General features: G+C 33.3%; 1 protein-coding gene across 2 annotated transcripts; it reads right to left on the reverse strand.

Annotated features, from left to right (window-relative positions):
* Window positions 1–5575: 5575 nt before the first annotated feature.
* ham (hamlet) lies at window positions 5576–119742 on the reverse strand. 2 transcript variants are annotated; one of them, XM_075297805.1, is made up of 8 exons: window positions 117761–119742; window positions 52363–52826; window positions 41650–41787; window positions 41412–41571; window positions 23170–23329; window positions 15745–15901; window positions 7676–8737; window positions 5576–6878 (listed from the first exon to the last, which is right to left on the reverse strand). In XM_075297805.1, the coding sequence occupies exons 1-8, from the start codon at window positions 117816–117818 to the stop codon at window positions 5682–5684; spliced, it is 3396 nt and encodes a 1131-aa protein (XP_075153920.1). In that variant the 5' UTR covers window positions 117819–119742; the 3' UTR covers window positions 5576–5681. The 2 variants fall into 2 exon arrangements, with proteins under 2 accessions (XP_075153920.1, XP_075153921.1); XM_075297806.1 differs by lacking the exon at window positions 117761–119742 and adding an exon at window positions 63085–64234.
* Window positions 119743–144179: the final 24437 nt, after the last annotated feature.

Below are 144179 nucleotides of genomic sequence, written 5' to 3' on the forward strand. Positions count from 1 at the left end.
TGTTACAAACGGAATGACAAAGTTAATATACCCCCATCCTATGGTGGAGGGTATAAAAACTGTGCAAAATTTTTATATTTATTGTCTAGTGCGTATATGAATATAATCTGTATGAACTACTCGATAGTCCATGAATGAGAGCTACACCAGTTACATATCTTCACCGATATGATTAGTGCTTTTTTATGGACAAATTTCGTTAAAATAATGAAATTTTAATTAAAATTAAGTTTATAATCTTTTATTCAAAAATTTCCCGATTCCTTGTCATTGAGCTTAACATGGAATCGGGCATCACTCAATAATAAGAGAGAAGTTCACGAATGTGGTATCACAATGGACTGAATAGTCTAAGTGAGCCTGATACATCGGGCTGCCACCGTGGTGCAATGGTTAGCATGCCCTCTTTGCATACACAAGGTCGTGGGTTCGATTCCTGCTTCGACCAAACACCAAAAAGTTTTTCAGCGGTGGATTATCCCACCTCAGTAATGCTGGTGACATTTCTGAGGGTTTCAAAGCTTCTTTAAGTAGTTTCCATTCGGACTCGGCTATAAAAAGTAGGTCTCTTGTCATTGAGCTTAACATGGAATCGGTCAGCACTCAGTGATAAGAGAGAAGTTCACCAATGTGGTACCACAATGGACTGTATAGTCTAAGTGAGTCTGATACATCGGGCTGCCACCTAACATAGGAAACGAATTTTGAAAATTTGTGTCCCTCCGTTAAAGTCGTATCTCTAAAGCAAATTTTCCTTGAAGTAAAGAAACATAGTTTTGATTTAAAATAATCCTTCCGTCCCTAAATTAACTAAAATAATAAATCATTAGATCTAAGATAAAAACGCTTCAAATATAGGCTAAGACTTATTTTCAGGATTTAGCAACGTTGGTTTAATGTGTTTTTTTTTTTTTTGGATTGAGGAAAACATTTTTTTATTTTGAAATATCCGTTACAATTTAAATTTTTAAACTGGCATTTGTTTGTTCAAGGGAATCTATTAATCCAAGCTTTATATTTCTTAAGGTATATTTTTAGTGGTGGTAAAATTTTTAGCCGATGCAACTACACGCAAAAAAATAGTTCTTTCCTCCCAAACGAAATTTTAGACAAACAAAGGTCGTTTCTCATTTGCTTTTCGCTGTAAGGATGTGTATTTGGGAGAAAAGTATATACTTTTTGTGATAAACGTTTATTCTTTTCCAGGATGTAAAAACAATTTCATAAGGACAAACTCAAAAAAAAATTGCATTTCCCTCTAATTGCATTTTCCCTCACATCTTTCTCACATCCACGATGTTTTTTAGTTCTTAACACCTTTTCCTGTAATACCAACAATGTAGAAGAAATTATACGATTTTATAATTTTTTAAATTTTTTTTACCTTTCGCCTGGACGGAGAATCGAACCGCGGACCATGCACTTTGTAAGCCAACACACTAACCACTGACCTATGTACCTGTTATGGTCATCAATAGATAAATATCCATATAAGTTATATTTATATAGCATAGCTTGCGGCGCCCACGAACCGAATAAACAAAGTTTATTTAAGAGAAACAAACATTTAGTTTGGCACCGTGGTGCAGTGGTTGCTACGTCCGACTTGCATGCCAAGGGTCGTGGGTTCGATCCCTGCTTCGACCAAAGTTTTTTTTTTTTTTTTTTCTTTACATATATTCCAGATATGTTCGGAAGATTCCGAAAAAATGTTCAACATTACATTGTAGTATATTAAATTTTGAACTGTAAAATGTGTCTTATTAAAGACCTAAAGTCAGAAAAGAACAGTGTTTGATATAAACGAAATGGACTGTGTTGTTGTTTCAAAAATAACCTTTTTTATTGAAAAAATAAAAATTTTGTAACAAACGAATTTTTTTGGTGATAAAAGTTTAAAATTTTCGAAGCAATTCAAAAAACTCTAACAAAAGAAAAACGTTTTCGGTACACGTTTTCCAAACGTTTTTTTTCTTTGCGTGTATATCCGTCTGTCCTTCGGATAAAATGGTATTAAGTTCCGAACGATTTCCGTTTGTTATTTTGCACAAATGTACAAATGTTCCTCAGGAATTGTATATGACCTTCAATGTATCATATTATATACACCCAGAGGGAAGGATTATATTCCAGAAGTCAAATCTGGGAATCGGTTGTATTTAAGTCAAATCCAATTTGGTCGAAGTTTTGTGTCGCTAATGGCGAATCGTATAAAAGCTTGTCCCTGAAGGTTCAGAAATACAAATTTTGTCGTTTTGTATGAAGGCTTTACACCCCACATCAAAAATGTTTCAAGATGAAAATATTACTTGTCGGTCGCCAAAATGTTCTCGTCAATCATATACATGCTTGCCGAAATCAGATACATAATTTCTGAAAAAATAACTTGGTTGCAGCAAACATGTTATAGACTCCATACAGGTTAGGTTAGGCTGTAGAGGATGACATCAATTTTGTGTTGAATTGATGTCCACTTAGATCAGTATAAGTCCATTGTGATTTCTCGATGTGATCTTTCCATCTTCTACCTTCCGACGCGGTCCGCTTTGTCCCAGAGCTTCCTCCTGCTCGTTCTCTTTGAAAGAAATCTCAGAATAACCAACCAGAGGCCCTGATGAATGCAGGTATGTTCCTTAAGCTGCAATCCCGCAGATCAGTGAGAGCCGGAAAGAAAAGGGAGCCCAGTATCTTGTTTCTTCTAAAGGATAAAACTGGACACTGGCACAGGAAGTGGCACAAGTCGTCCGTAACTTCCGGGTCCAGCAACCATCTACAGATATCATCGTCTTTAAGTCCTATTCTAACCATATGTTTCCCAAGTGTGTTATGTCCTATTATGATACCAATCAATGGCAGCAATTCTCCTCTGTTCATCGACATCAAAATTTTGCAGTTCCTACGTTTCTTTTCGTCCCATATCAACTTGGTTTACTCACAACCATCCGAAGAGGTTGCGTTAGGTTAGGTGAGGTGGCAGCCCGATGCATCAGACTCACTTAGACTATTCAGTCCATTGTGATACCACATTGCTGAACTTCTATCTTATCACTGAGTGCTGCCCGATTCCATGTTAAGCTCAGTGACAAGGGACCTCCTTTTTATAGCCGAGTCCGAACGGCGTTCCACATTGCAGTGAAACCACTTAGAGAAGCTTTGAAACCCTTAGAAATGTCACCAGCATTACTGAGGTGGGATAATCCACCGCTGAAAAACTTTTTGGTGTTCGATCGAAGCAGGAATCGAACCCACGACCCTGTGTATGTAAGGCGGGCATGCTAACCATTGCACCACGGTGGCTCCTAAGAGACTCAGCTTCTTCGCCATAGTTCATCATATTTGACCTCCATCCTACAATGATAAGAAGATAGTGGAGGAAAAACGTCCGCTAGGACATTATTCGTTCCACGAGCGCCGTCCTTAGCCAGCACATCCGTTTCCTCATTTCCTATTATCCCATAGTGTCCAGGTACCCAGCACAGTGAGAACCTTGAGTTCTCTACGACAACCTCCATACACAAAAAAATTTTCAGATTCAATCGCGAAATTAATTGATCCAATTAATTTTTGAATTTAAATTTCTTCTATCACGAAAATGATAGTATCAATCACAGAATTAGTTGGAAATAAAAAATATTTTTGATTAAAATAATAATTGATTTATTCGGCACTTTTGAGTTTCAAGTGGACAGACTTCTACAGATGCGGTGGCCATAGCTGTCATTGATCTAATTGATCAAATTAATTTTTAATTGAAATGTCTTCAACAGAAATGATAGTATCAATCACCAATGTCAATTAACAAATTAATTGAACCAATTAAAAAATTTATTGATACAACAAATTTTTGTTACTGTTTTTTTGTTTTCCAATTAAAAAATTTGTTGAATCAATTAATTTTTTAATTGAATAGTTTTTAAAACTCAATTAAAAGTTTTATGGGAAAAATTTTCGTGATATTTTCTTTCTGTGCTATTCTACTTTATTAAATCCCCCTACTTCCACAATGATTAAATTAATATCAAAAGACCTTTATTTTTTTTAATATGTATTTTTCTTTAATTTTTATTTTGAATAATAATTGGTTTGCTTTTAGTTTTTGGATTTTTGTGTGTGTTTTTCATAAATAATGGAAAATAGGGCAAAGAATTAATAGAAAATAAAAAAGAAAAATTAAAATAATTTTAATATTTAAATTACTAACAGTATTATTACCAATAATAATAATAATAATAATAATTATATATAAAGTACATCACCAAGTAGTAGTACCTACATCATCATCAACTACACTGTCATTCATTAAAATTTTAATTTAATTAAAACTAACGAAACACTTTACTTAAAAATATCAAAAAAAGAGAAAAACAATTATTAAAGAATTATTATCTAGAAATTAATTTATTTTTTTTTTGTTAAATCGAAATTAAAGAAAACTAACAGATTTCCTGATATCTTAGAATTTAAAATATAAACAAATCTACTTATATCGATTTTATGATGTTTTTTTTTGTTCATTGATACATATGATTAAGTTATTGACGTATTTACAAAATAATAAAAAGAAGAGGTATTTAATTACTTCTTAATTTTAATAATAAGATTTATTTTTTAAATATTTGTTCCAATTTTAAAATTAATTATAAAAAAATCAAATGAATTGTGTTTCAACCCTACCCATCTCCTATCATAAATCAACATCATCATCATCTTTGTCATAATAATCGCCTTTGGACAACCTCAACTTCCAGTTAGTGTTAGTGGATATTGAAGGAGGCGTAGACGCTTTTGTTCAATTGTTCTTTTAAATTAAAAATAAATAAATAATAGATGAGATTGAATTAGGATTTGGATTGAAATTGGTAGAGCTCAAGTATCCACCATCATCATAGTTATGTGTGGTTTTAGTTTAATTTGGGATTCTGTTTTGTTTGTTTTTTTTTTTTTTTAATTTTTATGATAGGGATTTGGATTGATTAAACAATGCAATTCAATTTCATTTTCAATAGTGTTATTATTTTTAGTTGTTTTTTTTTTCATTTTTGCTTTCATATGGAATTTCTATATTTGCTATATTTAATGATATATATTTTTGTTTTTAATTTCTAAGTTTTTTTTTCGTTTGTTTATGCTTTGCTTGTTTGTGTTTTTTTTTTTGTTTTCTTATAGGAATTAAAAAGATAACGCTTAAGTATTAAAAAAATGTTATGTTGTTATTGTGTTGTTTATATCTAAATCAAAAACTTAAAACTACAATTAGTACATATGTACACATTTCACATGGCTAGATATATGGGTGACTCCATAAAAAACAAACAAAAAAATAATTTCCATAACTATAGAAGGATCCATATACTTCACTAGAGCATATGGGTCTAAAAGTTTTTTTTCACATTTCTTAACAAATTTTCTTGTATGGAGTAACCCATATACAAAGCATATCATTGCCTCACAGCATTCTACAATTATACACTCACGCAAAAATTTTCCTTATTATTATTAATGATCCTAATGCTAATGTCAGATCAATTGAAATCGATTAGAATTTACAATTCCATCAACTGGAGTGGGAGTGTGCGTTTTTGTTTTTTTTCTTTTCAAGTTCAGCATCAGGTGGCTATTAATCATAAGCATTCGATTGGCTATGACTTCCTCTATTCTGCAGTTGAAACTCATTGGATTATCTATTGATCTTCCTCCACTGCGGCGATTGCATCTGATTTATGGATTGCTGGCGATGGTGATGCTGTTTTATTATCCCCAACATTGAGATCGACCGATGATGGCCTTGAGTGGACAGACAAATCATTCTCACCATCACTGCCATTGTAGTCGGTATCATTCTCCCCATTACCCATACTCGTGGGCGTATACAGATCCTCATTATATGTTACACGATCCATGAAATTACGGATCTCATCGAAATACGAATCGTCCCGGTCAGCCTCATTCGAAGAGGGTGAATCGCTGATGGCCAATCCTGTGGATTCAGCCTCGTGCTTCTTTAGATGGCGATCGAGATTCGTTTGTTGACCAAAACAACGATCACAGAGATGACAACGGAATGGCCTCTCCTTATTGTGGATATTGCGAACATGCCTCTGTAGATTCGAGGATATGCTGAAGGCACGATCACAATATTTACAAGTGTAGGGTTGCTCCCCTGTATGCGTTCTTAGGTGGCGTGTCAGATTTGCCGATCGGGGAAATACTTTGCCACAGAATTTACATGTATAGCGATCCTTCAGTTTTCCAGATTGATGATGATGGGCGGCAGCCATAACACCCGATGAAAGACCCCTTAAGGCCTCCCTGAAAATGGGCTCGGGTGGAAATGGTTCTCCTCTAGCGCGCAATGCATTGGCATCAAAGGCCGGCCGCTCGCCCATTAGTCCTAAAAAAGGGAATGGCCGTTGAAATGCCGATTCCAATGCATGTGTGCGATAGAGTTCATCCAGGAGCATTGGGTGTATGGGCCTAGGGCATGTGGGTGGCATGGCTGCAGTGGGACCAGTTTCGCTGGCACCACTTGTATTTCCATTGCTAGGTGGTGAGGGTGATGGTGTGGGTCCCGGTGAGGCTGTAGGTGTCCGACTGCTGGTACTATTGAAGGTTGGTTGAAATGAATGTTTCTTTTTGGGTGGTTCATAACTTTCGGCATTGCTTAGATCTTCGGTTATAGCAATTGGACTCTCGCCTCGTGAGCTAGGGATGCTATTTTGATGAGCCGTTAAAGACTTGTGGCTGCTTTCTTCATGACTATCGTGTGAGTCTGTTGAGGGACGTTTGCGTGACAAACTCAAATCCAAAGGCAATTCTGTGGATGAGGTTTTAACTTCTGGTTCATGACGAGGCGATACGGACACAATGTCAATGGATTTCTGCAAAAATTTGTTTTTTTTTTTTTTGGAAAAATGTATGGAAAATTAGAGAAATCGAATGGGAAAATAAAAAAGATTTTACAAAAGTTTTAATAAAAAGTGGAGTCAAATAAATGAACTTCACACACAAAGAAAATCGCATTAAAATTGAAATTAACGAAAAATTTGCATTAATACAATGAAAATATTCGTTAATAGTACGAAACGTTGCGTTGATTAACACACAACTCGTTATAATAACGAAAAATTTCGTTGTATTAATGAATTTGTTTCATTGGCTCACTTTTAATGACACATTTCGTTAATATAACGAAACTTTTTCTCTCAGTACGTATTTTTTTAATGGAAATTTATTTTAGGTCCAAAACGAAAAACATTTGTTTCTTGAAAATAATGAAAGCCTAACTATAAGCTGTTTTCGAAAAATTATACATAAAAATTATTGAGGCAAATGTTGGAAATAAAATGCCACGGTATAATTATAAATAAATTAAATAAGAATATTGCAAAATATAAGAAAATTATTTTCGTACACTAAATGGACTTCTACTACAGATCAATAAAATCGATAAAAATTTTATTTACCATATAAATTTACTTAAAACGTTAACACTATGAGACACCGTCGGGTACATATCATACCTCACTTTGGATCATACGATTTTATTTCCCTATAAAATGCAGCTTTTATATATCCTACGATTTTTTTTTTACTAAAACTAATTTCCATTAAATTGCCAAAATTCTCTACATCTTAACTCCTTAATAATTTCTCTTCAATAACAATTTCATCTTACCTTATCTTCATCATTGTGCCGTGAGACGTTTTCCTCTTCCTCGGCTTCCACATCGCTGTTAGTATTTTTCTCATGCTGTAGCTTTGCATCCTCCTCTTCTTTGGGTTCGGTTTTCAGTTCCACTACTGAATTGGATTCTTCATCGGAGCTGTAATGTTTCAATTCTTTCTTCAGACCCTTCATATTACCGCTGGCCGATGATGGTGAGCGTTCCACGGATGAGTTACGCAAAATTTTATTTTCCATTTTAATGCGAGGACTTTCCTCTGGTTTCGGCAGCGTTAAACCGAAAGTCTCATGGCCAGCCATGGAATTGAGGGATTGATCCTTGGGTGAATTGGGTGAGAGTGAGTTTAATCTGTTTTGATTTGCCGCCGCATGGTGTTGAGATGCTGAGGATGAGACTGGAGATCGCATCTGATGCGGTAATCTTAGATCCACATTTGGCTTGGGAAACATAAGCGGGAAAGTGGGGGCCTGTACAGCGGGCGGCTGGGGGAACATACCCTGTAGGCCATAGGCCATGGCCGGTGGAAATGCTGGGAAATAGGTTGAACGCATGAAGAGCGAAAAAGGGTTGGGCGGTGTTGCCATATTGTTGGGAAACTGTGGAACTCCGTTAACCGATCCGTTTATGCTGGCGTTGTTTCGTCCCTGGGCCGATGTTTGCGACTGCGGCTGGGTATGATGCAAAGCCGGATGGCCGTGGCTGGACAAACTCGGTGACAATACTATTGGGGGTGGGACGTTGGTCGAATCACAGAAACGCTTATGTTTTGACAGCGAGGTCACTGTGCTAAAACTCTGGCCACACTTGTTGCACTTGATCTGCATGCGACAATCGGCGTGCATGCGTTTGTGCCGACACAAATTCGAGAACTGGGTGTATGCTTTGAAGCAGACCTCACACTGGAATGGTTTGACGGAGGAGTGTATATGCGTATGTTGCTTCAGGCCTGATGAAGTAGCAAATGTTTTGCCGCACTCGGGACAAGCGTGACTTCTGGCACCAATGTGGTGGGCACGAATATGACGCTGTAGATTCGATGGATCACAAAATACCTGCAAATGATCGAGAAGATCGACAAATAAAAAATAAGAGAATTAGATAATGTTACCACTTCAATTGTCTGCTGAATATCAAGGTATGGGTGGGCCCTGCTGTGTGTGGTTGTGTGTGCGCACGGGCTTAAGCAAAATGATGAAAAAATCCGTTAACGCTTTGAAAGTTTAAAAGCCAAAATCAATCTCTTTTTGTTTTTTGTCTGAAAAGAAGCAACAACCAAACGATAGATCGATCAGTCGATCGATTGTAGCCACAAACAATCAGTCAAGAAACAGGCCTAGGCTTTTTCATTGTAGCTACCGTATGACAAACCCTTTTGGGGGTCCCACTGACCACCACCACCACCACCAACAACAACAACGAAAAGATCTCAGACTGCGAGTTTGTATGTGCACGCATTTGTGTGATATGTAAAAGAGGTACCTTTTAGAGGACAAGCCAGCAAGCCATTGAGATGTTGGTATTGTTAATGCTACTGCTACAAGCCTAGCCTAAGCAAAACCAAATGAAAACGAAAAGCGAATCAATCAATCATGACAGCAACACCGACCGACTATGAAACTCTGACTCAGACGGACAAACAATCGCCAGCATTTTTGTCCGTGGATACCCTGCGCCAAACGCCATTTAGGCACAAAGAGCATGCGCAGCAGTCACTCTGAACTTCTTGTTGAGATGGATGGAACTCACACCTAGCTAGGCTCTTGACTTCTGGGAGTTCACATACACACACACATACAGAGTGGAGTTAATCGCTTAACGTGGACCTAAACGGATCTACCAAACACATATCTAAATCCCAAAATCAATACAAGCTTTGGTCATCGTCTATGCTCGTTATAATTCGGTAAAAACGATTGTCACTTGTAACAAAATAAAAAAGCCCTGAAGATTACGCAAATGACAAGCCAATGTGTATGTGGGAGAGAGCAAGAGACAGAGAGAGAGCAGCACAGCCATCCATTATTGATCACCACAATAAAAGAGTGATCCATACAATTGTTGGCCATCAATTGTTACAATTGTCGCCGTACCAAAGCGTGCACGTCAAATCATCCGCCTTTATTTTGGATGTGTAAGCCTTTGAGGCTTTTTTCGTCTGTCTATCTGATCTCAGACGTCTGCCCTCGCAATTGCTTCCACACATACACTCATGCAAATGGATAATTTCTGGTACACAAATTGTTGATTTAGCCTTTTGATATTTGGTCTGCCTAATCATGTTGTCATAAAAATCAAATTCAAGAGTTTCGTTGCTATTTGATGCTATCCCCTACCCATTAGCTTTTGTGTAATCAGTAGGGGAGGTCTGAAAAGCTTGGGGAAATTTGCAGAATGCAGAATAACATTTTCGATATTCAAATTTGTTAATTTTTAATAATTGTTATAATGAATAAAATTTTTGAGCAAATTGTACATATAAGTGCTTTGTTAAAATTTGCAAGTTCTTCACAAGTTCTTTTATGTTATACTTTGGAGAATGGAAAATCAATGAATCAAGCAAATAACTAATGGCGAAAAAGTTGGGAATTAAACCAAGAATTGTTCAATGGCTGTATCTCAGATGCCGGCACTTCAGCAATCGTGTAACCTAGCAATGCCGAGAAATTTTCAGGGAGAAAGGTATTTGTATACTTCGTAACAATATAGTAAAATAGGTACCGATTCGCTTAATGACGTGTTGCGTCTATTGCCTGAAATATCAAGCGGCAGTTTGCCGCTTGATATTTCAGGCTCACTTACACTATTCCGTCCATTGTGATACCACAGTGGAGAACTTCTCTCTTATCACTGAGTGCTGCCCGATTCTATATGTAGCTCAATTGCAAGGGACCTCCTCCTTATAGACGAGTCCGAACGGAGTTCCACAATGCGGTGAAATCACTTAGAGAGGCTTTGAAACACTCAAAAATGTCACCAACATTACACGCAGAGAAGGAATATGATCACCTCAAACATGTTTCAAGAGCAAAATGTTATTTTTGTATGGTGACCATGTAACATGTTATTTTCTCGTCTTTCCGAAATCAGATCATGACTTTCGAGAAAATAACATGGTTGCGAAAACCATGTTACATGGTCACCACCCAAAAATAACATTTTGCTCTTAAATCATGTTTGAGGTGATCATATTCCTTCTCTGGGTGTACAGAGAGGGGATAATCCACCGCTGAAAATTGTTTTGGTGTTTGGTCGAAATTGGGTTTGAACCCACGATTGTGTATATGCAAGGCGGGCATGCTAACCATTGAACCCCGGTGGCTGGCAGACACCTGGAAACCTGGATCCTCTTTTCATCCTAACGTCACCAAGTGAGATAAGGCCCTTCCCTCTTATAGACGAGTCCGAACGGAGATTCACTTTGCGGTGAAACCACTTAGAGAGATAAAAAGGTATAAATCACAAAAAAAAAACTGTTCGATCTAAACTTACTACTCAATTTTCAATACAGACAAACTTAATGGACTGCTTGGACTATTTTGTTTTTATACCTCGGCCAAAGACTTCTTCGAATCTTTCAAAGAGGTACCATCAATTCAGATGAGTAGAGAAGACAATGTAGTACATTTTACACATATTCTAAAGGACCTGTTTGTTTGACTTTAGGTTAGGTTAGGTGGCAGCCCGATGTATCAGGCTCACTTAGACTATTCAGTCCATTGTGATACCACATTGGTGAACTTCTCTCTTATCACTGAGTGCTGCCCGATTCCATGTTAAGCTCAATGACAAGGGACCTCCTTTTTATAACCGAGTCCGAACGGCGTTCCACATTGCAGTGAAACCACTTAGAGAAGCTTTGAAACCCTCAGAAATGTCACCAGCATTTCTGAGGTGGGATAATCCACCGCTGAAAAACTTTTTGCTGTTCGGTCGAAGCAGGAATCAAACCCACGACCTTGTGTATGCAAGGCGGGCATGCTAACCATTGCACCACGGTGGCTCCCGTGAGATGTCTTTAGACTTTAGAGATCTCCAACATCATACTACTGTCATCAGAATGCTATTGGGAATGCGCATGACTGATGAATGTTTCGCAAAAGTTGAACAGCTACAAGAAATAAAAGCCTCCATCGCCAGATCTCCAAAAGAACAAGCCAATTAAAGTTCTATACATATGGTTCTTAACTTAATAGGCAAGAAGATATTCACATCAAAACCATGGGCTCTTTTTTACTCCTTCTTTTTTACTACTTCTTTACTCCCTCATTGTGAAACTTGTATCCCGTTTTTTTTTACCATCCTGATCATACCATATCTATAGTCTCCTTCATGGATGAAACTCAAACTTCATACAATGATAAAAGTTTTTGTCTTCATCTTCTTTAAGGCAAATGTTAGATTATTCAAATTGTTTTCCTCAACTGGACTCTTTTGCTAGTGAACAATAAAATCTAGCTAAAGAAGAAACAAAAAAACAAACGATGAATTTGGGAAAAAAATCAGCTGAATAGAAATGAAGAATGATTGTGTATAGCTCGTGCTGTTCACTATTACCACATTAAGTGGATTAGATTTGACCACCAGTCATAATGGCAAAATAACACCAACAACAACAATTCACTTTATATGAAGCTGAAGAGGTCCAGCAGACACCCCCCAACCTCATACAAAGAAATGAAATGACATAGAAGTTGGAACGTGGGGGTGTATGATTCTTGAATTCTTCCATGTAGACAATTGAAGCTTTTTGCTTGTCAGCTTAAGGTTGTCGTTTTTCTAAAGTGCGATGATCAAGATGATAATAGCTCTGCTGATGATAATGACGATGATGACGATCATAAAATTTGGGTGTTTTGTAAAACGACTAGCTAACTGTTGATTGGCCAATGGGAGAAACTATCATTACCTTGATATTGAAGACATTTGTTAGTTGGCTAACTAAGCAAAAAGTGTCCAAGGATTGTTTGTATAGTCGTTGAAAGTACGAGCTATGAAAGGAGTCATGGTAAAAGCTTCATGGAGATGGTCAATAGCTAAAACTCGGTGATATATCGTTTGTTTCATTAAGGTTTTTCATTGTTGATATTGTTGTGATGTTTTGACCCAGAGCTCCTGTAATCTTAATCTATGGACGGCTTGCTTTCTTTTGATTGGCTATTTGCTTAAACTTGAAGTACCAAATGATGATAAGGTCGCCAAAGTGGAGCATTGAGGATTTTATTGCAGATTTAAGAAAAAAAAACAAACGAAGAAACATGTAAAAGCCTCTAAGAATCCATAGCTTTTATTAAAGAAAAAAGGTCCGATTTTGTAACATTTAATCAATAAACGGTGTTCATTAGTAGAACAGCAAAAATGCATATCATTTTACCTAATATGTGCAATTCCACAAAATTCTCAATTCCAGAGCAAACTATTATAACCTTTTGGTCTACAAATGATCGTTCATCATTATCATCTTGAAATTCCTTTGATTTTTAGTTTAGAATCACAAGGAATATCTTCTTGTGTTTTGTTTGATACGAAAATGCACATAAAGTGCCATGATAACTGCATAATCACGACCACAAATGAAGCCTTCTTCTCTGAAGGCTGACCGTATAGATGATCCAGAGAAAAACTACAAAGCCATACAACAATTACATTCATTACAGACATATTTTCACCAAATTGATGAACTGGTGGCCACTACCAAATGACTGCGTAACTGTAACGGGGTCCATCCATCCATACTCAGTCATTCTGGCCAAAGCATTCTTTTGGACAATGTGATGGTGTAGGCAATGCTTGATCATACAATAGTCGTGATCAGGTCAGGTTGCTAGAGTTTTTTTTTATTTCCCAAAAAAAAACAAGGATGGTCTGACTGAATGGATGGATGATCATAAGATGGCATTAGAAAACCACAATCGAACACCATCAGCCTCATCATCATCAGCAGCATCATCGTGGATGGCTGTAACAGCAATAACACTTTTTGACTGACTTGGTTATCTTTGATGTTCGAAATCCATTAAGTCTTTGTTGAAATTTACAATAACAAAAACCGAAACACACAACAAGAGAAAATAGCATTGGAAATGCTTTTTCATAGATTATGATAATGATGGACAGACAGACAGACAGACAGACAGACAGACAGACAGATATTATTTATCCTCACTTCTCCCTCTCAGCCCTCTGCTTTAGTTAAGGTGCAAGCAAATAATGTCATAAATTACAGCTATGAAAAGCTTTTTACATCTCCTCTTTTGTCCCCCTCATTTTCTTATTCTTTCTCTACCATCATCCTTGGATGTTACAAATGAAAGACCACGCCTTAATCGTTACCGTTGTTATTCCCCAAATTACCGTGAACGTGCGCCGATGGTCAGCTCAAAGCTAGGCTACTTTAAGTGTAGCAAGCATCAAATTCCTCGCAGATGGACGGACGGACAGGCGGGCAAACATTAAATTCCAAATAATCTTTAATTGTTTTAATGCATTCCAACAATTGTAATTGTTACTGTTTTTTTTTTTTGGCTTTTTGTTATTAGGGAAGGTTTTTGGATAATCGAAAAGAAAACCTGATAGTCCAACTTATTGACGTAGATAAATGGGCACAGTGGTGATTTAAATGGAAAATAAATTCCTCATCTTATAGAGGACTACAATAATATGGATACTTTAGATTTTTGATTATATTATAGTAGACATCTGGTGTGCAATTTAATATAAGCAAAATAAATTGCTCATAGAATTATTAAATCTGGCGCCCAATGTGGGTCAGGAAAATACTGATTTTTATTATTAATGTAAGTTTTCAGGAAAATACTGATTTTTACTATTAATGTAAGTTTTCATTTTTACGAAATTCAGATGGTAGTTATTCGTGTTTTTTATAAAATTTGGCGCCCAACGCGGGGCGGGAATATATTCATTTTTTGTTGTTGTATTATTTATGTAAATTTTCATTTTTACGATATTCATTAGTGGGGAAAATGTCGATTATGTGTGGAATACTTAAAGGAGGCCTTCTTCGGAGTTCGGAGTTAAATTCGGCTTACAGCGGGATACTTGTGAGATTTTTCATTGCACAGTACTATGGAGGTCTAGCTTTATTATTGGGCTATAGGGATCTTCTTCTTTCAAAGTGGGAAATTCGCCACAATGAACTGAATAGTCAATGTGAGCATGCAATAACTGGCTTTCTAACCTAATCTTCAAAGGCCTACATAAAAATTCCTTTAGTCGATTTGTTACAATTTTCACAAAAAAAAAAAACCTATAAGGTGGTGGACAGAAATCGACTTCGACTTTTTTTTGTTTAAAAAAATCGATATGTCCAAAATGATTTTTGTATCCTAATGATGCATTTGCAAATCCCTTCAAGACCCACTGTCTTTCAAAAACTTTGACTCTGTTTCCTAAGAAGATCAACTACTCGCAAAACAATACCCAACGAAAAAAACCCAAGAAGAAGAAGAAGTAACTGAAAAAAAAAATAAATATTTCAAAGCCAAAGGCTATATAACGATAGATATACTTTAGAAATCAAAAGTTATATTGAACGGGTCACATTACCTCAGCATTTGTGTTGTTGAATAGAAATAAGAGACAGATTTGAAAAGATCGTTTTTTTTAATTGTAAGTTGATCAATCTTCACACATTTTTTTCTTCTTTGAAATATGGACTATTGAGCTATGTTTCGAATGTCTAGGCATCCGTCCTTCTTAGCAAACTAAGTCTATGTATAAGAAGTGGCGTGACAATCCACTTACTTTTCAAAACAATGGACAATTGAAGCTCTTTTTCATTATGAAGATAATAGTGGGGAGGAGGGGAAAAATGCGACATGGTCACCATCAAAATAACAAACAAAATAAACATTATTAAGACCATAATCCATCATCTATTTCATAAAATCAAGAGATCGCATTTGATCGCCCTCAACAAAGAAGTGAAACGACAAAAAACACAAAACAAGAATCAAGAGATCGACAACATCATAAATGATATTCAAGGAAATAGGTGATAATTTTTAATTTTTTTTCAATAAAATAAATAATCTCAACTTACCTTGGTACAATTTTCACAAGGATATTTCCTTATTTCATTATGGGCTAAAGCTCTATGCTTAAGCAATACAGGCCGATGACAGAAACGCTTCGAACACAATTCACATAGAAATTCGTCTTTACGAAAATGATGGGCTCCTATTAGATGGTCATCAAGTCTGCAATTAAAATTTTTTGAAATTGTAAACATTTCAGAATTAATAAAGTCATGAATAAAAATTTACTGAGGTTTTATTTTTTACATCGCAATCTAAGCTGAGCCACTTATTCAGCCACTCAACATGTGTCAGAATTCACATTTCATTTCAACAAATTACAATGAAATACAAATGGACATGCCATGCCCCCTTACCTACAAACACACACACGCACATCATATCCATCTATTTGTCCGTCCTTCCATAAACTTGCATTCGAAGTTCAATATTAGAGCGATTGAAATCATTTTGACATGAAAACATTTACAAAATACGACGAAAAATTACAAAAAAAAAACGCAAAAAACAAACTCCCTCTTTCCCTGCTTTGGCATTTGGAAGTGTGGAACAAAATCTAAATCTCAGATAAAATGCATAGGGCCTTTGGTATTGTGGTTTTGTTTTTGTTTCCATTCACTGGTATACTCCCCATTTATTTAGAAATTTATCAGATAATAGACAACAGCGTGGGACACCACTCGTCATTCAATCTCATCCCTATGACATCTTTTATTTGTTTAACATTCTAACGCCTCCTAGTACCCGGTGATGGTGTGGCATGGTGGACTAAGCCAACTAAACTAACATATTTTCATTTAATATGCAACAAATCAAAAGGTTTCATCAGTGACCAATTTCTTCTGTATTTTCCATAATGTCCTCTTGGTCTACAAATGCAGTGAGTAAAAGTGGAGAGAATGAAGGACGGTTGTTGTAAGGACATAGTGACCCACAACTGAGTGAATATAGAGAGTTACCATTTTCACTAGATTTAATGGCACAGTGATTGAAGTATACGGCAATGGCACAGTCTAGAAATCTACAGAAAATTATCATCCTAAACACCATATTATATTGTTCGACGACTGAGCACGGTTGCCATAGTTGGTAGAATTTTATCGAAAATTTTAGATTTTTTACTGTTTGGCAGATTGGTGGAATTTTTGAAAATTATACCTCTCCAACTAATTATTTTTTTATTTTTAAATAAATCAAATTTTGACAAAATTTTCTATAGAAATAAAATAATAACAAGATTTTTTATAGAAATAAAATAATAACAAGATTTTTTATAGAAATAAAATTTTGACAAAATTTTCTATAGAAATAAAATTTTGAAAAAATTATAGATAGAAATTAAATTTTAACAAAATTTTCTAAATATATAAAATTTCGACAAAATTTTCTATAGAAATAAAATCTTGACAAAATTTTCGATAGAAATGAAATTTTGATAAAATTTTCTATAGAAATAAAATCTTGACAAAATATTCTATAGAAATGAAATTTTTACAAAATTTTCTAAATAAATAAAATTTTGACAAAATTTTCTATAGAAATAAAATTTTGACAATATATTCTATAGAATTAAAATTTTGACAAAATTTTCTAAAGAAATAATATTAAAAAAAATGTCTAGAAATAAAATTTTGACAAAATTTTCTGTAGAAATAAAATTTTGACAAAATTTTCGATAGAAATAAAATTTTGACAAAATTTTAGATAAAAATAAAATTTTGACAAAATTTTCTATAGAATAACTTTTTGATAACATTTTATATAGAAATAAAATTTTGACAAAATTTTCTATAGAACTAAAATTTTGACAAATTTTTCTATAGAAATAAAATTTTGACAAATTTTTCTATAGAAATAAAATTTTGACAAATTTTTCTATAGAAATAAAATTTTGACAAAATTTTCTATAGAAATACAATTTTGACAAAATTTTCTATAGAAATGAAATTTTGACCAATTTTTCTATAGAAATAAAATTTTGACAAAATTTTCTATAGAAATAAAATGTTAACAATTTTTTCTATAGAAATAAAATTTTGACAAATGTTTCTATAGAAATAAAATTTTGGCAAATTTTTCTATAGAAATCAAATTTTGACAAAATTTTCTATAGAAATTAAATTTTGACAAAATTGACTAGAAATAAAATCTTGACAAAATTTTCTATAGAAATATAATTTTAATAAAATTTTCTATAGAAATATAATTTTAACAAAATTTTCTATACAAATAAATTTTTGACAAATTCTTCTATAGAAATAAAATTTTGACAAAATTTTCTATAGAAATAAAATTTTGACAAAATTTTCTATAGACATAAAATTTTGACAAATGTTCTATAAACATAAAATTTTGACCAATTTTTCTATAGTAATAAAATTTTCTATAGAAACAAAAGTTTTTATAGACATAAAATTTTGACAAAAATTTCTATAGAAATTTTCTATACACAGAAAAAAAATATCACCAAAATATTTCCAATTAAAAAGTTAATTGAAGTTGAAAATTTTTTCAATTAATAAATTAATTGATACAATTAACTTTTTAATCATGATAGAAACATTAAGTTAATTAAGTCAATGATTGAAAAATTTAAAATTTTTAATTAAAAAATTAATTGATACAATTTACTTTTTAATCAAGTTCGGAAGACTAAGTCAGTTAAAAAAGTGATGAACATTTTTTTAAATTTTTAATTAAAATTTTTTTTTCAAACAATCAATTGTTAATCCATATAAAAATTCTAAGCCAATTCAAAATGTAATTGAAAATAGTTACCTGTTTTAATTAATAAATTAATTGAGTTTTGCAATCAACATCAATTAAATTTTTAATTGAATCAATTAAAAAATTAATTGAAAATTGGTAATGAAATCAATTAATTTTTTAATCAAGAATTTTTTCTATGCCCAATTAAAACTCTGATTGATACTATCATTTTCGTGATTGAAGAAATTTCAATTAAAAAACCAGTAAGGAAAGTCTAAAGTCGGGCGGGGCCGACTATATTATACCCTGCACCACTTTGTAGATCTAAATTTTCGATACCATATCACATCCGTCAAATGTGTTGGGGGCTATATATAAAGGTTTGTCCCAAATAGATACATTTACATATCACTCGATCTGGAAGAATTTGATAGATTTCTTCAAAATCTATAGACTCAAAATTTAATTCGGCTAATGCACTAGGGTGGAACACAATGTTAGTAAAAAACCAGTAAGGAAAGTCTAAAGTCGGGCGGGGCCGACTATATTATACCCTGCACCACTTTGTAGATCTAAATTTTCGATACCATATCACATCCGTCAAATGTGTTGGGGGCTATATATAAAGGTTTGTCCCAAATAGATACATTTACATATCACTCGATCTGGAAGAATTTGATAGATTTCTTCAAAATCTATAGACTCAAAATTTAATTCGGCTAATGCACTAGGGTGGAACACAATGTTAGTAAAAAAATATGGGAAACATTTAAATCTGAAGCAATTTTAAGGAAACTTCGAAAAAGTTTATTTATGATTTATCGCTCGATATATATGTATTAGAAGTTCAGGAAAATTAGAGTCATTTTTACAACTTTTCGACTAAGCAGTGGCGATTTTACAAGGAAAATGTTGGTATTTTGACCATTTTTGTCGAAATCAGAAAAACATATATATGAGAGCTATATCTAAATCTGAACCGATTTCGACCAAATTTGGCACGCATAGCTACAATGCTAATTCTACTCCCTGTGCAAAATTTCAACTAAATCGGAGTTAAAAATTGGCCTCTGTGGCCATATGAGTGTAAATCGGGCGAAAGCTTTATATGGGAGATATATCCAAATCTGAACCGATTTCAAGCAAATTGGGCACGCATAGTAACAACACTAATTCTACTCCCTATGCAAAATATAAACTAAATCGGAGCAAAAAATTGGCCTCTGTGGGCAAATGAGTGTAAATCGGGCGAAAGCTATATATGGGAGCTATATCTAAATCTGAACCGATTTTGCTGATATTTTGCAAGTTTTTCGAGACTCATCAAATATTAGGATGTACGGAATTTGAGGAAGATCGGTTGGTATACACGCCAATTATGACCAGATCGGTGAAAAATATATATGGCAGCTATATCTAAATCTGAACCGATTTTTTCCAAAATCAATAGGGATCGTCTTTGAGCCGAAATAGGACCCTATACCAAATTTTAGGACAATCGGACTAAAACTGCGAGCTGTACTTTGCACACAAAAATACATCAACAGACAGACAGACAGACAGACAGACAGACGGACAGACAGACGGACAGACAGACAGACGGACATCGCTAAATCGACTCAGAATTTAATTCTAAGCCGATCCGTATACTAAAAGGTTGGTCTATGATTACTCCTTCTTGGCGTTACATACAAATGCACAAACTTATTATACCCTGTACCACAGTAGTGGTGAAGGGTATAATTAATTGGATCAATTAATTTCGTGATTGAATCAGAAAAAAATTTTTTTGTGTGTAGAAATAAAATTTTGACAAAATTGACTATAGAAATAAAATGTTGACAAAATTGACTAAAGAAATAAAATTTTGACAAAATTTTCTAGAGAAATAAAATTTTGACAAAATTTTCTATAGAAATTAAATTTTGACAACATTTTCTATAGAAATTAAATTTTGACCAATTTTTCTATAGAAATAAAATTTTAACAAAATTTTCGATAGAAATAAAATTTTGACAAAATTTTCTATAGAAATAAAATGTTGACAAAATGTTCTATAGAAATTAAATTTTGACAAAATTGACTAGAAATAAAATGTTGACAAAATTTTCTATAGAAATAAAATTTTGACAAAATTTTCTATAGAAATAATAATAACAAAAATGACTAGAAATAAAATTTTGACAAAATTTTCTATAGAAATAAAATTTTGACAAAATTTTCTATAGAAATAATAATAAAAAAAATGACTAGAAATAAAATTTTGACAAAATTTTCTATAGAAATAATATTTAAGAAAAAAATTACTAGAAATAAAATTTTGACAAAATTTTCTATAGAAATATAATTTTAACAAAATTTTCTATAGAAATAAAATTTTGACAAAATTTTCTACAGACATAAAATTTTGACAAAATTTTCCATAGAAATGAAATTTTGACCAATTTTTCTATAGAAATAAAATTTTAACAAAATTTTCGATAGAAATAAAATTTTGACAAAATTTTCTATAGAAATAACATTTTGAAAAATAAGATTGTTTTGTTTGATAGATTTTTGGTAAAATGTTCTCCAATTTTTTGTAGATTTTCTTTAGGCTCAAGTGGCAACCGTGCCACTCAGTCGTACTCAGTCTCACTGTCCGTCACATTAAGATCTTTGAAACAATCAGAAATATCACCAGTATTATTCAGAGTGGTTAATGCACCGCTGAAAAACTAAAACTGGAATAGAACCCACGATTCTTTTCGTAAGCAAGTCGGGCATGCTAACCATGGCAACGTCTTATTTGTTTACACAGAGACCTTTAACACCCATTTTTGGAATTGATTTAAGAAAATTCAAAATTTAATTTTATTTTCTTGACCATATATTTTATGATTTATTGCTCTGGTAACCCTGTCATCACCTAAATGATGATGATAATGATGATTTTTGTGATTTGTCATTTGCGTGTTGTTGTAAAATCAAAATTATCCATTAACCATCAGCCATCAAGTTTTGAGTGGTTGCCACTAAATTTCAAAGCTATTCATACTTCACATTCCTAGTTATTATTATCATTATTTTTCTCTCTCTCTCTATCTCGCAATAACCTTTTGGCCTAGGCAAATCATGTCATCAACAATAGAATAGAATAACAACAACAGCAACAAAATGTGATTTTCACAATAACAACAATGAGTGTGGTATGCTCCTTTTATGGTGATTGCATGTATTCGCACTCAATTGTATTTGGGCGCCTGGATGGATGGATGGCCAGACGGACATATGGAGCTCATATGGACACCAAGTCCAAGTGAGCTATTAATGCTCCGTGTATGACCACTTGAAATATTTGAAGTAATTGACACTTTTGCTATGTCCACTATTTGTCAGTTAAATATTTACTTGCAGGCCTTTACAACTTAGCCATGTTAACACTTTTCATAGCTGGCTAACTATTGAGTAAATATTGACAAATAATTTGTTTTTGCTTTTTATTTGAATGATTTTTTTTTTTTGTTGGTTCTTCGATAAAAGGGCTGGTTTATTTGAGAATAAACATGTGGAGGAATATTTTCAATATTCTTAATGAAAAAATGGTTTCGGAGATTCCAGGAGCTCAGTGAGTGAAGGTAGTTACTGTGTTTTTCTAACTGTGATAGAAAGGATCCAACTCAAATTGGACTAGGTGCTAAATTAATAATTGATCCTAAGTTTACACTTGATTAGGGTCTAATATTATTAATTTGTATTTCTCTGATCTACAGTTTTAGGAAATATTTCAACAAAATTTCAAACGGATATCTTTATTTTTTCATGATTTCAACAGCGGGACGGACATGACTAGCCTGAAATTTCAGCCCAATATTTTAGTGACAAAGTTAGCTAAACTCAATTTCATTTCTCTCACTTTTTGTTACCCCCTAAACAATATAATTTCTCCTAAAATCCTTCTACATATTAACTCTATATAATAAGTCTATTATTTTCTTAAATGTCCTTAGGACCACCCTTTTAGGGTAACCTAGTAATCTCAAACTCACCAGAAAGGTCATAATAATAACGCCTTCAAATCCCAATCACTAGAAAATGCATTAAAATAAAGGCAAATTAAAGCTTTCAAGCGTAGACAGAGGAAAATCCATATAATTGAATTTAATTAATCAACATTAGTGACCTAGGATTGATTGTAGTTATCTTTCTCGCTGGATTCGTGGTAGGCAAATTCATGAAATTATAACATGAACCAAATAACCTTTTAACCCTTTAGCTCTCTCCAGGCATTTCGGCCTTTTATTTTTTCGTGTATTATGGTAGACAGAGAAACCCTATGAAAATTCATTCATTAACTAGGCTCATTATTCATTAGTTTCGTTGTTGTTTGTTGTTTATTCAGTGTATTGTAACACTTTTTTTCTATTGTTGAAATTATTATTGCTTATAGTAGTTTTACTATCCTATTACTCCGGTTTCCCCCCCACCGAAAACTAACTAATATTTCGAAAGAAAAAAGGTGTGTATGATGAGTAAATGACAAATTATCACAGGTAAATCATTCAACAATTTTGATTTACCTTTGAGTGGAAGGAGTAATTATCACTATTTTCAATGTGGTTAATTACTCCCTTTGGGATTCGTAATTCTTTGTTATTCCCTATATTTGGTTAATAATTGCTTTATTGATGGTTTCATAGGTCTATCATTTAGGAAAGTTATTGAAGAGCTTTACCACTTACCTTTCTAGTTCCACAAATGTTTTATCGCAAACTTCACAGCGTATGTCAAAACCATTTTCATCATCACTCAATGAGGGATCTAAATTATCCAAGGATTTATCTTTGTTGTCTTTGTGATTGTACTCGTCGTCATGCGTTATATTGGAACCATAAAATGATACTGAAAATAAAACAAGGAATTTTTATAAGAAATAAGTGGGAAATAGAAAAAAAAATATATATATAAAACTATATAGCAAAACCTCTGAATTAATACCCAGCAAAAAAAGCGTCGCCAAAAAAGTAGTGAAAATGTTCTTTTTTGGTCCTGAAATGGTGCAAAATTGGCGCAGAAGCAATGCATTTAACATGGGCTTGTCATAGGGCGGATGTCCATCATTTCAACTGAATTTGCACCACTTCTTAAGGTGTGATCCAAATTCAGAGTTTTGGATGAGAATTAAGAAATGTTGTAATATTTTGACAAATATATAATTTTTAAATTTTTTTATGATTTTTAATGCATAAATGTCTTGAATGTTTAAAATCAAATATTTGCAAAAATTTGCAATTTTTCTAGAAAGTATTTAGCATTTTTTTCGGCAAAATTTAATATTTTCTACCACTTTATTAAATTTCTGATTAAAAATATGAAAAAAAGAATTATAAAAAATTTACTCAATTGAACTTCCTCCACAGTTTAAATAAGGAACATCTTGGGAGGACATTTTTAGAAGTGGTTTTAAAGTTATGCCTTTAGAAGAACTTCAAATTTTTTCGCTGGATAATTAAAGATTAACCCCCTATATATAAAATTTAACGTAAACTTCAAACCTAATATTACCATACAAATTTCTTCGATCAACTTCAGTAAATTTTAGTGATTTATAATAATTTTTTTTATAGAATACATATAAGCTTTGTTTATATCTGAGCCGCTATAAACAAAAAAAATATGTTTTTCTCTTCAATCAAGAAATTAATTGATTCGAATAATTTTTTATTGAAATATATCAGAGCAATCAACTTCAGTAAATTTTAGTGATTTATAATGATTTTTTTATAGAATACATATATGAAAGCTTTGTTTATATCTGAGCCGCTATAAACAAAAAATATGTTTTTGTCTTCAATCAAGAAATTAATTGATTCGAATAATTTTTAATTGAAATATATCAGAGCAATCATAATAGCAATCACAGATTTCAAGTAAAGTAAATACAATTAAAAAATACTTAATTCATATAATTAATTTTAATGATAAACTTTTGTTTTAATTACAAAAAATTAATTCAAACAACTAAATTTTTAATTGAACATTTTTTTTAAGATTCAATTAAAATTTTATTTGGAGAAAAATCTTGATGATATTTGTTTGTGTAATAAAAACATGTATTACAATAACGAAAACTCTTATTATTTTCACGGAATAGGTTCGAGGACTTAGTTTTAAAGGTACATTTCGTAAATATTACGAAGTTTGCTTTTTGTCGACCAGAGAGCCATATAAGAAAGGCTTGCAGAAAATTTGACTAAGGATTAAAAAATAAAGTTTTTCATTTTCTTTGCGTGACATCCATGTATTTTCTATGAATGTTTCAAGAAACGCATACTACTAAGGATCAAGGTCCCTCATACTAGGGTCCCTCTTCAAAGGCAGGTACCTCATTCCTACCAGATTTTTTTATCAGAATAATGAGATCCCATCCACTCTGTAAATTTCAGGTAAATAAGAGAATTTAGGTTTTTGGGGCAAGAAGAACGTCCCCATTCTAAGATCAGGCAATCAGTAGCTTTTACACCCAGAGAAGGAACATGATCACCTCAACCATGTTTCAAGAGCAAAATGTTATTTTTGAATGGTGACCATGTAACATGTTTGTCGCAAACATGTTATTTTCTCGGAGATTATGTGTCTGATTTCGGCAAGCATATTATTTTTGGCGAGAAAAGAACATTTTTGCCATAACACCATCCAAAAATAACATTTTGCTCTTGAAACATGGTTGAGGTGATCATATTTCTTCTCTGCGTGTAAGAAAATCTGAGACTTAGAAAAGGTACAGCAAGGGAAAATCCCCTAACCAAATATCACGAAATGATGTACTACACCCTATATGCTCCATTTTATCAGAAGTTATTAAGTAAACTTTTAAAAAATGTCGGGCAAGGAGGAGGTCTTCTACCGGAAATTTAAAAAATCGCTACAAATTTTTTTTGGTCATAGGACCGTTAAATACAATCCCTGAAAGGTTCAAGAAAAGTTAAAGTTAAGTTAAAGTTTCAAAAGGATGAGAAAAGGGAAGTTCCCCAAGAAAATTACGTTTCACCACGTTATTACTCTCCATACTCCCTGAAAAATTTCAAGACAATTTGTTCAGCCTTTTTCAAAGCATACCGGGAACATTCAAACCAGCAACCAAGCTCAATTTAATTTATTTACTCATAGTAAATAGATGGTATAATTAAAGAGTTTTTTAAATCAATAATTATTTTTAGTGTATTTTTGTGGACCCTTGGATATTTCAAATATATTTTTAATTAAAAAAAAATAAATATATTTATTTATAAAATTATAAATAAATTTAATTTCTATAGGTTAACGTTTAAAGAAACAAAAACCTTTAAAAAACTTACTCGGCTTTTTTTATATTTTCAGCTGAATTTACAATTTTAATTAATGTCTCGCTCTATTTAGAGAAGATTTAAATGAGACGACTTGATTTTCTATATTTTTTTTTGCACTTTAGGTTTTTATAAAAATTCTTGGGTTTCTATATTTTATTTTATTTTTTTTTTTTCTTCAAAAGATCTTCTTTGCTGGTCTCTTCACTTGTGATCTTCACTTGGTGTCTTCACTAAACACTGAGCACACACAACTTGACTCTTCCGTTTCCGTTGAACAAGTGTTTGACCATTGAGTCCTGTAAAGCGTCAAGTGTCCTTAAAACGAAGCTCTTGAGCTGGTGTTTTTTGGTCTATCGGTTCCACTTGACAGAATATATGAAAACATCACACTAATACACAGACCCACACACACTCACACGCATGCATACACCTACTCTAACTCTACCGTAGAGGACAGGGACCACAAGGACTTTTCACTATTTCTCTGCATAAAAACAACCCACTCACTCATAACGTTCAGGACTTTGGGCTTTGGCTGATTGCTGGCTCATGCAGTCACTTAGTGTTTTCGTTAAACACGTAAACATATGAAAATGAATAGATAATTGGCTTTTGTATGCATACCAAATATAACAAACACATGCATTCACAAATGCACACACACACACATACATATACCTCAGCCACTGTTTCGCCTTACTCACCTGTGTAAGGCACTAAGGGTAAACACCCTCACCTGTGCAAGGCAAAAAGAAGGCTTTGTTAATACAATATTTGCCCATAACACCCCTAAACAAAAAAAAGAGGAAAACCAAGAATTCTAGCTGACACAACACATCTGAAAATTGTGTTAAAATACAACTTTCATTATAATTTCCATATATTGTTTTGTTATTGTTTTCTCTCTGACAGGACAATCCTCACAGGACCCCATGGGCCATGGGCAAAAAAAAACTAAACTGCGGAGATACGCAAGTGATTGAAAACCACAATGGTTTGATAAGACACAGAAAAAACCCAACACTGACCAAACAGAATTAAATCAAATTGACTGAATTATGACGAGTGACCCAAAGTCGTGGTCAAGAGATTCAAAACCAGAACGAACCCCTTTTGACTCATGTGCTGGTTGTGGAAGCAGTACTCGTGACATTTTCTACTTCCTAAGGGATGTTAGGACGAGGTCATGAAGATTTTCCTGTATGGGTTTTTTTTTCTCAAAAAAATTTTCTTGCGGTTTTGACTCAAGCACGGCACAGGTGGCCTTTTTGACTTGACTTTGTTTAAATTACAAAAAAAAAATTATAAACATAGTATTGCAGAGATATGCTCTTTGTGTCATGTGTACTACAAGTAGGGTGGGTAACTTCTAACTTCTTCAACTTCAGCAGGGTGGTAATAGTGTTGCAACTGTTTGGTCATAAGAAGAACTTTTAACTCCTGCAGTTGTTGACTAATTACGCCGGTTCTGACTCTATCCAACCCACACGCAAAACACATTCACCGATGACCATTAAAAGGGCGGGGGTTCAAGAAGTCAAGTTCATAAAGAGCATAGGCTAAATCCAATGATTGGATGACTTTAAAAATGGGTGGTAAATATTTGCACCATATGATGACGGTTTGGGAAATGTGAAGCAACCCCACACCTGTACTATATTCCCACGCAAATAAAAAGGGAAAATATCCTGGGGAATATATTAAAAAAAATGTTTAAACTTTACATGTGTAGATGATCCAAAATTTATGTACAAAGGTGACTATATTTTACTTTAGAGTTTTACATGAATAGTTTGGCTTTAATTTTTTTAATTATCTATTTTAAAAAAATCTATAAAAAAATAAACAATAAATACCTTCTTCGTTCTCTAACTTTATTGTTCATGTGGACATAAAAATCTCCTGCATAAAAATAAATATAAAAATCTTTATAATATTCTTTTTTTTTCTTTACCGAATAACTACTACTACTGTACAAGCCAAATTATAATTTTTTAAAGGTTTGCAAAAAAATAATTGGATTTCCATCTCGAAAGCGGAGAATTTAGAATTTTTCAAAATTGTTTTAATTATGATATTTTCTTTAATAATTTTCTAGCCCATTTTTTGCTAGAAAAGCATTTTTGAGAATTGACATCAGAGAAATAAATTTCAGTCATTGACAAACATTTTTTGTTTAACTCTTTCACTACCGAAATAAACCTGATATTAAAATCTTTAATTTTTCCTTTGTTTTTACTTGGACTAATATCATGTAGAACATTGATTGTAATTTTGAGAACCTACCTCAATTACTTCAAGAGCTATATGAGTTTGTTCTGAAATCTTGATTCTTGAATTGTAATCAAATGGCCTTACGAAAAAAGACGCTATTTGGCCTATAATATCTTTGGAAGTGTGAGAAAAAATACAAAAAAAAACCCGAACTAATATCAGCTATAATTTTTGTATGAATGCCCATTTACTAGAGACATGTGGTCTCAAAAATTCGCATTTTTCGAAGTTCATAAAACTGCATTTTAATGCTCTCCAATATGGGAATTATTTATGTCTTATTTAGATTAAAGCCTATACTTTAAAAGATCAGCGAGAAATATATCGCAACTAACTGGGGAAATAGAATTTGGTATCGTTTTTGAATGTCCTTCTAAGTGGACATCAGTAGTGAAAGGGTTAAATCCTGCAGATTTCTTCAAGGGAATGTTTCTTTGTCTGGATAATAATGATCAAAAGCTGATAAATTGACATTTGATATTTAGATAGTTTTTCAATTGAAATCCAGATGTGAATACCCCCGAATAATCCTCAGTATTTAGGCGGTGTAATCGATGTCGAAAATAGTGGGTTTCCTTGTGATGGGATATGGGAAATATGCCATTGCCGAATTCTGATCCTAGTTTAATGGTATTTCCTACTACTTAAGTATTTAAGGTGAAATACTGAAATCGATTTTGACAATTTTGACAATTTTGACAAAAAGGCGACTAGTCAAATATAGGCTTTCTATGCTTGGTTATCCAGACGTATTTTGGATTCTTTTTTTTACTATTGACAAATCAGATTATTAAAGAAGAATTTCTTCTATTTTTACCAACATTCGATTAAACCCAGGTACTTTCAATAAAATCAGACGTTAATACCTGATCATAGTTCCAACGATATTATTGATTAATTCATGAAATTCGACTTTCGATCTTTAGAAATGTAGTCTATTTGAAGATCGTGAAAAAATAAGGTTATGAAAGAAAGACTTAAATTATTTTTATCAAAAATCAATTAATAGATTATACGAATTTTGGATGGACCTTTCTAAAAGCTTCTGCTTAATCCCAGACACTATTTAAAAATAATAACGGCAATTAAATTAATTTTCATGATAGTTTTGGTAATTCATTATATTTGATATTTAGTATTTTAAAATGTTCGTTTATTAATGACTTTATTAATGAAAAATTGACTTTATTAATGAAAAGTGCATTGTTCGTTTGATTTTGCTCTGCATTATTCACTTTGTGAACAATTTCTCCAAAATTTGATTTTTGGCATAAGTTTGTAGATTGCTGGCAACGATCTTATTGAGAGAGTTGAGACTGTCAATAGTCGCTTTAGTTCTGGGATATAGCACTTTAAGCCAATTAAGCCAATATAAACCTGAAAGATAATTTGGCGGCTCAAAAATTTATTTGAGATCTGTGAATTTCATGGTTGCCCATCTCATCTGCTAAACACCAATATGATTTTCAACGATGGCTTATTTCCTCTTAGTAACATATATGAAAATACGAAAGCTACACTTAAAAAACAGTGAACCCACCAGGAAGAAAACTTTCTGTTAATTTTAGAAAATTTTTAATATTTTTAGAAAATTTTAAGTAAACAGTATTACAAACGCTGGCATCACGTCGATGTAAATATTTTTTTTTTGACAAATTCAAGAAACTTTATTAGACATAATTAAGTTTTTTCACTTGTTAAAGAAAACATTGTACGATAGTTTGAAGGAAAAAATTGGAGTTCAAAATTGCAAGAATGTCTTTAGTGATATACGAAGTTCATGATGAACGCATTTGTAGTATAATATACAAATTTAAAGAAATACTGAACTCTTTTGAGGAAGACACAAATTTAGTTAATCTTTATGCTTCATTTGTGTATATTTTTTTTCCTTGGTTTTAGTTATCTTAACTAACATACGCAAACAATTATTAGAGGAAAGGAAACTTTCTCCAAACATAATAATTCCACGAACTAAAATAAAGTAAAATTGGCTTTAGTGAAATAGAGGGTTCACTTTTTTTTTTTTGAGTGTACTCTCAAATCCATCACTATATTAATTGCGATCTTTTCAAGTATTTAGAGCTTTCGAAACATTCCTATGAAGCTTATGACCATAAGTTATGACTTTTCACTCGGACTCGCCGATAAGGAAAGTTCTCATACTGCTCTTATAAATAAATGATGTTCCATTCCAAATTCAACTCTATGATTAGGACCCCGCAAAAAAAGCGTCGCCAAAAAAGTAGTGAAAATGTTCTTTTTGGATCCAGAAGTGGTGCAAAATTGGCACAGAAGCGATGATTTTAACATGGGCTTGTCATAGGACGGATGTCCACCATTTCAACAACCATTGCACTGAATTTGCATAACTTCTTAAGGTGTGATGGGAATCCAGTAATTTGGATGTGAATAAAGAAATTTTGTGATATTTTGACGAATAAATAATTTTTATTTTTTTTTATGATTTTTTGCTTGCCTGGAACGTTTGACATCAAATATTTTCAAAAATTCGCATTTTTTCTAGAGAGGATTTAGCATTTTTATCGGCAAAATTTAAATAATTTTCACTATTTTATTAATTTTTAATCTGTTTCTAACCTATTTGAAACAATAAAATTTTAAATTTCCCATTAAAAATATGAAAAAAAACGAGTTATAAAAAATTGACTCAAATGAACTTCATGTGCAGTTAAAATAAAGAACATCTTTGGGAGGACATTTTTGGAAGTGCTTTTAAAGTTGTGCCTGAAGAAGAACTTCCAAATTTTTTTACTGGGAAGTTAGTTCTTACCAAATACTTAGAGAAGCTTCGGAAACCTGGGAATTAAATCAGCATTATTGAGTGACGATAAATTACTATTGAACAAAAAACTTGTTCATATTCATCATTAACTGCAGTGGAATCCAAGACCTATGCAAGATTTATACGCTTACCATTGAACCCCTGTGTATCTCAAAAAAGTTCAAAATAATTATACCATCGATCTGCCCTTTGCGATAAGATAAGATTCCCCCCGCGGCCCTCATGGAATAAGTGCAATTCTTTCTAGGAGACACATAATTAAAAAAAAAATCGATTAAAATTTTGACCCAACACAGATGATCTGAAACTTTTATAAACATTTCGAAGAAAAAAACAAATCATTAATCACCCTATATTAAATGATGTATTTAATGGAAAAAATGGGCATGAACAAGAGATCAGATTATTTGCACCACCCTTCCCTTCAACAAAACAAAAAAAAAAAAGAAGAATGATTTAAAATCATAGCCTCTAATACTTCACATATCATCAATCGTGCAACGTATGTGGAACATCTTTACCAGCTGACATTTAATAAAAATCACCACGACATTGATTACCTCAATATCAGTGCAATAACTGGAGAAAAAAGAAGGGTTAACACATTCATCTGGAAGCTCACATAAAATAACCATTAATTAAACCCATCATCATCATCATCATCAGCAGTAGCATTATTATCACCATTGGCTGTCGAATGTACCTAACATAAATGGAACATTATCGGTGGCGGTAACGTCATTCTCTCCTCATCGCTAGTTAGTGTAAAGACTAAAGCGAGCCATCATCATTTTTTATCGCTTGCGTTGACACCATAACAACTAAATTAAGATTTTTTTGTTTTTTTCTGTTAGCAGTCGCTTAAGTGAAACTATCATCAACATAATGCCCATGGTCCTACTCGGAGACCTATAATTTCCTATAGAGATTTTGTTGGTTTAGCTATTAAATAGCAGTAGCAATAAGTAAACCAAGCTATTGTGTTTGAAAGGAAACAACAAAAAAACAACGAGGACCAACTGAAAACTGAATCAAAAGCCCAGGCTGTGCGATGACATGAGGAGACATTTCAGTAGACATGATGCAGATCATCATCAATCATTCTTCTTAACTCTTTCAACAATGGTTATTACGTACATTGAAGTCAAACTGGTGACTACTGTTTTTGCAATTGATGACAAAACAATATGTGGCACATGTCGCGGTGGAAACAGCGACAATACCAACAAAAGATAGATAGCTGGCTAGGCAGTTAGTTTTGCTTTACCATACATCCACATTACACCATCAATTGCCAATACAATTCGCAATTCTCTCAAATGAAGATCAAATATTGTGGACATCATTATCGATTTACTGATGCCTTAAGCGAAGGAATACTATCATCAATCCTGAATACTTTTCGTTTGTTTTCTTTTTTTTGCTTGTTGTTTCTGGAATATATGGAACATCATTATTCATCATTTATTGATCTAATAGATTCGACAAACAAGGATTAAGAGGCAGAATGACCCAAAGGGCCCGATAATTAATTGAGATTTTGCAATAGTTGTGTTAAGCCTCCAGTTATAATGATGCAGTAGAAAATCGAATGCTTGACACAAATGAAGTCTGACAGATATTTTGTTCTAGATTTTGTTTTCTAGGTCTATATAAAAACACATTGGAAGGATGAATGTTGTGAAGACCAGTCTTATAACATAATCTTAGGTTAGGTTAGGTTAGGGTAGGTGGCAGCCCGATGTATCAGGCTCAATTAGACTACTCAGTTGTGATACCACATTGGTGAATTTCTCTCCTAAATAAAACAAAATAATCTTAATATAGACCCAACTATCTCGTCAACATATAAAGATATTTGTTAATAATTATTTCAGTGTTATAAAGAATGCCCGGAAATCGAAGGTCTGGTAAAACAATCATAACATTAAAACGATTCCCAAGTAAACTATTTTGAATCAAGCTTTTTAATCTAATATGTAATTCTTATGAACTTCTAATGGATTTTTGTGTTTTGGAAAACCGAGTCATGTAGCCTAAACGATTTCAAGGATTCAAATTCTAATTTTCGGGAACCCCTAATTTGGCAATCGCATTTTTGAAAATTCAATCAAATTGACTTATGGACATTTAATATTGGCAAAAATAGATTTGGAAGAATAAAATAGCATATGGATCCTTTAGTTACAAAAAATTTGTACGCCTTTTCAAGTAGGAGTACAAAGTTAAATGTAACAGTTCTTATGGTTATTATCCATGGTAAAATTGAAATTGAATGTCTTCTTAGTAAAATTCTTTCTAATGCTCCTATCAGATGGAGAAGAAATTTTGAACTATAATGATTTTTTTTACTATCCAGCTAATTACGGCAATAATGATCCTTTTCCACTGATCAGTACAATTACAAAGAATAAACATTTAATTCTATAGGGGAAAAGCTACACCATCAAAAAACACATTTTGCTTTGAGCACATATAGATTTTCAGGATTGGTCCAAACAAAATATTGTTTGTATTATTCAAACATATTATGTTTCAACTTAGGCATACACTGTTAGAAAAAAAAATTTTAATGAAATTTTCTTTGTCTGGATATATATTTTTAAGGCGCCAATTGGAAACTTTCATTCTTTTACTTGCAACATATTCTGTAGGTCTCTTTTTCTAAACACATATATGTTTATAGGCTATTTCTAAATTAATATATGTTTGCATATAAGCATATTATATTTACAAACATTTTATGTCACAAACATAATATGTTCTAACATATTAACACATATGTCCCAAACATGTTATGCTAGTTTATGAACATTATATGCTTGCACTCAAAAATATTGTGTTTAAAAATTTGTGTTCCAAACATATAATGTTTATAGCCAAACATATGAAAAACAGTCTTTTTCGTCCGTGTAGATAGGTTAACCTAAACTGCACTGGGATAATAGGACATATAAAACGTGGATGTAAATCTGGATTTATCCTCAATGGGCAAATGTAACAACTTTTGTGCTGCCACTTCATATTTCGTGCTACTTTTTACCTAGTACAGTCAAACCTCTCAAAAGTAGACACTCACATTCGCCTTAATTTAGTCCACATTTGGGATGTGATAATATCAAAAATCTCAAGAAATTTGCCAAAGTGTCCACATTGCAGAGGTTTCACTGTATATGAAAATCTTTACATAAATGGATTCTTCTTTACAATTTTTTATTCTGATATGTTAGTGGCTTAAACACTGACTTTTTGTAAACAAATTTTGAAAACTTTCATCGTAAGGTATAGGAGAAACATTGAGAACATTACAAATATTCCTTGAAAAAAAGAGGAAATCTTATTTCAGATTTATAGAAGTCCAATTATAATCGGATGTCAAAATATGGAATATAATGCGAGAATGAAGCAAGTCGGTATCTAGGACTTCCATTGATTTTTTCATATCACCAGAAATCTCAGTGTTCCCAATGCCGAATTGAAGAACTCAAAGACAAAAATTCTTCAAATATTCGTTTAAGGTTTGGGTTAGGTTATGTATAGTGGCAGCCCGATATTTCAGGCTCACTTAGACTATTCAGACCATTATGATACATCTCTCGTATCACTATTATGTTAAGCTCAATGACAAGGGACCTCCTTTTTTGTAGCCGAGTCCGAACAGCGTTCCACATTGCAGTCAAACCACTTAGAGAAGTTTGGAAACCCTCAGAAATGTCACCAGCATTACTGAGGTGGGATAATCCACCGCTGAAAAACTTTTTTGGTGTTTGGTCGAAAATGGGTTTGAACCCACCACCCTGTGTATGCACGGCGGGCATGCTAACCATTGCACGTTTAAGATTTATTACGATACTACGATAATCACTGCTAGCATAGGAAACAGTTTACCCTATTGCCAACAACTTCTTCCCTTTACCTCTTCTCCAAAAAATATTTGAATTTCCCCCATTCCATGAATAAATTGCTCTAATTTCCCAATGATACAATAAATAACGAAACGATCTGGCCAAAAACGAACGAAAAAAATCCTCATATATTAAAAACAATACTCAACTCTTAGATAAACTGATCTCATCTATGATAAAGATTCATTCAAACACCAATCAAGACGAACTCCTGACTAGAGAGATAGAGCTGACAATGAATGGAATACATAAAGGCGATATAAGCCAAAAATAAACAGTAAAAATACATTACGCAAACAAGATTTAAAACAAAGATAGCAGCACAAGTAACACAACGTAACCCCCCCCCTCTAGATTTTCAAAATGATTTCCAGCTATGGTCACAATGTCTCACCAGGCTTGAGCTCACTGGTTTTCCATTTTTGAGGTGGCAATGGTGTTGGTGTTGGCACTACAGCATTAATGTTTTGATCTTGACGCCACACAGTCATAAATGTGGGAATCAACACAGCTGGACACCATGGGCCTGAAAGAAGTCTAAACCACAGATGTAATACCACCAAAGCCAAGCAGAAGTCTTTAAACGCCAGTGCAAAAGGAAACCTAAACCCGCAAGTAAACAAAGGCAATATCATCCAAAGCGGCGGCGGCAGCAGCTAAAACAATTAGTAAGCCAAACAGACAACTGGGAAGCAATTTTCCAAAAACAAGACAGCAAGCGAATCTAAATCAAGGAACTAGAATACACACTGCTCCGCTCTGATGATGGTGTGCTGATGATCTAGAGGACAGACAAACGGACAGATTAATCTGTTTGTCTGTCCCATATGAGAGATGTGTTAATAGAGATAAATGCGTGACTTGGTGTAAGGCACGCGTTATTATATCAACAGCAGCAGCTACAATCAAACAAAGTCTTCATCATAAAAGCCACAAAAGATAGCGAGGTTCATGTCATTTGGGATGTTGAGTGACTAGAATCTGTTACCCATACCCATAAGGGCTTATTATGGTTAATATGTTGGCGGTGTATGGCGGTGGCGCATGTCTAGTGTCAATGTTTGTTGATTACACAATTATGACAATAAAATGATGCTGAATTAAGGAACAAAAACCACCACCACCACCACCCTATAATTTATAATGCATAGGTGTAGGTTTGTTTTTTTTTTGTTTGGATTTCATTTGAAAGGATATTAAAAACTCATGTCCATAGGTCTGCCATGGTTACAATCAGATGAAAATATGACATGAAATTGATATATACACATAAAATCATGTTTGTCCAACAGATTATAAGGGCTCAGGGCGAGCATAGAGAGAGAGAAAGGGGCAGAAAGTCCCACCCTTTTGTTTGGGGTGTGAACAAGGACACTTTGCTGAGGTGATTTAGATGGGAACACCAACACCACGGTGTATTTCATAAGCCAGGATTTTCATTAATTGCCTACAAATACCCTCAGCTAGGCATGCGCATCATATCAATGAAATTGCATCAATCTCACCCCACCCCACCACCATCACCACTACCACCACAATAACAAACATTAGTAGTGCGGCACATGCGCTAACACACACCAATCATTTGTTTCACTAATGCCTCTTTTAAATTTTGTTAATAATGAAGGGGATGGCGGGGATTCACTTCACCATCACCATCTACATCAAATCAACACATCATCAGCCGCTGGATTGGCATCATTCAACACAATGCCAGAGTCATCATCACAACCATCAACGTTTTATGATCCTACAACATGCCAACTAATGTCTGAAACTGCAACAAAAAAGGCAATAGTGCCCAATTTAATCCTAATCCTCCCGTATAAAAACGTTTCAGAAACATTCATACAAATGAACTGTGATTACACTGTAAAACTTGCCACTGTAGAGAGTGAAAAGTGTATGGTGCATGCAAGCACACTTTATGATCTTGATCATTGGGATTAATGATCAACAAAAATGTCCTTATTCCGCTTGGCTGGCATATGTCATGGCAAATGTAAAATTCATGTTAACTTATAATAATTTGAAAGTAAGGATAATACCCAGATCAATTTTTATATTCAAAAAAGTAATAGTACTTTAAAATGTTTCAACTCGTGGCCAATTTAAAAAATGTGGAATTTTCAATTAGCTCTTGAAAGGATATTTTTTGTTTTGTTTATCCTGTTCTCAAAAGGGTTTGGTACTTATGGTGATTGTTGTTGATTGTTACAATCTCTATTAATCCTTCGTTATATAGGAAAACATGAAACCACTTTCAATTTTAATGAAATAATAATTCAAACATAGGCTAAACTTTGCTGGTATATAGAAAAATAAATAATAAAAAAAAATTGAAAAAATAATATATTAAAAAATATAAAAATAAAGACCCGCTCTAAGAATAAAAATTTAAGTTTGAAATAAAATTAAAATTAAACTGAAACACACACAAAAAATTTTTTTCTGATTCAATCACGAAATTAATTGATCCAATTAATTTTTAATTGAAATGTCTTCAATCACAGAAATGATAGTATCAATTTCAAAATTAATTGAAGGTAAATTCAAAAATTAATTGATCCAATTAAAAAATTAATTGATACTATTAATTTTCGTGATTGATTTTTGTTTCAATTAAAAAATTTGTTGATTCAATTAAATTTTTAATTGAATATTTTTTAAAACTCAATTAAAATTTTAATTGGAAAATTTTTCGTGAATTTTTTTCTGTGCATTTCAGTGTATTAAAATTTCAATTAAAATTAAATTAAAAAAATAAATTCTATTGACTAATAATCTTAAATATTTTAAAATAAAAAGTAAAGTCCAGTTCTACACTGAAAAAAAAACAGTGATGAAAACTTTTGGTTAAATTTAGAAATTTTTGAATATTTTTTAGAAAATTTTAACAAACGCTATCAATTTTAACAAACGCTATCATAAAAATCATCCCGATATCATAAAAATTTTTTTTCGACAAATTTAAGAAAATTTATTAGACATAATTAATTTTTTTTACTTGTTAAAGAAAATTTTGTAGTTTGAAGGAAAAAAATTGGAGTTAAAAAATGCTGGAATGTCTTTAGTGGCATACGAAGTTCATGATGGACGCATTTTTGGTAAAATTTACAAATTTAAAGAAATAATGAACTATTTTGTGAGAATTTAGTAATGAATTTAGTAAATCTTTTTTGCTTAATATTTTTTCCCGTTTTTTAGTTCAATTAACTACCGTACGCAAAAAAAAATATTACAGAAAAAAATATCACCAAATTATTTCCAATTAAAAAGATAATTGAAGTTGAAATTTTTTCAATTAATAAATTAATTGATACAATTAACTTTTTAATCATGATCGAAACATTAAGTTAATTAAGTCAATTATTGAAAATTTTAAAATTTTTAATTAAAAAATTAATTGATACAATTAACTTTTTAATCAAATTCGGAAGACTAATTCAGTTAAAAAAAGTGCTGATTTTTTTTTTAAATTTTTAATTAAAAGTGTATTTCAAAAAATCATTTGTTAATCCAAAAAAAAAACTCTAAGCCAATTCAGAAAGTAATTAAAAATAGTTACCTTTTTTAATTAATAAATTAATTGAGTTTTGCAATCAACATCAATTAAATTTTTAATTGAATTAATTAAAAAATTAATTGAAATTTGCTGCAAAAATCAATTAATTTTTTAATCAAGAATTTTTTCTATACCCAATCAAAACTGTGATTAATACTATCATTTTCGTGATTGAAGACATTTCAATTAAAAAATTAATTGGATCAATTAAGTTGGTGATTGAATCTGAAAAATGTTTATTGAGTGATAGAGGAAATTTTCTCCAAACATAATAATTTCATGAACTAAAATAAAGTTAAATTGGCTTTAGTGAAATAGAGAATTCACTTTTTTTTTAGTGTAGGCATGTAAAAGTTACTTTTAATTAAAATTCAGTAAATTCAATAATAAAAAGAAAATGTACTTAAATTCAAATTAAAATTGAAATCAAAAAAATAGTGTTGCTATTTGTTGAATTAATTTTTTTTTTTTTAATTATTTACGATAACTTTTTATTCTAAATTTCTTTTTAATAAAAAGGTAACCGATTTTTGCCAGTAATCTCCCTAAGTTTTCACAATTCAGTAGCCTACAAATGCCAATACCTGCTAGCAAATTACTTTACATACCTAAACCATAAAAACTAAGTAAAACTTTAAATTAAGGTTCATATTAAAATTAAAACCAAAACAATGATTGAATTTAATTAAAATTTTAATAATTGTCATTAATAACTATATATTCAAAAAATAAAGACCAGTTCTAAATATGTAAAAGTAAAGTTTGCATTGGAATTAAAGTAAATAATTGCAATAAATTAAAAGTGAAGGATAATTTAAATTTGAATTGCTATTGAAATGTAAAAAAAATGTATATTTTTAAATTAGTTAAATTTAATTTTAATATTTAAAATCATATAAAAACATTTTATTCAAATTCCAATAGCACCTGGCCAATTCCTTTACATACTAAAACCATACAGATCAAATCTAAGTAAAATTTAAATTATCATTATAATTTAAATTTAAAAAAATCATTTTTTTTCGATTTAATTTTAATTTTTAATTTTTTTTAATATATTAAAAAAATCATTAATTTAATTTTTAATTTTTTTTTAATATATTTTAAATTACTTTTTATTGTAAGCTTGAACAGAAGAATTTAATTAAACTTCAGATAAAATAAAAATATATATTTTGAATTTATAAAATTAAATTGAAAAATGATTTATTAAATTTAATTTTATTTATATGGATTGTTGACCTGAGTTTAACTATATTTTTGGTTTTTGTCCAGCTCAAGGTCAATAATGAAAAAACTCCAGATGTTTTTTATTTGAGTTTTACTTTATTGAAGCCAATATTTCGATTTGACATCGTCAATCTTCATCAGGGCTAGGTACTAAATTAATTTTAATTTTTAAAATTGTTATTCAATTTTAGTTAAATAATGTTTAAACTAAAATTGAATTAAAATGAAGAATCAATAAATAAAATATTGAAAATATTTTAATTTTTAAAATTACTTTTTTTACTTTTTTTACTTTTTATTCTAAAATTAAAATGAAAAATTGTAATAAATTAAAATTGAAAGAAAATGTAGATTTTAATTAAAATAAAAATAATACTGAAATTTATTAAATTAAAATAATTCATTAAATTAAAATAAAAAAATTAAATTAATTTAAAATTCTGTTTGCTTAATTTCATCCCTTTTCTATATTTATTAACATTTTATATTCTGTGTAATACATTTTTAGTCATAGGTCATATAATAAAAAGTAACCGATTTTTGCCAACATTTTCCCAAAGATTTTTAAAATTCAGTAGCCTACAAATCCCAATAACACCTGGCCAATTCCTTTACATACTTCAACCATACTCACCCCACTAAGGAAAAACCATCCCAACGAAAAATTACTTTTTAACATAAAATTGTAACGTATTTTATTTCTCCTTAGTAGACACCAAACAACCCACGAAAAAAAAAGGCCAAACACAATGAAAGGTAGTAGACATTTGAATTTGCCACTTGAACAACTCACATTGAAGTCATGCTTAGGTGCATATATATCACCCACTTAAAGGACACAATCATTATCCTCGCTGGCCTTCTAAGGCAAAGCAGAGTGTTTATGAATTCTCTTAACATAAGGTTAACAGAGACAGACTTCTGGTAGCAGCCATATGGTGTCTGGTAAGAGGTTGACTTTTTGGTGGGTTGTTTGTTAAGGGCCAAAAGGATAGCTTGTTTCTAGAATTCACGATCACATTTCAATGAAAGTTGTGGGAAAAATGGGTGAGAAAATTGTGTTGCTTCTATACAGCTAGTCTGTAAAAAGGGGTGGGAGGGAGTAGGCCGAGGATTCACTATATCATAACCACTAAAGTGGTAAAATTTGATTTCGCACAAGGTGTGTGTGTTTTCATGTGAAGGAATTTTATAGGTAAATATGGGAAGAATAATTTTGAGATAGGCTAGCATGTAAAGAGCTAGCCTTGCAGATGTTAGTTTCCAATTTTAATGTTCGTCATTAAACTCCAGTTTTTCTTGTAGTGCGACTCAACTTTATAGAAGAAGGTGTACCAACAATTCCATATACAAAAAAAACTTACTTATACTTTCATATGTTCATATATATTGTGTTGCTTCTATACAGCTAGTCTGTAAAAAGGGGTGGGAGGGAGTAGGCCGAGGATTCACTATATCATAACCACTAAAGTGGTAAAATTTGATTTCGCACAAGGTGTGTGTGTTTTCATGTGAAGGAATTTTATAGGTAAATATGGGAAGAATAATTTTGAGATAGGCTAGCATGTAAAGAGCTAGCCTTGCAGATGTTAGTTTCCAATTTTAATGTTCGTCATTAAACTCCAGTTTTTCTTGTAGTGCGACTCAACTTTATAGAAGAAGGTGTACCAACAATTCCATATACAAAAAAAACTTACTTATACTTTCATATGCACCTAATTTGTATCTAATATATTCAAAATTTGATTGCAATAATTAAATGTTTAATGTAATTTTGAAAATTTAAATATTTAAAATTTCTTTTTTTATTTTTGTCTATCATGAACTATTGAACTGAAAAATCTTTTCCACTTACCGTTATCTCGTTCACTCCGATCCTCATTACTGTGTATCGATGATCCCGTATGACCCTCTCCATTAATTAAAGAGTCATTGTGATCGTAGGGTGTTATAGTTTGGCCATCGACTATCATTTCTTCTCCAGCAGCAATATCACGATTTGTTTCATACCACAGCTAATAATGAAATTTATATTGAATTATTATAAAATTCTAAAACAGATTTTTAATGTTCATCTAAAGGAATAAACTTACAAATCCGGCTATACAAAAATTTATTAAATTAGCCTCTTTTTCATTGTCTACGGATGATACTGTGCGGATTTTCTTCAATAGATTTTTAACTTCCGGTGAAGGTTGTAATAAATTTCGGATGTGGGGCATACTGAGGAACTGTAATAAAAAAAACAGGAAAATTTTATTAAATTTGTATAAAGAAACTAATTTTTTAATAAGGCAAAAATATATTAAAGAATACAAAATAACTTTTAATTTAAAATTATTTTGTAGTACACAAAATACATATAGAGCCATTTGATATAGTGATATTTTATAATCTTAATTTTAACCCTCTAATGCCCAATCCCGCCTTTAGGCGGGCTTCATTTAATATGGAAACTTTTAGTAAAACACACCTTAAGGCAAAAAAAATGGGTAAAATAAAAAGAAAACTTAGTTTAAACTTTTGAAGAGGCTTTGCAGCATATATTGAATTTTACCGTATAATTTTTTTGTTGTTTTGTTTTCATGCTTTTGTGTCTTTAACATTGACAATTTAATCAGCTGGCAAAAAAATTGGGGCATTAGAGGGTTAAAGAATTTTTGTTGAATCTGCCTTCTTTTGCTAAAGTTAATTTTTTTTTTGAATTTAGGCAATTTTTTCGTAATGTTAAGAAAATTATTGGTTATTGTAAATAAAATATTTTTAATTATGTAATAGTTAAAAATAGTTTTAACGTTAAAATATATTAAAAAAGTGTTTGTACTTGAACTCTTGGCGACTTGATTCCTTAAGAAATCTTTCTTTTCTGGGTTTGGAATTAAAAACAAAATACTGAAATTAAGATAAAAAACCCGTTCGAATGCCTCAAAATTAATAGAAATAACTTCTTTAGCTCAATCACGCACTGTATCCCGTGGTTTACATACTGAGCTAATAAACTTGTAAAAATAGAACTAATTAGACTATTGGTATTTACGAAAAGTGCCGGTTTGCCGTGATTTTGTAGAATCTTCTTTTTGAACAATTTTTACGTTTTTTTTTTTGGGTGGCAAATAATGTTTGGCAACACACTTAATTTGTGGGAGTTTCTCTTCAAATAATAAAAATAAATGAAAATTAAAAAAATACGTGTATTTTATTTTACAAAAAATACAAATCGGAGTTCATGAGTGATAGAGGGTTAACTCGATACACTTGGCCCATAGTTACCTCAACTTTTTAAAATTAGTCCGAATAAAATATTTTCTCAAGGCCCCCGTGGCTGCAACTGGCCACTGAAGGACGACTCAATATTTGATTTATTGGTATATATATTATTATCAAATTATATTAATTATAATTTGTAATTGTAATAAAGATTTTAATAAATAAATAAAATATTCCAGATGAAATTTAGTTTATTGAATTTCATTTTTTTTACTATATAAGCAAAAAAGAATTCAATACAAACGGTGGCAAATTGTGTCATGTGCGCCATCTACCAGTTGGTAGTTGCAGTATAGTGATGGTTGTGAAATTTGCTAACAACAGGGTGATGTGGATTAAAAAAAGAGAGAGAGAAAAGTCAGAGAAAAACATAAACAGCCACTCAGTATGATTTCTATTTCATAAATTTTACATAGAAAACTTGCAAATAAAAACCTTTTGCTATATCATTGGAACAGCTTGAGGCTTGGAATTAATACCAAAATAATCTGAAATTAAAAGTAATCACCATAGTCTATAAGGAATTTTTGTTCTAAAGACTGAAATAAATAAATAAATAAATAAATGTCCATCCAAGTTAAGGGTTTTTTCATTGTAGTGAATTTGTGGCATGTGGCACTAGTCCGAAAAATACATTTTTTCGTAGCACTGGGTCGGCGATGTCCTTTCCATTTGATTGCTATTTGTAACCATCGAGTGGTTATGCGTTTTCGTAATGTATAAATTACCGTCTATTTTATAAATTTCTAACATTTTTGTAATTATTTCATAATAATTACGGACTTTTTCCTAAATATACACCAACAATTAATTTGGGCTGTTTTCTTTAAGAGTCAGATATGAGCTCTGAATTCCATTTTCTCTAAAAAAAATGTCTATTCAAAAATATATTTTTGACATATAGTTACATTTTCTAATGTCTAGTTAATTGATCATTTTGATCATTTTCCTTACTAAAATTATAAGAAATGTAGGAACAGGATTTTCGTGACCAACTCAGTTTTGTGACAAAAACTAAAAAGACATTTTCTATTCATTTCGAACTTTTTCATTAGCAAAAACCATAGATCTAAGACAATTGAATCAATTTTCTTGTAACCCTTTTGTTTTCCAAAAATCCTCATAAATCCTTTGCCTCATGTCTTTCACCTTTATTGCTTGTTAGTCGCCTATGTCATCCTTTTCATTACATTCGCCTTCGCCTTAGCCAACACGACACCACAAAGGAAGTTACTTAGCAACTATCTTAGGAAAATTATAATTAATGAATTGTGGTCTCTTTCGGTGTCGATGGTATTACAAGACAACAATCCAAGGCCTCAAGCAATTAAAAAAGACCAGAAGCCAGCACTGAAGCATAACTAGAAGCGTGTAACCCCATAATGGTCACACACACACACTCACACACAGAGATCTTGTTATTCTAGCGTGCCATCTCCTGAAGACGTCACACTGTCTACAATTTGAACAAAGTACAACAAAGGATATAACCGCACGCAAAAGAAAGGATCTTAGAGGCATTTGCGACTACTATCACTGTCCATAGTTGCTACCAGCATTTCGTTAATATCCATGGGGAATAGGCGGTATCCTTTCCAAGGAGATAAATACTAAAGTGTGCGTGACCATATGTAATGGTCTACCATGACATGGGATGTTCTCAATAATTTACAGTTATTTGTTAAGAATTGATTAAGAATTCCCAGAGATCATATCCTTGGTTGTCAATTCAATTAGTTGGAAGAAAAAATATGTGGGATTAATTTAAGAAAAAAAACGATTTTTTTATAAGAAATCTCCACATGGGACTCTTTTTGGAAAAAAAAAGAAGGAAGAGTTGAATGAATTGTAGAGATTGAAACTCTTCATTAATAATTTCAATAACAGGAGAATCTTGATTTGGTTATAATTTAAGGGTGAAAAGAATGGTATGGAATATTGTTAGTTTTTTATTTTAACACGTTAGAAATGATTTTTGTCTAGTATTAAAGAATTTTTGATAAAATTAAATTTTGTTTTCTGTATTAACCCTCTAATGCCCAAGCCCGCCTTTTGGCCGGCTTCATTTAATAAGGAAGCTTTTAGTAAAACACACCTTAAGGCAAAAAAAAAATGGGCAAAATAAAAAGAAAACTTATTTAAAACTATTCAAGAGGCTTTGCAGCATATGCTGAATTTTACCGTATACATTTTTCTTGCTTAGTTCTCTTGCTTTTGTGTCGTTAACATTGAAAATTTAATCAACTGCCAAAATTGGGGTATTAGAGGGTTAATTCACTTGTAAAAGGCTATAGCTCGTTATTAAAATTTTAGGAGAATAAACCTGATATTTTTAAAAATTTTATTTAGGCAATTGCATACTTTTAGGCTGCCATATGTAAATCAAAAATTATGAAAGAAATTTAATAACATGAATATTGTAAAACACACTGTAAGACAAAAAAATGGGCAAAATAAAAAGAAAACTTATTTAAAACTATTCAAGAGGCTTTGCAGCATACGCTGAATTTTACGGTATAATTTTTTCTTGCTTAGTTTTCTTGGTTTTGTGTCGTTAACATTGAAAATTTAATCAGCTGGCAAAAAATTGGGGCATTAGAGGGTTAATTCACTTGTAAAAGGTTATATCTCGTTATTAAAATTGTAAGAGAATAAACCTGATATTTTTCAAAATTTTATTTAAGCAATTGCATACTTTTAGGCTGCCACATGTAAATCAAAAATTATGAAAGGAATTTAATAACTTGAATGTTGAATTAAAAACTAGCAACCAAAATCATAAATCTATAGTTGCCAGATTGATTCTAAATATCATTTTCCAATATCCTGATTTATTGCATACCATTTCAACAGAGTTCAAACCAGCAAACTTCTACAGAGGAATAATTTCAGAAAAAAGATGGTTTAACTTCCAACTTTGTATTAAATTCCTTGTTAACATCTTTATGTCCGTCCATTTGTGTATCATCCATCCAGCCATCCATACATGCATTTGTGATGTACTTTTGCTTACTAGACTTGTGCACACTCAATGGGCCAGTTAAGTTGTTTCCAGCGGCTTTGTTGATTCACATGTGGACCCTTGAAGTTTATTATTTTTTTTGTGTGTAGCATAGCTTCCAGATTTTCTACAACTCCAGTCGGTGGTGGGCACTTATTGGACAACTCATTTGGAAAAACGTCGGTTATTTTCAACAAAAAACACTTCTGTTGTTGTATATCCCGCTGATGGTTGCTGGATGGGAGCATGTATTTTTTTTGATATGATTAAGTGGCCTGCTCTCATATCCTACAGCAGCAACACGCTCCAAAAATTATATTATATTTAATATGTGAGTAGTTGAAGAAAAGCCAACATCATACTCATCACAATCAAAATAGAAAAATAAAAAATATGTTTAGCATAAAAAAAGGCAGTCAACTTTTGTTGCCAACCATCATAGAAAGTTCCACCGGCAACTCATCCTAAGGACTTTGGATTGCTCAGTGATTTCTAAAGAGGATTTTCAAGAGCTTGAAAATTAAATGGTGACACATGCATATTTAAATATGGTCCCATTTAAGTCATGAATGATATGACTTTAGCCATTATTATGAATAGCAGGGACATGGAATTTTTTGCCCACGCTTTGGTTGAGTTTGAAGAGGAAATAAAATTTTATTTCAGGGCAAAATTATTCCGTTATATAAAAATACTAAAATTATTATGGTATAGTAAAAAAAATTAGGGAAATTTTCGTTGATTTTTTTTTTTAATTTCAGATTTTTATTTGCTGTCCTGTCCCTAGAAAATCCCTAAAGAGTGTCATTAGTACTTAATTAAGAATATCCATTAAAATAAGGGCATACTTTCAGGTGGACATATAACTGTTTTAAAGGCATTTTCTTATAGCTTCGATAGGCTTTAGTTATAATAAACAAAACGTAAATTGAAGATAGTTTTGCGGCAGTTCAATTTTAACTGTTTCACCTGATTTGGAACTTGAGTTCATAATTGACAGATTTGCATACCAATCCATTGTATGGTCTAAAAGTTGGCTAACTAAACTTGCTCTAACGGAGCTTCATGAAAATTTGAATTATTATATATTATTACACTACACACAAAAAAATTTCACGAACATTTTTCCAATTAAAATTTTAATTGAGTTTTAAAAAATATTCAATTAAAAATTTAATTGATTCAACAAATTTTTTAATTGAAACAAAAATCAATCACAAAAATAATAGTATCAATTAATTTTTTAATTGGATCAATTAACTTTTTAATTGACCTTCAATTAATTTTTTAATTGATACTATCATTTCTGTGATTGAAGACATTTCAATTAAAAATTAATTGGAGCAATTAATTTCGTGATTGAATCAGAAAAAAATGTTTTTGTGTGTATATATAGTTTATTTTATACTATAATTAATTTAAATTTAATAAAAATTTGTTCATTTTAGGGTCTGCAAGGAACGCCAATATTACGCTTTTATTTAAGGGATGAACTTGGTCTGTCCGTCTTTCTTATTTGTCTGTGAGTATTTTATGTTTTTTTTTTTTTTTGCTTTAGGGAAAATTATTTTATTTATTATTTAAAATTGCTTTTTAATTGTTAATATTCCTTATTGCTATATTTTGATGGGTTTACAAATCTGATATGCTCATATACTTGTTTTTGCCTTAACCTAAGTCTTCTAAAGATCAATTTTCAAAGTCCCTTATTGTCTAGGAAGAGATAATATTTTTGTAAATCTTGTCATCTTAAGATCATGTAACACAGTTTTTTTTCTCTTGCAAAACCGTAAATTAAATAGCTCCGATTTCGAAATCAGCTCTCAATTTTCACATATTTGCTATCTTCGAGTGTTAAAAAAATAAGACACATTTTTTTTTAAGTCATTGTCTTTCATACATAGAAATATGACATTGGCGAACAGAATAGCAAAAAAATCAAGAAAAAAAGATACCAAGGCTATCAAACCAAACGACATGGCCAATTGATATGACAACAGGAGGGTTGTCAGGAAAGATCAGTTTAATCTCATCTGAATGGAGGATTAGCAGCTACAAATTTGTGCCTTGTGCTTCCTGTTTTTATTTGCAAAAAGGGAGGCAAGATCTATATTTGTAACACAAAATAACAGATATCATAGGAAGTCCTGTTTTCCAAATAGAGATAGATGAACAACCCATAAGGTAGACACGCAAAACTGAAAGAGGTCTTTATCTCTAACACATTTACGAAGAGATTTGAAATGATTGTTTTTTGCCCAGATTTAAATAAAACCATAACACACAAATTTGCACCTTTTTTCTGGGTTATGATAGTTATTTGGCTTTATTTCATCCAAGGATAGCAACAACATCGGCAAAGGATAACACAAAGATGAGTTGCCATCTAGAAAGGCAAATATGAAAAATAATATTTACAAATCACCTTCAATTGCAAATCCTGTTTCAGTTATTGTAGATCTGCTCACAGTTTTTTTTGTATTTATTTGGTGGATGTTCACACTCTTGTCACCCCACAAGAATACATGGATACCCAAAACATAGGCAGGGAGAAACATTAAAATAATAAGGACCCTTTTGGTGATCTGATCACATATGGATTTTTGTTTTCGCAATGCTTAAGAGTTTTGAGTGTTTCATAAACACAGGCAATCAATATACCTGAAAAGGGATTCTCTTCAATTGGATTGTCTGTCCAGACTGTGTCAATTTCTATATAAGATAAACGGAAAATATTGATCAAATATAAGATGTGTTTTATTTCTAAGAAAATTGCACCAGGGGGATATCTAAAAAAGTTAAATAAAGAAATTCTGCAGTTGAAATATTTGCATGAGGTCATAAGTTTTTATAAAATCTGACCATGAACTTGTAGGGAAGAAACAAAGAAACTGTGTATAATTTTGTCCTTTAAAATTAGTGTCTTGAAAAAAGTATAGAGCAAAATCAATCTAATTTTCGATATAGCAGAACATTGTGCATAAACCTTATGTAGAAAACTCTCATAAACAAATAACGATTTCTGTAATATCCCTGATTTTAATTGAAAATTTTTGTATTTGTATTTATTTATTGAGTCTTTTTTTACGTAAATAATACAATCAAAGGTTAGCGGGAAATTCTTAACACTATAATTATTAAAACCTATTGCTCCCAAAAGATGGCAATACTATTTTTAAAAAGTTTAGTCGTTTGCAAAAAAATCTTAAAATACAGAATATAAATATTGTAGATACTATGACCTGTCATAGTCCAGAAATATTGGCTTTTGTAGCCTATTTTATCCACGTGACGTTAAAAAGTCGACTTTTCAATAATTGTAAAAGTTCAAAGTCGTATTTATTAAAATTCAATTATAGAGTAAAAAAAATCGAATATAACGTTTTATACTATTTGGTTTATATCTCATTTGAATAACTCTTAATGAGCATGTTAGCGTTCCTTCGAAATCGTTTACGTTTTTAACTATTTAAACAAATAGCCTAAAAGTATGCAACAATGTTGTAAAATGTTATGCAAAGTAAATTAGACTTCCTGGGATGGCGTAAATGTAAATGTTTTTGTAAAAATATTAATATATTGTATATAGGCGATAGTTTCAGCGTTATGAGTAAAAACGCTCCAGGCTCATAGGATAAAATGGCAGCCGGAATTTATTTCAGACTCACTGAGATTATTCAGTCCAATCCAGGCGCATAGTCCATGACAAGCCATACCCCCATGTTCTGTTTTACGAATTCGCAAAACGCAAATTTTTTATCTGTAAATAACTTCTGAACCACTTCATATTTTGCCAAGAAATTTCTTCCATTTAATTGCCTAATCCATAGGAAAAGTATGTAAAAATTTCATGTTAAGGCCGGTACTATGTTCATTCCTGTGAAAAAGGTTTATAGAAACCATTATTTCGCATATAGAAAGCGGTGTTTATTTAGGTAACAGGGAGCGCTATTTAATAGGGAGCGATATTGAATTAAGTTGGTGCTTGCTGCTTGCTATTACAAAATTAACATTTTATTTTTCCTTGGGCAATTAATCTGCTACTTCTTTGATAGGAAAATTATGAAAAAATTTCGTATTAAGGCCGGTACTATGTTCATTCTTGTGCAAAATTTTTATAGAAACCATTATTTCGCATATAGAAAGCGGTGTTTATTTAGGTAACAGGGAGCGCTATATAATAGGGAGCAATATTGAATTAAATTGGTGCTTGCTGCTTGCTATTACAAAATTAACATTTTATTTTTCCTTGCGCAATTAATCTGCTACTCCTTTGATCCTTTGTATATTTTCGGAACAAAATTATGATCCGTGTTTGCGTTATAAACGCACACAAATAGTTTTAATAAATAAATTATTTCTTAATTGACATTGCAAATGGCGTCATGCTATAAACGTCAGTTTTTCAACTCGAAAAAACAAAGTACCACAAATGGAAAAAATTTCGCTAGTTTTTCTCATTTTTTGGTTTTGTATGGAGTTTCAAACAGAGTACCGGCCTTTATATAATATATTATTATATGGTTCGGAAACTAGCGAAAAGGGAAAATTTTGCGTTTTGCGAATTCGTTAACCAGACACAATTTTGCATATTTTCATTATGTTTATATTTCTAGCTTTATAACAGTTTGGTATTTTTTTCCTATTTGATCATATAACCTAAAAGTACGCAATAACTTATGTAATATATGTAATGAAATATATTCAATTTTACATAATGTCCCCCCTATAGGTATGCTATAATATAAACCTATAAAATTGAGGAGATCTGCAAAACAAACTTAAACATTGGCATTGCAAAACTTTCATAAAATTTGGGGCTAGACTTTAAGTCATTGGGATATTTTTTGACCTTTTTCGACACTAATTTTTTTAAACCTCTTTAAAATGAAAATTTTTTAAATATTCATTTTTTTCTAAAATATAATAAAACATTATATATCAATAAATCATATGATCCTTCATTATTGGCGTTTCTCTATTTTATCGTTCAAAATTTTTTTAATTATTCGTTTTGTTTTGTTAATGACACAATTTTCCATATTTTGATTATGTTTATATTTCTAGCTTTATAACAGTGGTAATTTTGCCCTATTTGATCATATATCCTAAAAATATGCCATAACTTATGTAATATATGTAATGAAATATATTCAATTTTACATAATTTCCCCCCTATAAGTATGCTATAATATAAAGCTATAAAATTGAAGAAATCTGCAAAACAAACTTAAACATTGGCATTGCAAAACTTTCATAAAATTTGGGGCTAGACTTTAAGTCATTAGGATATTTTTTAACTGACACTAACTTTTGTTAAACCTCTTTAAAATGAGAAATTTTTAAATATTATTTTTTTTTTTTTCTAAAATATAATAAAACATTATATATCTATAAATCATATGATCCTTCATTATTGGCGTTTCTCTATTTTATCGTTTAAAATTTTTTTAATTATTTGTTTTGTTTTGTTAATGTTGGTTTTGTTCTTTAAGCATTGTTGTCGATTTTTTTAATTTTGTCGCTCCCTTAAGTAGGCTAAAATATTACAAAAATATGAAATTCTATAAAAACACTGCTATTATCTTAACTTCAAAACTAAACTAAAAATGTTCTCTAACTGTCTATTTCTCTCTTTATGCGAGAGTCTATTTGATCCATGTATTGTTAGAGAGTGTGACAAGCCCCTAATTGGAATTATCTTTCAACCGAATTTAAGTCTCATTTAGGGGACACTTTGAGGATTTATCTTGGCTTCTGTGTGCGAGTGTGTGAGTAAATTAGCTATGGTCTGATCTTTTGAATCCAACTGATGTGTCTGTTTCTCTCTATGGCAACATCTTTATTTTCCATAAAGGACGATGAGCCCTTTTTTCTGTTCTATAGCTTTTTGTTTTTGGCCGTCCGTCCGTCTGACTGGGATTATCCTTTAACGAATGTTTTTGCCTGGCGTTAATTTCCTTATTGATTTGTCAGTCAGTCAAATTTGAAGAGTATCACTCACTCATACTCTAGTTGATTCACCCTACAATGGTCAATCATTGAAGCGTTTCCCTTAAATCGGTGGCGTCTTTTTTTAATTAAATATTTTCCCAATCACTTAATTTTCACCCAAAATTTTGTGCAATTTTCATAGTGGCTTGCCTTTTTTTTTGGGTGGTAAATGATGAATAAATTCATTTTGGTTACAGGGGTTTTGGGTAATACTCTGTAACAGGATTAAGTTACAGGCACAAATGTCCATATCCTAAGAAGAGGGAGAAAGAGAGAGGGAGAATGTGCGAAATACGATCTGCTTGCCAATGAAGAAATAAGCAAAGAATTTTGCGCAAATTTTTATTGTTTTTAATAGAAAAATGCATTCACATTTTTCGCTACAGATGTGAAAGGATTAAAATCTCTTTTTCCGGATGATATTCTTTTGTCATGGATTTATTTCCTACTATACGAGCAGCATATTCGTTTCTTATTTCCCATGTCATGTTTTTGGCTTCATATGGAATATGTATAATTTTTTTCTGTTTTGGCAGATACTTACATCCCAGGCATTCGTTTTGTCTGTCGTTTCACTCATGGCAAATGGTCCAAATCTTGTGCCACGCCGCAGATGTTGTTTGGCAAAGACACCATTTTCACGTGGCACCAAATCACAGATGGGTTCTTGAAGGCGAGCCATGCCCAGCAGAAGATTCTCTGCTTGTAGCTTACTGCTCAGCAATTGTTCCATGTGGGCGGGTGTATGATGTAAACTATTCAAAAGTCCGGGTGGACTATTTGTCAGAGAATTGGGCTCTTCCCGATGTGATCTACTGGGCGATTCACTGCCCCGATAGCCGTTGTGTTGTTGATGGTGGGGGGCCTGATGATGATTGAGATGGTGATAGCCTCCAATGTCAGTGTTGTGGGTATTGAGTGTAAGGCCTGGATGACTGGAACTTGGTGATACCAAATTGTGGGGAAATTGCTTGAAAGCCCCCAAATCGTAATCTTCACTAGTGCTGCCTGGAAAGAGAAGAAAGGAGAATGAATATATTAATTTTATTGTAACTTATGAAAGTCATACACATTAAATATAAAATTAATCTTAATATAATTTCCCTTGCTTTTTTTTTAAAGGTTTAGTAAACCTGTTTATATATGAAGTTTTCCAGTGACATATTAGCATACTTTTAGGCGGTATGTGGGTCTAGTGAGAATCAAGAATAGAGAAATCATCAAAAATATTTTATTAATCACGAAATCTTTCCTATTGCTTTGTGTCAATATTATGGTAATCTCTCTAATATTTTCCCAAAAACTAGTATCATTGCCTTTTCTTTCAAACAGTGGATCACCCTCTCATAAAGAAACAAAGAAATTATACATATGTAGGATACATATCCTATAATTTTCTATTAATAGTTAAGTTCCTTCACTTTCCTTCATTTTATAAAAGTTTTTGTTTTCATTATTGTTATTTTAATTTAGCTAATTAGGCCTAACTTGTTTCTGAAATGAAATAAATTTTCAATGTTAACGACACAAAAGCAAGAGAACTAAGCAAGAAAAATTTATACAGTAAAATTTAGCATACACGCAGAGAAGAAATATGATCAACTCAACCATGTTTCAAGAGCAAAATGTTATTTTTGGATGGTGACCACGTAACATGTTTATCGCAAAAAAGTTGTGTTCTCGCCAAACATAAAAAAACAGATACATAATTTTCGAGACAATAACATGGTTGCGACAAAAATGTTACATGGTCACCATCCAAAAATAACATTTTACTCTTGGAATATGTTTGAGGTGATCATATTCCTTCTCTGAGTGTATGCTGCAAAGCCTCTTGAATAGTTTCAAATAAGTTTTCTTTTTATTTTGGCCATTTTTGTTGTCTTAAGGTGTGTTTTACTAAAAGCATAAAGGCGGGCTTTGGCATTAGATGGTTAAAATCTTTTATTTCATATTCTCCCAAAGTTTCTCTACTATTTGGTGGCTTTTTCAAGGGATTCCTCTATTTAAACAAAGATTTTTTTACAAATTTGGGTTTCTTTGATCGAATGATCAGAGTGTAAATATTTTTGTCAACTTGAATAAATTAAGTTTTTAATTATTTGCATACTTTTAGGAAACGAAAACATGATTATTATTTTACTAGTATTTTACTAGGATTCGGTATTAAATTTTACATGCTTAAAAAATATTCAGAAAGTAATACAAATGGACCAGAAATGAAGCAAAAAAGACAAAGACATGGGCTACATAAATACACAGTGTGGTGTTAATGTGCATTTGTGCCACTGAATTGGTACAAGGGCAGCCTTAGTTGAGACACACATCTCATCCGAAATTTCAATAGGGTTCAGGATCAGAATTTACAAAAAATATTATGGATTTTTTTTTGAGTGACACAATATTAAAAAAGTTTTGCAAAACTATGTTAGATATCAAAATTGACAAAATATAAAATGTTATAAGAAAGAAAGAGAGTGGCAAAATGGTGCCACAAAATTATAAAAAAAAAAATATGACACGAATACTTGAGACGCATATGTCTTTCTCAATCTTAAAGCGATGAGTGTTCTAAAAGTAATACATTACAAAAAATGTGGTATGATGTTTAGAGGCACACTGGTAATGATATAAAGTTTCCACTAACTGGACCAAATGAGATCTCTGATTGGTAGTCTTAAAATGTGTTAAGAAAGTTTTGCATACACTTAGGCGCTGAGTAATTTCTTAAATTAACTAAAGTAGCTCCAAAATGAAATCGTATATTAATATAATAATAGTCCAGAGCTTCCCAACCCAATTTGCTTCACGCCCCCCCCCCCAAAATGTATCAATTTCGTTGTTTTGTTGAACCTAACAATTAGTGTTGTTTTAACAAATTTAATTATACAAAACCTGCTCAACCAAAAATGACGCTGCACCCCACCCCTGGAAACTCGTGGTGCCCCCCTAGGGGGTCGCGCCCCCCCATTTGGGAAGCTCTGTAATAGTCCCTAGGCAAAGCGATACATTTACCACTACAACAGCGTTGCCAGAATTGTTTCACCAAAAACCGCTAGATTTGCCCAAAAAAATAGCTAAAAAAGCTAAAAAATGCTAAAAAATAGCTAGAAAAAAAGCTAAATTTTTTTTGTATCAAAAGTCACATTTTTGATTGAAATTTAACAAACTTAAAGGCTTTATTTCACTTACAATGCATATTATTTTCATTTTAATTCCACTTCTGTGAGACTGTAACAATATCTAAGGCATATTAGCTCTGTTTGCGTATTCGATACATTTTGATTACTATCACAAATTTTTTACTGGAAGTCCTTCGTTTTGTGGGAGCTACCTTCCCAACACCTCTATTTTATTTACTTGTTATTTTAAAATATTAAATGATCTAAGCATGCTTTGGATTTGGTAAAAAAATGATTTGTCATTTTTTTAAATAAAATTTTAGTTTGGTTTTGAAATTGTGAAAAATTCGAAATACATTACTTTTATTTAAGTAATGTATTACATTTCCCAGTAAAAACATTTTCCTTTTCTTCATGAGCTATCAAAGTGCTTTAAAAACGTGCTAACGCCAACTTAAATTTCCAAATTCAGACTCGACTTCAAGTAGAAATTATTGTATATATACGTTTTTAAAATAAAGTGTTGAAAAACATCTTCTATTTTTGAACGCTATTTTGGTTTGTGGTTAAGATGCAAAAACTCCTCACATTTAAAGACTATTCCATTAATTCTTCCTTCTTTCATGAAAACATACCCATTTTTAAGTTGAATCACTTAATTATAAGGACAAAACAACTTTATCGTCTTTGGACAAGGAAAACAGTTTATATAAAAGAAATTCACAAATGCTATTATAACCAAAACTCGCGTTCGTATTTTAAGGAGACGACAATATTTTTTCAGTGCACAAAGCTATTCACATCTGCTATTTTAATTTAGTAATATCGTAATAACTTTAGAATATTATAATAACATAAAAAGGATAAACGAGTCAAATGATAATATTCCCAATAATTTACTGACAGTTTATCTAACAAATTTGTATGGTAATAGTAGATTTAAAGTTTACGATAACTTTTATGTATATAATGAAAAAACTTTACAACAAGGTGTATTTGCTACAAAAATGCCCGCATATTGGCAGGACTCATTATTAATGTTTCAACTGAGCTTTGAAATATGTGGAAACCCTTATACTTGCAGCAAGGCTTAGATAAAAACGCCGATTTATCCATATTTTATCCATATTTATCCAATAGAAACATGTCGAAAATAAAAAAGCCAAAAATAGCTAAAAGGGTCATGAAAAAAAGCCAGAAAAAAAGCTAAAAGCTAAATGCATTTTTTTCCCGCTAAACGTCTTCAAAAAAAGCCAAATCTAGCGGGAAAAAAGCTAAATTGGCAACGCTGCACTACAATGGCCACATAATAAGAAGTTTTAAAATTTGCTAAGAAATTAATGCATACATTTAGGCGCCGAGTAATTTCTTATACAAAATTAACTAAAGAAGTTCAACAATGGAAATGTGTTTTAATTTTATTTAAAAAAATCAATTTTTATTATAAAATAATTTTTTTTTTTATAAAAAAAATTAATTAATTTCTTTTAAAATAAAAAGCACCAATTAATTTTTTTAATTGATTGATATTATCATTACCACGATTAAAGCAATTTGAATTCAATATTAATTGGTAAAATACAGAAATTTATTCAGAGTATTTTATTTCCCTATTTACAGTTTGCAATAGCAATTTCTTCTAGTGTATTATAAATGGACTTTAAAATCTAAATGCCACTTCTAACATATGGGACAAATGTCCAAATAGATAATAAGATAAGACAAACAATTTTCGATTTATAAAAAAAAATTTAAAAAAAAACACATAAAAAGCACACATAAAAAGATTACTAAATGCAATAACACTTAGCTTTAACAAAGCAACTATCGCAACATAATCTGACAATAAAATTAATAAGAAAATTGGCATTATCACAGGATGTCCATCATTTAATCCACAACAATTGTCTAAAATTTAACTTTGAATTTGAAGTGGATGATGACGGTATGTCTATATATGACAATCTCTTAAGGTGTCGTTTGAAGAGAATACAATTTTTGTTTTTTTTTTGAGTTGGTATCTCTGAAATAGCTTAAATGCAATCATCGTTTAAACAAAAACAGGGGGAATCTAACCGTGTACAAATATCAGTGATTGACAGTTTTGAAGTGGTGACAGACAATTGGCAGGTAACCAAGGTGAAGAAGAGCTTTTTAAAATATTTTGTTTTGTTATTATCAACGTATCTCAGTTAGACACTTTATAGCTATCTTTAAAAAAAAAGAAAACAACTATTATCCCAAGGGAAATATTTTGCAGTGCAACATAATCCTTAAAGGACTAAATAAATAGAACAATACAATTTCATAGAACTTTAAAGGACCTCACACAAAACTTCTCTTGATTTCTATATTTACTCTTATATTGTTTTTTTTTTTTTTTGTTCCATATAATTAGGCGCTATATATACATGTGTTTTATCTATTTACTTTTAAAGGATATATTTTATTGTTATATTCTATTTTATATTTGTCCTTGAGATGTTGTGTAACATCATTCCATTGATCCTTTAGCGGTTTACCGCTCTATAAAACAAAACCAACAACAATAACACCACATTCGCACATCAATGATGGGCCTCTATTTGTTTTGTGGCCAAGTGTGAAGATCTTGATTGTTTGAAACAACCAATGATTATTATTTTATGGTCTTGTTAACAAGAATAGTAACATCATCATCATCATCATCATAAACAACAACAACAATTCTCTTGATTGTTTGTTACCACAAAATATTCTTGGTCAAATTGAGTTGTAAAACCTGGCTAAAGATTGCGGGCACTTGTTTTCTATGAAAAACCTTTTACGCATTTCTTCTTGAGCCACTTGAATGCTCGTGTTTGTTTTTTTAGATAAATATTGGCACAGGTCTTTAACAAAGGGATCTAGAGATATTAGAATGGATAAAGAAGAGCAGAATGAAAATAGGAAGAAAGAAAACACTATGGGATGGTTCTTAAGATATAGTGGCATAGAATTTTATCGAATATAAAAAAGGTATACAAATTATGCTCCAGTGAGAGTTATATTAAATCAATTAATTATCACAAAAAAAAAAAAAAAACAAACCATCTTGCAGTCTATAGGGCTTTGCCCAAATAAATTTGACAAGCATACTTTTCCTCTGTTGGTTAAGCCACACTTGTAGTTTAGTCAATGCATGGTTTTAAGCTGAGATAAAAAAAAAAAAAAACTGTTGGTCGGAGTGGTCCAAAAGAAGTATCAAATGAAATTTTGGCCAACTTTATGTTGAATGTTGGCATTAGAATTGTGGCTGTTCGTCCTGGTTAATTTGGCAATTTTTATTAAAAACTCAAACAATTTTAATTTGTGACCGGTTTAAATTGTAAGTACACTCAACCTCAATCTCATAACGTCTGCTTTTTTTCAGCATCTGGGCTGAAGATGATGATGGTTTGAGGATGTTAAAGGTTAGAAAATTTGAGAGTTTGGGAATAGGAAATGTTTGCACCCTTCTGGAGTTCTGGAATTCGAAGTCGCAAATAAATTTTACGTACCAAAATTCAGATAACCCAGCCATTTTTTGAGTATAGATCTGGCGAGAAAGATGACTAAATTTGGGTCCTATGCATGGTTGCCATTTTTGTCCGATCGAACCAAAATTGGTCCAAAAAATTATTAAATTTTAAAGTTGGTCCGATGGTCGGACCAAATGCAATTTGGTTGGTTTTGGTCCATTTTCGTCAAATCCATATTTTTTCAAAATTTTTAAAATTTTGACAAAATTTCCGGTAGAAATAAAATTTTGACAAGCATTTCTATAGAAACAAAAAGTTTTTTAAATTTGTAGAGAAATAAATTTAAAAAAAAAATTTATGCATACATAATTATGCAACCATTTTGTAAAAATTTTATAGAGAAGTAAAATTTTGCGATAACTTTCTATAGAAATAAAAGTTTGACAAAATTTTCTATAGAAATAAAATTTAGGTTAAATTTTATGTGGAAATGGAATTTGGACAAAATTTTGTAGAAATAAAATTTTGACTCTATAGAAATTAAATTTGGAAAAAAATGTTGTAGAAATAAAATTTGGCCAAAATTTTGTAGAAATAAAGTTTTGACAAAATGTTCTATAGAAATAAAATTGGACAAAATTTTCTATAGAAATAAAATATAGGCTAAATATTCTGTGGAAATGGAATTTTGACAAAATTTCCTAAAGAAATGCAATTTTGACAAAAATTTCCTATATAAATAAAATTTGGACAAAATTTTGTAGAAATAAAATTTTGACAAAATTTTCTATAAAAATAAAATATTGACAAAATCATCTATAGAAATAAAATTGACCAAATTTTCTGTAGAAATAAAATTTTGGAAAAAAAATTTATAGAAATAAAATTTTGCCAAAATTTTGTAGAAATAAAATTTTGACAAAATGTTCTATAGAAATAAAATATTGACAAAATCATCTATAGAAATAAAATTGGACAAAATTTTCTATAGAAATAAAATTAAATTAAATGATTAAATTTTAAAGTTGGTCCGATGGTCGGACCAAATGGAATTTGGTCCATTTTCGTCAAATCCATAATTTTGCAAAATTTTTAAAATTGTGACAAAATTTCCTGTAGAAATAAAATTTTGACAAGCATTTCTATAGAAAAAAAAGTTTGCTAAATTTTGTAGAGAAATAAATGTTAAAAAAATGTGTATGGATACATAATTATGCAACCATTGTGTAAAAATTTTATAGAGAAATAAAATTTTGCGATAACTTTTTATAGAAATAAAAGTTTGACAAAATTTTCTACAGAAATAAAATTTAGGCTACATTTTCTGTGGAAATGGAATTTTGACAAAATTTCCTATATAAATAAAATTTGGACAAAATTTTGTAGAAATAAAATTTTGGAAAAAAAATTTATAGAAATAAAATTTTGGGAAAAAAATTATAGAAATAAAAAATTGACAAAATCATCTATAGAAATAAAATTGGACAAAATTTTCTATAGAAATAAAATTTTGGAAAAAATTTTATTTCTATAAAAAAAAAAATAAAATGTTGATAAAATTTTCTATAGAAATAAAATTAATTAAATGATTAAATTTTAAAGTTGGTCCGATGGTCGGATCAAATGGAATTTGCTTGGTTTTGGTCCATTTACGTCAAATCCATAATTTTTCAAAATTTTTTAAATTTTGACAAAATTTCCTGTAGAAATAAAAATTTCTATAGAAAAATATTTGCCAAATTTTGTACAGAAATAAATTTTAAAAAATTTTGTATAGATACATAATTATGCAACCATTTTGTAAAAATTTTATAGAGAAATAAAATTTTGCGATAACTTTCTATAGAAATAAAAGTTTGACAAAATTTTCTATTGAAATAAAATTTTGGTTAAATTTTCTATAGAGAAAAAATTTTGGCTAAATTTTCTGTGGAAATGGAATTTAGACAAAATTTCCTATATAAATAAAATTTGGACAAAATTTTTATAGAAATAAAATTTGGCCAAAATTTTCTAGAAATAAAATTTTGGCAAAATTTTCTAGAAATAAAATTGGCCAAAATTTTCTAGAAATAAAATTTTTAAAAAAATTTTCTAGAAATAAAATTTTGACAAAATTTTCTATAGAAATTAAATTTGGACAAAATTTTTATAGAAATAAAATTTGGCCAAAATTTTCTAGAAATATAATTTGGACAAAATTTTCTATAGAAATAAAATTGGACAAAATTTTCTAAAGAAATAAAATTTTGGCAAAATTTTCTAAAAAAAATTAAATTTTGATAAACTTTTCTATAGAAGTAAAATTTTAACACAATTTTCCACAGAAATAAAAATTTTGAAAAGAAATAAAAATTTGACAAAATTTTCTATTGAAGTAATATTTTGGAAAAATTTTAACTTTTAAATTATATTAATTTAATTTGGGAAAATTGTCCGCTGGTACTAGTTTTGGTCCAATTTTGAAAAAAGGTTGGTCCAAAATAAAAATTCATTGTGGCAACGCTGGTCCTATGCGCCAACGATGAAAAAAGCATACAAGAATTGCCTCTTTGTTCTCTCTGATTTCCAGAGAGCATTTTAAATTTCACAATCCAACGGAAATATCACCTGCGAGATCCTTGATTCGTAAAGCCGCGATAAATATAAGTCAATAGATTGAAGATCAAAGCTAACATTCTACATAATGGTGTAGGGTATATTACTAATAATATATATGAAAATTTTCGAATTAGAAATATTGGCGCCAGATCACATATTGGATCTAGCCCTGGCTATCCATCCGTCTATTATTAACAAAACTGTAGGCCAACGATGTTTTCTAGTTATAGTTGTCTGCATAATGGCCAAAAAATCTTTATTTATGATAGCCGTTGCCACGTTTGTACTTAACGAATTTTGTTTGCTCTGAAAGAAACAACTTTAACAACTAAAAAAACTTTTTTGGTTTAAAATTTCGTTTCCGAGAACATAAATTAGTTTCATATAGAGAAGTTATTTTTTTACGTTTATAGATGAATTTCATAAACAGACGAATGATAGATATAATTTTATAAAAGGATTGGATCAGGTTATGGATGGACATTTTTAGGGGAAATATCTAAACATTATTTGGATGGCGATTGCTCCATATAATTCTACCATGATAACCATATTCTCATGCGTGCTATATTAAACTATAAACCTATATAAAATACCCCTATTTGGGATAGATCATATTGACCGTCAATAGTACGATTTTTATGGGGTTTAACATATATATCGTCATCTTCACGATGATTTGTTTCCATTTCATTTAAATATTTCTATATTATGTGTATTTTTTTTAGAATAAATTTCTCCACTAGCATTATGATTCATAGAGAACACCGGTTAATATCCAGATGTTGTTGGTATAGTTTTCGTCACCTTCAGCGAATTCCATAGTATTAAACTGCGGTCTGTGTCTACGCAAATATAGAAAAATGTGGTCTAAGTTTATTGGATAATAATTATTTTTGAACTAAATTTACGTGTAATTGGTTTTGTGGTTTCAAGCAGCATTTGAGATTATTTAAACGTCGGAATATTCAATTATGAATTAGATTAGGTGGGAAGTTATTAGACCCTTATGCTATTTAAAAAGTTTAGTATAAAGCACATAAAAAAACAGATTCAATCTAGCCCTGATGGTCCATATTAAGTGAAACCTCTTACATTATGTCCATATTAAAAGATGTCCACTTATGAGGGGATAATTTGAATGTGATAGTATCTCACGAAAGTTGTCTACTTTTCAGAGGTGTTGGCTTTTCACAGTGTACAATTTCAAGAACTTGCACTGTATCCAACTGTATGTAATTCGAGTGAAATAGGTTGAAATGAAAACTAAAAATCCATAATTAGAGAGTATTGGTCATATCTGTTCAAATTGTGCTGTATCTGTTACGTATAGATATCGCTCCATTTTCTCAAATATGCGCTCATTATCTTGATAAACAAATTGAAGACATATTCGAAATATCAGATTGAAGTCTAGTTCTAATGGTCCCTCCTCCCATGTCTTGAATCCCGAAGTTTATTAATCCAATTAATTTTTAATTTAAATTTCTTCACCCACAGAAATAATAGTATCAATCATTACTGTCAATTAAAAAATTAATATATTTCTTTAATGACCAATGTTATATTTATGATTTAGTTCTTTGTAATGGTCAAGTTTTGGTCAAGTCTAATTATTCCAATTTAAAAATTAATTTATACATGCAATGTTTGTGATTGATTTTAGTTTTATTCAAAAATTTGTGGAATCAGTTTCATTTTTAATTGAAATTGTTTTAAAATTCAATTAAAAATTTAGTTGGGAAAAAATTCGGTGCTATTTTTTTCTCCTCTTCGCTTAGAAATATTTTATTTATTTTTTATTATTATTTTGTTTTTTTTTATACTTCTCACAAATGTAAATCATCCCGAATATCAGTTAGGAATTATATGTAACTCCGCCGGTAAAAGTAATAACTGATGCAATACTGAATGACTCATATCATGCGAAATTATGTATGAGACACTAGCGAAGACTAAACTTTTTTTTTAATTTTTAACATTCACTATTTTTGCTTAAATTCCTCTTAATTTCAATATCTTTGGTTTTTAATTCTTGTTCCATTATGAGATTGTAACACATACCTGAGACAGCATATCTATCGAAAATCATTTTGCCGTTTTAATCCAATTTCAATAGAGTTAATAAAATTATTATTCAATTATTTTCAATATTTAATTCCTTAATTTTTTTGGCACTTTAACTTTGTTTCATTTGCACAATCATGGGTTTTGTGAGAATTTATTCTTTATTCCTTTGATAACAATTTTTTGGGTTTTTTTCCACAATTTCTTAATATCACAAAAATTTATTTATTTTTCTAAATATTATTTTTTTTTATAGTAAAATGGAATTTTTAAATATTTGCTATAACATTTATTCATTCACAGATGATTGTATGGCGGGGGCAGTTTTGGTTTTATGCTATTTCGATTGCATTGACGAGGGACGAGCTCGTTACGTCTTATGTCAAATTCACAAACGGAACTGAATGACTAGACGACCGATAAACCACAGAGAGACGACAAGAAAACAAACAACCGTACACACACGCACGCAGAATGTTCAATGATGGGCAAAGACTCAGTTACAGATTCATTCATTGAATGATGATATTTTTGGGGGAAGATGTGATGATGACGACAACAACAAAAACAAAGATGATGATGATGAGTAGATGGTAGTCGGTTGTGCGCTCACTCTCTCGCGGTATGTGAATGTTTCTACGTCTACAATTCGATTCGTTGTAAAAGTCAATGGTTGGTGGTTATGATACAGACGGCATGCCAGATTTTGTAGTTCGTACGTATGGCTAGAGGTAACACTACACAAAATCACGGATGCGTAAAGCGCGCGACGTGGTCGGAAGTCGGTCGTTGTGTGTTTGAGAGTGCGAATCACCACGATGTTGCTGTGATGATGAGGACAGAGGATGTGACAGAGAACTGAATTGATAATGATGATATGAGCTTAGTTGAGTTGAGTTGTTTGGTACGCTTGTGTGTGTGTGTGTGTATGTTTGCGTGTGTATTTCCAGTGTATTTGTTCTCATGTGTCCTGTGTGCAACCATGGCTAGCTGTATATCTGAGTTCAGATGATGAGCCTGAGGATGTAGAGATTGTGTTCTATCTGCTGTCTCTGTATAAATAACAAGCAAACAAACACACAGAGTAAGACCGACCAAGGTTTGAGCCAATGGTGGTGGGTTTACTATTGGATGGTTGGTTGGATTTTGTTAACATCCCAATCTCATCATTTCAAAGATTCCTCACACACACACTCTCTCACTTACTCCGACTCACAAACATACTCATTCACTTTAATTATTGGAATGTTGTCACAACTTTTATCTACTTCTCTGCATCTCATACTCAAATAATGTCACACTCTCTCATCTTTTCAACAAATTCACTCACAGTAGGGGTTGAAAGATATCATTGATGTTATTGTTGTTGTTGCTTTGGTTGTTCAAATGAACATTAATACTCATTATTTTGAATCTTTTCAAATTCTGATTTGACAATGGACAGTTATATTATTGTTGGATTGAAATATGCTAGAACCTCCCCACTCAATTTGTGATCTGTGGAACCAAGCAAGCAACCAGCCAACCAAATAAAAAAGGACAATTGAGTCACAGTTGGTTGGTCTTATTTGTTGTCGTTGGAGGGGTCGTATTTCGTTTTATGTGTTATCACACTTTCATTATTCGCTTCTTTTCGTCATAATTGAATCTTCGATTTTAATACTAAACGAAAGTTTTGCCGTGATCTCTGAACTTAAGTGGAATGTTTCTGACTAACTGACTAACGATGGTCTGGCGATGATGTCTCTGCCCTGTTTGCCTTTGCTCGTTCAGCGACAGCATTTTGGCTCCATGTAAAGTTTGTCGTCGTCGGTGCCATTCGCTTCGGTTAGACCAACAGAACAGCACACAGAGATTATATTAAAAAAAGATACATAACTTTATTTCAATTTTCCCCAACCTCAAAACCACCCAACACCACACATTTTAGAGTATTTCTATAAGCTACCCCCAAAAACCCCACAATCCCCTATTTAGAAATGAAGGGGTGGTAGGTAAAAAAGGGTTGCCTTAACATAAAAAAATTAGGAAAGATTTTTATTGCAGATGGAGAGAGAGGGACAATTATCATAAATGATGATTATAGACTACACCCAGCAAAAAGACAACTTTAACTTTATTTTAGTCCATGAAAATTAGTTGATTTTAGTTAAAATTTGTCAAATGTGAGAAAAGTTTTCTTACATTAATTATTTTTATTTTGTTATACCCTCCACCATAGGATCGGGGGTATATTAACTTTGTCATTCCGTTTGTAACACATCGAAATATTGCTCTAAGACCCCATAAAGTATATATATATATTCTGGGTCGTGGTGAAATTCTGAGTCGATCTGAGCATGTCCGTCCGTCCGTCTGTTGAAATCACGCTAACTTCCGAACGAAACAAGCTATCGACTTGAAACTTGGCACAAGTTGTTATTGCTTAAGGTCGGATGGTATTGCAAATGGGCCATATCGGTCCACTTTTACGTATAGCCCCCATATAAACGGACCCCCAAATTTGGCTTGTGAGGCCTCAAAGAGAAGCAAATTTCATCCGATCCGGCTGAAATTTGGTACATAGTGTTAGTATATGGTCTCTAACAACCATGCAAAAATTGGTCCACATCGGTCCATAATTATATATAGCCCCCATATAAACTGATCCGCCAATTTGGCTTGCAGAGCCTCTAAGAGAAACAAATTTCATCCGATCCGGCTGAAATATGGTACATGATGTTAGTATATGGTCTCTAATGACCATGCAAAAATTGGTCCATATCGGTCCATAATTATATATAGCCCCCATATAAACCGATCACCAGATTCCGGAGCCTCTTGGAAGACCAAAATTCATCTGATTCAGTTGAAATTTAGTACGTGATGTTAATATAGGGCCTCAAATACCCATGCAAAAATTGGTCGATATCGGTCCATAATTATATATAGGCCCCGTATAAACCGATCCCCAGATTTGACCTCCGGAGCACCTTGGAAGAGCAAGATTCTTCCCATTCGGTTGAAATTTGGTACGTGATGTTAGTATATGGTATCCAACAACTATGCAGGAATTGGTTCCTATCAGTTCATAATTATATATAGCTCCCGTATAAACCGATCCCCAGATTTGACCTCCGGTGCCTTTTGGAGAAGCAAAATTCATCCGATCTGGTTGAAATTTGGTACGTGGTGTTAGTATATGATATTTAACAACCATGTGAGTTGAAATTTGTGGATGACAGTCTTTCGTAGAAGTTTCTACGCAATCCATGGTGGAGGGTACATAAGATTCGGCCTGGCCGAACTTACGGCCGTATATACTTGTTTTTGATTATTTTACTTTAATCACATGAACCAAAAATTAGAGAAAAAAATTTACTACAAATGTAGTACACATTTTTTTAGATTTAAAGTTGAGTTAGTTCCTCCAACCTTTTTTGTTTTAAAAAGACCGCGTCTGTGTCTGGCATTCAATCAATACCAAAATCCTACAATGACGGTCGAAATCTGTATTTTGATTCTGTTGTTTTGATATTTCAACTGACTGGAAAAAATGGAATTTCGGTCAAATTCCGAGGCGCTTCTCTTCTATTAATGGACAATTTTAATTTTCAATTGGAAAATTTTAAATCGCAAAATTTTTCTATTCATTGAAATGGCAACCCTGTGCGTTTAGTGGGGTTATGTCTGCGTTTCATTTGTATTTGATGAAAAATAACTTCAGCCAGACATTGCCCGACCGGTGGGAGCATTTGGGAATTTGTATTTCACTTCGTTTTTTCATTTTATTTCATTTCAATATGCTTTTGCGCTGTTTTTATGTCTTCATTCTCGTTTAGTCGTTTTTTTTTTGCGATATGCTCTCAAATCTATGTCACATTTACGGCGTCGTTGACGCTAACGAAGACCCCTAAGGTTTGTATGTTATCTGCAAGAGAATACAGAAAACAACAAAAAACATATAGAAGCTAAACCAACAACAGAATAGCACACATGAGAACACATACACATATTTGCACAAAAACTAAAGCACCCCACCACCCTCTCATACATAGCTACATTGTCCTCAAGCCGTGTTCGGTAGCCCCAAAGCCAACAAGGCAGCGAATGGAGCAGCCGTAAAACCACAGAAACATACAATGTACCTTCGGAAACAAATAAACACTCACACACACACACATATTTATGGACAAACACAGATATTCCTAAAACGATACCCACTGTTATATGTATAAAGGGATTAGTTTGTATATTTGGAGCCCAGCAACATGTTTATCGCATATGAGATGTTCGTACTCTTGTGTGTTGTTTTTATGTTCTTCTTAAAATATTTGACTCACTCATCTCTTTTTAATGTGAACACACATCTACACGCATATAGGCAGCACAGTTAAATCGGTCTCCCTTCTTTTATTGTGTAGCAGTGTGAGAGACGTTATTGTTTTGTGTGATTCTTATTGGAATTCAGATGTTTTTTAGATTCTCTTCAATTCTTATATGTCATAGACATATATGTAATAGATCGTACGCAATGAAGATGCTTATGCATGTATACCAGGGATGGAAAATGCAGTACTATAGTACTTTTTTCAATACTTTTTCACCTTGGTCAGTACCGTAGTACCCCCGAGAATGATTTAGTACCTTTTGTGTATACAGGTTTGAGCCGATATCAGACTTATGGTACAATAGTTTTGACAAAATATTTTAATATTTTGAGAAAATATTAAAAGAACTTATTTACTATGGTATTTTACAAAATTTTGTTACAATTTTATTCTACAGAAAATTGTATCAACATTTTATTCTATAGAAGTTTTTTTTTCAAAATTTTATTCCATAGAAAATTTTATTATTTATTTATTTATTTATTAAACTTATAGTAAATATAAGAATAATAGAGAAAAAATCTAGCATTAGCTATTTAGGCTATAGAAAATTGTATCAAAATTTTATTTCTAGAAATTTTGTCAAAATTTTATTCGATACAATATTTTGTCAAAGTTTTATTCGATAGAAAATTGTGTCAAAATTTTATTCGATAGAAAATTGTGTCAAAAATTTATTTTTATTTTTTACTATTTTTGGAAGAATTCTACCAACTGTAGCAACCTCGATGATAATACTACAGTAGTCTTTGTAAGGAAAAGTAGAATATTTAAAATTGAGGAGTTGACAAACAAAATTTACTCTAAAGGAGCTCTAGACAATAATCTTCCAATGAATTTTTTGTTGAAATTTAGTGAAAAGTACTTTTTCGCTCAAAAAGATACCGTTTTTGTACTTTCTTAAAAATTGTAGTTTCCATCCCTGATGTATACGTGTGTTTATCCGTGCCTTGTTAAAGAGGATGTTGGTAAAAATGGCCGGTATTTAACAATAAACAAAGGTCCTTTTGAATGATAGATTATATACAAACATATACACGTATGAAGAAATAGAGCACTTTGACTTTACACTAATACTTCTATATATGTATGACTATTGTAGAATTGATTCATACGCCCCTTTTGGTTGTAGAAATACCTGAATGTCTATGTTTATATAGAGGGGTTAAACAGCAAACTGAAAATACATATCAACAAAACATGAGCTGTACAAAGTAAAGAAGAATAAAAAAAACAGCAAGTAAAAATAAATTCGAGCATCTTTGAATAGAATCCAAGAACATATAATACAATTTTTTAGTTTTTTATATGATATTCTCTAAGTGGTATTCTCAGGTTTTACTACAATTTTATTTTCTTGTTTATTTCGAAATTTTGTACAGACCATTGTATTTTTCCTTATTCCAAGTATGTCTCAAATACTTTATGAAATAATGATTTAATCGATGGCCATACAAAGAAATTGTATATCAACTAATTTGTTTCTTACAATTCTTAGGTTCAGTTAAAGTGGCAGCCCGATTTAGTTTTAGGCCCACTTAGACTATTCAGTTCATTGTGAATTCTTAGTACACAAAGAAAACAAATTGGTTGTAATAAACGTATTTATTGCTAACCTCGTTTTCATAGTTGCCACTACTACACTCAAAAACAGTGAACCCTATATTTCACTAAAGTCGATTTAATTATATTTTAGTTCATGGACAGAGGAAAAAATTATACACAAATGAAACATAAAATTTCTTAAAATTTGTAAATTTTACCAATAATTCGCCCATCTTGAACTTCGTATGGCACAAAAGACATTTTTGTAATTTTGAACTCCCAATTTTTTCCTTGAAACTACGAAATTGTCTTTAACAAGTGAAAAATAATATTTTTTTCTAATAAATTGTCTTGAATTTGTCGAAAATTATTTACACGGTTTTTTGAAATCGGCGTGCATCCTGCGTTTCTAGTACAGTTTAGTTAAAATTTTCTAAAATAATCTAATTTTTCTCAAATTAATCTAATATTTCCAAAAATTAACTAAAATATTATTTCCTAGTGGCTTCATGGCTTTTTTTAGAGTATAAATTGAAGGTGGCACTGGAAAAATATTGTCCTAAGGTCAAAGATTTCATGTCCTTAATACACAAATGCGAATTTTGCTTAGAAGACATATTTCTCTGATCTGAAGGTTTTTTCCTTTCCCAAAAGTCTGTAAACTATGAAGTCGTTCTGTCCTTACAATTAAGTGGGAGCCATCGAGGTGCAATGGTTAGCATGCTCGCCTTGCATATACAAGATTGTGGGTTTGATTCCTGCTTCAACCGAACACCAAAAAGTTTTTCAGCGGTGGATTACCCGCATTAATATATACTCAGACAGTCAACCTGCAATAAAATCCTTGGACTCTGTGTTCCTCAACTCGAAAACGGTCATCGACTGCCGCAAATCTCTCAATGAGATGACTGAGCAGTACAATATTCACCTAATATGGGTGCCTGGCCATAGGAACATACCGGGGAACTGCGAAGCGGATGAGTTGGCAAGGCTAGGGACTACCTTACATATTCCAGGGGAACTAGAATCTGTTGGTATGCCCCTGGCTACCTGCAAGCTCATGCTGCGTGAGAAGGCTGTTATGATGGCAAATGTTCGATGGGAGAATTGCAAGGGCTGTAACGACACCAAGCAAATATGACCCCATTTAAACTTAAACCGCACACTAGATATGCTAGTGTTCTCGAGACGTCATATATCACTCCTGATATCTGCTATAACGGGTCGCTGCCTGATAGGCGATTTTGCAAAAACTATAGGCGCGAAGTATAATGACTATTGTATGAGCTGTTATGATGCACACAAACAATTTTTTTTTCTGATTCAATCACCAAATTAATTGATCCAATTAATTTTTTAATTGAAATGTCTTCAATCACGAAAATGATAGTATCAATCATAGTTTTAATTGGGCATAGAAAAAATTCTTGATTAAAAAATTAATTGATTTTTCAGCAAATTTCAATTATTTTTTAATTGATTCAATTAAAAATTTAATTGATGTTGATTGCAAAACTCAATTAATTTATTAATTAAAAAAGGTAAATATTTTTAATTACTCTCTGAATTGGCTTAGAGTTTTTATTTGGATTAACAAATGATTGTTTGAAATACATTTTTCATTAAAAATTTAAAAAAAATCAGCACTTTTTTTAACTGAATTAGTCTTCAGAATTTGATTGTATCAATTAATTTTTTTATTAAAAATTTTAAAATTTTCAATCATTGACGTAATTAACTTAATGTTTTTATCATGATTAAAAAGTTAATTGTATCAATTAATTTATTAATTGAAAAAATTTTCAACTTCAATTAACATTTTAATTGGAAATATTTTGGTGATATTTTTTTCTGTGTGCGGAGGAAAAGGAATCAATTAAACACCTCTTGTGTGAGTGTCCTGCATTTTGTGTAAAGCGCAAACAACTTTTAGGAGCATATAGCTTCAGATTACTGGCGGATCTGGAAAACGTTAACTTAAGCAGTCTGCTAATGTTTTTGGAACAATCTGGTTGGTTCAACAAAGGAAAATAATCAAGAAGGTTCAGCGGTTAAAACTAGAAGTGCCCATATGTAATAGGTACTTTTAGTTAATGTGGTATCACAATGGACTGAATAGAGTCAGTGAGCTTGAATCTTAATCGGGCTGCAACTTTAACCTAACCTAACCTACCCCACCTCAGTAAGCTGGTGACATTTCTGAGTGTTTCAAAGCTTCCCTAATTGGTTCCACTGAAATGTGGAACGCAGTTCGGACTCGGCTATCAAAAGGAGGTCCCTTCACCCAGAGAGGGAAAATGATCACCTCAAACGTGTTTCAAGAGCAAAGTGTTATTTTTGGATGGTGAACATGTAACATTTTTATCGCAACCATGTTATTTTCTCGGAAATTATGTATCTGTTTTCGGCAAATATGTTTTGTTTGGCGAGAAAACAAAATTTTTCCGATAAACATGTTACATGGTTACCATCCATAAATAATATTTTGCTCTTGAAACACGTTTGAGGTGATCATATTCCCTCTATGTGTGTTGTCATTGAGCTTATCATGGAATCGGGCAGCACTCGGTGATAAGAGAGAAGTTCGACACTGTGGTATCACAATGGACTGAATAGTCTAAGTGAGCCGATGTATGTATGTTAAATGGTTCCAAGAAATGGCAACAGTGGATGATCAATTTTCGAAGAAAATCATCTTCAGTGATGAGACACATTTTCACCTCAGTGGATTCGTCAATAAACAGAATTGCCGCATTTGGGCGAATGAGAATCCAAGAGTGATTGTCGAAAAACCAATGCACCCACAAAGAGTGACTGTTTGGTGCGGTTTATGGGCTGGCGGCATCATCGGGCCGCATTTTTTCCAAAATGAGGCCGGTCAGGAAGTTACTGTGGATGGTGCTCGCTATCGTGAGATGATAACGAACTTTTTATGGCACGAATTGGAAGATATGGATGTGGACGATATGTGGTTTCAGCAGGACGGTGCCACTTGTCACACAGCTAACGAAACAATGGCTCTGTTGCGCAACAAATTCAATAGCCGTGTTATCTCACGTAATGGCGATGTCAATTGGACGCCAAGATCATGCGATTTGACACCGTTGGACTTTTTTTTTGGGGGTTATTTGAATGAAAAGGTGTACGTCGATAAGCCAGCTACAATTCAAGAGCTAAAGGATGAGATAATTCGGCACATTAACGGCATAGAACCTCCATTATGCCTCAGCGTCATCGAAAATTTGGACCATCGGAGGAAGGTGTGCCACCGAGGTCGCGGCGCCCATTTGGCCGATATTTTGTTCCATACATAATTGAGTAATACCAATATATCATAATAAAACAAAATTACAATAATTTCCTTAATGTTTGTGTTTTATTCAAAATCAACATCGGCCCTTGAAATTTTAACCACCCTTTATATCTACACTGAAAAAATATTGACCTAATATGGAAGATTATGCAACTAAAATTTTAGGACTCAAAATTTACGCAATGCTAAGGACAGAATTCTTTAAAACAATGACATTTTAATTAAAAGAAAGTTTATAATCCTTGCTTCAAAATTTTTTTTCATTAAATTTAGGACACAAATCTTGAAATTTTGCGTCTTTCTGCTGAAGTTGTAGATCTTTGAAGTAAAGCAAATTTTCCTTAAAATAAAGAAAAACATTTTTAATTTAAAGAAATCGTCTTTAACTCAACTGACATGTTGCATTTTTGAATGTAAGATAAAAACGCTTCAAATATAGGCCAAGACTTATTTTAATGATTTGCATCTTTGGTTTAAAGTTTTTTTTTTAGCATTAAGAAAACTGTTTTTACTTTGATTTTTACCGGCATAATTTGGATTTTGAAATTGGAATTTGTTTGTTCGTAAATACCTTTATTAATATATCGCAAAAAGAAAATAAAAACTCGATGAATGAGATCTGCGTCCACTTTTAATTGATTTGATCCTAGATTTAAAGCCAGGGAAGTCCGTAAAAAATGTCTTTATTTTAAAGAAGCCGCATCTTTGGCTCGGAATCAATACCAAAATCCTTAAGGGAAGGTCAAAATCTTTGGATCCAAGTAAACTATTTTTTGAGTGTAGTCGGAATAGGGAGGTTATTCTGTATAAGAGAACCAAAAAAAGAAAGTTTTATTTAATGTATTTCATACATAATATGTAAAAGTAAATTTTTGTAAAAAAGAATGTACATTTCATTTATAATATAAAACATTTCATAAGTATTATGTACAAAGTCATAGTCATTCAAAACCAGTATTTTTATGAGTTGTTTTTCATACAATTTGTGAATGCCGTGTTTAGAAATTTTTTGTGAAAACCATTCATAAAATAAATTAATTAGTTTTGTACAGTGGACCGGTTGGAAGATCGAATAAAAACACAATAGGGGAACCCGAGTGAAATCGGGGCCAGGGCAGTGCACATATTAGTTTAATACAACGCAACTTTGATAATAGCATATATTGAACATATCTGCTATTGACCTGTTTTCAAATAGATATATGGAGGGATATAATGAAAAATATATCACAAAATGTCGCGTTTCAAATTAAATCTCCTTAAAAAATTCACAGATATCAAACTGGGAGGAGCATCACCATCATCATTATTACAGGATTAATTTTTTGGGGCGGGTTCATCCTCTTATGTACAACCAACCAAACAGAATAGATACACAAATACACAGCAGCAGATGCCCATAAGGATAAATGTATATAGAAGAGATGCGACATTTTGAGTAAAAGCAAAAAAACATCCAACAAACAATGCTGTGCCAACAACAAAACAAACGAAATCCAATTGAAGAGATACACTCACTCATATTAAACAAGCGCACACACCACTCTCCAAACACAGACACACACACACTCAGCCATACATTCATGCTCAAATATCAACTGAGATAAAAGAATATTCTCTACTCAAATACCTCAGCCTCACACACTCGTATTACGTACACTCATCCAATTCGTATCGTAGGGAAGGCCCTTGCACAAACAGTTGCTGCTGGGACTGCTGCTGCTATTTGTGTGAGTGCTGCTGCAAGTACAATTGAGTATCTGTATATCTGCTTGCAACTTATCTCTATACAGTTGTTTGTATCTGACTGCTTGCTACCAGCATAAGTTTGTTTATTTTTCTTGTTGTTGCCACTCACGACGATGATGATGATATTTTGTTGTTGTTTTTCTTTTGTCCATGTTCATATTCTATCTACATAGCATCCATCAATCTATCCTGCCTTTCCTCACTTATTATATATCTGGTATCTCATTCTATCCACAGTATTTAAATACATTGGGTAAATAGATATACATATGGAACTTGGTTCACGTATTTATGTATGTATGTATGCCTTATTATACAACAAAATACACTCCTCTCCCTCAGCATCCTCAATGATAGCAACCGCAGCAGCAGCTCCAGAGCTATATCATCTAAAGGACCAAAGATAAGAGTAACAAACATTTACCATTAATGTTAAAGCAGCACGCGAAAACCCAAGGACCTAAGAAAAAACCATCATCATCGGAGACCACATCCATATAGCAACGACAACAACAAACAGAAAGAAAACAAATGTTGTGACACCAAAAGCAAATACAACCGCCGACGACAGCAACGAAATGTTCAACAAAGTCTCGTTCATTTGCGGTCGACCGAGTTGTGGCTTCTGTGTACTCTGGGTAAGGGGATGGAATAGCAAGTGGCCAGGGGTGTGGGGGCTTTAAGGGATATCATTCCCCCATCCTCCCATCTCCAGGAATTATATACGATTGTGATGATGTTATGGAGCAGACAATGAGAGCACTTTGGCAGCCATCTCTTTCTATCTGTTGTGTTGGGGTTTCAGTGTATTCAACTGTCTGCTGTATGCTGTATGCTTTACCCCACCATCCAAAAGACTACCACTGAAGAGGCTCAAAAGGATGCGGGTTCATTGTATCTACTCTCCATTATGCACGATTACGAGAGGTCTTTTGTTCGGGGGAGTTTTTTTTTTTTAGGGAGATTTATACATCCTCAAAATGTCCTTTCTATCCATTACGTTGTGCGGATGTTCTGTAGGGCGACTGCGCATTATCCATTCACATTCATTTTGCCTGTGATTATTTGATTCTTCTGCTCCTACTGTATATAAAGTATTTGCAAATGCATTAAAATGTTGCTAATGTGGAATATTGCTGCCCTATCTTTCGCCATACTGGCTTTGGATTTCCATATTGGCTTTGGATTTCCATTTCAAATGTCTATTTGGTTTACCATAAATAAATGAATAACAAAGTTTGCAAGTGGAATCACTTCAGACTTTAGTGTGAGGGGAGACGAAGGATAATGGATCAGATTATGAAGGATGAAGAGTTTATACATTTATATACGGTAGTATGGTGTCATATAACTTTGGTGGTAAATTATTTCTTGTAGTCTCGAGATTTCATGTCTATGGAACTTATTGATGTAAACTTTTTATTACAAGAATTTAAGAAATGTTTTCACCCAACTAAACACCATTTTAGATTTATTTTTATTTAGTTCAAAGATACGCTTCAAATTTGTATAGTATTGTATTGAATAATTAACAATATCATAATTTATTCTTAGTTTTAAGAATCTATTGTGAATTGTGAATCTATTCAAAATATTTTTTGGCAAGTATTTGAAGTTAAACTATCAAATCTCTAGCACGGTGAACACGATCTCACTCTTAACTAAATCTAGTTGACATCTACTCTTTTTTTTTGTATTTTTGTTGACAAAGTATTCCTCTACTGAATTCCCCATCTATCTTTGAACATTCCTCGTACCGAAGAAGATGATACCACTCTAAACTCACCCAAAATACAAACCACTCTCCATTTGGACTTCGGTACAAAGCATGTGTCTCGTGTCTCTAGAACATATAATTGATTTCGTCTCAATTCCTCTTCATAAGTATTCCAAAAGTGAATATTAGAAAATGTTTTTTTACAGTTTTAAGGCCATCAGTTAATGAAAAGTAAATTGCAAATATCTTAACTTTTACTGAAAAATGTCTGCAGTTAAGTTCCTAACCGGTATAGGCAATATGTAACCAAAATGACAGATATGTCCATAGTACGGTTTAGAATTTCGTTTGATAACGGAGCTTGAGCTTGGCGGTTAGAGTTCCTAATTCACAAAATCTTCTCCGATTAGTTGAGGATATTTGAAGCATTAGTATTCAAGTTGAGGAACCGAGTTGTCGTAACTGGCTGCGTTCATTATGAAGTTGGTGTCTGATCTGTTGGGTTTCTAGGTGGCTCTCTATATTGCAAAGCTGGAAAAGTAACGACCTAGTCCCTGTACACCCATAGAAAAAATCATGCACGGCGTGCTCATTTCAAAACGATTCGTTCATGAAAGTGAATCAACACACATGTGGTGTCAAACTGAGAACAGGCGGTGTCAATCTGACAACGATAAAATGACACCATGCGTTGTCAAAACAACAACCAGCGTTCATGATCTGAAAACGTTATGGTTACGACTTTATAAACAAAATTAAAAAAAGATTTCCGCTAGCGTGACTCGAACCTGTGTTTTCTGCACCATACGCGTTAGCAGTCGCCTTAGCACATTGCACCACCGAGGAGTTGCCATAATAACGTCTAACGATTATTTTAAGACTTATCATGCCCAAAGAAAAACGAATGCCGTTCATGAAATCGTGAACGCCCGTGGACGAAATTGTGAACATTCCGTTTTGATTTTTTGTGAACGTTTCCGTTTCATTTTGTCACCGTCCGTTCACGACAATGCAACGTAATTTTTTCTATTAGTGTATACAATATTCTTAGTGGTCTGCCACCCCATGTAATGGTAGAAAGGCTTGGTTCTATGGGATATTAAATATTATTTGGGTGGGGTATACCAGTACGTTTGATAAGGAACTTGTTGGAGAGGGCAGTTCCGATGCCTTGGATTAATAACCGGTAGAAATACGTAGAGGTGTAATCGACTCACATGTTTAACAGGTTGGCTTATAAGTCCCCGGTCTAACACATAGATGGCGTCGCTAGTATTAAATGCATATTATTTTTATATAGTACCAACCTTCAAATGATTCGTGTGAAAATTTGACGTCTGTAAGTCAATTAGTTTGTGAGATAGAGCGTCTTTTGTGAAGCAACTATTGTTATTGTGAAAAAGATGGAAATAAAGGAATTTCGTGTTTTGATAAAATTCTGTTTTCTGAAGGGAAAAAATACATTGGAAGCAAAAACTTGGCTTGATAATGACTTTCCGGACTCTGCTCCAGGGAAATCAACAATAATTGATTGGTATGCAAAATTCAAGCGTGGTGAAATGAGGACGGTGAACGCAGTGGACGCCCGAAATAGGTGGTTACCGACGAAAACATCAAAAAAATCCACAAAATGATTTTGAATGACCGTAAAATGAAGTTGATCGTGATAGCAGAGGCCTTAAAGATATCAAATGAACGTGTTGGTCATATCATTCATCAATATTTGGATATGCGGAAGCTCTGTGCAAAATGGGTTCCGCGCGAGCTCACATTTGACCAAAAACAACAACGTGTTGATGATTCTGAGCGGTGTTTGCAGCTGTTAACTCGTAATACACCCGAGTTTTTCCATCGATATGTGACAATGGATGAAACATGGCTCCATCACTACGCTCCTGAGTCCAATCGACAGTCGGCTGAGTGGACAGCGACCGGTGAACCGTCACCGAAGCGTGGAAAGACTCAAAAGTCCGCTGGCAAAGTAATGGCCTCTGTTTTTTGGAATGCGCATGGAATAATTTTTATCGATTATCTTGAGAAGGGAAAAACCATCAACAGTGACTATTATATGGCGTTATTGGAGCGTTTGAAGGTCGAAATCGCGGCAAAACGGACCCATATGAAGAAGAAAAAAGTGTTGTTCCATCAAGACAACGCACCGTGCCACAAGTCATTGCGAACGATGGCAAAAATTCATGAATTGGGCTTCGAATTGCTTCTCCACCCACCATATTCTCCAGATCGGGCCACCAGCGACAAAATCGAAGGAGTACTACCAAAATGGCAAAATCGAAGGAGTACTACCAAAATGGTATCAAAAAATTGGAAGGACGTTATAATCGTTGTATCGCTCTTGAAGGGAACTATGTTGAATAATAAAAACGTATTTTGACAAAAAAAATGTGTTTTTCTTTGTTAGACCGGTTACTTATCAGCCAACCTGATAAGTCCCTCTTTCTATATCGTACATGTGAAGCTTTGTTCTATTAGAGAGTAAATATGACATTGTTTATGTGGGTTATTATCAGTGCATTTGATGAGAAACTTGTCCAAGAGGGGTCTTGGAGTAGAAATCGATTGCAGTCCATAGCGAAGTATTTCCAGTGTTCTCCATTGGGTCTTGCTAATACGGGAGGTACAGAAGGGTCCATTAAGTAATTAACTTTCCCACATATTTTAACGCTAATGGCTTCACGATCTTATTAACCTCAATCCAAACACCGTGAGATTTTTAAACTTGGGGGTGTTCTGGCTATGAATATACACCTAAAGAAAAAATACTTTCCTCAGGAACGAAATTTTAGATAAACGAAATGCCGCTTTCTTATAAAGTATTTTCTTGTAGACCAAACAAACCCAAATTTATGATAGGATATTCAACAATTGTGTCTAATTCTTTTTATTTGCCATTAAAGAAAATTCTTTAGCGACAAAAGAAAACTTTGCTTGTCTAAAATTTCGTTCCTCAGAAAAGAAAACTCTTTTTTTTATTTATTTATTTTTTTTTTTATTTATTTAAAATAACAGCTTTATGGTATATACAAGATATAGATGCCTCAGCGTCTTATAGACCTTGTTGAGGCTAGTTGGCAAAGGTAAATTCAAAGCTCAATAAATAACATAAGTCTTGAATATTAACATAAAATGGATATGCAAAAACTAGGTAAATACATTATTTTAGTAAGTTAATGTATGAAATATATAATGAAAGTTATGTAGTTATAAACAAATTATGGCAGAATTTCATCTATACTATCATTTAGGTGCATTTTAATTAACCTTTTAAATAAAGAAATCGTACTAATATTTTTCAAATTATTCGGCAAACTATTATACGCTTTACTTCCCATATATTCAACCCTCTGTTTCGTAGTTTCAAGGCGACATCTGGCTAATCTTAAATTACTGTTGTTTCTTGTATTAAAAGAACTTTGATTTACTCCAAACGTTACAGTATGGTGTCCTATATGATGTAAGCATTTGTAAACATAAGTCAAAAGTTGCATTCTATATAAACCATATATTGGCAATATCGAAGGAAATCTATTTTTATATAGATCAAGTGTAGAATACATGATGGGCAAGTCAGCTACAATTTTCAAAGCCTTGCTCTGCAATCTGAATAGGGATTTCAATTCCTCCCTTTTCCCGTGTCCATACAAAATAATCAAATAGTTCAGATGACTTTGTATCAGTGCCCTATATATTAGCATTTTCGTGTCAAAGCTAAACCTGTTTTTAAACTTAAATAAGAAACCAATGGCCTGTGCGCATTTCCCCCTCAAATATGCGATATGCTCGTCCCAATTCAAGTTACTTTGAAGGTAAATCCCCAGATACTTTAAACTTGGTACCTCAGTTACTTCTACTCCTTCTATACGTACAGAAAAAGAAGTACTACGATTAACGCGAGGTTGAAAACGTATAACCTTAGTCTTACCGGAGTTGAGATACAATTTGTTGACCCTGGCAAACTCAGAAATCAAAGCTGCATCGCGTTCAATCAATACCTTAACAGCTTGTTCAAACCTATAACCATATAAGACGCAAATATCATCAGCATACAAAAATATCGTGCCGTCCAATTCAAGGTTCACAATATCGTTCAAATATATTCTAAATAATAGTGGTCCCAGTACACTTCCCTGTGGAACACCGTGTTCCACAACACCGACTTCACTCTTGTAATCTCCTATGGAGACATATTGTCTACGATTTTGCAAGTAATGTCGGAGCAAGTATAAAGTGCTACCTCTGATTCCATAATACTTAAGTTTTTCAATTAAAATATTGTGGTCAACTAGATCAAAAGCCTTGGAAAAGTCATAGAAGATTCCCACTACACCTTTATTCCCACCATCTAATTTATCACATATCGAATTCACATTTGCTGCAGCTTCTTCCGTCCCACATCCTTTCCTGAACCCATATTGGAAATCACTTAGTAGTTCATTACCTTCCAAATATTTAGATATTTGGTTATACAAAAGTCTCTCGAAGATATTATTAAATGTCGATAAAACAGCTATTGGCCTATAACAGTCCACTGTGCAAGCATTAATTTTCTTTTTAATTAATTAATTTTTTTTTCACTTTATGGATTTTCAGTACATTGGGATAGGTCCCACTAATCACAATGTCGTTGAATATTCGAGTTAAATGAGGTATAATCATATGAGAATATCTCAAAACTAAATCAGAACTAATTCCGTCAAAACCAGGACATTTCCCTTTCTTTAAACTGAAGATGACGCGCTCTACATCGTTATTAGTAGCAGTACAAAAATTTAGGCGACGAGAAGAAGTATTAAGAGTCCCTAAACTATTAAAATGGTCGCCAGGTAAACATACAATTTTCGATTTCAAGTCTCGCACAGATTGCAAAAAATATTCATTGTATAGTCTCGCCATATGGGCTCCCTCAGGTATTTTATTCCCATCATCATCTATTAAGCACAATGTCTTCTTCTTACCTCTTCCTAAACTTTCATTTAGAAATCTCCAACATTTCGCTGGTTCATTTCCAATATCTCGCAGATTTTCTGCATAAAAAACATTCATGGATTGCTTGTAAGCCTTTCTAATAGTTTTACTTATAGATTTTAAACTTTCAGATATGTCCACATTCTCAGGATGTCTTCTTCGCGCTTTCAAAAGCCTTTCCTTTAATGCAAAGAGTTTCATAAGATTCCCATTCACCCATGGAGTAATGTCACGTCTGGTCGATTTCAAATGGGAGGTTTCGACAGTGCTTCGTTCCAAACCTGTCTTAATAACACCTATCAAATTCGAAATATCATTACACAAGTCACCAGTTTCTATAATAATAGGAATCTCCCTCTCCAAATACAAACGTAGGGCGTCGTGATCAAGGTGAGATCGTTTAACTTGAAAGTGCTCCCTACTCTGTGAACTGATATGTATATCAATGAATATTAGGTTATGATCTGATACACCATTTTCTATAGAACTTATTGTCAACAAATCGCTGATATTGCTGTAAATATGGTCAATGCATGTCATGCTCTCAGGACGAGTCACTAGCAGGTTGTTATTTTCGAAATCAAAGGAAGACAAAACGTCACATAGGTTACGAGATGAGATAGAATCGAAAAAGTTTATATTCGCATCGCCCATAATAATACATGAAGTCCGTCCGTACAAGTAAAGCATATTCTCCAAAAACATCAAAAACGTATTCACATCACATTTTTGTGACCTATAAAAAGATATTAACTTTAATGGGTTTCCTCTCACCTTAACATCATTCAAGGTAAGCACAATAAAATCAATAAAATCATGGCTATCACACAATTCCATTGTATACTCTACACCTTCACGTATAAACATAGATGTCCCACCGTAACCGTCTGGCCTACAACAATGGACAGAGTTATACCCAGGAATATTATAAATCTGGGCGATATTATCTAAAAACCATGTCTCTTGAACTGAGATAATATTAGGTAAAGCAGGAAGGCTTGCAATAAGGGACTTGAAATAATTGAATTTAGTTATGCTAGATATACTTCTAACATTCATAGATGTAATTCCAAATGAAGAATTTCTGCCATTAATAATAAAGTTTCGATATGATTTTACATTTTTATAATAATTATTATTCATAAAAACAAAAGAAAATTAAATGATTTTTACAAAATTTAATTTAAATGGAAGCAAAATTTAAGATGTTGAAAGATACGGGTCATCTTCATCTTCTTCACGATTCACATCATGTATTCTACTCGCACGGGATTTTTTGTAGGTTGATGCTTCCAATAATAATTTGTCCACATCACTCTCGTCGTGTATTACTCTGGCTCTTGACAATTCACTCTTCTTTGCAAACACTCTCCCATTAGCCGTATATACGCTTCTGAATCCGACAGTTTTCAAGTTCTTAGCATGGTTAAATAGCTTTAAGGTTTCTTTACTCAAATAATCATTTATGAAAACAGATTTAGTAGCATCATTGTCCTTAAGTTTTTTCTTCATAGACATAATTACATCTTTAGATTTTTTAGAATTCATTTTCACAATAATAGTTTCTTTTTTATTTCCATTTTCATTTTTTTTTCTTGATGAAGTAAGCATCTACAATATTATCTGGTTGAATTTTTACACCAGTATCTTTAAATATGCTTACGACTAAATCAGTGGCAGATACGTTGTTGACATTTTCAATTCCAGTTAACACACAATCATTTGCTACTCGCTGATCATTGAGAAATTTGACCGAACTTTTTAATAAATTTATTTCAGTTTTCAATTGTTTGTTTTCTTTTTGCATTGTTTCGATTTTCTTTTTGTTTTCTGCAACTCCTCTTAAAATTTCATCGTATTGTCGCGACATAAAGTTCATTGTTTCAGTAATATGATCCAGCTGATCGAGTTTTCTTAAGTTTGTTTTGATTACTTCTAACTCCTTTTCAATGGTACCACTCTTATTACACAGATGGCAAATGTAGTCTTCATTATCATGTTTAAGTAGGTGTTGGTATTGGCGTTTGTCTAACGATGTACAAACTACATGGTAAACTTTTTCACACTTGTCGCACTCAATACTTTCTTCCTCTTCTTCCACTGCCAAATCGCATTGCGCACAAATTGTTTTATTTATTTTTAAACTTCTACGTGTTGAAGGCATCGTTCATATAATTCGAGTTTTTGATGCTATCTTCTATGTAGCCACTGAAGAAAATTAGTTGATTAACACTTTATTTATATAGTATTTTATGTTTTAATAAAACACAGGATAGAGCTTAAAAAAAAGCAGTTGCTCTCGTAGCAGGGTTGCCAACTTTTTTTCTTCTTTCAGTGTAGATGTCGAGTGCCAGATTCCTTTTAGTCTAAGATTTGAATACGGTTGCTGTTAATTTGGAATCAGAAAGTTACAAAATACGCAAAATGCACACAATTTTGATTTTTATCGAAAACTCTTTGACATGCCGGAATAATGTAATATAATGCAATTGTGACTGTTAATTCGTATAAACAGGGGTTTTATCCCCGTTCGAGGCAAGCAAATCGGTACGAGTCTCCTGGGTGTGCCTGTTGCAATTGAATAATCTTTCCTATTTTCTATATATCTAAAATTTTAACGTGTAAACCTAGAAACGGAAACCATTCTCATCAATAAACAATCATCCACGCAAGTAGTTGTTCAGCACTTGTCGGCCATTGTTGCCTGAAGTAAATCCTGCCTGGACTTAGCTCTCAACCTTGATATGTCCAGAAAAAACTGAGACTAATTTAAATATCTGATCAGTGAAAATGCATATTTGCATGCGCTCTTCAAAACATCCTTGAAACGCTCTTCGTTAATCCAAAACTTCGTTCCATTTATTTAGATGTTCATATCGTGGTATTCTTTCCATAGGAAAGCTCTTATTCTCCAGTATCATAAAATATAATATGATTATTTAGCTTCCCAGCAAAAAAAAAAGAGATTCCAAAAAAATATTTTGGATCCACAATCTGTGATCCCGAAGTAGTGCCAACTTGGATCATCTCCAAAACTTCGTTCCATTTATTTAGATGTTCATATCGTGGTATTCTTTCCATAGGAAAACTCTTATTCTCCAGTATCATAAAATATAATATGATTAGTTAGCTTCCCAGCAAAAAAAGAGCTTCCAAAAAAATAGTTTGGATCCCCAATCTGTGATCCCGAAGTAGTGCCAACTTGGATCATCTCCAATGAATTTTGCATGGGCTTGTCATAGGACGGAAGTACTCCCTTTTTGGATCCTTTGCATTGCTTTAGAAGTTGTGCCCTGGAAGTTAATTTGAATGAAGAAATTTAAAAAGCGAAAAAAAAATTTTTCGACCAATTTCATTTTTTTTCAACCATATTTTTCATTGCACTATTATTTTATTATTATATAATTTTTTTACAATTTGAAAAACTTTTTCGCTCCGGACAGGGGTTGAACCTGGGTTTGATGGCACCATAACAGAACACCTTAGCACACTCAGCCACAAACGCCATTGAACATAAAGCATCGAAAGATCAATTCAAATGTTTGTGATATGATCGTATTACGACACCAAAGAATAACATTCTAATTGCTTCTCGAGATGTTCTTTATTAGTATGAACGAAAAAATAAGAAACGCAGGTTCAAATCTCACCAGAGGCAATTTTTTTATCAAATATTTTTCTAAAAAAAATATATTTTTTTATGTTATGCATCGTTTTTATTTTGTATATACTTTTTCCATTAAAATCCAAAAAGCAAAAAAAAAAAATATTAAAAATTCTCGTAATTTGCAAACCCTTCTCAAAAGAACTTCCATGGAAGCGAAAAAGTCAAACGGCACAGGTTCAAATCCCAGCGGGATTATTTTATTTTTTTATTATTTTTTTGTTATTATTTTTTTATAATTTTCTATTTTTTTATTAGTTTTGAATAATCTTTGAATATTTTTTTGTAAATCTTTTTGAATATTTTTTTGTAAAATTTAATTGTCCAAAATTTGCACTTAAAATAGCCTGCGTTCTTTCTAATACTTGTCCACAAGGACTGCATCGGAAGCAGAAAAAAATCAATGGGGGATCCCAAGATGCGCTTTAGAAGAAATGTTTGTGCACTTGTGCAAAAGGACTGCATCGGAAGTGGAAAAAATCATTGAGGGATCCCACGATGCGCTTTAGAAGAAATGTTTGTGGACTTGTCCAAAAGGACTGCATCGGAAGTTGAAAAAACTCTATGGGGGATTCTGAGATGGGCTTTAAAAGAAATGTCTGTGGAACAACTTCCAATTTTTTTGCTGGGTTCATACAGAGAACAAATTCTTTTTGTTCGAGATAAAATTTTTAAGGGTGATCATATTTTGTTGTTGTTGTGAATGTTATTCCCCAATGCTCTCAATTCAACAAATTTAGATTCTTCTAAGTTCAGCCTTTTTTCCCACACTCAAAAGTGCCCAAAATGCTCTTGCCAATAGAAATTTCTTTCATGTCATCCCACTAATAATTTAAATAAATCATAAATTTTCCAGAGAATCATCGTTGTCACGATGAGACACAGTTTTCTTTTTCATTTCCTATACCAAGAGATAACTCTCACATAATAGGAAATTGACATATTTATTAGATAGTTAAGCATTGTTCATAGATATTTTATGGTATCTTAACCATATGCAAACATTGACACTATCTCTGCCTAAATTCAATAAAAAAAGGCGTTTTACACTTCCACATCCTTCGATGGATAGGACAAAAGGGTTAACCCTTTTTTTATCCCAAGTCCTGTGCTCATATGTTCTAATCTACAAGCCATTGACTGGAAATGCAAAAGTCAATGATGGTAAATTAGAAATTTACGAGTTTGCGATATATCCTGCAAACGCACTTTTATGCTGGCACACTCACAGGAAAACATTATGGTGATATGAGGAGGATATGCCGGAAAAAAAGGATGCGTATCCCATGACAAATTTAAATACTGACGACACTAAGGCTGACTGAGTGTGTAAGTGAGTGTGTCGACTTTTTGTCATTGTCCTACAAGGGGTTTTTTCCCCTCTACGTATATATGCTATAGCAAGGATAATCAACAACTACCCACTAACAATAACAACAACAACATCCTCAGTGGTAGCACGAAAAACATATTGGTTTTGTTGTTTCACTGTTCATTGCCTTTAATGTGTTAACTTAATTTAACGCTATTAGCAGCACCCTTCGCTTTAACCCAAGGCGCTTGAATGAGTCAATAGATGTCTGATGTCTGTTTTAACGCTCACCAAATAAGGGTGACACCAATGAAACTTTGGTCTTTGGAGTTGAAACAACCACCATTGACATAACATTCAAATTTTGTTTTTAGCACATTCATGATGATAATGAAGATGTTCTCAATCTTGTTGGCATTGGTTTTAATGTGACAAATTTGTGGCTTGTTTGGGAATAAAATTAAATGTTTGCAAAAGTCATGAAAGTGTGCCGGAGAATAGATGTGAAAAATCTATGGTTGTGATGTAAGAAATTAGCTTGCATATAAAATTTAATTGAAGATTTTTTTTCGATATTCGGAATAAAACCTGTACCCCCAGAAAAATGACAACGCAATTTTTTATAGTCCATTTAATTTTATTTTAGTTCATTAAAATTTGTTGACTTTTTACTAAATGTAAAATTAATGACGTGAACTTACTTTAATGACTCACTTTTTTCTGGGTGTATTATAGATACACAAGAAAAAAATTAAATTGTTTTATAAGAAAATTGAATTGTCTTCTGCTCCCAGCAAAAAAATTTGGAAGTTCTTCCAAAGGCACAACTTTAAAAGCACTTGATCAGTATTATCACAGAATTTTTTAATTTACATCCAAAACATTGAATTCGGATCACACCTAAAGAAGTGATGCAAGTTCGGTGCAACGGCTGGAGGACTTCCGTCCTATGACAAGCCCATGTTAAATTCATCGCTTCTGCGTCAATTTTGAACCACTTCCGGATCCAAAAAAGTAATTAAAATGTTATTGTTGGATCCCGAAGTGGTGCAAAATTGACGCAGAAGCGATAAATTTAACATGGGCTTGTCATAGGACGGAAGTCCTCCAGCCGTTGCACCGAACTTGCATCACTTCTTTAGGTGTGATCCGAATTCAATGTTTTGGATATAAATTAAAAAATTCTGTGATATTGTGTCAAATAAACAATTTTTATAATTTTTAATAGATTCTAACGCTTGTCGGAAACGATTGACCTCAAATATTTTCAAAAATTCACAATTTTTCAGATTGGATTTAGCATTTTTTTTTTTTCGACAAAATTTAAATGATTTGTAACATTTTATGAATTCTTACTCTGTTTTTAACCTATTTGAAACAAATCAAGTAAGGAAAGTCTAAAGTCGGGCGGGGCCGACTAATTATACCCTGCACCACTTTGTAGATCTAAATTTTCGATACCATATCACATCCGTCAAATGTGTTGGGGGCTGTATATAAAGGTTTGTCCCAAATACATACATTTAAATATCACTCGATCTGAACAGAATTTGATAGGCTTCTACAAAATCTATAGACTCAAAATTTAAGTCGGCTAATGCACTAGGGTGGAACACAATGTTAGTAAAAAAATATGGGAAATATTTAAATCTGAAGCAATTTTAAGGAAACTTCACAAAAGTTAATTTATGATTTATCGCTCGATATATATGTATTAGAAGTTTAGGAAAATTGGAGTCATTTTTATAACTTTTCGACTAAGCAGTGGCGATTTAACAAGGAAAATGTTGGTATTTTGACCATTTTTGTCGATATCAGAAAAACATATATATGGGAGCTATATCTAAATCTGAACCGATTTCAATCAAATTTGCCACACATGACTGTACTACCAATTGTACTCCTTGTGCAAAATTTCAAGCTAATCGGGATAAAACTCTGGCTTCTGGGTCCATATAAGTGCATATCAGGCGAACGATATATATGGGAGTTATATCTAAATCTGAATCGATTTCAACCAAATTTGGCACGCATAGCTACAATGCTAAATCTACTCCCTGTGCAAAATTTCAACCAAATTGGGCCAAAACTCTGGCTTTTAGAACCATATTAGTCCATATCGGGCGAAAGATATATATGGGAGCTATATCTAAATCTGAACCGATTTCAATCAAATTTTGCACACTTGACTATACTATTAATTGTACTCCTAGTGCAAAATTTCAACCAAATTCGGCTAAAAATCTGGCTTCTGGGGCCATATAAGTCCATATCGGGCGAAAGATATATATGGGAGCTATATCTAAATCTGAACCGATTTCAATCAATTTGTGCACGCGTGACTATACGACTAAGTGTTATGTTTGTACAAAATTTCAAGCAAATCGGTATAAAAATCTGGCTGCTGGGTCCATATTAGTGCATATCGGGCGAAAGATATGTATGGGAGCTGTATCTAAATCTGGACCTATTTCTTCCAAAATCAATAGGGTTCTATTCTGACCCAAATTAGGAACATGTGGCAAATTTGAAGGCGATTGGACTTAAATTGCGACCTAGACTTTGATTACAAAAATGTGTTCACAGACAGACGGACAGACAGACGGACATGGTTATATCGACTCAGGGACCCACCCTGAGCATTATTGCCAAAGACACCATGTGTCTATCTCGTCTCCTTCTGGGTGTTACAAACATATACACTAACTTATAATACCCTGTTCCACAGCGTGGCGCAGGGTATAAAAATTCTGTGATATTTTGTCAAATAAATAATTTTTATAATTTTTAATAGATTCTAACGCTTGTCGGAAACGATTGACCTCAAATATTTGCAAAAATTCACAATTTTTCAGATTGGGTTTAGCATTTTTTTTTTCGACAAAATTTAAATGATTTGTAACATTTTATGAATTCTTACTCTGTTTTTAACCTATTTGAAACAAAAAAAGTTAAATTACCCACGTTGTAAAAAATTGAATTAAAAAAACTTCCTTGGTAGTTAAAATAAAGAAGATCATTGGAAGTGCATCTTCTGGAAGTGTTGTGTCTTTGGAAGAACTTCCAAATTTTTTTGCTGGGTTAGAATTAAATTTTGACAAATGTATTGTGTGATTTTAGTCACAAAGTCTATTTCGCCATTCGAACTATAAAAAAATGGTTATATTCGATTCGTTAAGATTCGATTTTAGTTCTTGCTTTCTATCACCATATCTTTTTAAAGATGTAACAAATATATGACAATAATATGTTTGTACCCAAAATCGGTTCCAGTTCGATTAATGGCTTTTACGAGAAAAGAAAAATTGACTGTTCCGGCTGGATTTGAATATTGGTACCCACATGTATACAGATACCCTGAATGCAATGGTTGAATAAGCTTAGTAGTCACACCTGATTAAAATTGAAAAAAATGTTGGATTAAATGGATATAAGCAAAAGCTTTAATAATTATTTACAATTTAATTATATAATTTAATAATTTTTCTAAATTTGGCACGGTCAACTACTTCAGCGATACGGTGATATGTATTACGCAAAATTTTTGGAAGATTTTCGGCCTGTTGATCCTAAATACTGACGTGGTCAGAATACCCGTCATTATGTATAACCTCAACCTTAGAATCATGTCACTCTTTGGCGAGATACGGGTTAACTAAACTTTCCACTTGTTACTCTACAGGATTTTTGAGAATATTTGCCATCAATTCCTTATCCTGCAGCTGAATGTCCGAGTTGTTAGTTTTGGCGTTTCTTCAGATATTCCATTATTATAAAGAATATGGTTCAACCTTAGGTTAAAGTGGCAGCCGATTTAATTTCAGGTTCACTTAGACTATTGAGTCCATTGTAAAACTTGGCACCTCTTTGGTAGGATATGGGTTAAATGTGTATGTAGCATAACTGAGGGGATTTTTGAAATCATTTAACTCTCTTATCCTGCAGCTGAATGTGAGTGTTGCCAGTTTCATCGCAACATTAGATATCCTTTTAACTGATCCACATATATTATAGTAAAAAGAAGCCGATTTTTCCAATAGATGCCGTTATTTACCTCGCGTATGTCAGATCGGGATCTGCCAAATATTGTTAGAAAGATGACTATGATAAAAAAAAAAAAACTTCTCTGACAGTTTTATAGTCGGTTGATTCAATTTTGTTTAAGCGTACGTCAAAGAAGGATATAGTGACCAAATATTTTAAGTTTTCCTTCGCTAATTTTTAGAGTAGGGTCCACCATGGTGCAATGATTAATATGCCCACCATACATACAAAGGACATGGGTTCAATCCAAGTTTCGACCAAACACCAACAAGTTTTTCAGCGATGGATTATTCTCTCAACAATGCTGATGACAGTTTTGAGTGTTACATAGCTTCTCTAAATGGTTTCAACGTAATCTGAAAAATCGTTGGAACCCTTGTCATTGAGCTGAACATGAATCGGCAAGCACTCTTTGATAAGAGAGAAGTTCACCACCTGTGGAACTGACTATTCCACACGTAATCTAACCTAGGGTAGTTGCACACTTTTAGAAATCAATTCGAATTAGTCAAATTTTGTCCTATTTTTTAGTTTAGAATTAATTATTACTTGAGCTTTATGGACAAAGAAGATTGAGGAACTTGATCAATAGAGTCATTGAAAAGAATATGAACAGTGGGAGCAAAGATGATTCAATTTGTAAAAAGACAATTCCTATATGTTTTCTCCATAAGAAGTTAGCATAAATGACCCAAAATTTAGTTATCTATCCCAGCCAGATCTATAATAAAGGCTGTGGCAGTTCGCCCAAACTGAAACATGTACTCTCGGGCGTGTATAGATTTGTGTCTGGTGTTTTCTTTTCAATGACTATATTAATCAAATTTCTTAATCTTCTTTGTCCATAAAGCTCGAGTCATAATTAATTGTAAATTAACAACTCATGCATTTGGACGTTAATCGCCTGTTTCAGTATCAGGCTGACATGAAAAAAGCTATATTTTAAAGATTTTCTTCAGGTGAAAGTACTCGATTGTCGGATTCTTTTCATTGCTTTGGATGTAATTTTTATAACCTCCGTCGAAATACTAGTCTTGTAAAAATTACAACAAAACCTCCCAATTTTCTTCGCAAATAACTTCTTTAAAACAGACATATGTTTAGGTTTCGTTAATTCTAAAATGTTCAAAATTTACTTTGAAACACTGGCAATTTTGTTTGCTAGCTTATGAGTGTGTAAAAATATGTGAAGGAATATTTGTTTGTATTCGTATTGGTTTACAGCGTGCTACTTAATTGTGAAAAAATTTTGATGCCATATTGCATCAAAAATTGAGAAGTTCCAAATCCATGTGAAAAATTCAATAAAAGTGAGAGTTAATGACATGTGAACCATAAATATTTCTGCAAATAAATAAAACAATAAAAGGACAATTGTTCTATTTAGTTTGCAAGATTTGTTTTCATATCCAAGGATATTTCACACCTCAATGTCAATACACCATGGGAATGTCCTAAATTTCAAACAATCAAAATCGAAGTAAGTAATCACTTCTGGGAGAAAGTGAAATGTTATTAGTCAAGTAATTATGGGTTATCGCAAAGTCTCACTTACAAGAAGCTCAGATTTCAACAAAAATCCAATACTAACGAATGGTAGCAGTTTCTTATTCTCTATGCTGGCCGTTTGATTGTTCTTCGCCTGACCTTGATTCCTGGCCTTCAGTTGACTTGATTGTGTTGAGGTATTATGCGAATGTTTGCAAAAAATCGCAAAAAAATGAAAATAATGAATTGATCTTTGGCCATTGTTATTGGTTTGAAACAAAACTTCCTTTATGCCTAATGCTGTTGTCCTTATCATTTCTAGTTCTCTTTTGTATGTCCTTTCAAATGCCACAGATGAAAACTTCAAGTCAAGCTGCGTAGTATTCCTTCCGTATTTCTTTCACTCACACTCACGCACAAAGTCAAATGTCGTCATTTGCTTTTGGGACTTCTTACACTCACTCCTCTATCTTAGATACCGTTGTTGTCAACGGTCTGGTGTCTGCCTCTATGTCTGCTTCCGAGCAGCATAAGCACCACTTTGAATTCCATAAGAAGAAGAAGAATTCCATCACTGGTGATTTGCTTTTTAAACAAACTCTCCTCTGTAATTAACTCAGTTGGAAATCATTTCGTAAAGATTTCAAAAACAGCCAAGCAGACACAATGCGAATGCCATTCTCTATCCAGGATATGGCAGCAGCAGCAGTAGTAGCTTCTCATCAACTCAACGGTACTTTGATCAAATATCTAGAACAAGGAATACAAATATGCATCATTACACAGGAATGGCATGGTACGGTCACTATCCTTTACGTAGAACAAATGAAACGCACAATGCCCCAGAAATCATTCCCCTCTCAAGTCAAGCAATGGAATTCAAAGCCAAATTAACAAAAAAAACAAAAACAGAAGTCATTCAAAACGGAGGAGTGAAGGATCTTATTTTAACGATCAAGGATATCTTTTGTTTTTCTTCAGTTCATTCTTTTTGCGCGATTGCCAAAAAGCGGAAGTTGCAGTCTATGTCTCAGACTGTGTGTGTGTATGTGTGTTTGAGAGTTTTTATGATGTGAATGGGAAAACGTCTACAAAACCCAAAGAAGACCAGAAAAAAAGCGACATCAATAGAAGCCCTTTTGTTACCTTTATAGGATATGGCTAAAAATTCCGTTGACTCTGAAGCTCAAGTATTTGACAAAATTTTGTGAACACCAACGATGAAATATCCTAACATTGAAAGCTACGAAACCATGGAAATTATAAATGACATCTGACTTTGTAGGCTTTTTTTCGTTTGCTTTGGATTTCTACCCCACACTACACTTCTCATCAAAAGTTCAAGCAGGATATTATCTCACCATCATACAGGATATTGTGTGACTTAATGACAACCTTAAGTAGTTAAGGTACAAAATCAAGTTTTACAGGAAACAGGGTTGGTGGAAACAAAGTGGGAGGAGGATTTCTTTGTTTCTTTTTTTGCCGTTGTGAAAGTTGGTTTGAGAAGATATTCGCAGTTTTCTGGGAAAAAGGATCTTGCAATGACTAATTGCTCAATTATGTAGCAAAATAATTTTGATGAATCATGAGAATATTAATGAAATGCTTTTTTTTAAATTTCATACAAAATGTTCACATTTAGGTTGAAAAGTGGATCCATGTTTCCCTGTCTCATATCGGCTGATATACACATAAGCTAGTATTCGGCTTGTTGTGCCCTCTAAAAACTTTTTTTATATCTTACACTTCTTTTATTCCAGGAACTCTGTGTCCCTAGCGAATTCCTTGGCTCCAGCAGTGTTGCCAGTATTGGGGGTTTTCCCCAATACTGGCAAGTTCCCCAATACTGAGTTGGGGACTTTAAGATTTGGCGGGGAGTTTCCAGAAATTTGGGTATTTTTGTGGGTAATTTTCGAAGTCTGTTCAGTATACTAAATCAGGTTTAGAGCTTATATGAAATTATTTTCTTCTACATGCTTAAAGAAGAACAATTACGTTCCTCCCCATTATTCCACGGCAATTGTTTGGGGCCCAAGAGCTAATTTAAAATTTACTCCGCTTGTCTAAGGAATTTTTCTACTATTGTGAATTTATTTCGTAAGGACTCGACGTGAAGTGTTGACCCTCATTTGCGCACATCACAGATTTGAAGAATAAATCCCATACATACAGGATGGAGGTCATATCGGGCCAACAACGTCATATTTATCGATCCATTTTATTTCTTGGCTATTAAGAACTAAATTTTGATTCATAAATACAAAAGTTGCTCGGACTCCCAGTTTTATTTCTCGAGCATTTAGAAGACGAATTGTGATGAGGGCTTGTTCGGATGATATTTTTGTTATGTGTTTTGAAATCTCCATCTTATTGTAACACGTAAACAGGCATAACAAAAATTGCATATTTTTTTTTAAATTTATAATTATTACTGATTTTCTACAGCAGAGCCTACCGTGGTGCAATGGTTAGTATGCCCGCCTTGCATACACAAGGTCGTGTGTTCGATTGCTGCTTCGACCGAACACCAAACAAGTTTTTCAGCGGTGGATTATCCCACCTCAGTAATGCTGGTGACATTTCTGAGGGTTTCAAAGCTTCTCTAAGTGGTTTCACTTCAATGTGTCATTGAGCTCAACATGGAATCGGGCAGCAATCAGTGATAAGAGAGAAATTCACCAATGTGGTATCACAATGAACTGAAAAGTGAGCCTGATACATCGGGCTGCCACCTAACCTAACCTACAGCAGAGCCTATTCCTTTATTTTTTTTTCAAGAAAACTTGTTAAAAATTTATTGGGGAGTTTCAATTCAAATTGGGGATTTTTGAGGACTAAAACGTCTCAATTTGGGGACAAGAAAATACTGGAAACACTGGGCTCCGGTGCTTCTTTCCTGGCAACACAGGGCTCCGGTGCTTCTTTCCAAGCTGGTCCGGGTCCCGAATCACCACTTCACCGATATGGTTAACTCTTTGCCAAGTAAAAGCAGTGCCATAGGTAGCATATGTGAGGTCTGATCTTCCCCAAAACACGCATGTAGGTCTCATCATCCCCAAAACACGCATGGTGAATGTACCATTCTCTGCTGCTCCTATTCGGCATAGATGTGCTCTCATTCTAGGTACCCGGTCATTATTCCCACGGCCCACCTGACTGTCGTTCTACTCTCCGTTAGTACATCTCCAGACCCATATGGATCCTGTAGTATTCCTAGTATTCGTTGATCTTTCTTTTACATTTTATTACGGTTCGCGTTCGAACCGTAATGTCTGATATTGTCTTCATAGCACTCTGGCAATATGTGAAAATGTTCACGAATTGTGGAGTCGTGTTATTTCCGAGTCAAGTGCGCGATTGCACTGTGGTTCGGTAATCGGAATAGTATCTCGGTGTCTGGGTCCATATATGCGTCCAGGCCCGTCCTCTCATAGATCGATCTATCGGTGTTGCAGTTATTTCCCTTTGATATCTGTTCTGATGTCTATCTTACTGACAGGAAAATGTCACACTCGCCAGCTATAGCCAGCTCAGATTCATGGATTGTAGCGGCATCTTCCATTACACCCAATGTATTCTCTATTAGGTTAGGTTAGGTATAGTGACATGCCGATATTTCATGTTCACATAGACTATTCAGTGCATTGCGTTACCACAGTGGTGAACTTCTCTTCTTCCCAATTCTATGTTACGGTGAAACCACTTAGATAAGTTTTAAACCACTCAGAAATGCCACCAGCGGGAATAATTCACCGCTGAAAAACTTTTTGGTGTTCCGTCGAAACTGGGATTGAACCCACGACCTTGTGTCTGCAAGGCAGGCATGCTAACCATTTCACCACAGTGGCTCCCTCTTCTTTGTTCTATTATCCTTTGATTTTACGTCATGTTTCGTGTTTCTATTCTCCCAATATATTCAATCTCATCTCAATCATGACGGCTTCGCTTTGGATCTAAACTAGTGTAGATATTAAGTTTCGTCTCCAAGGCTCTGGTTGACGTGGTCTTCATTGCCCCAGTTATGCCAAGACAACATATCCGTTGTATAATTTTTATGTTGCACTTTCTCTCCATTGATGGCCACCAGACTATCGACGCTTAAGGGGGAATGGCCTTATTACACTTTCATATAACCGATACGTCACCTTTGGCTCCAGATCTCAGTTAGAGCCCACAGCTTTTCTGCATAGATCCCACAATTTCTCAGTCCACTCATTGATCTATCTCCTCCAATTCAGTTTCCTTTCTAATATTACATGTGGTTTAGGGTATAAAAACGAGATATCAAAAAATGCGAACTCTATCTGCCAGAAGGACGGACAAATTAAACTGGTGTAGGGTATGATTAAAAATATTATATACCTTCATTGAAGATGTAAAAATTACAGATATCAAATGCTATTCGGAAAAATTTCTCTTGAGTATTACCTACATCTGTCATTTCAATATTCCATTAAAATTCCAAAACATATCTTCCATTTCCAAACACGACATTCAATCGTTGTAATAGACCTTTAAATTTTATTGTTGACTCCATTTCGCAATGAACTTCGCCACAGAGTCTACTATGGCAAAATGAATCCATCCTTTTTGAAGGATATTACGATCACATACTCACACTCGATCATAATGAAAGGAAAATTGAAATTAAATACTCTAGGAAAACAAATGCAATTCTGATGTGATACTGGATTGTCGGGCCTACTGGTGCAATTCAAGCAAATAACACACATTTAGTGGGCGCAACCAGAGAGGAAGTAACCTTTGCAAGATGATGATGATGATGACATGCTGCAAGATGTACAAAACGAATGACGTTAGTGATGATTATTGTTTGATGATCCCAAAGCAATGAGGTTGGCGATGATGTTGGTGGTGGTGGTGGTGGCGGCTATGGCAAATGAATGAAAGTGGTGATCTTGCATTGTTCTATCAATCATTTCAAGGATCGAATGAATGCGGAATACTCATATCGAGAGGAACTATGGCAACTGACTGATGGACTGATGCTTACAGTTGCTGTTGCGGTCCCGGCTGCAATTATCCAAGTCCAAATGTCATGAGGCGTTGTCGACCTAACTGACAGTGGCAATAGTCTACCATTCCCCTCCCTCTCTATATTCGGGCTTTGTTCTTCCCCACTCAGCTCAGGGAGGAACAATGATAGTAATCACAACACACAAACGACGAGTACTCACCAAGAATTGCATATGCTTATGCCTCCCTGCTCCTATTCTTCGCTTTTATTATTGTTGGTTGCCAAGAGATTTTTTTTGTTTTTGAATTCAAATTTTTAAATACCGGAAACTTCCTGGCGCGTGTCTTTGACAAGAGAATAGCTCTAAGCACGAGATGACTTGAATCATCTGCTGCTTTTTGGGCGAATGTAGATATTTTTGTGTGTTTATGAAAACGAAGAAGACCTCTGCAGGATCATCATATCATCGTGAGCTTGTCTAAATAAATCATTAAGGATTTGTTAAGTGCTGTTGTTATCACATTAAACCGTTAAAATATCACTTCCTTGCCGCTTTTCCCGTTTACCGCCCGATGAAACGACCTTTCTTTTGTCGGCAGGTAGTAGCACTAGAATATGGTTTGCCTTTTTGCTTAGAATTTTGTGGCCTATTAACTTTGTTTACTCACTTGTTTGTTTGATTGCTTTTGTTTCACAAGATCCTTGTTTACATGGATCATAAAATATATCCTTTTTTCACTGGCCGATAAAGTGTCTATTGGTTTTATTGAAACTAATCCATGTATATGTTGAACAGGCTATATTTTCACTTTGTTAGATTATCCTCTATTTAGTTTACCGACGCTAATACGTTTTCTCTAGTTTGGAAGCGAAATAAGCGATTCACTTCTAATCGTTTTCAGTGCGTTTGAGCGATAATAACGACAATCAAATATCCGTTAGAATGCTTTCCCCATAAGCGGCGGACAAGACTATCTTCTATCCACCTAAAACGCCAGCAATGGATGGATCTCTTTCACGGAACTATTATCAGTTCACACACAAAAACGAGTCTCTAATGCTATCAAAAGAGTTGATCGCCGATTAGGAATGTCACTTCAACGATATAAACATTGGACGATCGTCTTGCCTCCCACCTTTCTACCGAAATTCAATGCCGATTGATTTGTTCTAGCGTGGTAGGTTGAAAAGTTATTATCTATCAGAATGTTTATTTAGATTTCGTTGGTTTACACTGATAGGAAAATGGAGTTAATACAACAACAAAAAAACTAATTTAATTTAGCTTAATTTAATTCCATATAACTTAATTTAATTGAAGTAAGAGTTATACACTAATTTAAGATAATAAATTATCCATAAGAAGTTAGCATTTAAGGCGGAGATCTAACCGAAGACAATGGGAACGTCCACTCACCCGAACTGAAAAATGTATAGTTAGGCGTGTATAGGGAGCCACCATGGTGCAATGGCTAGCATGTCCACCTTGCATATATAGGGTCGTAGGTTCAACACCAGTTTCGACAGCGCTCAGTGAGCCTGAACTTTCGGGCTGGCACTATACCTAATCTAGGTGTGTATAGATTTTTATCTTAACTCTACTTTTCAATGACCCAATTGATCGAATTAATAATCTTCTATTTATAAATAAAATATGAAAAATTATAAAATTAAATTATTATGTTATAAACTTGTTTTTATTGTATTCTACCTGTATTTGATTTTACCAATTAATGAATTATTGATCAAAAAAAACCTCCAGCTCTTTTTTTATCAATAATTCATTAATTGAAAAAATTAAATTTTTAATTTAATATTATTTTTAATTTATGTTATTTTTATTTATATCTGATTCACTGTGCAGTGTGAAAATGGAGAAAAGAAGTACTTATTTTTAGCGTTATATTTCTACCTCTAATATGTAGGTTAGGTTAGTTGGCAGTCCGATGTATCAGGCTCACTTAGACTATTCAGTCCATTGTGATACCATATTGGTGAATTCTCTCTTATCACTGAGTGCTGCCCGATTCCATGTTAAGCTCACTGACAAGGGACCTCCTTTTTATAGCCGAGTCCGAGCGGCGTTCCACATTGCAGTGAAACCACTTAGAGAAGCTTTGAAACCCTCAGAAATGTCACCAGCATTACTGAGGTGGGATAATCCACCGCTGAAAAACTTTTTGGTGTTCGGTCGAAGCAGGAATCGAACCCACGGCCTAGTGTATGCAAGGCGGGCATGCTAACCATTGCACCACCCTAATATGTAACATAAAATATATTTTGCTAAAACGTTTTATTACACTGAAATAAGATTTTTCTATTCTGTTGAACGTTTTAGTCAAACGAATTATTCGTTTCACACTAAAAATTTTTCTTTAAAAGCACCATTTTGTAGATCTAAATTTTCGATACCATATCACATCCGTCAAATGTGTTGGGGGCTATATATAAAGGTTTGTCCCAAATACACACATTTCAATATCACTCGATCTAGACAGAATTTGATAGACTTATACAAAATCTATAGACTAAAAATTTAAGTCGGCTAATGCACTAGGGTGGAACACAATGTTAGCAAAAAAAAATTTTGGGAAACATTTGAATCTGAAGCAATTTTAAGGAAACTTCACAAAAGTATATATATATATATATATATATATATATATATATATATATATATATATATATATATATATATATATATATATATATATATATATATATATATATATATATATATATATATATATATATATATATATATATATATATATATATATATATATATATATATATATATATATATATATATATATATATATATATATATATATATATATATATATATATATATATATATATATATATATATATTAGAAGTTTAGAAAAATTAGAGTCATTTTTACAACTTTTCGACTAAGCAGTGGCGATTTTACAAAGAAAATGTTGGTATTTTGACCATTTTTGTCGAAATCAGAAAAACATATATATGGGAGCTATATCTAAATCTGAACCGATGTCAACCAAATTTGGCACGCATAGCTACAATGCTAATTCTACTCCCTATGCAAAATTTCAATTAAATCGGAGTAAAAGATTGGCCACTTTGGTCATTTGAGTGTAAATCGGGCGAACGATATATATGGGAGCTATATCTAAATCAGAACCGATTTCAATAAAATTTGGCACACTTGACTACACTACTAATTGTACTCCTAGTGCGAAATTTCAACCAAATTGGGGTAAAACTCTGGCTTCTGGGACCGTATTAGTCCATATCGGGCGAAAGATATATATGGGAGCTATATCTAAATCTGAACCGATTTCAATAAAATTTAACACACTTGACTATAGTATACCCTAATTTTAAGCAAATTAGGGTAAAACTCTGGCTTCTGGGGCCATATAAGTCCATATCGGGAGAAAGATATATATGGGAGCTATATCTAAATCCGAACCGATTTCTCCCAAAATCAATAGGGTTCTATTCTGAGCCAAAACACAAACTTATGCCAAATTTGAGGTCGATTGGACTAAAACTGCGACCTAGACTTCGATTACAAAAATGTGTTCACGGACAGACAGACATGGCTATATCGACTCAGGAGTCCACGCTGAGCATTTTTGCAAAAGACACCATGTGTCTATCTCGTCTCCTTGCGGGAGACGAGATAAACAAACTAACTAACTTAACAGGTTGGCTGATAAGTCCTCGGTCTGACACATAGATGGCGTCGCTAGTATTAAATGCATATTATTTTTATATAGTACCAACCTTCAAATGATTCGTGTTAAAATTTGACGTCTGTAAGTCAATTAGTTTGTGAGATAGAGCGTCTTTTGTGAAGCAACTTTTGTTATTGTGAAAAAAGTGGAAAAAAAGGAATTTCGTGTTTTGATAAAATACTGTTTTCTGAAGGGAAAAACTACGGTGGAAGCAAAAACTTGGCTTGATAATGAGTTTCCGGACTCTGCCCCAGGGAAATCAACAATAATTGATTGGTATGCAAAATTCAAGCGTGGTGAAATCAGCACGGTGGACGGTGAACGCAGTGGACGCCCGAAAGAGGTGGTTACCGAAGAAAACATCAAAAACTCCACAAAATGATTTTGAATGAGCGTAAAATGAAGTTGATCGAGATAGCAGAGGCCTTAAAGATATCAAAGGAACGCGTTGGTCATAACATTCATCAATATTTGGATATGCGGAAGCTCTGTGCAAAATGGGTGCCGCGCGAGCTCACATTTGACTAAAAGCAACTACTTGTTGATGATTCTGAGCGGTGTTTGCAGCTGTTACCTCGTAATACACCCGAGTTTTTCCGTCGATATGTGACAATGGCTCCATCACTACACTCCTGAGTCCAGTCAACAGTCGGCTGAGTGGACAGCGACCGGTGAATCGTCTCCGAAGCGTGGAAAGACTCAAAAGTCCGCTGGCAAAGTTATGGCCTCTGTTTTTTGGGATGCGCATGGAAAATGTTTATTGATTATCGTGAGAAGGGAAAAACTATCAACAGTGACTATTATATGGCGTTATTGGAGCGTTTTATGGTCGAAATCACGGCAAAACGGCCCCATATGAAGAAGAAAAAAGTGTTGTTCCAACAAGACAACGCACCGTGCCACAAGTCAGTGATAACGATGGTAAAAATTCATGAATTGGGCTTCGAATTGCTTCCCCACCCACCGTATTCTCCAGATCTGGCCCCCAACGACTTTTTCTTGTTCTCAGACCTCAAAAGGATGCTCGCAGGGAAAAAATTTGGCTGCAATGAAGAGGTGATCGCCGAAACTGAGGCCTATTTTGAGGCAAAACCGAAGGAGTACTACCAAAATGGCATCAAAAAATTGGAAGGTCGGTATAATCTTTGTATCGCTCTTGTAGGGAACTATGTTGAATAATAAAAACGAATTTTGACAAAAAAAATGTGTTCTTGTTTGTTAGACCGGGGACGTATCAGCCAACCTGTTACTATATAAAATTTTTTTATTCCAAAAAAAAAATATTAATTCAAAAAACAAAGAACAACTTTTGCGACACCAGTTTTCCAAATATATCGTTGTGTGCACCACCTCTTCTGATTTCTGTTCTTGTATTTCACTTACTCTGAAGGAATGTTTCGAGCTACCTCGAAACCAACAATCGCTACTTCAGGTGTCTATTGCTGTTAACTTTGTACTCATACGCGATTACGATCCATCGCCTGTCACGATTCCATAGACATGCTTCGAAGCACCGCGATGGTATTTTCGGAGTATTTTTTTCGACCAATCTACTCGAGCTTTTTTGAACGATTGACAAATTGGGAACCAACACAAACAATTTTTTTTTGACAGTCAAATGTTCATGCAATATTGAATGTATGCTGGTGCCAATAATGCCTACAGCTGTCTCAGTCTCACGAGAGATCAAATGATGATCTTGAAATATCAGTTGGCGCAGAGGATGAATCGTTGCCGGAACAAAAACAGATCTTGGACGACCTTTGATGGACCTTCTTCGCCAAAAATTAAGTTCAACGATGCACTGTTGTAGTGTTAACCCACGTCGAAAGTTGTAAAAAATAATCGCACGATAATGTGTAAAAAAGTATGCCCGAAAATTTTGTCTTTACACTAAGAATCTTTACTTCAAGGATACCTTTAGGACACAATTCTCTTTTAAATTTTAAATATCCAAATTCTTTAAAAACGCGTTAACGACAAGTTAACTTTTATGTCGCAATTTCCGATTTATTTCGTTAATTTTGAAGAATTTTTCTGAATTTTTGAAGTTACGTTGACCTTAGTCAAACCTTGCGACAATATTCTTTTCAGTGTATAACCTCCAAAATGTCTCTGTTGGCAGATTGTTACAATCCGGCTAAATGGAAGGCAATCCTCGAATGGGTTTTATGTAAGATGTGCTTATATCCGTTACCCACTGTATTTATCTTCGCGCATAATTTATTATGTCCTTTGGACTCGGCTATAATTTGAAGCCAACATTCCCATCCCCCTGGTAACAATTTTGCTACTACTACATTTTCTTTAATTCAAATTAATTCTACCAATTGCCATTTTGTTTCCACCCTCTTTATGCTTTCGAACCACAGTATTGGTATCAATATATTCACATAATTTAACCCAAAAAAGGAGTAATAATACTCTCAATGACAACACCTGATTAATTGATACATCAACAATTACTGAATGTCCAATCTAAAGATTGTACCTGTCTAACAGCACAAACACATCGTAATCACCAAATTCTCTTTGACGTTAACTTTATGATAGAGGGGTCATAAAATACAACGATGACTGCGAGAACACTCATATAGAGTATATGAGTGAGTTAACAACTCACACACGGATAATGCACGCGACACACATTACCAACTACGATCATATTCTCTTGGTCTATCTATATTTTGCCATCAAGACAAGATATTTCGATTATTGTTGGTTGTTGCTGTTGTTGTTGCTATTGTGTTGGTTGATTAGAGTTTGTGCTTGCACTGTGTTATCGATAGTTAATCGAATTTAGTCTTTACGATCATAACGGTTGTTGTCGTTTATGTCGTTGTTGTTATTGGGTTTCTTATTAATTTCTCTTGGGCCATAAACAATTATGGAAAGAAGAATGTTGTGAATTGATAAGGAGGTCACATTTTCAGGTGTCATAAATCATACAGTGCAAACTATTTCCCAAATAAAATTTTAACTACATCGATTCCATGGCTATGTATACGAATGTCTACCATAGATGGACTAGATGATAAATAATCAATATAAATGATATAGCAACCATTGATTTCAAATGAACAATAATCAGCAAAAAAATTATTTGAATGTTGGTAATCAACGATAATCTTAAGTTTCACAAAATTGCTTGCTAACTAAGTAATGTCTTGTAATTAATTACTTAACTAAGACGTTAATCGCGAACAATACTTCATATTACTTGCAGCTAATGTAAACGAGTATGTATAAAAGTGACAATTTGTGCATTAACAGGTTGGCTGATAAGTCCCCGGTCTAACAAAGAAAAACACATTTTTTTTTTAAATTCGTTTTTATTATTCAACATAGTTCCCTTCAAGAGCGATACAACGATTATAACGACCTTCCAATTTTTTGATACCATTTTGGTAGTACTCCTTCGGTTTTGCCTCAAAATAGGCCTCAGTTTCATCGATCACCTCTTCATTGCAGCCATTTTTTTTCCCCTGCGAGCATCCTTTTGAGGTCTGAGAACAAGAAAAAGTCGCTGGGGCCAGATATGCAGAATACGGTGGGTCGGGAAGCAATTCGAAGCCCAATTCATGAATTTTTGCCATCGTTCCCAATGACTTGTGGCACGGTGCGTTGTCTTGGTGTAACAACACTTTTTTCTTCTTCATATGGGTCCGTTTTGCCGCTATTTCGACCTTCAAACGCTCCAATAACGCCATATAATAGTCACTGTTGATGGTTTTTCCCTTCTCAAGATAATCGATAAAAATTATTCCATGCACATCCCAAAAAACAGAGGCCATTACTTTGCCAGACTTTTGAGTCTTTCCACGCTTCGGAGACGGTTCACCGGTCGCTGTCCACTCAGCCGACAGGAGTGTAGTGATGGAGCCATTTTTCATCCATTGTCACATATCGACGGAAAAACTCGAGTGTATTACGAGTTAACAGCTGCAAACACCGCTCAGAATCATCAACACGTTGTTGTTTTTGGTCAAATGTGAGCTCGCGCGGCACCCATTTTGCACAGAGCTTCCGCATATCCAAATATTGATGAATGAAAGGCCTCTGCTATCTCGACCAACTTCATTTCACGGTCATTCAAAATCATTTTGTGGATTTTTTGATGTTTTAGTCGGTAACCACCTCTTTCGGGCGTCCACGCTTGAATTTTGCATACCAATCAATTATTGTTGATTTCCCTGGGGCAGAGTCCGAAAACTTATTATCAAGCCAAGTTTTTGCTTCCACCGTATTTTTCCCTTCAGAAAACAGTATTTTATCAAAACACGAAATTCCTTTTTTCACAATAACAAAAGTTGCTTCACAAAGGAGGCTCTATCTCACAAACTAATTGACTTACAGACGTCAAATTTTGACACGAATCATTTGAAGGTTGGTACTATATAAAAACAATATGCATTTAATACCAGCGACGCCATCTATGTGTCAGACCGGGGACTTATCAGCCAACGTGTTAGGTTAGGTTAGGTGGCAGCCCGAAGTATCAGGCTCACTTAGACTATTCAGTCCATTGTGATACCACATTGGTGAACTTCTCTCTTATCACTGAGTGCTGCCCGATTCCATGTTAAGCTCAATGACAAGGGACCTCCTTTTTATAGCCGAGTCCGAACGGCGTTCCACATTGCAGTGAAACCACTTAGAGAAGCTTTGAAACCCTCAGAAATGTCACCAGCATTACTGAGGTGGGATAATCCACTGCTGAAAAACTTTTTGGTGTTCGGTCGAAGCAGGAATCGAACCCACGACCTTGTGTATGCAAGGCGGACATGCTAACCATTGCACCACGGTGGCTCTCCTGTTAACAAAGAAGAATTATTATGGATGATACATACCTCCTTGATAATGCGAAAATTACTGTATAACAACTCTTTCCGAAAATGCGAACTTGGAAAAGACAGATGCGGAAAGAGAACCGACTGCGGAGAAAAGTGTTGATGAAGATAATGTCCAACGAAAGTAACAGAAGCTGCGTTGTTTGCCAGGTCAATAGTCCCAATATAGATGTTTTACCTTGCAAACACTTAATCGTAAGCTATGAATGTAACAGGCGGATGCAATAGAAAGACATCAAGATGTGTATAAATGTCCTTGTTGTCGTTATGTAGTCCAGGCTGTAACTTGCATCGCCGAAAGCGATTTTTTATTAATGAATTTATTAATTTTTTTTTATTAATTGCTGTATTTGCACTTATCATAATAAAATGATAAAACCCGACCAAACCCTGATTATTTTGATTTCAAAACCATTTTAAGTAAGTTTTGAAGCTTTAAAATTCCAATACGTTTTAAAATGAAATAACTATGCGATATGCATTTGTTAAGCTCAAGCTTTGAAAATGGGCCCCCTATCTAATGAAAACAGGCCCAAAAAAATTTTAGGGCCCATTTTCATCGGGAAATTTTAGGGTTCTTTTTCATTATGCAGCGGAACCCCAAAAAATAAATGAAACACAACCCCAAAAATGAACAAAATTTCGTATTGTGTATGACATATAATTATTGGGGTTCATTTTCATTAGACACAGTATCACAATGGACTGAATAGTCTAAATGAGCCTGAAATTTAATCGGGCTGCAACTTTAACCTTTAGACAAAGTGAATCTCATTTTCATGGGGCCCATATTCATAGCGCCGAAATTCACCACTGTGGTGTCACAATGGACTGAACAGTCTAAGTTTAAAATAAAGGGCTGTCACAATACCCAAACTAAAACAAATGCATTGCTTCTAATCCGATTTTGCTCTACTTCCTCGTCCAAAACAGAATATTGGTCCCTATAATAGAATAGATTTCTTGAATAACCTTCAATAATTTTTGTTTGCATGCTAAAAATTGCCCTGCAGTTGTTCACTTCAACATTGGATAATGCATTTCAAAAAATGTCATCACTTCAAACTTCTTGGATTAATGGGCTAAACCATATGCACCTTCAACCATTTAATGTTATTTCTCCTCCATTAACCACTGTCGTGACAAATAAGTGAAACTCTAAAAAAAACAAAAAAACTCACAAAAAACATTGAATACCTAAAGACATTATCAATTAATGTTTTATGATCATGAATTGCCATGAAATGAACACAATTGAATTTGGAATCGAAGACAACAACAATTTGGCCATATAATTTAGATGATGATAGACTCAAGTGAACACAGGGCCATAAAACATTGTCGAAAATAATCTCTGGAAGAACCAAAGTACAAACAATTCAATGTCTTCGCAGGGTAGTGGAAGGGGCTTTAGAGCACAGATAAAAAATTTTAACAGCCAAGAAGAAGAAGAAGAAAAGCAAACACCTCAATTGTCTTTTATGGCCACATATAAGGAGAATAGCTAAAATTCGACCACAGAGAAACGAACAAAACGAAAATGCGTCAAATAGATCAGAAATTGATTAGAAGCTCATAAATTCCTATCGTCGTCTATATAAAGAATATTTTGAAACCACTGATCGCTTCAAACCACAGCACATGTTTTGCATAAAAAATAAACGTTATGTGCAAATGTTTAAAAATATCCAATTTCGTATTGTAGTTGGTTTTATTTAGGAAAATTCTCAATAAATTTGTTTTTTTTTTTTTCGTTTATTTCTTAATCGTTAGAGTACTCGTGGTCACCCTTGGGATTGCTGTTTATAGCTCATTTCTGATAAGATCGACTACGGACTGATGTTGCAACTCCACACATCATCAACAACATAGACCATTGCCATCATAACCCGTATGGATTTTAAGATTCTTGGTCTCAAAACCACATTGAAACTGCGACTGACCACATAGTGATTGCGATTTGTTTTCATACCTCTAACTGACGCAGACATGTTGCCTTATCGGAAGACCACTTTTGTTTTTTTTATCGCCAACCAATCCAAAGTAATACGTCAAATGGACCTGCACGTATGATGGGTGGCTGGAGGGCGGACCATATCACATGCCATGACATATATCCAAAAATACCAGAGAAAAACCATTAACACTGATTGCTTATCAATCGTAGTCTCAGATTTGTGTTTTTAAATCTCAGAATGTTTTTTTTTTAAGATGTAGGTCCCGTTGAATATAAAGCAGCAGTCTTTTGTAGATTAATCTTGAAGCATGAAAAGAGGTAGCAAAGTTTACCTTAAGCGGAAAGTTTAAAATAAGTCAGATATGTTATATTGGTATAGAACAAAATATGACGGTAGGAATCTGGCAGGCGGAACCAAGTAGAAGAACTGAAATTTATTTGCGGAGGTCCTCCTTCTCGATCAGGTTAAGAACAAAATATCACAGTTTATATTTCCTGAATGTTTCAAGCACCTTGGTTCAGGTTTGGTTTCGAGCTTATCCGGAACACAAACAAAACAATTTTGTGTTTACGTGGGTGGTTCGATTAGTATTTAGGCTGTGATAACAAAATTAATATCCCTGATTTACATTTTAAGCATTAAACAGGTTTGCCTTTGAAAATTTCTGAAAAGGACCAAAATAAAGAGTTAAAAAAAGTGGCACAAAAAGTGTCATTCCTTTTGCGTAAGGGAAAAATATGATGTTAATCCAATTTTGTCATTATACCCACCACCATAGAATGGTGACGGGGTATAATAAGTTTGTCATTCCGTTTGTAACACATCGAAATATCGATTTTCGACTATATAAAGTATATATATTCTTGATCAGGGTTCTCCCTAAGACGATATAACGATGTCTGTTTGTTGTAATCACGCTGCAGTCTTCAATAATGAAGCAACCGTGCTGAAATTTTGCACAGACTTCGGTCCAGGTTTTAATATAGTCTTCGTATAAACCGACCTCCCGATTCGGGGGCTTGGGCTTATAGAAACCGTAGTTTTTAACCAATTTGCCTGAAATTGGAAATCTAGAGGTATTTTCTGACTGTAAAGAGTTGTGCCAAAAATTGTGAGTATCGGCCCATGTTTTGGTAAAGCGCCCATATAGACCGATCTCCCGATTTTACTTCTTGGGCTTCTAGAATCCGCAGTTTTTATTCAATTTACCTGAATTTAGAAATCTAGAGGTATTTTACAACCATGAAGAAGAGTGCCAAAAATGGTGAGCATCGGTCCATGTTTTGGTATGGTCCCCATATAAACCGACCTCCCGATTTGGGGTCTTGGGCTTAGAGAAATCGTAGTTTTTATCCAATTTGCCTGAAATTGGAAATCTAGAGGTATTTTCGGACCATAAAGAGGTGTGCCAAAAATGGTGAGTATCGGTTCATGTTTTGGTACAGCCCCCATATAGACCGATCTCCCGATTTTACTTCTTGGGAAGTTTTTATCCAATTTGCCTGAAATTGGAAATCTAGAGGTATTTTCAGGCCATAAAGAGGTGTGCCGAAAACGGTGAGTATCGGTCCATATTTTAGTATATCCCCCATAAGAACGATCTCCCGATTTAACTCCTTGGGTTTCTGGAAACCGTAGTTTTTATCCGATTTGATTGAATTTGTAAATATTCAGGTATTTTAGGCAAAAACGTGTATCGGATTAAGTTTTTATCGGTCCATTTGGTAAGGCCTCCATATAGACCGATTTCACTTATTGAGGGTATAGAAGGCGCACAGTTCATGATCTGTGCTTGAAACTCAATGTAAAATTCCCAGATTTTACTCCTCGGGTGAAAATCTACTGATTTAAGACTTCAAATCAAGACCTTATTTTATAATTTTCTTGCACACTTACAAGAGATGTTAATGATTCCTCTAAAACTCAAACAAAAGTTGTTCTTATTAATCCAGAATCTGATATAGTCTTCATAGGTAAAATCTTTAAATTTATCTTCTGGAAGTGTACTGTGGATCGGTTTATATGGGGACAACATATAATTATGTACCGATGTGGACCAATTTTTGCACAGTTGGTAGAGACCATATACTTACACCACGTACCAAATTTCAGCCAGATCGGATGAAATTTGCTTCTCTTAGAGGCTCCGCAAGCCAAATCTGGGGATCGGTTTATATGGGGGCTATACATAATTTTGGGCCGATGTGGACCAATTTTTGCGTGGTTGTTAGAGACTATATACCAACACCATATACCAAATTTCAATCGGATCGGATGAATTTTGCTCCTCCAAGAGGCTCCGCAAGCCAAATCTGAGCGTCGCACATTGGGGTTTTTGATACCAAAAATGGGAATTAATTGAAAAATTAAATTTAGGAGAACCGAAAAAATTTTTATAGTCGGTAAAAGTACACAAAATTCCACATCACTAGCGCAAAAATTGTGTCTTTTACAAGTACCGTTGTGTCACTATATACGTTTGAAGTTGGAGTTATTTTACGTTTTCCTTGCGTGCGATATAAATGTAAATTATTGGTGTCTTAAAAATTAGTTTTGGGTGTTTTCCAAAGCGATAATTAAAAAAATAATAATGGAACCTTCATCCTCAGGTTAATAAGATTATTTTTGTGTTTTTTCTTTTTATGTGTGACTTGTGTTATTATTTGCAATTTAGTTTCGCTCGTAGGTCTTTAAATTAGAGGATTTCGAGAAATATGCCGACAAATAGTTGTGAATAAAGCCAAATTAAGTAAAAAAGTTTTTTTTTTTCTAAAACAATAAACTCTTTTGAAAGCATAGATGAAAAAGTTGTCTGCACTTTTTTGCACATTTTGAAATTAAATGGAAATACATTTTTCAACCCCTGGTACTATATGTCCCCAACTGTGCACAAATATTTATTACATGGAGCAGAAATAATTAACTACGCTTTACTTCCAATTGGACAGTTGTCGGAAGAAGCGCAAGAAGCTCGAAACAAAGATTTTAAAAAATTTAGAGATCATTTTTCGCGAAAATGTTCTATGGAAAAGTCAAATGAAGATATATTTAAAAGACTGTTAATTAACATACTTCGGATCCAGTTATATCAGAAATGAGAAATTAAAAGAGAAGAAACCCCACAATTTGCCTATGGAAGCAATTCAAATTTTGATATTTGAGTCAAATCTTGATGGTGATCAAAATGCCAGTGTTGATGATAATAATATATATAGTAATTTTACTGATGATGATAATAATTGTTAATAATCAGATCAAAAAGCAGATATACATTTTCCTTTTTTTATTTGTTACAAATTAGCTAATGGAAAACAAACAAAATGTGGACTAAAAAATATTACAATTTGATTGGTTTTATGTATTTTAGTGAATTTGACCGAAAAAAGTTAAAACTATAAACAGGGAAAGCTACCTCGAATTAATTCCCACTTTTGACATCAAAAACCCCACTGTGCGTCGGTTTATATGGGGGCTATACGTAAAAGTGGTCCGATATGGCCCATTTGCAATACCATCCGACCTACATCAATAACAACTACTTGTGCCAAGCTTCAAGTCGATAGCTTGTATCGTTCGGAAGTTAGCGTGATTTCAACAGATAGACGGACGGACATGCTTATATCGGCTCAGAATTTGACCACGACCCAGAATATATATATACTTTATGGGGTCTTAGAGCAATAATTTGATGTGTTACAAACGGAATGACAAAGTTAATATACCCCCATCCTATGGTGAAGGGTATAAAAAAGGTGTCACAAACATGTAAAAATCATTTAGTGACACTAAAGTATATTGGCAGAAAAAATTAGCAAATTTGGCTCAACTATATTGGTATTGGTGGAATATTGGTCCAATAAATTTTTAATGGATAATTCTTCAATCACAAAAATGATCACGAACGTTAATTAGAAAATTAATTGAAGCTATTAATTTTTCTGTTTGATTTTTGTTTTAATTAAAACATTTATGCAATCAATTAAATTGTTAAATTTTGTTTTTTGATTCAATTAAAATTTTAATTGTAAACAATTTGGTGATATTTTTTGGAAATTTTTTTTTTGCAGTTGTCTATGTCAGTTATAATATTTTTCAAAACTGTTTTTTTTCGTTTGCTTGTTATTGTCGAATTGTTTTGTAACAATTTTTGTTTTAATTTCAGCTTAAAACCATGCGTTTTATAAACTACAAGAGTAGCTTAACTAACAGAGAAATTAAAAAAATCAAAACTTTCCTTCCCATATTAAATTGAAAAAATGTTCGCAAATATCTAAAAAAACAGAGTGTGGTGATTCACATCAACACGACTCACTGATTTCTAATTAACAGTAACCCTATTTCGATATCGTCACATCGTATTTAGCAGCATCAGCATCATAAAGACAGGAACTGAGGCGAAAATATGCTGCTGTCGATCGGGCATTCAGGCATTGGCAGTGTTGATTACTGCGATGTTTCATTCGTGTTTTCGGAATACAATCTTTATCACTTTACGAATACTTTTTTTTTATTATTCTTATGAAAATCATACAAAGTTAGTCAAAATAAATAAATTCTCGATCATGGAAATCCGCCTTTAAGATAGCCCCCTTTTAGAATATATGGGTGTATGTGTAAATGTTATCTTGAAAAAAAGTACACAAGCAAAAGGAAGTCCCTCAAACGAAGGCATCTAAAAAATGCGACTAGCAATGATGTACCACCACAATACAGAACAGCAGAGAAAAAAAAATCGACAACCTTTAAATATGAAATCAGCTAAGCGACAATCTACAATGACCAACCAGCGCCAGCACAAATACTGAAATACCTAAAATGATACGGTCCTTCCATTTACGTTAGATGAGTGCTGATGACTGGGTGAGTGGGTTACTGACTGGCTACTTGTAATGATATCGGTAATCAATGTACTCATGGATACAACAAGGACGGCAATGAATTTGCAACAAAACAATACGATGATAAAAAAATATTAGGGTGAATTGAGAAAACTCTTGAATTTGCAAGAAAATTGAAAGAAAATGTAACAACATTGATAAGAATATCTGAAAATTTAGAATAATTAAATTTTATGTAAAAAGAAGTAAAAATCGTATCGTAAGCTCATATATTTCTTAGGTTTATGGCAAAAAAAATATTTTGTTTTAGTCGATTTTTAAAATATTTTCCCGTGTCCAATGATTTTTTTATTTCATGTATGTCTTTTTATGATCTAAACTGTTTTAAGGGTAAAAAGAACTATTTCGTACGAAAATTGAACTACGTAGTTTTGTTTTTTTTTTTTTTTTTTGGGATTTGCATAACAGTTATATTATCTATAATTTATTGAAATGTTTGGATTTTAGTTACGGAATTTACGAAATTCGTTTATTGTTATAAAAGTAAAAATTAACTAAAAGTAGAAAAACAATCATTTGTGCGAAATCATTACCATACGCGGGTTGCCTTTTATTTTTCGATACTTTAGAACAAAAACAAATATTACTTATCGAAAATCGCTTTATTGTTTTTCAAAATATTCTCCATTAAGATCTATAGATTTTTGCATGCGTTTAAACCAATTGACGTCGCACGTTTGCCACTCTGATTGGTTTTATCAATTTTTGTCATAGCCGTGTTTCGAAGCACCGCGAAAGTATTTGTGGAGCATTGCTTTCTACACGCAAAGAAAAAAAAACGTTTGGAAAACGTGTACCGAAAACGTTTTTCTTTTGTTAGAGTTTTTTGAATTGCTTCGAAAATTTTAAACTTTTATCACCAAAAAAATTCGTTTGTTACAATTTTTTTTTTCAATAAAAAAAGTTATTTTTGAAACAACAACACAGTCCATTTCGTTTATATCAAACACTGTTCTTTTCTGAATTTAGGTCTTTAATAAGACACATTTTACAGTTTAAAATTAATATACTACAATTTAATGTTGAACATTTTTTCGGAATCTTCCGAACATATCTGTAATATATGTACAAAAAAAATTGGTCGAAGCTGGGATCGAACCGACGACCCTTGGCATGCAAGTCGGACGTAGCAACCACTGCTCCACGGTGGCAAACTAAATAGTTGTTTCTGTTAAATAAACTTTGTTTATTCGGTTAGTGGGCGCCGCAAGCTATGCTATATAAATATAACTTATATGGATATTTATCTATTGATGACCATAACAGGTACATAGCTCAGTGGTTAGTGTGTTGGCTTACAAAGTGCATGGTCCGCGGTTCGATTCTCCGTCCAGCCGAAAGGTAAAAAAATTTTAAAAATTTATAAAATCGTATAATTTCTTCGACATTGTTGGTATTACAGGAAAACGCGTTAAGAACTAAAAAACCTCGTGGATGTGAGGGAAAATGCAATTAGCAAGAAAACAATGTTTTTTTTTTTTTGAGTTAGTCTTTATGAAATTGGTTTTACATTCTGGAGAAGAATAAACGTTTATCACAAAAAGTATATGCTTTTCTTCCAAATACACTTCGTTACAGCGAAAAGCTAATGAGAAACAAACTTTGTCTAAAATTTCGTTTGGGAGGAAGGCATTATTTTTTTGCGTGTACCAGTCGACATGGGCCTTTTTGAGCGATTGGCAAATTGTATGGCATCCAACGCGAACAAATTTTTTTGACGTAAGCTAATCCCATTCATGCATAAGGTTCTCTCTATCTCACAGTAAGTCACATGACGATCTTTCAATATCAGTTGGCATCAATGGTTTCCGGATCAACAACTGTTTTTGTATGACCTTCACGAAATTCGTCATGAAGTGAACTACGACCTCGGTTGAATTTTTGAATACCATGTAGCCACCTTGGTGCAATGGTTAGCATGCCCGCCTTGCATACACAAGGTTGTGGGTTCGATTCCTGCTTCGACCGAACACCAAAAATTTTTTCAGCGGTGGATTTATCCCACCTCAGTAATGCTGGTGACATTTCTGAGTGTTTCAAAGCTTATCTAAGTGGTTTCACTGCAATGTGAAACGCCGTTCGGACTCGGCTATTAAAAGGAAGTCCCTTGTCATTGAGCTTAACTGGAATCGGGCAGCACTCAGTGATAAGAGAGAAGTTCACCAATGTGGTATCACAATGGACTGAATAGTCTAAGTGAGTCCGGTACATCGGGCTGCCAACTAATCTAACCTAACCTATGGTTAAACACTCCTGGACCAAATTATTCCCAAAAGGATGATGGGAAATATCGTTAAATAAGATCTCTATCTAAATTTCTATTGTTAAACTGAAAAAGTATTAACCTAAAGGAGGTTTATAGAAAATAAACTATTTCTGTAGCTTGGTATCATTCCCCACTAATAGATAAAGTTTCATTATATTAACGAAATGTGTCGTTAAAAGTGAACCAATGAAACATATTCGTTAATACAATGAAATTTTTCGTTATTATAACAAATTTTCTTCAAATCAACGTAAAGTTTCGTATTATTAACGAATATTTTCATTGTATTAATGAAAATGTTTCGTTATATCAATTAACATTTTTCGTTGGCTGAATTTTAATAAATTTTTCTTTGTGTGCTCTTCAAGATTTAAAAAAAAGACAAAAAGTTATAATGTTCTAAATTTATTATGAATTTAGGACCCTTATGCAACCTAAATTTTAGGATATGTTATTTGCACAATAAATAAATTTATTTAAAATAAAGAAAGTTTTATTAAAGGGAACTTCACAATGTTTGCTTAAATCCAGAATAAGAAGCTTTGAAATTTGCGGCCCTTTGTTAAAGTAGTATGCCTTTAAAGAAAAGCAAATTTTCCTTCAATTAAAGAAAACAATTTTATAAAAAATAATCTTTAAATTAAAAGAGATATTGAATTTTTGATATTGAAATTTTGATCGTTGTCTTAACATAAAATTGTGGTAATGCTTTCAATACTATACTATTGACAACTTTTTCCTTGTTAAACCACATTGTTATCAAGCGGACAATTGGGCCGCCTGAAATTATGCAACCAAAATTCTGTAGTTGGTAAACAGTATTCTCCTTTGAACTGTTAATTTCCACGTTTGATTTTCAATGAAATGGAGATGAAATAGTTCTTGGGTTATTTAGATATAATTAAAAAAAATATATATAATTTTATAGAAAACGTATAAAATTAATTTAGTTCGCATTTTGTCCTTACAAAATTCGTGTGCCAACTTTTATTGCATGAGACAATAAACAAACTTTTTAGTTTGTTTCCAAGAAATAATTTTTAAATTAATTGAGACATTAAATCTTTGGATTAAAGATATAAACATTTTCAAATATAGGACTTTATTGAAGAATTTTTTTTCATCTTTGGTTTAAGATTGTTTTTGTTTAACTAGAAATTATTACAATTACAGTGCGGGTGAAAACAAATGGTTAAATTTGGGAGGAATATTTCTCGTATGTAAATTTCATAAGAAATTAACATAAAAAGAACCAAATTAAATCATCTCACCCGACCAGATCTCGCTAAAGACTATGGAAATGTGTAGTGGCTAACACTGAAACATACACGCAAAAAAAATAATTATTTCCTCCCAAACGAAATTTTAGACAAACAAAGTTCTTTCTCATTTGTTTTTCGCTGTAAGGAAGTGTATTTGGAAGAAAAGTATATACTTTTTGTGATAAACGTTTATTCTTTTCCAGGATTTCATAAAGACAAACTCAAAAAAAAACATTGTTTTCTTGCTAATTGCATTTTCCCTCACATCTTTCTCACATCTACGAGGTTTTTAGTTCTTAACACTTTTTCCTGTAATACCAACAATGTAGAAGAAATTATACGATTTTATAAATATTTAAAGATTTTTTACCTTTCGCCTGGACGGAGAATCGAACCGCAGACCATGCACTTTGTAAGCCAACACACTAACCACTGAGCTATGTACCTGTTATGGTCATCAATAGATAAATATCCACACGCTCACAAAAAATCTCTTCTGTAACATATACTCCCAAACATATTTTGCTTCAAGCATATACATTTTTGGCTATTGCCCAAACATTTATATGTTTGATCTCTTCCAATATATAATATGTTTGAAAGCATATTGGTCTAAACAATATATGTTTGGGTAGTCAATTTCCAAACATTTTGTATTTTTGCATCCAAATTCAATAATGTTGTCTTCAAAAAAACAATATGTTATTATGTGAACATATAATATGTTTGGAAGCATTTTGCACCCAAAAATATTATATGCTTAAAAAAATTCTCCCAAACAATATTGTGCTCAAAATTTTATTTATTTATTTATATATTTACAATCATAATGAATTATGAAAATAAACAGGTAATATAGGTGCTAACAACATAGGTTTTCGACCTGAATGCTCAAAATTTTGTTTCTGCCCAATTGTATATTCCCCCACATCTTTCTCACTTCCACGAGATTTTTTAGTTCTTAGCACCTTTTTCTGTAATACAAACATTGTAGAAGAAATTATTCAATTGTTTGATTTTTTTTATTTTAATTTTACCTTTTGCCGGACGGGGATTCGAACAGCGTACCACACAGTTTGTAAGGATCACAGAAGTAGCTGATCAATTGCCCAAGGAAAAATAAAATGTTAATTTTGTAATAACAAGCAACAACCACCAACTTAATTCAATATCGCTCCCTGTTAAATAGCGCTCCAAGCTACTAAACACATATATGTTTATAGGCTATTTCTAAATTAATATATGTTTGTATCCAAGCATATTATATTTAAAAACATTTTATGTCCCAAACATAATATGTTCTAACATATTAACATATATGTCCCAAACATGTTATGCTAGTTTATGAACATTATATGCTTGCACTCAAAAATATTGTGTTTAAAAATTTGTTTTCCAAACATATAATGTTTATAGCCAAACATATGAAAAACAGTCTTTTTCATCCGTGCATATAAGTTATATTTATATAGCATAGCTTGCGGCGCCCACGACCCGGATAAATAAAGTTTATTTAACAGAAACAAACATTTAGTTTGGCACCGTGGAGCGGTGGTTGCTACGTCCGACTTGCATGCCAAGGGTCGTGGGTTCGATCCCTGCTTCGACTAAAGTGTTTTTTGTTTTTTTTTTACATATATTCCAGATATGTTCGGAAGATTCCGAAACAATTTTCAACATTACATTGTAGTATATTAAATTTTGAACTGTAAAATGTGTCTTTTTAAAGACCTAAAGTCAGCAAAGAACAGTGTTTGATATAAACGAAATGGACTGTGTTGTTGTTTCAAAAATAACTTTTGTTATTGAAAAGATAAAAATTTTGTAACAAACGAATATTTTTGGTAATAAAAGTTTAAAATTTTCGAAGCAATTCAAAAAACTCTAACAAAAGAAAAACGTTTTCGGTACACGTTTTCCAAAAGTTTTTTTTCTTTGCGTGTATATGTATAGCCAGGCTTGCGAGATGAGTATCTGGCATTTTCTTTTCAGTAACTTAATAATACCAATTCCCTTAATCTTCCTGACGAATAAGCTCGAATGAATATTGTAATAATTTCTAGTTTAAATAACATAAGAAATAGTTTTTTTTTTTTAATTAAAAACACTTTTTTCTATGAAATATATGTCTTGTAATTTGAATTTGTGAACTGACATTTTTTTAGACATGAATAACTGTGCAAAACATATCGCAAAAACAAGACGGAAATTTAATAAATGTTGTAGGTTAGGTTAAAGTGGCAGCCCGATTAAGTTTCAGGCTCACTTAGACTCAGATTCAGTCCATTGTGAAATGTGGTATTTATCGTAATTTTAATTTCATAGAGCCAGCCTATATTTAAAACTAGACAAAATTTATGAAAGTCAACCTTTATCGATGTATTGAAATTTTGAAACATCTCTCAAACTCCAATTTTTGTTAAAAATTAAATTCCTATATATGGCCCATAGAACACAATGGAATGATTTGTCTAAGTGAGCCTGAAATAAAGCTTGTTGCCACTTAAACCTAACCTAAACTTAGAACTTAAGATTATTACTACTTACCTTGACTATTGGTTCTTGTTGGACCAAAAATTTGCTGGAATAGTGAAGGCATTAACATAGTCCTGATTACAGCTAATCCACACCATGATCCATTTTGAATTTGTTCTTTGTTAATTTGTGTAACTTTTTTCAAGAGCTGTCTAAATCAATGAAGATCATAAAATATTTACTCAAACACACACACACACACATAGGGAGTTGGATTTAGTTTTTATGAAATTGATTTAAAATTTTCCCCCTTTGAAATGTGGGTCAATTAATTGCTGGGCCTTTTTTTTTGTGTTAGATGAACTTTTTGTTAACTTTTTTTTCTTGCAGTTTAGCATTCACAAATACACATGATGAATTACACAAACACACACACACATACACACGCGAAAACATATCGTAGAACCCTTATAGAACAACAGGTTCATAATATTCTCGTCCTTTTTGCCGAGTTCGTAGAGACTCTGTTTTTTGCGATGAGGAACTGCACAGAACATTCACCTTGAATTTTTCACATACCGGGTTTTGGTTTTGCGGTAATTTTTGTTTGCAAATCATCCATTGTAGGTGGTGGATGGGGTGAGGTAAACGAGCAAAAAGGCACTACTCAATTGCCAAGGTATTGACTGGGGGAAACTTAAAGCTTGGTTCCCTCAGTATCACCACATCTGTATCACGAGAAAATTCCCCCTGCGAACAACGAGACAAAGAAGCGAATGGACTGTTTTTTTTTTTGTTGCCCACATGGCTTTACAAAAATCCGAGAAGGTTTTTCCAATAGTTTTTCAAAAGTGTTATGACTCTGGTCTAGAGTTTGGCGCGTATTCCTTATATGCTGGCCTCAGATATTCTGCATCCACAGGTCGACACTACAGATGGGGTCGGCTATTGGTTATTTGCCTCCCTATGGGTTTTGTGGACTTTGAGTCGGGTCGGGTCCTTTTTGTGCGAATTGTTGCTGGATGCCTGACTCCACAGTAGGTTTGCTTATTCTTTAGTTCAGCATGAATGAGCTGTTTTCGTTGAAACTCTTTAGACGCGACTGACGAGACATTTCCTTGGTGGCTTTTACAAAAACAGGCCTCTTCGTTGTTCAATGTTTCCAAAGTCTAAGTGTGGCTGACGGGGCTTTTGTATGGTGTTAGCCTTTCGCTTGGTTGCCGCCGCCGCCACCGTTGATTCTCATTTACATCAAACAAACGAACGAACGAAAAACAAAATCCAGGTGGAAACCAACTATAACGATACCAACAGCAACAACAACTAAACCACCGGCACCTGAAATGGCTGGGATTCCACCAACAATAGTTGGTAATAGGCCTCCTTCTCCCACACTCCACACTGACTGACTAGAGAACAAATCCACGTTAAAGTTTTTATTACTACGGAGGGGTTAGCGGGTGGTTTAAAGGAACTCTTCTGAATAAGGACAATGACGGCAGCACCAGCAGCAGCAGTAAATATTATTGCGGCACACGTTCCTCGCTCGGTTGGCCAAGTGGCTGTTTGATGGACAACGCAATGTGGTTGTCCTGACTCCAGTGTTTACTCTTTACTGGTCTCTGTGATAGTTTTTCTTTGGGCTGACAACTGACCCTGCACCTCATAACTTGTCGCTCTTTGACTAAGGGAGATTATTACGATGAAGTTGGCGTTATGCAAATTAAGTCACGCAACTACTTCAGACACTGGGCCAGCATATTGACCATTGCCACCTGATTACCACACACACTCACGCATAAGAGTCAGGTCACAATCATCACTCATATTAGTTGGTCACAATGACCAACTTCTTGGTAGTCAGAAAGGTGAAGTTTGAGAAGCTCATAACTGTTGCTTATTATTATGCCCACCTCTTCCAGTCACTTCTCGCGGTTAGAATCTAGCGCACAGATACTTTGTCCCCGTATGATTAGAACACTGTGGCGTCTTTGTTGTGAACGAAATAAGAAAACTTTTGGTTAAATTGCGAGGGAGATTATTTGGAGGCGACTACGTTCATCCGGTCCGTTCGTTTGAATATTCATTGTATCCATCGTATCCGTAATTCTAACTCTTTTCTCTTGTTTTTAGAGTCTTATCATCATTATGTGGGGTGGGGAATCAACCCCCAATGGGCATTGTAGAACAATGGAACATAGATGTGAAATCATTTTCTCTGCTCTTCCAAGCGACCTCATTTTGCGATCATTTGAAACACATTCGGATATTTATTTATCAAAACAAAAAAACACATCCCTGAGCAATTTGAACAAGAAGAGATGTGAGATTGTTTCTCCTCCGGTTTATTTGATATCTTTCATTTTCTATTTCCGTATACAGTTTTTTGGGTGTTCGAAAATAAAATTTGCTAAACATTTTTGGCTCATTAATTTTTGCTATTCAATGATGGTCATAAAGTAATTCGTAATGTTCACTTTAAAGCTACGTGGTAGGTTTTTATCAATGATGAGGAGAAAAGAAAACAGTGATGTCGAAAGAGAGTCTCTCGACACTCAGCAGTGTGGTATATAAATAATATAAAATGGCTTTTTTTAATATATTCAAAAGTCGGAAAACCAAATCGCAATAATATATAATAAAAATTTCAAAAATTTGGGGAAGACTATTTAGACCATTGTGATACCACAGGTATCAATGGGTGCTGCTTATTTCTATGTTAGGATCATTAAAAAGGGCCCTCCTTCTAATAGCCGAATAGTCATAAGTCGCTTCATATTATGGTGAAACCACATAGAGAAGCTTTAAAACACTCAGAAATGTCCTTATCAATACTGAGAGGCAATAATCCACCGCTGCAGAACTTTTTAGTGTTCATGCTAACCATTGCATCAAGGTGGCTCCCCTATATAGGCCGGTATCCCGATTTAGCTTCTTCGTCGAGTCGATTTTCCTGAATGTTAAAACGTAAGGGTATTTTAGGTTCTCAATTAAATTTGCCGAATATGGTGTATACACAGAAAAAAATTTCCGTAGTTAAAGTAACGCTAAATTTAACTTTTTTTATTGGAAAAAAAATTATTTGCTTGTAGTTAAATTTTATTATTTTTATCGAAATTTTCCACAGCTTAATGAAATCTTACTTTTTTCAAGTACTTTTTTTAAGTATCAAAAATTTTATGAACTAAACGTGAGTATAAAATTCAATGACTGTACACATAAGTTCAATATGAACTAAAACAAATGAAAATTTTCGTACGATGTCTTGACATTTGAAATCAAGAGGCATTTTAGGCATGTCAATTTACATAGCGCTCATATACACTGCTCCCGTTTAAATAATATCTAGTAAATCTAACAGTTTTCTTTAGGTAGTATGTTTCATTAAATGCCCCTGAAATTCTAAATACATTGTTACATTACCCCCAACTATGTCGTATGATTGATAGTAATAACAACTTATCAACCAGAGAGAATAAAAACACAAGAGGACGAAAATTTCTCTTCTACCAAAACAACAAATGTCAACCGTATAGATGTCGCACAATGCCTGCAGCTTTGGTATTACCGACGTTGCGGTCGAAGCGCTGTTTTGATAAATTGTTTATAAAGGCATCGGCAGTTATAATTTCAAATAGTCTGCTAAAAAATTTAATGGAATGAAAACATTTATAAAAAAGAACATTTGTTACTAGGTTAGGTTAGGTTAGGTTAGGTTAGGTGGCAGCCCGATGTATCAGGCTCACTTAGACTATTCAGTCCATTGTGATACCACATTGGTGAACTTCTCTCTTATCACTGAGTGCTGCCCGAAACCGAAAACCGAGTCCGAACGGTTTTCCACATTGCAGTGAAACCACTTAGAGAAGCTTTGAAACCCTCAGAAATGTCACCAGCATTACATTTGTTACTGCAAAGTAGGTTCTAAATCTTATTTTCCTTACGTTTCATAAAGCCGGCGGAGAACTGAACTGGGTGACGGTGACGCAAACTGTATTATATTTGAGAGAAGCGCCGACAAAAACTGCATGGTATTAGAGAAATTTTCTTCATGGCTGCCACCTACTGACGCAGTTTTCATATTGGCTCCTTAAAACTATACACTATTTATCCGTCTGAAAAATAGGTTTTCTTTAGATCTTCCTTGCGGCGGCAATAACTTCCAACTAGAGGTGTGCACGTGACACGAAATTGTCGTGACTCACGAAAATTTTCGTGATTCACGCTGACGGCAACGGCGTGAGTGTGCGTGATTAACCAACCAAATATCGTGCGTGAGCGTGAGTTACGAAAATAATATCTTCGTGAGTGTGCGTGAATAAGATTTCTCCGTCGTGAGTGTGCGTGAGCAAAATATTACTCACGTGCACTCCTCTACTTCCAACTGATATTTCTGCCCAACGTGTGACTTCTTAACTTTGGAAATAAGGAGAAAAGGCACGGAGCCAAACCAGACAATTCCTGGCCCCTTTTGTCCATGGCGAGGGTTGTTCTGCGAACCCGTGCGTTATCATGGGTTCACAGAACACTATTTTCACCGCCAATTAGGCCGCATTTATTTCTTTTTAATTCAAAGTCAAAAGAAAAACAAATTTTCTAATTCAATCACGAAATTAATTGATCCAATTAATTTTTTAATTGAAATGTCTTCAATCACAAAAATTAATTGAAAACCAAGTAAAAAGTTAATTGATCATATTAAAAATTTAATTGATACTATTAATTTTTGTGATAGATTTTTGTTTCAATTAAAAAGTTGAATCAATTCAATTTTTAATTGAATATTTTTTAAAACTCAATTAAGACTTTGATTGGAAAAATTTTCGTGAAAAGTTTTTCTGTTATAGTCCAGCTATCATTCTTTCTTTTTCAAAGTAGATCGACAAGGGGTGACCATCACCTTCCCAGCCAATGTGACCCTCGGCGCCTTCTTCATTCGTCTGACATCAGATTCGATTGTTCCTTTGTCTCCAGTGTCATGAATCTCTGAAATAACTTCACGGTTACCCTTACCCTTATTGTCAGGAGTAAAAAAAAACGACGAGTTGTTCATTTCCAAGATTTCGAACTACCAAGGTGTAATGGTTAGCATGCCTTGCATACAAGGGATCACGGGTTCAATTTCAGTTTCTACCGAACATCAAAAAGTTTTTTAGTTGTGGATTTTCCAAACATTCTTTTATTTTGCTGCCCGATGAAATAAAATATTGTTCTTTCTCTGAATCAGGGAAATTCCCAACAAACACTCTAATTACCAAATAAATTTTGGAGGTAACTTCATGTCCATCTCTGGAAAGTACATCTCTGAGGATGTGAGCAAAACTGCGAGCCTGCGAGAAATAAACAAAAAAAATCCATTTGCTATGTGTTAGTACTCATGAAAGTCTGAGGTATCATAATCGAAACCGCCCTTCGATGGTAAGCCATTATTAGCAAGAATACCGTAATCTTACCTCTTGGTAAACAGTTTTTTGCTGGTATCTGCTTACTTTTTGGATACAGAAATCATGCGAGATGTTGTCCAGGACCATCTCCAGGAATCTCTTTTATATCAACTTAGATAGTTTTTGTATACGAGGGCGGTTCGGAAACTTCTTAGCCTATCAATGAAAGAGAATAGTTAGTTTTTCAAAAATATTTTTATTTTTCAATATAATCTCCTGAAACTTCAATACTCTTAGTCCAATGATTTTCTAGCAATTCTATCCCTTGATTCAAATAGTTTTCCTCAAGTGGTTTACAACTGCAATTGCATCTTCATTTGAGGTAAAACGCTTGCCAGCAAGGCATTTTTTTAGATTTGGGAACAAGTAAAAATCACTGGGAGCTAAATCAGAAGAATAAGGTGGGTGGTTAAGCAAGTCGTACTTTAATTCGTTGATTTTAGCCATTGTTAAAACACTCTTGTGCGCTGGTGCGTTGTCTTGATGAAAAATTATTTTTTTGTTTTGTAAGCCAGGACGTTTTTCTCGAATTCGTACAGTTAATTGATCCAAAAAGTTGCAATAGTACTCTGAATGTATTGTTTTACCCTTTTGCAGATAGTCAATCAATAAAATACCTTTGAAGTCCCAAAAAATCGTTGCCATAACCTTACCAGCCGATTGAATTGTTTTTGCCACAGGATTCTCCCATACAACTCAAGCCTCAGACAACCTTGACGATTTTCTTGTACCGACTGTAAATTACACACGTAAATCGAAATTGGTTGGTTCATGATGAGAGAGGATATTTTGTAATGAGGACCACCCCATAACCCCACCGTGCTTCTTGATGCTTCCACATGACTCGACAGTAGGCGCCTCCATGCTATAATCACATGAAGAAGAAGATTCAATTTTCCATTGCATTGGCGCCTACTGAAATTATTTTTTTGTTTTGTAAGCCAGGACGTTTTTCTCGAATTCGTACAGTTAATTGATCCAAAAAGTTGCAATAGTACTCTGAATGTATTGTTTTACCCTTTTGCAGATAGTCAATCAATAAAATACCTTTGAAGTCCCAAAAAATCGTTGCCATAACCTTACCAGCCGATTGAATTGTTTTTGCCACAGGATTCTCCCATACAACTCAAGCCTCAGACAACCTTGACGATTTTCTTGTACCGACTGTAAATTACACACGTAAATCGAAATTGGTTGGTTCATGATGAGAGAGGATATTTTGTAATGAGGACCACCCCATAACCCCACCGTGCTTCTTGATGCTTCCACATGACTCGACAGTAGGCGCCTCCATGCTATAATCACATGAAGAAGAAGATTCAATTTTCCATTGCATTGGCGTTTCGATGAGACGACGATGAATGAATGAATGGTTGGGGCATAATGCTTGTCCAAGTATTAGTTGTTCTACTCATTGTAGATTTATTTATTTTCATTGTTGATTTGTTATTGCTATTGCTATTGTCGTTGTTGTTGTATTTTAATATTTTTATTTATGATGTTATTGTTGCTTGGTCGAGCAATTCATTTCAAATTAGAATTTTTTATATTTATTTTTATCGATATTCCCATTCAAAGAAACCAAACAGAAACAAAACAAAAACTTATGATCCATTCATAGCCGATATGAAAGCAAGAAAGAGTCCGAAGAGCATGAAACAGACTACAGAGGAAGATCGTTATTATTTTTATCCTCATATTTTAAGCTCTTCACTGTGGCAATTATCTGACGTTGTTATTGCGTAAAAGTCCTAAGTGGGTCACCATCATCGAAGAACAATGGATGAATAGATGGGTGGATGGGTTATATGAATTGGACCCATTCAGCCGTTTCCTATATAAAAAAACAAACGGTCATAAAAGATGATACTCATGGTGGGTGGTTATTACAAAAATGGATTCTTGACTTACTCCATATTTATTTCTCTTGTGTGTGTGTGTGTTTTTTTTGCCATAGATTTCGATGTCTGACGCCAATGTTACATGCTCCATATCCATTCGTCCATTGTTGATGATATTATTTTCCATGTTTACTAATGTCCTACGACATATTCATAGAAGAATGATAATAGCATTAAGTGGGACAGTTATGTCGAAACTAGCATGTCTAGTTTCCAATATCATTCGTATTTAATGCGAATGGAAATATTGTGTCAGAATATGGAAAAATTCTAACTAATAACACCGAGAGAAATTTTTTCTTAATATTAACGAACGTTTTTAAATGAAATTGAACCAACGGAAAAATATCGACTGCCAATATTGGCGGTTAGTGCTCAAAAATTATACCATGTATATATCTGCATTCGGCGGTTTGTTTCATGAGTTAAATTGATTACAAAATCCGCAATAACAAAAATATAGACAAATAAATGAACATGATGTATTCACATCGAAAAACTTTCAATAATACAGACGTTTATCTGATATTTAGATTAGTTTCAGGTGGCCTATAAAAGACTGTATAACTAAGATAGACTGAGCCTGAGTGGTGCAGTGGTTAGCATGCCCGCCTTGCATACACAAGGTCGTGTGTTCGATTGCTGCTTCGACCGAAAACCATAAAGTATTTCAGCAGTAGATTATCCCACCTGAGTAATTCTGGTGACATTTCTGAGGGTTTCAAAAGGAGGTCCCTTCCCAGCAAAAAAATTGGAAGTTCTTCCAAAGGCACAACTTTAAAAACACTTCCAGAAGATGTACTCCCAATGATGTTCTTTAGTTTAACTACACAGGAAGTTCTTTTCATTCAATTTTTTAAAACATGCTTTTTTAATATTTTTAATGGGTAATTTTTAGATTTTTTTGTTTCAAATTGGTTAAAAACAGTTTAAGAATTCATAAAATGGTACAGATTATTTAAATTTTGTGGAAAAAAATGCTAAATCCAATCTGAAAAAATTGTGAATTTTTGAAAATATTTGAGGCCAAACATTTCAGACAAGCGTTAGAATCCATTAAAAATTATACAAAATTATAAAAAAATATTTATTTGACAAAATATCACATAATTTTTTAATTTACATCCAAAACATTGAATTCGTATAACACCTAAAGAAGTGATGCAAATTCAGTGCACCGGCTGTTGAAATGGAGGACTTCCGTCCTATAACAAGCCCATGTTAAATTCATCGCTTCTGCGTCAATTTTGCACCACTTCCGGATCCATAAAGAACATTTTCATTACTTTTTTGGCGACGCTTTTTTTGCTGGGTTGTCATTGAGCTTAACATGGTAACGGGCAGCACTCATTGATAAGAGAGAAGTTCACCAATGTGGTATGACAATGGACTGAATAGTTTAAGTGAGCCTGATACATCGGGCTACCACCTAACCTAAGATAGACTGAAAGGAGAGTTTTCTTATTCAAGGAACGAAAACGAAATTTTCTTGCTACTTCAGTAAGAGCACACGAAGGCCTCGAATTAAGATGAACCTCAATATGGGCTAAGAAGGTGGTTAGTTTAAATTTGATTATCCATGACCCGTTTCAAGAGATGCTTAGTCGACTTTACACCAGCTTCCCACAATCCCCCGTACACTGAAAAAATATAGTCGTGAGTAGAGGTGTGCACGTGACACGAAATTGTCGTGACTCACGAACATTTTCGTGATTCGTGCGTGAGTCGTGAGTCACGCTCATGACAACAGCGTGAGTGTGCGTGAGCGTGATTAACAAACCAAAATGTCGTGCGTGAGTGTGAGTCACGAAAATAATGTCTTCGTGAGTGTGCGTGACTAAAGATTTACACTCACGAAAATATTCCTGCTCTCCAACATAAAACGCTTAAGAGTTATATTCAATTACAATTTTAGTGACACCTGGGATGTTAAGAGTTTAATAACACTCTCGATTTTAATAATGCTCATGTTTTCAGACACTTCGGTAAGGTAAATTAATCATGAAATTATTCGTGAGTCACGATATTTTTCGTGAGTCACGATATTTTTCGTGAGTCACGGTATTTTTCGTGAGTCACGACGTTTTCGTGCGTGAGTGTGCGTGAGTACAAATTTTCTTTTCGTGAGTGTACGTGAGCGTGAGTCCTACCAAAAAATATCGTGCGTGAGCGTGCGTGAGTATGATTTTTCAGTCGTGAGTGTGCGTGAGCGTGAGTAAACTATTACTCACGTGCACACCTCTAGTCGTGAGACCATAGATTTCATGTTCTTAAAATAAGAATGCGTTTTTTTTTTTTGCTTAGCATAGAATACGCATTTCTCTGCTATCAAGCTTGTTTTCTTGGCCAAAAGTCGATAAACTTTGAAATGAAGTTGTTTTGTCTGTATTGTTAAGTGATTGGACTTAGGATTGGATGTCCTAAAACGAAAAAAAATTATGTTCGAATAAGCTCCACTTGGATTTAATAATTCTGAAAAATACTTCAAAATTAATGAAATCGCCTATAAGTTCGTTGACTTTATGCAAAATAGCGGTTAGAAATAGGAGATTTTTTCGACACTTAATTTTACAGATTTTTTTTTATTTCAAACATGACTAAATGTCTACTTAAAGACGAGTCCAACTTTGGAAATTTAGGTTGTCGTTAACATAATTTTAAAGGGCTCTGATAGCACATGAAGAAGAAAGGTGAACAACGAATAAATTAAACTTTGTTTCCTAGAATCAATTTAAAAGAGAATTGTGCCTTAAATTTGTCCTTCCGTCTCCGAAGCGTGGAAAGACTCAAAAGTCCGCTGGCAAAGTAATGGCCTCTGTTTTTTGGGATGCGCATGGAATAATTTTTATCGATTATCTTGAGAAGGGAAAAACCATCAACAGTGACTATTATAAATATGGCGTTATTGGAGCGTTTTAAGGTCGAAATCGCGGCAAAACGGCCCCATATGAAGAAGAAAAAAGTGTTGTTCCACCAAGACAACGCACGGTGCCACAAGTCATTGAGAACGTATTCTCCAGATCTGGCCCCCAGCGACTTTTTCTTGTTGTCAGACCTCAAAAGGATGCTCGCAGGGAAAAAATTTGGCTGCAATGAAGAGGTGATCGCCGAAACTGAGGCCTATTTTGAGGCAAAACCGAAGGAGTACTACAAAAATGGTATCAAAAAATTGGAAGGTCGTTATAATCGTTGTATCGCTCTAGAAGGGAACTATGTTGAATAATAAAAACGAATTTTGACAAAAAAAAATGTGTTTTTCTTTGTTAGACCTGGGAATTATCAGCCAACCTGTTACAAATGCTGGCATCATGCCGATAACACAAAACGATGTTAATATTTTTCGACAAATTCAAGAAAATTTATTAGATATAATTAATTTGTTCACTTGTTAAAGAAAATTTTGTAGCTTAAAGGAAAAAAATTGGAGTTCAAAATTTCAAGAATGTCTATAGTGCCATACGAAGGTCATAATAGATGCATTTGTAGTAAACTTTACAAATGTAAAGAAATATTGAACTATTTTGTGGAAAATACGAATTTAGTAAATCTTTATGCCTTATTTGTGTATAGTTTTTCCCGTTTTCTAGTTAATTTAACTAACGTACACAAAAAATTATTAGAGTAAAAGAAACTTTCTCCAAACATAATAATTACATGAACTAACATAATGTTAAATTGGCTTTAGTGAAATAAAATAGGAATAGGAAAGGCTTTTTATTCCTCGAAGAGGTGACAACAATTGGCCACCAATATCATGACATTTAGAACCTTGCTTACTATCTTTCTTATATGCATTTTTCTTACATGAAATTCGCTTATATCTATTACACTGAAAAAAAGCATGCCCGGTTCCAAAGATTTTGTCTTTCCTTTAAAAAATTTGGTATTGATTCCTAGCCAAAGAAGCGGAGAATACAAGTAAGGATACTTTTAAGACACAATTCTGTTTTAAATTTGGGTTTTGTGTTTTTGCTTCTAGGAAGCAAATTTTAATTTTTCGCTTTCTCAACATTTTTACTTCATATGCTATCAAAGACCTTTAAAAACGAGTTAACGACAACTTTTTTTCCAAATTAAGACTCGACTTTCAGTAGAAATTATGCTGTTTCAAGTAAAAAACTTCTTTAAATTTTTTGCTTTATAGTCAAGATGCAAAAAGACAACAAATTTAAAGACAATTTGATTAAATTTAAAGAATTTTTCTGAATTATTAAAGTCAACTTGACCTTTGCCCAAACATTTTTTCTTTCATGTTATGATACCCATTTTTAAGTGAAATCACTTAATTATAAGGACAACACGACTTCATTGAAAAGTTTATCGACTTTTGGACAAGGAAAAAAACTTTATATTAGAGAAATGCGTCTTCTATGCTAAGCAAAATTTGCATTCGTATTTTAAAGGCATGAAATCTTTGACCTCACGACAATATTTTTTTTTAGTGTAGTTGTTGTATATATTGACTTAATACGACGGGCTAGAAACTTAGAATTGTACTTTTAATAAAGATAGTCCTTTTTCTAAATTTAACCTTTATTAATTCAAGTATATAGTGCTTCTGCATTATATACTTGAATTAATTTATTACGGCAATACATAAACTTATAAACTTAAATTTAATATAAGACATGAATAACATTCTATTATCTAAGGAAACCAATAAATTTCATGCAATCACTTTTTCTATTAATCGAAATCAGTAGAGAATACAATAAAGCCACACTAGCCATTCACCTTGCCTCTCAAATTATACGAAGAAACCCAATCACTGAGGTTGTAAATTAAAAACAGAATCAGATTACAAAAATTGTGTCTAACACAACTTGGCCGCAAACAATCATTCCCTTGTTCATTTACAGAACTCCCATTGTAGAGAGAGAGAGAGATGGAGAGAGCGAGGTTGGCCATTTAGTGGGTGGTAATATTGTAGGGGAAATTGAGTCGGGAATAAAGAGACAAACGAGCAAAAGTAAATAAGTAATTCCAACATTCGTTTACTTGTTTCCTTATAGATCAATATACATGCGTCTGTGTATATGTGCGATTCCTGGTGGCTGGAACAATTGAACAAGCCATAAAATGCCATATATGCTTAAATAAAATAACAGAAAAACATCTGCAATATTTACTTTAATGGTTTTTTGCCTGGTTGGTCGATATTGGCATGGATCCCTACAAACATTTGCTGTTATGAATAATCGTCAAGGATTTCGGAAAATATAAATTGGCGGTATGTAACATAACCTATACATATATGTAACTGTTTTTGGGATCAAGAGAATTACAAATTTAATACAAGGATTCGTATTAACGATTACATGACACGAATAGTTTGTTGATATTATAGAGCCTACACGCACAGAAAAACATGTTTGCACATGGTTGCCGCATCCATTTAATGCTTATCTAGAGTATGTAATTGTCGCGAAAACCATGTATTTTGTTTCTGTAAAAATAATTTACGAGCGGAGAAAAATATATGCTGGCAATAAGCATTTAAATTGTTCTCAAATGTCGCAAACATGTTTTATTATTTAAATGATAGAATTTTACTTTTTTGCAGGGAAAAAGGTATTTTTATAGGTTACGTATAGACATATCTAGAACCATTTCATGGCCGTAAAGATCATGTATATTGTTTTCGTGACCATTTATTTTTTTTTTTTTGCAGCGAAAATAATTTTATAAAAACATTGAGCAGGTACAAACGATTTTCATTTTGCGCGTCAGTCTTGTGTTGATTTTTTCTTGGAATGGACGGAGAATACAGATTTACTGTGTTTTGTGTTAATGTATTTATTCAGAAGTGGCACGTGGTTTTATGTGAACACAAAAAAGTAAAGTGTAATTGAAAAAATGTACCTGTTTTTTGTTCTGCATTTTGTTATATGGATCATTAATTTTTATTTGCAGTTACATGACGTCTGCGTTTGTAAATTTTATGGGCACGATGTAAATATGGAATAATTACTTATTGTTGAAATTGAAATAAAATAGAGTGTGTAAAAATATATGATGTTTGCTTGAACGGCAGTATAAATACAAATAAACAATGAATTAGTTTATAAATAAATAAAAACAAATAAATAAAGTTAATTTTGTGTTTTCTTTTCTCAGGTGGCGTCCTTTTTTCGACGATGAAAAAAGTTTTTTCATAAAGATCAAAACATTTTAGGTTGTGACCATGTTCTTTTAACTAGGAGAAAAACATTTTTAATGAATATCACAACATTTTAAATCGTGACCATTGTCTTTTCATTCAAACAAAATTCTTTTTATCAATATAATAACATTTTAGATGAGGACAATTATATTTTTCTTAGAACCATGTTCACTGAGCCAACATAGTTGCAGGTTCAAATGTTACATGGTCGCCGCAATTGTGACAATCATATTTCTTCTCTGCGTGTAGATTTGAAGGTAGATAGCTCCCTAAAATGTCATTGTTTTAAAGGAGGAACTTCCAAATCATCAAGTGAAAGTTAAAATCTTTAGGTCGGTATTGACCTCATCATTCGACTAATATCTGGTCCCATGGAGGGATTATTCAAAGCTTTAAAAAAACGGAGTTACATGGTGTCAAATTAGGAGAATACGGTAGTCCTGCAATAAGGCGTCGGAGGGGGACTTTTCCATTTTTACGATATGAGATTTAGATTGTGAACCCAAATAAACGATGGGGATTCTCTTTGACTTCTTCCGTGAACGTACAGTTTTTTATTTTGATTTCCGGTGTGTACCAGCAGATCAATGTTTCATTGACAGTCCCGATATTGCGCTCAAGCCGGCATTAAACAAGGCTCTTAATTGGTCGCACGTTTTTTAGACCTACGAAGTGAGGAAAGGGCCTCCAAAGGCGCTCAATCTTTGGAGGTACCTAAGAAAGGAGTTTCCGTACAGTGTATCCTAATGCTCTTTAATTTAGCTTGGCCTTTCAAAATGGAATCATCGTCGGATATAGGTCAAACCCAGACTCGGGTTACGAGAATGTATGACACGATAATAAATTGTTGTTGTTATAATTTTGCCTCATGATCTGGGAGGGAATGCATGACCAGGAAAAATAGATTTCTTCTCTGTGGGCATAGTAGCCTTTTCTGAATTACTATAAACATAAAGATCGAAATGCATCTGGATGGGATAGGGATCTATAGTGCAAACCAATAATTGATTTTTCTGCTTTTCGATTAATGACTTTTAATCAAAAATCGATTTTCGACTATTTTTACCAATCAAAATTCGATTTTTCATAATCGAATTTCATAGACATAATGATTGTAGAAAATTTTCGATTTTACGAAATCAATTAGTGCTTTTACGAGTGTTATAAGCAACAGTTGGTAAAACATATTAATTTTTGTTTTAATTTGTTAATATACATTTACAATGTGAAACATATAAATATTAAATGTTAAATATAAATTTTACGTTGATTTAATGACTCTTTTTCGCATTTCCCCAAATAATGTAAGACCCGTATAAATTCGAGGAAATTGAAAACACAAGGATACAGTTTCACCAATTTGATATTTTATTTAATCAAATTAGAATATTTATTCTTATTGGTAATGGAACCCTATTTATAAAAAATAAGAAGTATGAGCGCTTTTCTCCACATTTTTGTACTTTTCAATTCAATTGAAACCAGAAAACATTAAAATCGGGTTTTTATAGTTAAAAAAAAATGAAATATTTGAAAATCTAAAATGAAGAAATAGTTGAAAATCGAAAATCTAAAATCGATTTTGTGATTATTTTTAGGTTAATAATCGATTTTGATATTTCGAGATTTTCATGCCAAAATTCGAATAATCGATTGTTAGATTTTCGATTTATAGATCCCTAGGATGGGAGCCACCGTGGTGCAATGGTTAGCATGCCCGCCTGGTATACACAATGTCGTGGGATCGTTTCCTGCTTCGACCGAATACCAAATAGTTTTTCAGCGGTGGATTATCCCACCTCAGTAATGCTGGTGACACTTCTGAGGGTTTCAAAGCTTCTTTAAGTGGTTTCACTGCAATGTGGAACGCCGTTTGGACTCGGCTATAAAAAGGAGGTCCATGACAAAGGACCTCCTTTTTATAGCCGAGTCCCCTTTTTATAGTGAGCTTAACATGGAATCGGGAGGCACTCAGTAATAAGAGAGAAGTTCACCAATGTGGTATCACAATGGACTGAATAGTCTAAGTGAGCCTGATATATCGAGCTGCCACCTAACCTAAACCTTAACCTAGGATGGAGTTCATGTACCGACTAGAGTTGTAAATTTGGAGCGAAACATGTCAATTAGACAACGAAATACCAATATCCACCGAATAAAATTTAAAATCATTTAGTGGATAAATGAGTCCATATCCACGCTTTCCACAGAATCAATTTTATCCTACACTATTGCAAAAAATTTTCCTCACACATTGAGAGTAAGTACTTTTTAAATCCATCAACCATTGGTAAATATGTTTGCCGGGATGCTAGGTTGGTGGTGGCCTACGCTCAATTCTAAGAGGGTGTGAGAGTTTGGATGGATAATGAAATATGAATGTCTTTTGCACAATTCACATTAAATTGAATCAATGAGAGGGGATGATGCTGTTAAATGTGAAATCATGGATTTTATTTACAGGATTACATTTGCAAAACTTGTTATAGCACGTTAGGAAGGATGGGGGGAAGTGGGTGGCCGCAAAGTGGCATCCATTTTTTTGTTTTGCTTCTACTTGCCTGCCTGAACTGAATAAGATATAGAAAAAGATACTAGCAAACCAACAGATACATACAAAAATATTCACACACACAACGCACCACATAGTAAAAGGACGCCCACAACCACCCATTTACCCACTTTAATGATGCCAACGTTAAGGATATGATGCTCCTCTCTTCTTTGCTCTTCACCAAAATGTAATGTAGTTTTTTTTACTCGTCTGTTCATATTGTGAATATCCATGCTCCCCCCTCTCCGTAGAGCATTACCACCCACTCATATTAAACACAAAGCTACACAATAAAGCATTAACGTTTTGTGACTGGCGAGCAAACGAAGAGCTTCGTTAGCTTCTCTTATCTCTCCCAATTATCTATTGAGAATGTGTGAGTGTGTTTTGGTTTTCTTCAATGTTGAGATACAATTTTGTACATATCACTCATTCAAACACACTCACATACCCGCACTCAGTTGGTTAGTCTTTACAAAAGCTGTTGGGAGGGGGGCTATATTCACACAATAGTGCTGCCTGCGTATTTGTCTTTTCATTCGTTTTGGATGTCGTGTCATCATACTCTTCTTCAATGGGGTGGGGGAGAAGCTCTTCGCTTCACAAATATCAAATGAGTTTTTGTGAAAATTGAGAGAAAGAGACCAACATGCGCATTGCTCATAAAAGGGTGGAGCTTGGATACACTCTTATTGTGCTATTGCTTGCGTATTTGAATGGGGTATTGAATGAATTCGCCTTAAGCGAATTTATTTTGAGATATGGCCATTATTCTCTCTTATTTCGTTATTCTTATCATATGTATTGGGGTTTGCAGGGTTTGCTTTGCTCTCGAAGGCTGTTGTTGTTCTGTTGCATTTAAGGTCGCGTCTCTCCTTGTAATTGTTTGCAGATCTTGGCGGCTTTTTTATGGATTTTAATTTTTTTTTTGTTGAGGCAACATTTGAAAAAATAATCAACTAATGAAGTGTGTTAAGAGGGCAAATGGCCCAACGTCGTCAGCGTCAAGTGGAACAGTGGGCACCCATATACACACACACACGCATAGTTATTGAAAAGTAAAGCAAGCAGACGTTTTGCAATACAAAGCCGAATGTATCTGACGATTAACGAAGAACTGAAGGAATGGGTGGGTGAATGAATGAGTGGGTGAATGTGTGTGTGTGTGCAATTAAAGGTTAACCCAGGGGCCAGAAAAAATGCATTCTACGAATCAAGTAAAACAACAACAACGACAAAAAACAAACGACAGCAACAAGGCCGTCGCCATGAACAAAAAAATAGTCCTTGAATTCGATAATAATGACGATGATGATGACGACGAAGATGATTTGTTTTCGAAGTCAAGTGAAACGTGTAGCCACATGCAGCAGTTTATGTTGGAGGCCCACAAGAGTGCGTGCAACATTCAAGTAATCAATAGCCAAAATCAACCGACGGTGATTTGATACAGAAAAAAAACTCAAAAACAAAGACAAATTGTCCATTATTCCATTATCCTTTGGAGCGAATTGGATTCTCAAATATCTTCTCACCGTTGTCATTGTCTCTTAGGAAAAAGTTTTTCGTGGTTATGTGTAAATGTGTGTGTGTGTGTGTGGTTATATGGGCGTGGCTTTGTTAGCGCCAAAACAAAAAAAAAAAAACGAACAATTCAATTTGCTTTTCATGTGGTGGCTCCCTCAGTCGGTCATTTTATTATCATATCTCCTCGAATTTTTGGCCTCTGCAAATACACTTGGAAACTGCTGCCAAAGTAAAAACCAACCCAACAAATGTATCTTCTCCATGAGTGCTTCGCTGCGTTGTAGTGGTGTTTGCGTGTCAAGCGAAGCATATAAAACAGACGCAATCTCCATGTCTCTCAGTTTGGCCAATGACAACAAAATATGGCTGCTTATGCCCCCATCCGTTGGCCAAATACCAATAAAAGTCTTATTCTCCTCTTTGTGGAGCGAGTGTGAGATCACAAATACATCTAGGGAAAATTATGTAAAAAAAAGTTTGCTATTATTTAAAAAATTGCATGGCAACGATGTCACGATTTTTTGATAATATTGCTGATATCACAGAGATTGGTTTGAGTTGAATGTTCTATACACAGAAAAAGCATTACTAAAATATTTTCAATTAAAGAGTTAAAAATTGTATCAGTTTAATCAAATAAAGTCAGTTAAGATAATCATTGATTTTTTTTTTTTTTTTGTTAGAACAACAAGCATTATTGTCTGAATGCAATGGGTCGTAGTAACAAGTTTGCAAAATTTCATCACCATTTTAAACCTTAAGTTTTTGAACAATTTACAGATTGGTTGCCTCACTTTTATTCATAAAGTTAATGAAGAACATTTCGTATATTCGTAAAAAAATTTTGGTAAACTTTACGAATATCAATAAAAATTTCGTTGTTTTAATGAAGAATTTACAAAGAATAGCTAATGACGAATTTTTCGTAAAATTATCGAAGAAAATTCTATGGAGGCTATACCCAAAATTATAGCCTCCAAAAAGTATTGCTTACCATCTGACCTACATCATTAGCAAATACTTGTACCAAGTTTCCAGTCGATAGTTTCGGAAGTTAGCGCGATTTCACAGACGGACAGACATCACTACATCGACTCAAAATTTCACCATACACTCGTATTACCCCCATCTTATGCTGGACGATTTACAAAAATATTTCATCTAAATGACCAAAATCAATAAAATTTTTAATTGAACCAAATTAAAAACATAATTAAGAGTGTCGAAAAAATCATTCTAGTTTTTAATCAAGTCTACTTTTTTTAATTATTAATTTGATTAATGTTATCACTTTCATGATTGAATCATCTTCAAAATTCTATATGGTTTTCTTTCGATGAAAGAATTTCATTTCAGTGTCGTAAAAATTGATTTTATTTTAAAATATCATTAACTTAATCTAGATCCTCACCATGATAGACAGCTCACATGTGGTATCAAAATGAACTTAATAGTCGAAATGTATCACTACAGCCACACCACCACATCCCAGCAAAAAAAGCGTCTGCAAAAATGTAGTGAAAATGTTATTTTTGGATCCAGAAGTGGTGTAAAATTGGCGCAGAAGCGATGAATTTAACATGGGCTTGTCATATGACGGATGTCCATCATTTCAACAGCCGCACTGAATTTGCATCACTTCTTAAGGTGTGATTCGAATTCAGTGTTTTCGAGGTGAATTAAACAATTTTGTAATATTTTGCCAATAAATAATTTGTATAATTTTTTATGATTCTTAATGCATTCTAACGCTTGTCTGAAACGTGTGACCTCAAATATTTTAAAAAAATCACAATTTTTCTAGATTGCCTTTAGCATTTTTTTTCGACAACATTTTAATGGTTTGTACCATTTTATTAATTCTTACTCTGTATTTAAACCAACAAAAAAAGTTAAAATTACCCATTGAAAATATGAAAAAACGCAAATTATAAAAATATGAATCAAAAGAACTTCCTGCGTAGTTAAAATAAAGAACATCTTTGGGAGGGCATTTTTGGAAGTGCTTTTAAAATTGTGCCTTTGGAAGAACTTGCAAATATTTTGCTGGGATCTTACCTATAACTTCACACTTCTTTTGTTCTTGACAAGTGCCTAAACTTATGTCGACAAAGCTTAACTACAGTTTCAAGGTAAAATGTTCCAAGCACCACTTTTATAGCTCCTACTGCAGTTGCATATGATAGAATAGATGCCTGTCATATTAACTCCGTTTATGTTTATGTTCGTTATTTTATGTCTTCATTAATGGAAGCGGATGAAAACACCATTGAAGAAAAAAAGTTCCACGAATCAGTATTGAAGTAACCATACAACCATCTCCCTGGCCTGGCCTGTGACCACTATATTGTGTCTGACATAAATGTTTTCTTTTCATCAATACATCTTGGACTATTGGACAAATAAACACCAAATGACTATGTTTCTGTTCTGTATTTTGTCATTCATGCATTGTCCTTCTCCTGGGATCATTAGAGTGCTCATGATCATATTTTATACAGCAAATTTGTGACACTTTTGTAAACATCCTTCTTTTGGACAACAACCGCAAGACAAACAAACAATTTCAAGAGGAATTGTTTCTGTGACAATATCTCAAACTATGGACAATGGAGAATGGACGATCGTTTACTACATAATACAATGTTTGAATTTGAGCTACCACTGTAGTTCAAAGAGAATAAATGATTTTTCCAAGGGGAAAAAATTATTGAAATCCCGAACTGATCGATCGGAATACTAAAAGCCTATATTTGCATGAGGTTGTCAGTTATTCGCCTGAATTCGAGTGGCGGACATCAAACAACTTTGACGATTCCCGACTTATATATTTCTTAAGGAAGATAACTCTTACCTCTTCGTGTTAAGAGGAAAAGGTTCAGTTTTGGTTGAATTATTTTTCCGACGATTATTTATCTCTGTTCTATTATGCTTATGTCATTTTTTAATTCTGGCTACAGAACATAATGCATTATGATCAACAATATATTATTTTTTTTAAAAGATATTACGAACATTCTTCATAAGATTTACGCATAATGAGGGCGAACTCTTACAAAAAGACGAAATTAAGTAAGGTTTTCACTAAAATTACCTAGAATTTTAATTAAATCCATTTAAGACTTTAGACGAACGAATTTTGATAAAATAAAGTAACAATCCGTACTATTAAGGAAAAGTTTATTTGTTGGTAAAACAATGATATATTTCGGTCGTTAAATGTAACTGTTCTTTCCCGTATAAAAATTGGGGGATATGATTTGATAGGATTATATCTTAAAATTGGCCCATTTAGATCTAAGTAGATGTACCCAGATATGATGAGATAGAAAAGTATTATTAACAACGCTCTTTATTTTCAATACACAGGAAGTTCTTTCAATTAAATTTTTATACCCACCACCATAGAATGGTGACGGGGGTATAATAAGTTTGTCATTCCGTGTGTAACACATCGAAATATCGATTTCCGACTATATAAAGTATATATATTCTTGATCAGGGAGAAATGCTAAGACGATATAACCATGTCCGTCTGTCTATCTGCACACAAAAAAATAATTCTTTCCTCCTAAACGAAATTTTAGACAAACAAAGTTCGTTTCTCATTTGCTTTTCATTGAAAGGAAGTGTATTTGGAAGAAAAGTATATACTTTTTGTGATAAACGTTTATTCTTTTCCAGGATGTAAAAGCAATTTCATAAAGACTAACTCAAAAAAAATTTTTTCTGGCTAATTGCATTTTCCCTCACATCTTTCTCACTTCCACGAAGTGTTTTAGTTCTTAGCACCTTTTTCTGTAATACAAACAATGTAGAAGAAATTATACGATTTTATAAATTTTTAAATTTTTTTACCTTTCGCCTGGACTGAGAATCGAACCGCGGACCATGCAATTTGTAAGGCAGCACACTATCCACTGAGCCACGTAGCTGTTATTGTCATCAATAGCTAATTATCCATATAAGTTATATTAATATAGCATAGCTTGCGGCGCCCACGAGCCGATTAAACAAAGTTTATTTAACAGAAAAATACATTTAGTTTGGGACCGTGGAGCAGTGTTGCTACGTCGGACTTGCATGCCAAGGGTCGTGGGTTCGATCCCTGCTTCGACCAAAGTTTTTTTTTTTTTTTTTTTTTTTTTTTTATATATATTCCAGATATGGTCGGAAGATTCCGAAAAAATTTTCAACATTACATTCTACTATATTAAATTTTTACTATGAACTGTAAAATGTGTCTTATTAAAGACCTAAAGTCAGAAAAGAACAGTGTTTGATATAAACGAAATGGACTGTGTTGTTGGTTCAAAAATAACTCTTTTTATTGAAAAAATAAAAATTGTGTAACAAACGAATTTTTTTGGTGATAAAAGTGTATACTTTTCGAAGCAATTCAAAAAACTCTAACAAAAGAAAAACGTTTTCGGTACACGTCTTCCAAACGTTTTTTTTCTTTGCGTGTGTCTGTTGTAATCACGCTACAGTCTTCAATAATGAAGCAATCATGCTGAAATTTTGCACAAGCTCGTCTTTTGTCTGCAGGCCACCGTGGTGCAATGATTAGCATGCCCGCCTTGCATACACAAGGTCGTGGGTTCGATTCCTGCTTCGACCGAACACCAAAAAGTTTTCTGAGGGTTTCAAAGCTTCTCTAAGTGATTTCACTGCAATGTGGAAAAATAAATAAATAAATAAAATAAAAAACTAAATAGTCTAAGTGAGCCTGATACATCGGGCTACCACCTAACCTAACCTTTGTCTGCAGGCAGGTCAAGTTCGAAGATCGGCTATATCGGTACAGGTTTTGATATAGTCCCAATATAAACCGACCTCCCGATTTGGGGTCTTGGGCTTATAGAAATCGTAGTTTTTATCCAATTTGCCTGAAATTTGATATCTAGAGGTATTTTATGACCATAAAGAGGTGTACGAAAAATTGTGAGTATCGGTCCATGTTTTGGTATAGCCCCCATATAGACCGATCTCCCGATTTTACTTCTTTTACTTCTAGAATCCGCAGTTTTTATTCAATTTACCAGAAATTGCAAATCTAGAGGTATTTTAGAACCATAAAGAGGTGTGCCAAAAATGGTGAACATCGGTCAATGTTTTGGTATGGTCCCCATATAAACCGACCTCCCGATTTGGGGTCCTGGGCTTATAGAAACAGTAGTTTTTATCCAATTTGGCTGAAATTGGTAATCTAGATGTATTTTAGGACCATAAACTGGCGTGCCGAAAATGGTAAGTATCGGTCCATGTTTTGGTATAGCCCCCATATAGACCGATTTCCCGATTTTACTTCTTGGGCTTCTAGAATCCGAAGTTTTTATCCAATTTGCTGAAATTGGAAATCTGGAGGTATTTTAGGACCATAAACTGGCGTGCCGAAAATGGGTAGTATCGGTCCATGTTTTGGTATATCCCCCATATAGACCAATCTCCCGATTTTACTTCTTGGACTTATAGAAACTGTAGTTTTTATCCAATTTGCCTAAAATTGGAAATCTAGAAGTATTTTATGACAATAAAGAGGTGTGCCGGAAAGGGCGTGTATTGGTTCATGTTTTGGTATATCCCCAATAGTGACCGATCTCCGGATTTTATTTCTTGGGATTATAAAAGCCGTAGTTTTTATCCAATTTGTATGAAATTCGAAATCTAGAATTATTTTTGGATCATAAAGAGATACGCCGAAAATGGTGAGTATCGGTCAGTGTTTTAGTATAGCCCCCATAAGAACGATTTCCCGATTTAACTCCTTGGGTTTCTAGAAACCGTAGCTTTTATCCGATTTGCCTGAAATTTCACTTCTTGGGGGTATAGAAGGCGCACCGATCATGAAAATTGCTTGAAACTCAATGTAAAATTTCCAGATTTTACTTCTCGGGTGAAAATCTACAGATTTAAGATTTCAAATCAAGACGTTATTTTATAATTTTCTTGCACACTTACAAGAGATGTTAATGATTCCTCTAAACCTCAAACAAAAGTTGTTCTTATAAATCCAGGATCTGATATAGTCTTCATAGGTAAAATCTTAAAATTTATCTCCGGGAAGTGTATTGGTTGAACTGCTCTGCTTGATCTACCCTCAATATATTTGAGGTCAAACGATACAGACAAGAGTTTGAATATTTTAAAAATCCTACAAAAATTATAAAAATTTTTTATTTGGCAAAATATTACAAAATGTTTTAATTCACATCCAAAACACTGAATTCAGCTGACAACCTAAAAAGTGAATCAAATTCAGTGCAGCGGCTGTTGAAATGGTTGACATCCGTCCTATGACAATCCCATGTAAAATTCATCGCTTCTGCGTCAATTTTGCACCACCTCCGGATCCAAAAAGAAAATGTTCACTACCTTTTGTTGACTCTTTTTTTTTCTGGGAATAAATATATTCATTATATTTATGAAAAGCTTTTTCCGCCAGTGTGGCAGTCTTATTCAGTTCTGTATTTCAATGTAGTGGCACCACTGTGTGCTATCAACTTTCAACGACACATGAAGAAGCTTCTACTTCAAAAATTTTCATTGCACAATGGTTGTACGATAACTTCTTCAGAGTATCTTTGAAATATTGTAAACTGCTGTTCACAAGTGGTTGCATATTACAGTCTAAACTATATAGCAAAACTTGTCATACAAAACCATCTGGAGCCACTGAATTTAAATGACCGTAAAATGCACGCATGCACAACAAACAGAAGTTTAGTGTCCAGGAAACCACTAAATGATTGCCGCTGAATGCGGATGCTGCCTATTGCGATCATTGCGCTTGAATTCAATGTTCACTGGCCATTTGTCACGTACCTCGAGAGCTGAGCTAAAAGAAAAACACTTTTTTTCTTGTTGCAAAATAAACTCATTAACGACTTCATCAGAAGGGAGAAGTCATCCTAAGCCAAATAAAAATCAACACAATTTTGTCACAATGCCATGACAAATAATTAAGTCTGGAGGAGTAAATGGCAGAGGTTTCAGTTGTTGTTATGGAAACGCCATAACTAAAGGGTGATTTGTTAAGAGCTTGATAACTTTTTTTTAAAAAAAAACGCATAAAATTTGCAAAATCTCATCGGTTCTTTATTTGAAACGTTAGATTGGTCCATGACATTTACTTTTTGAAGATAATTTCATTTAAATGTTGACCGCGGCTGCGTCTTAGGTGGTCCATTCGGAAAGTCCAATTTTGGGCAACTTTTTCGAGCATTTCGGCCGGAATAGCCCGAATTTCTTCGGAAATGTTGTCTTCCAAAGCTGGAATAGTTGCTGGCTTATTTCTGTAGACTTTAGACTTGACGTAGCCCCACAAAAAATAGTCTAAAGGCGTCAAATCGCATGATCTTGGTGGCCAACTTACCGGTCCATTTCTTGAGATGAATTGTTCTCCGAAGTTTTCCCTCAAAATGGCCATAGAATCGCGAGCTGTGTGGCATGTAGCGCCATCTTGTTGAAACCACATGTCAACCAAGTTCAGTTCTTCCATTTTTGGCAACAAAAAGTTTGTTAGCATCGAACGATAGCGATCGCCATTCACCGTAACGTTGCGTCCAACAGCATCTTTGAAAAAATACGGTCCAATGATTCCACCAGCGTACAAACCACACCAAACAGTGCATTTTTCGGGATGCATGGGCAGTTCTTGAACGGCTTCTGGTTGCTCTTCACTCCAAATGCGGCAATTTTGCTTATTTACGTAGCCATTCAACCAGAAATGAGCCTCATCGCTGAACAAAATTTGTCGATAAAAAAGCGGATTTTCTGCCACTGATTTTGGTAATAAAATTCAATGATTTGCAAGCGTTGCTCGTTAGTAAGTCTAGTCATGAGCCGTATCAGATCTACGTAATTGTAGAACCAAAATCGAACAGCTTAATGTCATAATGTCTATGCTAAAATATGCAGTATAGAAACATATCTAAAATGCTCAAAATAATGCACTGGAACTGCCAGGGTATTACAACATATTCAAAATCACAAGAACTTCGTCAGTTTATTGCGGATCACTCAATCGATATAGTATTATTGAATGAAACTTTTCTCAAACCGAACCATAAATTTTCAATTCCTGGATTCATCGTTCATAGATCTGATAGAGCAACACACGGAGGCGGAGTAGCTGTAGCCGTTAAATCAACAATTAAACACAGGGTGGAAAATTCATTTCCTACAAAAATAATTGAAAACAAATGTATCTCAGTAGAGTTCTGTAAAGCAGAAGTTAAAATAATTACAGCTTATTGTCCAAAATATTCGCCAGAATTCAAAAATGATCTTGACATCCTCACGTCCAATAGTAGTGACTTCTTCATAGCCGGAGATCTAAATGCCCACCACACCAGTTGGAACTGCGCTGAATGCGATAAAGCAGGAAAAACTTTATTTGACCACCAAAATAGATCCAATTATTATATTTATTTTCCACATAATCATACGAGATTTTCTCAAAATCAAACCAATCAACGACCGTCAACTATTGACCTTCTTCTTTCCAATTCCTCTCTATCATTTACTGACTTAGAAACCCATCCACATAAATTGAATTCAGATCATGTACCTGTTACCTTCACTATAAATGACAGATTCATTCAGACCATTAAGTTATTTCCAGATTTTAGGAACGCAAATTGGCAAAGTTTCAAATCTTTCTTGGATTCGAAAATTTCCAATTCCGAGATACTGAACAGTGAATTGTCGCACATTGACGTAGACGAGTCCATTAGGGAGTTTGTTAGAATATTGACCGAAGCTTGTAAAGAATCTGTTCCTTATGTTTCACGAACCGCGAATACTGTTCATATAACGGCAGAATGTAAACTTTTAATTTCTACAAGAAACAGATATAGGAGGATGGCCCAAAGATGTACTAATGTCGATAACAGAGTTA

Source organism: Haematobia irritans, chromosome 2, assembly GCF_050003625.1.
Source record: "Haematobia irritans isolate KBUSLIRL chromosome 2, ASM5000362v1, whole genome shotgun sequence".
Classification (NCBI taxonomy): Eukaryota; Metazoa; Arthropoda; class Insecta; order Diptera; family Muscidae; genus Haematobia; species Haematobia irritans.

Coding starts and splice junctions, on each gene's coding strand:
- ham (XM_075297805.1), bottom strand. CDS start 117,818: ATGTTAATGCCTTCACTATTCCAGCAAATTTTTGGTCCAACAAGAACC. Junction 15,902..23,169: donor ACATTTGTGGAACTAGAAAG/GTAAGTGGTAAA, acceptor TTTTAATTGCAG/ACTTGATGACCATCTAATAG. Junction 8,738..15,744: donor CTTGTGAAAATTGTACCAAG/GTAAGTTGAGAT, acceptor GATCATTTGCAG/GTATTTTGTGATCCATCGAA.